Source organism: Geotrypetes seraphini, chromosome 2 (genome assembly GCF_902459505.1).
Source record: "Geotrypetes seraphini chromosome 2, aGeoSer1.1, whole genome shotgun sequence".
In the NCBI taxonomy this organism is placed as follows: Eukaryota; Metazoa; Chordata; class Amphibia; order Gymnophiona; family Dermophiidae; genus Geotrypetes; species Geotrypetes seraphini.
In genome coordinates, this window is record NC_047085.1 from 147,593,698 (window position 1) to 147,731,868 (window position 138,171).

General features: G+C 44.0%; 1 protein-coding gene across 4 annotated transcripts; it reads left to right on the forward strand.

Annotated features, from left to right (window-relative positions):
* The first annotated feature begins 7,382 nt into the window (after positions 1-7,382).
* On the forward strand, positions 7,383-60,510 carry LOC117355436 (myosin regulatory light chain 2, smooth muscle minor isoform). Of its 4 annotated transcripts, none has more exons than XM_033933968.1 (4): positions 7,383-7,497; positions 49,059-49,259; positions 49,377-49,538; positions 60,031-60,510. In XM_033933968.1, the coding sequence occupies exons 2-4, from the start codon at positions 49,076-49,078 to the stop codon at positions 60,201-60,203; spliced, it is 519 nt and encodes a 172-aa protein (XP_033789859.1). In that variant the 5' UTR covers positions 7,383-7,497; positions 49,059-49,075; the 3' UTR covers positions 60,204-60,510. The 4 variants fall into 4 exon arrangements, with proteins under 4 accessions (XP_033789859.1, XP_033789858.1, XP_033789860.1 ...); XM_033933967.1 differs by lacking the exon at positions 7,383-7,497 and adding an exon at positions 7,688-7,818; XM_033933969.1 differs by lacking the exon at positions 7,383-7,497 and adding an exon at positions 7,711-7,795.
* Positions 60,511-138,171: the final 77,661 nt, after the last annotated feature.

Below are 138,171 nucleotides of genomic sequence, written 5' to 3' on the forward strand. Positions count from 1 at the left end.
TGCTTCATGGAGCAGCTTGTTAGAGAACCGACGAGAGGAAATGCCACTCTGGATCTAATCCTAAATGGGTTAAGGGGACCTGCAAAGGAAGTAGAAGTAGTGGGACCGTTGGGAAACAGCGATCATAATATGATCAAGTTCAAGGTTGAGGTAGGAGTATCAAAAGGCAAGAGATCTATGGCAACAACCTTTAACTTCAGGAAAGGAAGCAATGAGGGAATTGGTAAGGAAGAAACTTAGGAACACTTCCAAAACATGGCTAACGGTAAATCATGCCTGGTCCTTCTTCAGGGACATGGTGAGCGAGGTGCAAAATCTGTATATCCCCAGATTCAGGAAGGGGTGCAAAAAGAATCGAACAAAAGACCCGGCGTGGATAACCAAAATAGTGAAGGAAGCGATAGGCAATAAGAAAAATTCATTCAAGAAATGGAAAAAGGACAAAACTGAGGGTAACTGGAAAGAGCACAAGAAGAATCAAAAAGAATGTCACCGTGAGGTTCGGAAAGCCAAAAGAGAGTATGAAGAGAGGCTAGCCAGGGAAGCAAGAAATTTCAAACCATTCTTCAGATATGTTAAAGGGAAGCAGCCGGCTAGAGAGGAAGTGGGACCGCTGGACGACGGAGACAGGAAGGGAGTGGTGAAGTAGGAGAAGGTAGTGGCAGAAAGGCTTAACATGTTCTTCTCGTCTGTATTTACTAACGAAAATACGTCCAACATACCGGAACCAGAGCAATTCTTCAACGGAAGTCAGGCAAAAAAATTAACATCCATAGAAGTGAGCCTTGAGGACGTTCGCAGGCAGATAAAAAAACTAAAAACTGACAAATCCCCGGGTCCGGATGGCATACATCCAAGGGTTCTGAAGGAATTAAAGGAAGAGATAGCAGAACTACTGCAGCAAATTTTGCAACTTATTCCTGAAAACAGGCGAGATCCCGGAAGATTGGAAGATAGCCAACGTTACGCCCATCTTTAAAAAGGGATCAAGAGGTGACCCGGGAAACTACAGGCCGGTGAGCCTGACTTCGGTTCCGGGGAAAATGGCAGAAGCACTGATAAAAGAAAACATCGATCAACATTTTGAAAAACACGAACTTCTGATAACCAGCCAGCATGGTTTCTGCAAGGGAAGATCGTGCCTAACGAACTTATTGCACTTCTTCGAAGGGATCAACAAACGGATGGACAAAGGAGACCCCATAGACATCATATATTTAGATTTCCAAAAACCTTTGACAAGGTGCCCCATGAACGTCTACTCCGGAAACTGAAGAACCATGGGGTGGAAGGAGACGTACTTAGATGGATCAGAAACTGTTTGGAGGGTAGAAAACAAAGGGTAGGAGTGAAGGGTCACTCTCCGACTGGAGGAGGGTCACGAGTGGTGTCCCACAGGGCTCGGTGCTCGGGCCGCTGCTATTTAATATCTTCATAAATGATCTAGAAACAGTGACGAAGTGCGAGATAATAAAATTTGCCAACGACACCAAACTATTTAATGGAGCTCGGACTACAGAGGACTGCGAAGAATTGCAAAGGGACTTGAACAAACTAGAAGAATGGGCGGCGAGATGGCAGATGAAGTTCAACATTGAGAAATGTAAAGTATTACATGTGGGGAGCAGAAAATCGAGGTACAACTATACAATGGGAGGGATGTTATTGAATAAGAGTACCCAGGAAAGGGACTTGGGGGTAATGGTGGACATGGCAATGAAGCCGTCGGCACAGTGTGCAACGGCCACTAAGAGAGCGAATAGAATGCTTGGTATAATCAAAAAGGGTATTACAGTCAGAACGAAAGAAGTTATCCTGCCGTTGTATCGGGCAATGGTGCGCCCGCATTTGGAGTACTGCGTCCAATATTGGTCGCCGTACCTTAAGAAGGATATGGCGTTAGTCGAGAGGGTTCAGAGGAGAGTGACACGTCTGATAAAAGGTATGGAAAACCTGTCATATTCTGAGAGATTGGAGAAGCTGGATCTCTTTTCCCTGGAGAAGAGGAGACTTAGAGGAGATATGATAGAGACTTATAGGATCATGAAGGGCATAGAGAGAGTAAAGAGGGACAGATTCTTCAAACTTTCTAATAATAAAAGAACAAGAGGGCACTCGGAAAAGTTGATAGGAGACAGATTCAAAACGAATACTAGGAAGTTCTTTTTTACTCAACGTGTGGTGGACACCTGGAATGCGCTTCCAGAGGACGTAATAGAGCAGAGTACAGTACTGGGGTTCAAGAAAGGATTGGACAAATTCCTACTGGAAAAGGGGATAGAGGGGTATAGATAGAAGATTACTGCACAGGTCCTGGACCTGTTGGGCCACCGTGTGAGCGGACTGCTGGGCACGATGGACCTCGGGTCTGACCCAGCAGAGGCATTTCTTATGTTCTTAAATATTATATGCATATACGTTATATCTTTTAGTGTCCCATGATGAAGGAATACTTTTTATGCCGAAACTTGGATCCTTGTTGGGATGTTACCTTGTTAAAGAATAAACTGATGCTATTTGGTTTTAAGGACATCTCTCTTCCCTTTTTTTTGTTCATTTCAAGATATTAAGGCAAGATTTTCTCTCTTCAACATTCAAACCTGCAGTTACTAAATGTGGTACCATAAAATTTAAAAAAGAGAGAGAGAAAGCCATCGACTTTTAAAAATATTAATGTGAGAGCCTCAAGAAAAAGGAGGTTCTATTCCTATGAGCTTATAAAGAACTGAATCTTAATCTTATCAAATCTTGGAATTTTTTCTCTCTGGTTGAAGTAAAACCAGAAACAGTCAATGCTGCTTGCTGTGGGACTCAAGCAAATCCTATAGGTAGCTAATAGTAAGGCCCTGATTGGATTGTTTGACCATAGAAACGTGATATATCAAAATAATTTACCATGCTAGTGGAACTCACAAGAAGGCTCACTATAACCCTACCTGGAATGACAGGGTAAACCTTCTATAAGCTACTAGACTTCTGGGATGTCCTTGACATAGATAGATAGCACAGAGCAAGATTGGAATTTGTATGTGAAGTTGGGCTTCAGCAATCTACAGAAGGTTCCTGATTTCCTCTGACTAAAGCACATAGGATTTCCAAAATGGAAAGAGGAATTGAACTGCTACAGAGCTTCCACTAAAAGGAAAAAGGTATTTGCCTGCAATTCAGACAAAGGTTCCTCTGAGGACACAGTTGAGCAGCAGCCTGCCAAACAACGACAGACTCAAAGGAACATCCAAAAGGAAAACTCCCTGCCACTAACAAGAGGTAACCTTTACAGATTTTAATCAGTGACTGAGAGAAGTGGGTGAACTGAATCTGACTATGAGGAAAAAATAGCCAAGGAGGCGAAAAACTTCAAGCCATTCTTTCGATATGTTAAGGGGAAACGACCAGCGAAGGAAGCGGTGGGGGCTGTTGGATGACCATGGAATAAAGGGAGTGCTAAAGGAGGACAAAGCCATTGCCGACAAACTAAACACATTTTTTGCATCTGTCTTTACCAAAGAGGATATACGCAACATACTGGAAGCCGACAGGCAATATGCAGGAAACGAGGATGGGAAAATGACAGGGATGACAGTCATTCTAGAAGAGGTATGCAGGCAGATTGATAGGCTTAAAAACGATAAATTCCCGGGACCGGATGGCATCCATCTGAGGGTGATCAAGAAACTGAACTGCTTCAACTAATAGCCAATCTGTTGATCAAATCGGGAAGGATTCAGGAAGACTGGAAAGTGGCGAATGTCACGCCATTTTCAAGAAAGGTTCGAGGGGAAATCTGGGAAACTATAGACCGGTAAGTCTAACCTTGGTACCGGGAAAGATGGTAGAGGCGCTGATAAAGGACCGCATCATTGATCACCTTGACGGACACAAGCTGATGAGGACCAGCCAGCATGGCTTCAGCAAGGGAAGATCTTGCTTGACGAACTTGCTGCACTTCTTCGAGGGAGTAAACAGGCAGATAGACAAGGGCAAGCCAGTCGACATTGTATATCTGGATTTTCAGAAGGCGTTTGACAAGGTCCCGCATGAACGACTACTTCGAAAAATTGCGAGCTATGGAATTAAAGGCAAAATCCTCAAATGGATTAAAAACGGGTTGGTGGATAGGAAACAGATAGTGGGGGTAAATGACAATACTCGGACTGGAAAAGCGTCATGAGTGGAGTGCTGCAGGGTTCAGTGCTTGGGTTCGTGCTCTTCAACCTATTTATAAACGACCTGGAAACTGGTACAACGAGCGAAGTGATTAAATTTGCGGATGATACAAAGTTATTCAGAGTGGTGAAGATGCAGAAGGATTGCAAAGACCTGCAAAGTGACATAAACATGTTCGAGAAATGGGCCACCACATGGCAAATGAGGTTTAACGTAGTTAAGTGTAAGGTGATGCATGTCGGTAACAAAAATTTTATTCACGAATACAGGATGTCTGGTGCGATACTCGGAGAGACCCCTCAGGAAAGACACCTGGGAGTACCGGTCGACATGTCGATGAAGCCGTCAGCGCAATGTGCGGTGGTGGCGAAAAGGGAGACAGTTTCAAAGTTTTCAAAGTTTTTATTAACATTTGATGAATCGCCTATTTGAATTGCTAAGCGATGAACAACATTTAATAAAAGCATGAGTCATATAACAACAAACAAACTAACAAAAATTCTTCAATAAAATACGGACGTGAGACGAAAGGAAAGGAGGAAAAGTTACAATTTTGTCTTAGAAGAAATAAACAATCAAGGCAAAAACAAAAGGAAACTGAGGGGGTTAAAACTAGAGCATATTTTGTAATAAGATTAAATGTTAAAAGCATCTTTAAAAAGATAAGATTTTAGTGATTTTTTAAAAAGTATAATATCTAGAATGCTAGGAAAATTTCTGGGGAGAACACTGCCACCTTGTCCTACAGAAAGCTGCCAAGCGTCCACAGTGCTAAGCAGAATGCTCTCCTCCAACCAGTTGATCGACTACTATGTCTGGACAAGAGACCAGCATCCCTGCACTTAGCGACCCTCACAATGAGCTCCCCAGCTTTAAAGACTGGCATCTGTTGTCAGGATCACTCACGTGGAGATGTGGAGTGGCACTCCCTGGGATAGAGTCTGTCTCCAGCTTCCAGTTCAGACTGCACCACACCTCTGACATCCAAGTTAGGAGCATCTGCAATGCATCTGTTTGTGTTGACCAATGGGATAAGAGTGCATCCTGGAGAGGGCGTAAATGCGCCCTCATTCAGGGGATGTCTATTGTTGCTGCCTCTGACCCCAGTACTTTCTAGTAATGTCAAGCCATCAGGGCTGGTCTGTCCCAAAACTGTCTGATGCATGAGCTTCACTCTGCAGACTTCAGAGAGAAAAACTTTGTTGTCCGTGTTGAAAAGGACTCCCAGATACCCCAGGGACTGTATTGGCTTCAGGAGGCTTTTTCGGACATTTATGACCCAACCCAATCCAACCTCTGCAGCAGATGGACCATGCGCTCCACTACTGTCCTCCCCTCAAATTCGGATGGAGCTCATATCAGCCAATCATCCAGGTATGGATGCACTTGTATCCCTTCCTTGTGGAGGTGAGCTGCTACTACAACCATCACCTTGGTGAGTATTTGTGGCGCCAGCCCACTCCCTCCTGTCTAACACCCAATTCCCTGCCACCCCCCCCCCCAATCCAATTGGCAGGGACCCACTGTCACCCACCCCCCACCACCCCCAAGAAAAGGAGGGATGCCCATTCCCTCATGCCGCTGGGTCCCTTCGATCCCTTGACACACCAAACACCCCTGAAATCCCAAACACCACCTAACACTCCCTGAACATCCCCTGTACCTTTTAAAGAAGACCGGCAAGAGGGATGCTCAGTCCCACCTCTTCCAAAATTGCAGGCCTTCCTTCCCCTTCCCGGTCCATCCTGGGGAGGGGCCTAAGGCCCTGATTGGCCCAGATACCTAAGGCCCCTCCAATAAAGGGCCATACGTGCCTAGCCCAATCAGGGCATTAGGCCTCCTTTCCAGTGCATTCTGGGATGCACTGAGAGTGGCCTAAGACTCTGATTGGCCAGATACCAAAGGATGTGCTGTGATCAGTTTACAGGCCTACATTTCAGGCATGTCATGGCTCTGCAGGGGTGTCAAATGTTGGTCCTCGAGGGCCACAATCCAGTCAGGTTTTCCCCAATGAATATGCATGAGATCTATTTGTATGCACTGCTTTCATTGTATGCTAATAATCTCATGTATATTCATTGGGGAAATCCTGAAAACCCGATTGGATTGCAGCCCTCGAAGATCAACATTTAACACCCCTGCTCTAGGGAGATGTATAGGGATGCTTAAACTCGCCCAAAGCCACTCCTGGGCGAAACCACGCCCACACCCAGCCTTGGGCAAACTTAAGTGTCCCTAAGCATTTCCCTAGACCAGGGGTAGGCAATTCCGGTCCTCGAGAGCCGGAGCTAGGTCAGGTTTTCAGGATATCCACAATAAATATGCATGAGATAGATTTGCATCTCAAGGAGGCAGTGCATGCAAATCCATCTCATACATATTCATGGTGGAGATCCTGAAAACCTCACCTGGCTCCGGCTCTTGAGGACCAGAATTGCCTATCCCTGCCCTAGACCCGCAACAAATGCCTAGTTTAGGCATCCTTCCAAAGGAGAACAGGCAGACTGGATGGACTATTTAGCCTTTATTTGCCATCATGTTTCTCTTTACTACAAAACGATTGGCTGCCAGAAGGCAGTAGGACACCTACCACTGCCTACAATCGGGACACCTGTTTGTAGAATCAGCCCCTTAGTATGCATTTCTTTTTTTAACTATGCAGGCATCTGGTGAGGGGATTAGGTGAAGAGGTACGTTTTTATTGCATTCCTAAAGTTCAGAAGCCCTTTGAGGGATCTGATCTTTACTTAGCCAAAAAAATCCTTATTACATTCCAAAAACATATTGATACAGAGGCCGTATCTTATCTACCACATTGTGTTAGGTTTAACTCTGTTCATGTTAGAACTTTTGCTTTTTCTTCATAATTGTTGTGATAACAATATTGTAATGCAAATTTTGATTTTTTTGCACTGTTTTTTTGTATAAACCTTTTTCCTTTTCTCAATAAAAATACAAAGACTAAAAAAGAAAATTGCTCCTCTAACAAGAATAGGAAAATATCTTAGATGATATCTTAGATGATATTAGTAATCTCAAGTTCACCAAAAAGAGTTTCACCAGGAGAAAAAGGGTAATAAAAAGACTAATAAATGTATGTTATTCAAACAGAAACATTTAGTAACTGTGAAACAAAACGTAGCGACTGTTAAGTTAACAGGAAGACTTTCAAAACCATTGCGCCTGCGCAAGTCCAGATGACGTGCAGGAAACCATCTCTCCCGTTCCCATACAAGGAGAGGTCTGCGTCGGTGAGCCACGCGTCACCAACGAGGAATGTAAGGATAGGGCGTAACAATCCAGCCGCAGAACAACTCCGGGGGAGAAGGGGTAAGTTTATGGCACTGAAGTGGGGCCGATGTGTGTTTTTTTTTAGTTCTTTACCTGATTTTTCAGATTGGTATACGGTTTGAACTGTCTAAATAAACATTTTTTTAGAGCGTGAGAAACAGAGGTAATTATGTCTAACATGCTCTCCGCCCGCTCCCCCCACAATGTGGTCTTAGTCTTTCCCAGGGCATGCGCTTCTGGATCCGGAAGTCGGCGCGGGGCGCAGCTTCCTGTCTTAGAGCAATCGGAGAGTTGTGAGCTGATTCGCGGGCGTGTTACTGGTGGTTTTGTCAGTCTCGTGAGTGTTTAGTACCGCAGCGGGTGAGTGGGGTTTGGGTTTCTTTGTGCTTTACCGGAACGGGGGACAAGTCATTCCCGCTCGCTTTCTCTATCCGGAGAAGTGAAGGTCTTTTAGGGCGCGTAGGGGAAATGGGGGCTGTGCAGTTTTACAGTGTCTAGTGGAAAGGGCTGGGCAGGAAGTGGTATCCCCGCGAGAGCAAAGTACTCGCATGGGTGTTTTTTTTTTAATCTGATAAAGCTCATATTATGGTTATGGGTGTATTCGCGAGGATCATTTTTGTGCTGTGCCAAAAACCCCGTTTGGTGTCCTTCGGAAAAACTGGTTTACTGGGCCTAGTGACACGTTAAGTACTCAAGATATTTCTAACAAATACGCTCAGAGAATACCCATGGGTTGCAATCGCTTAGTTTGGACGTCTTCAAAATGTGTAATTCCCAGACAAAGTTGCTAACTACTAACATAGATATTGGATAGAAGTAGATGAGGCTGTAAAAGATGTTTATGAAATTCTAGAGGGGAGAGGCGATTCCTGTTCCTGAGGATGTGGTCAAGGTGACCAGCATAGCAGAGATCCAGGATTTGATATCTTCCTGGAGGAAAAATCCATTAAAAAATTAGCTAGGTTGACTTGGAATAGCCATTATTTATACTGGGTCCATGGGGAAGTTTGTAAGGATATTTAGGTAGCATATCAAATCCCATTCCCATTATCCACATAACATGTTTTTTTTAATGCCATTGTGCTGGGCAAGGATAGCAGTAAACTCTGAAGGTTGATACTTTTTGGGTATCCCTGAGAGAAAAATACAGGTTTTAGTATAGTTAAAAGAATGCTCTAATTAAATTGGAGACCAGAAAGCTGTATAATTAATATCAGTGGTGAATGGGAAATAAATATTCCACCACAATTTGTTAGAATAATATCCTACAAGAAACCAAAAAGGCTGGGATGATAAAGTGTGGAGAAAGACCTCAGTGATACTTTGCACAAAAAAAATCTTTTAGAATAACATCTACAGTTTAAGCAAGGGAAAATATCACCTGTCAAACTCCACTGCCTCCTCCAGCTGTGTTCAAAACTGTCAATAATTTTCAAAGTGCAAAAATATATCATCAAATTCCACAATATTTCAAGAAGCATAGAGAACATAAAATGTACTTAGCTTGTAGAAGGTAGATCACCTTCCTAGAGTGTCCTAGACAAAAACACGCTTCCTTTTTGAAAATAATGAAATGGCTGAGGTAATCCTTTCTTTCAACTCTACCAAAGACACTCAAACTTTATCAAATTAGATTCCCAACAAGGGACTCTGTTTTGCTTATGCTGCATCAGGGGAACCTGTGAAAACATTTCCAAAACAAATTCTCATTCATTAATTTCAACAAGTGGTGACTAGGAAGCATAAATCTGTCAAACATCTCTTTATTGGGCTAACACAGTACTTCTGTGACTGGCTCTTCAGATCTAGGTTTACTAGTTGAAATGAGCCTGCAGTTCAGCAGCTAATACCTTTTTCTTATACTGTTATCACCTTAAGCTGCTTTAACTTCTTTTAAGTACATTAAGAGGGTATCTGTTTTTAGTACTTAGGTTTTATAAACCACCACCTAAAGATACATCAGACTAATGACCTTGCCTAAGACTTGTCAGTATCTTACTGCGAGATGTAAAATATTTATTTAGAAAATGTACTTACAATGAAAAATTGAGTAATTCTTGTGTGGATTTTTTGATTATTTCTCTATTTTTGTACTTTTCTTTGCTCCTCCCCTTAATATCTCCCAGCATTTTTCATACCCTCTCCAGCCTGGACTCTCCTAGTGTTAACTGTAGCAGTTCTTTCTAGCCAATCTGGGTGTTGCAGGTGTTCATTTGGGTGTTAGACCACAGATTTTGGGTGCTAAGGTGCTTGTAATTTTTCTATCTTTGTAACCTTGTAGTTGAGATGATTGTTCTATCTCAAGAAGATTGAGTGTTTGGAATGCCATTGGTAGATGACTACTATTGTCTGTCGTTTATGTTTCAAGATATCTATTTTTACATTGTAAATCGTTTAGAAATTTAGCGTTTTTATCAAATTTTATTAAAACTTGAAACTCAAAATGCGGCTTGATAGTCAACAAGCAAACACGCATGTCATTATTTATCATCTGCAGTCGTTCTTTTTTAAAAAAATTTCTGTCAAGAGCTGAAAATCCAAGTTCGCAAAGATAAGATCCCAAAAGTAACAAAGCCTTGATTGCTTTGTTACTCAAGTTAGAATAACTACTGTTTAAAAATAAAACAAAATTACTTGCCATTAATTTTCAAGAATGTATGTCTGAGCAGTGGTAGCCTTAAGCATACAGATGTTCATAACATTGACAGACTCTTATGTACACGGCGTACATGTCATCTATTCTAGTGTATACTTATGAAGGGAATTTTTAAAATTAAAGTAAAATTCTGGAATCTCTCATGGCACACCACTGTGCCTTGGCACACAGTTTGAGAGACAGTGGTTGAAAGGAAAGAAATTATCAGGTAAGATTGTTTTTCCATAAGACTTAATAATGGGTGGTGGTAAGAATTGGAATTAATACTCACTGCATCAAAATGTCACTTATCAGTGTGTGAATGTGTTTCATTATGATGACCAAATGAAAGTAAATACACTTATAGTAGCAGTATGCAGCTATTATAATTAACTGTGTAATGATTTACAGATGAAGATACACTTGGACAATAGTTTCAAGTTTATGGCATTGCTGTATGACGATAGAAAAGGAACTCTATACCAGTTACATTGTGTTTTATTGTGATATAGACATGCGTGATACTATCACAAACATGCTCACTTTGAATTAACTACATAATAGTGAATATGTTCTGCTGATTAGGGTAGACAATTTAGCTACTGTACAGATGTTTATACAGTAGACAAAACAAGACAGTATTAAATGTAAGCAGTTGTACAACGTTTCATTCAACTTTTTGAAGTTGACATGCACTGCTAAAATTAACTAGTTTGTTTTCAGGTCTATTATAAATTTCACATTGGTTTTCACTAGTTACATATTATGCTCAGGTTTTAAAAAATATTTTTAGGGTTTCCCACAATTATGTATTGGTCCAGTATTATCTAGGCTTTTGTCATCCAGTTTTTATCTAGTCTTCTCATTATGTAAATACTTTGTTCAAGCTTTTGGTTGATGCTAAAACTTCTTGTTAGGCAAGTGTTGGTGGAGTAAGACCTTGGAGAAGAGAGCAAGATCAAATTGAATAGGATAATTTTTTATTGTTTTTACTTATTTTGATAGCTATGTTTTGTTTATTACTGTATATACTTTAATATAAACCAAGGTAATCTTTCTCTCCCCCCCCCCCAGGAGGAAAAAAGGTTGACTCGAATATAAACTGAGGTTAGAAATCTGGGTATGTGAGTGTTGTTTGTCAGGGATCATGCCACAAGTAATAACAAATTTTTCAGTTGGGGCTATTTCGATTTCAAAAAAGCTGAAGGAAAGCTGACAAATATTTTCCTACTTGGGGCCACAACACCAACTAAAGTTTCTGGACTTCTATTCCCGCCATAACACCTGGCTTCAGTCACACACATTCAGAAAACAGGGGGGAAAAGCCCTTTTCAAATACAAACCCACAACTAAAAGTACTGTTGAACACAAACGAAACCCTAATATGCCAGACTCTGCATACAGTACACCACAAGAGAAATAGAAAGAAATGCATTTTTATCCCAGGACAAGCAGGCATGATATTCTCACATGTGGGTGACGTCATCTACGGAGCCCCGATGCGGAAGCATTTTCAAGCAAACTTGATTGAAGATTTAAGTTTGCTCTGCTGCTCCACGCATGCGTGCCTTCCTGCTCCACTAGGGGTCGCATCCCCTCGTGGTCTCCAGTTTAAAAATTTTCCGCTGAGCCTAGAAGTCGTGTTTTTTCAGGCTCTGCCCCAACTGCCTTCTAGCACCGCGATTTTTCTTGTTTTTCATCGTTTAAGTCGCTGTGCGAGAATTTTTTCTTCTTCAACTTGATTCCTGCTTCGTTTGACCGACCCGGAGGCTTCCGGGTCCCCGTGGCTGCGTGGCTACTCGAGCCGCGGCCACTTTCGATTCTATGTCCCGGCCTTTGACCGGCTTTAAAAAGTGCACCCGGTGCGAGCGGCTTCTTTCCATCACAGACCCACTTCGCCGGTGCATCCTCTGCCTGGGGGCCGCTCATCCAACCGACTCCTGTCCCCAGTGCGCTACTTTCCAGAACCGGGCCCTCCGTCAAAGGAAAGCCCGCATGGCGGATCTTTTCGCCCCAGACCAACCTTCTACTTCGGCCTCGGCCCCGGCCTTGACCTCGGCCCCGAATACCTCGGCATCGCCTCGAGACTCGACTCCGAAGTCCTCGGGACAACAGAAAGCCTCGGCTCCGGGTAAGTCCCCTCTTCCCTCTTCAGGTTCTGTACCAGCGAAGAAACCAACCTCGGGGACACCGGCGAAGCATGGCGGAAGTCCCATGCTTACAGCCCCGACGAAGCCCTCCAAGCCTTCGGGCCGTGCCTCCACCACACGGGAATACTCTGATACGAGGTCGCCCCCGGTGGAGTGCACCGAGGCAGGGGACATGCCTTCGATGCTGTCCGTGCCCGTCTTCCAGGACTTACTCCGAGCAATGATCTCGTCAGAGCTGTCCGCTGCAATGGCCCATCTACAACCGGCCTCTGCCTCGACCTCGACCCCGCATGTGCCAGACCAGCCTGAGCCTCGCGTCGAGCCACCTCGGGGAAAAGTGCGCAAACTTCGCCGCATCTCATCCTCCTCCGACTCCTCGCCGAGGCACCCGAGGCGCTGTCCCTCCACAGACCGCCACAGGGCAAAACGTCGGGCTAAACCAACAGAAACCTCGAACCGCCGTACCTCTAAGAAGGCCCGGGGTTCCCCCACTCTACGAGGCCGTTCACCTACACCTCGTATGGGACCGCTGAAGGTAGCAAAGTTATCACTCTCCAACCCACGCATCCTCCGAACTCCCCCTCGGACCGGGGCTCCGATCCGAGGTTTCGGGCTTTCACCAAGGGAGTCCGGGTCGAGGTCACCGATTCGACATCGATCGGTACCCCGAACCCCGGCATCGCCCCCGAGGGGCTCCTCGAGACGTCGGAGATCCACGACCCCGGAACACTTTCACAGTACTTCCCCGGTCTCGGAGCTTGGATCGGAGCAGGAACCTCGCTACTCGAGGGAAGCCTCCCCTTCCTTCTCCACCCGACGGAGGTCTCGTTCACCGACCCCCCCACGGGACCTCGGGAACATCCCGATCATCCTTCTCACGCTTTGTCCAGGACATGGGCCACGCTTTGAATTTAGACCTCCAGTCCGACTCCAGATACTCTAAAGAGTACCTAGCGGAACTGGATATGCCATCACTACCCAGAGAGTCCCTTCGCTTACCGCCTAACCCGATACTCCAACAGGCTCTCTTCAGGAACCTGGAGACCCCCTATATGGTCACGGCCGTGCCCTCCAAAATGGAGGCCAAGTACCGTACAGTACCCTTTCCGGGATTTGAACAACCACAGCTCTCCCACCAGTCGCTGTTAGTAGAATCCTCCTTAAAGAAGGCTCACCCCTCCCGGGACTCAGCGGCGGTCCCCCCAGGCCGAGAAGGCCGAACCCTAGACAAGTTCGGCAGGAGACTATATCAAAATGCGATGATGGCCTCTAGGGTGCAAAGCTACACCTTCACCTTCACATCCTACCTCAAACACCTCATTGGACTACTGAGAGCCTTTGAGACTGACCTACCGGCCTCCCGCCAAGGAGCCTTTAGCCTACTTTTGGAATCCCTCTCCAACCTACGCCTCCATCTATTCCACGCGGCCTACGATGGCTTCGAACTCTCCTCCAGAGAGGCAGCTTTTGCTATCGCCATGCGCCGACTAGCTTGGCTGCGCCTGGTCGACATGGACCCCAACTTACAGGACTGGTTGGCTAACCTCCCCTGCGTGGGAAAAGAACTGTTCGATGACACTATCGAGGCGGCTACAAAACGCCTCTCCGAACACGAACGCTCGTTTGCCTCCCTCGTCCGACAAAAGCCCAAACCGCCCGCATCCAGGCCGTATAGGGCCCCTCCGCGCCGCTACCCACAAAAATCCACTCCTGCCTTCTCGCGGCCTCCACCCAGGCGTCCGCAAGCCCACCACCGGGCCATGCCCAAGTCCCAACCGCCTGCGACTACCAAACCATCCCCGTCCTTTTGACGGGATACGCGGAAGGGGGCGGGCCCACTCCGCCATAGTCCCAGGCCTCCTTCCCATCGGGGGTCGCCTCAAAGCCTTTTACCCTCGCTGGGAACAAGTCACATCGGACGCATGGGTCCTTGGCGTGATCTCATCAGGATACTCTCTCAACTTTCGGGCCATTCCTCCAGACAACCCCCCAAGGAATTGCCCACCCAACCGGACACAGCTACCCCTGCTCCTATCCGAGGCTCGAGACCTGCTTTGCCTCAGGGCAGTGGAGGAGGTTCCCCCCGACCAACGGGGGAAGGGCTTCTACTCCCGTTACTTCCTGGTACCGAAAAAAACGGGAGACCTACGCCCAATACTAGACTTGAGACGCCTCAACAAATTCCTAGTACGGGAAAAATTTTGGATGCTTTCCCTACCGACCCTCTACCCCCTGATCGACGAGGGCGACTGGCTCTGCTCCCTCGATCTGAAAGAGGTGTACACACATGTCCCAGTACACCCCGCTCACCGCAAGTTCTTGCGTTTTCAGGTGGGGGACTGGCACCTACAATACCGAGTCCTCCCCTTCGGCCTAGCATCATCACCTCGGGTCTTCACCAAGTGCCTCGTGGTGGTCGCAGCAACCTTACGTTCCCAGGGCCTCCAGGTATTCCCCTACCTGGACGACTGGCTGATCAAAGCCCCGTCCAGGGAAGGGGTTATCTCAGCGGCCCAACAGACTATTACCTACCTACCTACAAAGTCTGGGGTTCGAAATAAACTTCCCAAAATCCCAACTACGCCCCTCGCAGTCCCTACAGTTCATCGTGGCCACGCTGGATACGGTTCGCCTCCGTTCCTTCCTCCCCCCTCCGCGCCTAGAGGCGTTAGTAAGTCTGAGTCGAAGGATCTCTTTGCTGACCTCAGTATCAGCTCGACAGATGATGACTCTCCTAGGGCACATGGCCTCCACCGTCCATGTCACACCCTTCGCCCGCCTCCATCTGAGAATCCCTCAATGGACCCTGGCCTCTCAATGGCGTCAAGACCGGGACCCGATCGACCGTCCCGTGACAGTGACTCCTTCCTTGCAGAGATCGCTCCGCTGGTGGGCCGACTCTTCAAATCTTTCCAAAGGTTTACTCTTCCTCGCCCCTCATCACAGCAAGGTACTCACCACGGACTCGTCAGAGTACGCTTGGGGAGCCCATCTGGACGGCCTACGCACGCAGGGGATGTGGTCAGCGGAAGACCGCCGCTGTCACATCAACGTGCTAGAGCTCCGGGCCATCTATCTCGCAGCTGTAGCATTTCAACATCTGCTCCACGACCGGGTTGTCCTCATCCGAACCGACAACCAGGTTGCAATGTACTATGTAAACAAACAAGGAGGAACAGGGTCTTGGTCCCTCTGTCGGGAAGCCCTGCGCCTCTGGAAATGGGCAATCTCCAACAACACCTTCCTTCGAGCGGTGTACATACAAGGAGAACAAAACTGCCTGGCGGACAGACTCAGCCGCCTCCTCCAGCCACACGAGTGGTCACTGCACTCTCAAACCCTACGACAGGTGTTCAAACAGTGGGGGACACCTCAAATAGATCTGTTCGCATCCCCCCACAATCACAAACTGCCTCTCTTCTGCTCCCGGATGTACTCCCCGGACCGACTTGAGGCCGACGCCTTCCTCCTAGACTGGGAGGGAAGGTTCCTGTACGCGTTTCCGCCGTTTCCTCTGATCCTGCGGACACTTGTCCACCTGAAAACAGTACAAGCCACCCTGATCCTGATTGCTCCTCGCTGGCCACGCCAGCCTTGGTTTTCCCTTCTACTTCAACTCAGTGTCAGAGATCCTCTGCCTCTGTTTCCCTCTCTACTGTCACAAGGTCAGGGTTCGCTGTTACATCCCAATCTTCAATCTCTTCATCTGAATGCTTGGTTTCTTTCCCCCCGACTGCTCTCCCCGTGTCTCAATCAGTCAAGGAGATATTGGAGGCCTCTAGAAAGACCTCGACGAGAGCCTGCTACTCCCAAAAGTGGACCAGATTCTCAACCTGGTGCTCCGCCCACAGCCAGGACCCGGTGTCGGTCCCCGTCCCTCTGGTCCTTGACTATTTACTTCAATTATCTCATTCCGGCCTAAAGACCAACTCCATTCGAGTACACCTCAGTGCGATTGCGGCCTTTCATCAGCCCCTGGAAGGGAAAGCCCTCTCGCTCCATCCCTTAGTCTCTCGCTTCATGAAGGGTCTTCTGAATGTCCACCCTCCTCTCAAACCCCCTCCGGTGGTTTGGGACCTTAACGTGGTTCTGGCTCAACTAATGAAACCTCCATTTGAGCCCCTAGACAAATGCCATCCAAAATTCCTCACTTGGAAGGTAATTTTCCTGCTCGCGCTCACTTCCGCCCGGCGGGTTAGTGAGTTACAAGCTCTGGTAGCGGACCCACCCTTCACGGTATTCCATCACGACAAGGTGGTACTCCGCACCCATCCAAAGTTCTTGCCTAAAGTAGTGTCTGATTTTCACCTCAATCAGTCCATTGTCTTGCCTGTATTTTTTCCCAAGCCCCACTCTCACCCCGGAGAGGTGGCGCTCCATACTCTTGACTGTAAGAGAGCGTTGGCCTTCTACCTCCAACGCACTCAGTCACACCGGAAAGTCCCACAATTGTTTTTGTCCTTCGACCCAAACCGGTTAGGTCACCCAGTCTCCAAGCGCACCTTGTCCAACTGGTTGGCCGATTGCATCTCCTTCTGCTACGCTCAGGCTGGTCTCACGCTGCATGGTCGAGTAACGAGACACAAGGTCCGAGCGATGGCAGCCTCCGTAGCGTTCCTCAGGTCCACACCTATTGAGGAAATCTGCAAGGCTGCCACGTGGTCTTCGGTTCATACTTTCACCTCCCACTACTGTCTGGACTCACTGTCCAGGAGCGATGGCCGGTTCGGCCAATTGGTTTTGCGAAATCTATTTGCTTAAATTGCCAACTTCCCTCCATCCCTTTTCAGTTAGCTTGGAGGTCACCCACATGTGAGAATATCATGCCTGCTTGTCCTGGGATAAAGCACAGTTACTTACTGTAACAGGTGTTATCCAGGGACAGCAGGCATATATTCTCACAAACCGCCCACCTCCCCGAGGTTGGCTTCTTTGCTAGTTAAGTGAACTGGAGACCACGAGGGGATGCGACCCCTAGTGGAGCAGGAAGGCACGCATGCGTGGAGCAGCAGAGCAAACTTAAATCTTCAATCAAGTTTGCTTGAAAATGCTTCCGCATCGGGGCTCCGTAGATGACGTCACCCACATGTGAGAATATATGCCTGCTGTCCCTGGATAACACCTGTTACGGTAAGTAACTGTGCTTTTCCTGAACAGTCCAAAAATATAAAAATAACAGATGTAAATTTTAAATTGACATGTTTCAATCACTAAATTGAAAATCATTTTTCCGACCTTTCATCTGGCAAATTTTTTTTTTCTCATCTTGTTCCATCTGTGCTCTTAACGCTGTTTCTAAGGCTTCCTTATGCATTTGCTGTTTCTTTCCTTTTCTTTGATACTGATTTTCATATTAGGTTTTCTGCCTCCATCTTAAATGTTTCCTACTCTTTCCCTTCCCTCTGTCCATGTGCCATCTCCTTCCTCTCCCCCTCCATCCATGTGCCCCCATTCTTCTCTCTGCCCCTCCCATTCAGCATCTCTCTCTTCTTCCTCCCTCCCTCCCTCCCCCCCCTCCCTGGTTCCACTAAGGGCTTCTTCTATTAAACTGCACTAGGAGTTTCTAGCACGGGGAGCCGCGCTACTCCCGAGGCTTATAGAGTTCCTATGAGCGTCGGGAGCAGCACGGGCCATTCAGCAAGGCTCTCTGCACTAAAAACTGCTAGCGCAGTTTAATAGAAGAGGGGGTATGTGTTCTTCCACCCATTTCTGAAGTCCCCTTTCCCCCTGAAAGCTACAAAGAGGTCACCAGCTTGGGAGTAATTCTCTTGTACTGTCCGTGGCCTCCTCTGCACTGTTCCTTTGCTGTGGTCCACCCAAGAAGAAACAGGAAGTTGCTTCAAAGAGGGATGGATTGCAACAAAAGAAAAGTACAGAAGAGGCCACCAGCAACGCTGGAGAATCAAAGAACAGTGGCTTAGGCACTCCTGTCCTCCACTATCTTTTCCCCCTTGTCCCTGACCAACATTGCACTTACAGGCCCAATGCTTTGGAAACCGTCGCCGACACTCAAGTCCCTTCAGCTCAGCACAGAGAGCTGGTGTCTGCTTCTAGAGCTTCGGGACTGTAAATTTGATGTTGGTCTGGGGCAGGGAAGGAGCGGGTAGTGGAGGATAGCAGTGCCGGTCATCTGGGGGGAGGATAGCATTGCCGGTTATCGGGTGGGGAGGGGATGAAAAAAGCACCGTGGACACCCCACCCCCTTTTTGGGGCCCAAAAGTCTTTATATATACATGGTATATATGTTATTGTGAGCCGCTTAGGCTTTTAAGTAAATTTTTATAAATTTTTAAATAAATAAAATGTACATATGGCAATAAAAATCAAATGTTTATATCTCTCATCACATGAGGCTTACATAATTAACAACTTGAGGATGTTCCATGAACATACCATATATAGTTTATCTGCTATTCACTTTGTGTCATATTTATGTTTGTTTGTTTTTTAGTTGTTTACCTATCAGCCGATGGCAGCCTGAGGGCAAAACGTGGTCACGTTGGGCAATCTTGTTTCTATATTGAATATGCTTTGGATCTTCATTTTTGGTGTTATTCTTTCTCCTTTGGAACTATAGTACCTACATTTTTTTTGTTCTGTGTCAACAACAAAGTTTCCACAAAAACACTATGCCACGATCAAAGGAACTTCCAGAAGAGATGAGGAAAAAAGTTGTTGAACAATATCAATCTGGAAAAGGGTATAAAGCTATATCTAAAGCTCTGGGACTCCACCGAACCACAGTGAGAGCCATTATCTCCAAATGGAAAAGCCTTGGAACAGTGGTGAATCGTCCCAGGAGTGGTCGGCCTGCCAAAATCACTCCAAAGGTGCACCAACTCCTCCTTCAGGAAGTCACAAAACATCCAATAAAAACATCCAAAGAACTACAGGCCTCTCTAGCCTTAGCTAAGGTCAGTGTTCATGACTCTACAATAAGAAAGACACTGGGCAAAAATAGGATTCATGGGAGTGTAACATGGCAGAAACCACTGCTATCCAGGAGTAACAAAAATGCTCATCTCACATTTGAAGAAACTCACCTGGTTGATTCCCTTTTGCAACAATCATTTGATTATGTGGGTGAGGCTGAGTCTCAGTCGACACAGTAGTCTATCCTCTGTTACAACAAGTATTTGTTTAGCGTTCTTTCCTAATTCTTTAATTTTAACTAAACCATTTGGTATTCTGGAAGTGCAGTATATCAAGTTTAATAGACATAAAATATTGAAGGAACCATAAATTCTGCATTTTACCTGAAAACTTTAAAGAGAATTCTGTTCATCTGTCTGTGATGTAAAGCTGAAGCATAACTGGATTATGCAGCAAGACAATGATCCAAAACACAAAAGCGTCTTATATGAATGAACAAGGAGAAACAGAATTCATGTTTTGGAATGACCTGCAAAGAAGTTGGCTAAGGTCCTGCAACAGTGATATGAAAGACTAATATCAAACTGTGGGAATTATCTGGTTGCAATTGCTGATAAAGATGGTGAAAGCAGTTACTTTTTCACAGGGGTGTTATGGGTGTTTGCTAACTTTATTCCTTAATTGAAGGAATTTAAAAACTGTTTACCTGAGTTTTTCCTTAGTCTCATTTAGTATTACACTGACTGGCTTCTGATCTGTAATAAACAAAATGAGACATATATAGTAATAAAGGAAATCAGGAGGGGGCTAAATGTTGTCACATCACTGAATGCTGGTTTCTCATGCACAGTGAAGAGGTAATTCTATAAGTGGGTGCCTTCTGTAAGACGTCCCAATGCTAAATGAGATCCTTTTTCTCTGAAGGCATTTTTTGTGGTTTATAAGTCAGCATTTGAAGAAAAGAATCTGCTTAATCATGTTTGCTGTTGTATTCTTGCAATTTATTAGTTGGCATTTGAAGGGAAAAAGTTCTTTAATTATATAGATTTTATGATATGGTTGGTTTTTATCTTATGTATATTTTAATTGATGTAAACAGTTGTAAAATAAGTTTTTAAATAAATTACAAAATAACTAGTGTAACCTGGTATCAGTGTGCCTGCAATTAAGTTACATCAACCAGCCATAGACCTGGTTAATTGGGGGGGGGGGGGGGAGGTAAAATGTGGCGAGGGTGCACATAACTTGCTGTATTCTATAACTTGTGTGTGTAGGTGGCAGCCCCACCCGTGTTCCACTCTTGTGTACGCTCCCTTGTGTTTATGTACTATGTAACTTGTGCACACTCTTAATACTAGGGGCCAGATTCTCAAAACTTACCGTGTCCTTAACAATTGTCACTAAACTGGTTCCAGCTGGTTTAGTGTGCCGGTATTTTACCGGCTGACATATCAGAATGGCTCACCGTGGTCTTTTCTGAACTTCCTAGCAGTCTCTGACTGTGCCATAAAAATGTAGTACAACAAGGTCATTAATATTAAAATGGTATGAAAATGGGCTCATTAATATTTAAATGAGCACTCTGGGCAATTCTCTATTACCACTGGGTGATTCCCTAACCTTGTGCCACATTTGTGGGCAAATGTTTCCAGCAGAATCTGAGTTGCTGTGGCCTTACTTTCTGGTCAGTGCCTGAGTTCTGATTGGCTCAGGCACTAACAGGAAAGTAAGGTTTAACAGTTTAGAATCTTCCCCACCCAAACCCTCGATTCTTCCACCAATGCCCCTGATGATGCCAGCATCCCCTGACACCCCCCCCCATAACTTTTTAAATTGAAGGATGGCAGGAGGAATGCCCACTCCCTCCTACTGCTAGGGTCCCCCCCCATCCCCGTACCTTTAAGATGAAGGTCAGAAGGAGGGATGCCTTAGGCATCTGGGCCAATCGGGGCCTTAGGGCCCTTTCCAGTGCATCCTGGGGAAGGGAAGTCCTGCTATTTTGAACAGGTGGGCCTGCCAGCTGGATGGAGTAGGCATCCCTCCTGCTGGCCTTTGTCTTAAAGATACTAGGGAGGGTGGGGGTTTGTCGGAGAGGTGGGGGACCCTGGTGGCAGGAGGGAGTGGGTATCTCTCCAGCTGTTTAATTTAAAGGTGTGATGGGAGGGAAGGAGTGGGCATCCCTCCGGTCGATCTTGCACAGGGTATGGGAGCCCGGGCAGTGGCAGATGAGGTAGGCGAGAGAAGATACATTTTCCTCTGCTGCTCTCCATGCTGGTCAAACAGCTGAGTTGGCAGGACTTGGGGAGACCTGTGGTTCAGTTGATCGGGGCAGGGAGAACAGTCTTGATGGGAGGGAGGAGCTGTACCTAGCGATTACTCTTCTGAGTAAGTGTCAGGCACAGCTCCTCCCCTTTTTTGTTGGTTCTCCACACAAATAGCATGCGTATAATTAGCTTGCTATTATGATGAGAATCGCCCTTAAAAGTCCGCTCCCACTACGGCCACTATATAGACTCACTGGATTACCAGTGAATTTTGAGGATCAGACCCTAGGTGTTTTGCTGCCACTTAATGCATGTAAGCATGCATGTACCTGTGAAAGTGATGGTATTCTGTACATTTCTCATGTGGTGTAAATGTGGCTGCATTGTTGTAGAATTGCCCATCACTTGTCTTCAAAAACTAAGTAGGACGTATGAGGTACTTGTTGGAAACCAAATATGATAATCTTCTCTCAGCTTCCATATGTAAAAACTAGCTAAGCCTTCTCTGTGCTTTAGTTCACTCCCACCACGATTAAGCAATGAAACAACTTCTAAAATGCAAAGAATCGCTGTGCCAAAAAATCTTAGTCCCAAAGTTGAATGTCTGTGTAACAGTGTTAGTTTATATTAAATTGTGATTTCCACTGAATTAATTAAAAATTTTACTTATTAGGTCAGTGGACCAAAATTAAGTTTGAATTTTGTGCATTTGCTTTATATAGAAACATGATGGCAGATAAAATCCAAATGGCCCATCTAGTCTGCACATCCGCCCATTATCTCTTTTGCTTTCCGAGAGATCCCATGTGCCTATCCCAGGCCCTTTTGAATTCGGACACAGTCTCTGTTTCCACCACCTCTTCTGGGAGACTTCCATGCATTTACCACCTTTCCTGTAAAACAGTGTTTCCTGAGATTATCTCTGTCTTCACCACCTCTTCTGGGTGACTATTCCATGCATCTACCACCTTTCCTGTAAAACTGTATTTCCTGAGATTATCTCTGTCTTCACCACCTCTTCTAGGTGACTATTCCATGCATCTACCACCTTTCCTGTAAAACAGTATTTCCTGAGATTATCTCTGTCTTCACCACCTCTTCTGGGTGACTAGCATTGCTGTAAAACGGTAGTATTTCCTAAGATTATCTCTGTTCCACCACCTCTTAACTTCATCCTATGCCCTCTCATTGCAGATTTTCTTTTCAAATGAAAGAGACTCAACTCATGGGCATTTACATTATGTAGGTATTTAAACATCTCAAGAATACAAATTGTAATAACAATTTTTTTGCATATTGCATTTAAACATCTCTATCATATCTCCCCTCTCCTGCCTTTCCTCCAGAATATACAGATTGGGAACTTTAAGTCTATCCCCATACGCTTTATGATGAAGACCACATACCATTTTAGTAACCTTCCTCTGGACCGACTCTATCCTTTTTAAATCTTTTTGAAGGTGTGGTCTCCAGAATTGTACACAATATTCTAAATGAGGTCTCATCAGAGTCTTATTACAGAGGCATCAATACCTCCTTTTTCCTTCTGGCATACCTCTCCCTATGCAACCTAGCATAGCTTTTGCCGTCACCTTTTCAATCACACCCAAGTCCCGCACTTCCATCGTGCAAATAAGTTCTTCACCCCTAAACTGTACCGTTCCTTGGGTTTTTGCAGCCCAAATGCTTGACCTTGCATTTCTTAGCATTACATTTCAGCTGCTAAATTTCAGACCATTCTTCAAGCTTCGTCAGGTCTTTCTTCATGTTATTCACACCATCCTGGGTGTCTATTTGTCCGCAAAGAGGCAAATCTTACCCAACAACCCTTCAGCAATATCGTTTATAAAAATGTTAAAAAGAACAGGCCCAAGAACAGAACCTTAAGGCACACCATTGGTAACATCCTTTTCCTCAGTGCGATCTCCATTGATCACTACCCTTTGTCGCCTTCCACTCAATCAGTTCTTGACCCAGCCCATATGTATAGATAAATCACTTATCTATTCAGTACATGAAAATACTTGTTAACAGAATGAAAATATGAGGGCTGAGCAAGTTTATTTCAGGTTTGGAAAATATTTTCCATTAAGCTGAAACATTCATTATGTTGCCGTTTATGAATCGTGCTAAATGCTGCTGAACATTCTGTTCAGATCCTCTTCTTCCCCCCCCCCCCTCCCACACACACTTTATCACTTTGTAACTGTTTTTAGAAATAAGCCTTGGAGGAAAGATACTAATGTAGGGATAGTACCACACACTGCAAACTGAATTCTCTATTCAGTGATTGCATTTCCAGTTCATGAAAGAAATGTTTGTCGGCCCATAGTTGTTTGTGCAAGTCTTATTTGTGGAGGAAACTGACCCATTCCCCAGCCACAAGAGTGGCTGTGTCTGCTCAGTATGAGAGGGAAAGAGTACAAGCTAGCTAGGGAAAAAAAAAGCCGGGCTCTTCTGAGCACATAAGATAAATTTGGTCTGACTCGACATATATGATATCCCGCAAGTCTTTCTTTCTCTAACAGTGGCCAGTCCATGTCGCAAATACCTGGGAGATTCCAAAAAGTAGTATGAGGGGTCTTCTGTGTTCCCTGAATGAAAGTGCAGAGATTCAGCAGGCAGGCCTCTGTCATGGCAACAGTGAAGCTATCATGCACACTCTGTGGACTTCTCCCACTGCTAGGGTTAGAGACCTACTGTTGGCTCTTGTGAAAGAGTCAGAATTTTTTCAGCTTGATAAACAGTGTACAGAGATCACAGAGGCAGTTGGAGTCAGAAGGGAGTAGGGAGAAATAGTTTGTCTCTCTCTGGTTAATAGCTTTGTGGGAGTTGGCAGATAATGTCTCTAAGCAGCAGGCTACCTCTATGCATATAGTCTGGGGATCAGCATCCCAGAACCCTGAATATACTGGTGAAGGGGGAATTTCTATTTGTCCTTTTTACTCTCCTTTACCCGATAGTGTTCTTCTGTGCCTCCTGTGCACATAACCATCACAGAGTACTCCAGGAGACTAGGGGCTACACTATTTCATTTTCCAAGGATGAGAAATGGCTCATCTAAGTCTTTGGCTAATGTTTGTTTACTTTTGATTCCTGCTATAATGCTGCTATTCCTCTCAGTCACAATAATGTCTTCCCACCACTGCCACACATTTTTGATTCTGGCTTTTCTTCCTGGAAACTTCCCCCCCCCCCCCCCCCCCCAGATTTTAGCCTTCATATTGCTGATCCTTTTGAGTCATCTGCATTTAGGGTCAAGGCAGCCTAGTTATGCAAATTGATTTTAGAACTGCTTTTGTCTTAGTAGATCACAAATGATAACTTCAAGTGTTTTTTAATGGTTATTTATTTCTAAAATTTCTTGACCGCCTATAAGCGATTTACAGAATAAAACATTCACAATGGTTCAGAGGACAACATACATAAAATAATTTCAATGATTCTTTAAAGAAAGAAGTTAAGTTTAGTTTAAACAAACAAACTTCTTAATGTTGATCTTCCCAAGTATCCCTTTTTGTGTACTTATTGTTGGCTCCTGCACTTATACAATGTGGGGTTGCATTTATTTTTATGCTGATGACATTCCTGTAGTTGGATCATAGAAGTATATAAACCGGTGCAAGTTGTATAATTCTGGTTGAAATTTAAAAGAAGAATGGCTCCACTACTTTGCTATAAACCTTCTGAAACCACTGCAATCAAAGTTATTCTTAAAGATTAAGACCAGGCTTTTTGAACAAATCTTAAATATTTGTTTCCAACAAAAACACAGTTCTGGTGTGTTATTTCATATCAGACTGTGTAGGCATACTTTTCTACTTCACCGCACCAGATATCTCTACCGAAACCCAGACCAAGTTTCAACCTGCTTGTCTGACATTGCTGCCTGGATGTCTCACTGCCATCTAAAACTGAATATGGCTAAAACAGAGCTGCTCATCTTCCTGGCTATACCCAGCCTCCCCATTTACCCTGTTCTCTGTCTGTTTATAACACTTTCATTCTCCCTGTCTCATCTGCTCACAATCTCGGGACCATCTTTGATATTGCTCTTGATCTCTGTATAACATTGTTCCTTGTCAGCATTAGCAGATGAATCCAGATGAGTGGGTTAAGTCCACCTACCAGCAGGTGGAGATAGAGAGCACAAAGTTGAGCTCTGCCATATATGCAATGGTCTGCTCCCTTCCCTCTCTAATCTAGCCATCACACAGCTACCATGCCTGTGGGCTCCTATGACACCTATGATGTGAGTACCTATTCCTCTCCTTCCCTTTCTAATCTAGCCAACACACAGCTCCCCCGCCTGTGGGCTCCTATGGCACCTATGATGTGAATACCTTATTCCTCTCCTTCCCTCTCTAATCTAGCCAACACACAGCTCCCATGCCTGTGGGCTCCCTTGTTGGCAGGGTCCAGAGTTGGTGCCATTCCTGTAGAGGGAGGTGGGATTGTTGGATCTTTAGCAGTGTCCTGGGGGTCAATAACGCTCTGCTGATGATGCGGACATGCTGCTTGTGCCTGCCCTGGCCAACAGTGCAGGTCTGTTCTCTCCCCTTTCCCTATGAGGTCTATTGCTCATTCCCGCTCTGGCCAGCAGTGCATGATGAATTCCTATCTTTCCTTTGGGGCCTGGTTTTGGATGTTGTCATTTTGGTGCCTTTTCTCAGTGAGCAGTGGTAGTTATCTTCCTTTCCTTTCAGCGTGCCCGCTGGATCTGCAGCATCACTCTTCCATACAGGGACTCGGTTTGAGGGGGGATTTGTTTTCCAGTCTCCATCTCTATATGACTTTCTTGACTGTGACCTGTAGATCAGGGGATTTCATCTGTTCAGACCTCGTATGCCTGATGAAGCTTTGAAAATTCAGTACTCCTGAGTACCTGGTCTCTCTCTTTTTTTTTTTTTTTTTTTTTAGACCATTTTAACATGCCTGCACGCAGAATCCATATGTTTGCTTACCCAACAGTAAATGCTTGTCGCTTTAAAATATTTCTGGATAGAACTCTTGCTTTTCAGGCAGGCAAATTAAATGACTGGTTTAGTAATATTATGCATGCTCCATCTTATTTTACTTTTAGAAAATTAGTAAAGACAGTTGTTTGATCAATTTGTAACCTGATTCACTGTTTTTAATTTTTTATCCTATTGTCTTGTATGTATTTCTGATGATTTGTATTGTATTTTTTTTCACTGATTGTCCAGTACAGTGGTGCCTCACACAACGAACTTAATTCGTTCCAGGAGCAAGTTTGTTATGCGAAAAGTTCGTTATGTGAAACGCGTTTTCCCATAACAATACATGTTTAAAAAAATAATTCGTTCTGCAGCATAAAATATGCTAAGATGACATTAAAAAAAGATAAATTTGTCAAAATGGTGGTCTTGCTGAGGCCAAACTCTTTGACGAGGTCACACTGTTTTACCCCACATTCACTCCTTCTAATTATTTCCCGTTTCATTTCAACAGAAATCACCTTCCTGCTTTTTTTAGAAGCCATGATATATAAAAAATATTGAGTTTATCTTAAAAGGACGACTGTATACAGTGAGAGAGGGCAGTTAAGCGCAGTGACTAACGACTGCCTGCAGTGCCTGCGCGGAAGGATGCAATACATCGGCAGCTCGGGCGACTTCGTTGTGTGAAACGAAGTTCGTTGTGTGAAACGAAGTTCGTTGTGTGAAGTTCGTTGTGTGAAACGAAGTTCGTTGTGTGAATCAAGACATGAAGTTCGTTGTGTGAAGCGTTCGTTGTGCGAGGCGTTCGTTATGCGAGGCACCACTGTACTTCTCATTGTAAACCGCCTCAAACTATTATGGCTTTGGCAGTATACAAGAATAAATTATTATTATTACTAATGAGGTTAGCCTTAAAATGCTCTCTCTGCTGGTGCAACAGTACTAGTGCAAACTGATTTTTAGATAACTTTGTGATAGCTGAGCTTAGAAAACTGACTACATGCTTGAGAATTAGCTACTGGTATAAGTCATAATGTGCGAGGGGCAAATGTGTGTGTATATATATATTTCAATAATCATCCTTCCCAGTTTTGAATGTAAGCTTATTGTTTTCTATGACCTGAATTCTCTCAAATTAGAATCAGCTGCAGGTCTTGTACCATAGAATTTGAGGAACTAAAGAGTTAATTGGGGAAAATGAGATTTTTGCTTTTGTTTAAATTCAGGTTAAAGATTCATTTTGTCAAGGTCACCTTTAGTTAATTCATTACTTAGTGATCCTGGCAATTGAAATACTAAGTAAGCCCCAGTGTTCGTGTCTGATAGTGCTGAATGTAGGCAAAGAGCACAGTGCTTGTTGCAGAAGTTTGGACTTGCCTAAGGACTTTTTATTCCTTGAAGTCAAAATAAATTCTTCATCAAAAGATGAAAGGGAAGAGTGTGGTGCAGTGGTTAAAGCTAAAGCCTCAGCACTCTGAGGTTGTGGATTCAAACCCATACTGCTCCTTGTGACCCTGGGCAAAGTCACTTAATCCCCATTGCCCCTGGTACATTTAGAAAGATTGAGAGCCTACTGGGACAGATGGGGGAAAAATGCTTGAGTACCTGAGCTCCCCTGGGAGAACGGTATAGAAAATTGAATAAATGTCAAGATTTATGCTTACACAGCTTGATAATTATGCATTTTCTTCTGAATGTCCTTCAAAGTTGACTTAGCATGATGAGAGGTGGAAGAACTGGGGCAAAAGTAAGCAAGCAGGCTGACCATGGTGTGGAAGGTGTGCCAGATAAGGCAGGTAGGGCCAAACGTGGGGTTTGCAAGTGCTTGATGCTCCCTTTTGGCATCACTTGTCTTTTGTCCTAGGCAAGAACCCTGCTTGCCATACTTGGACAGCCCTGCAAGCTTATGGTACATGTAGTAATGCTTCTTGAATAAGAATGGAAGGAAAAGTTCATAACACTATTGAACTACAGCTAGTCTTTAAAAGCTTTTATAAGAGAGTAATTATTTTCCTGCAGTTTAAATATTTTAGAAGCTGTCTCTTTTTTTTTTTTTAAAGCACTGAAGTTCTGTTCCCTTATTGCAGAGATTATGACCTGTAATTGAAGTTCAAATATTTGCTGCAGAAAAGTAAAAGTTTAATAGAGTGCTGAATGTTCTATGAACAAAAGAATAGCTTTTAAGACTGACCATCCTTAATTATCAAAGCATTTTGACTGGAGTATTAACCCAACCAATGATTCTCAAATGACTTTTGAAGCAGAGACTTGCTGAGTTTTGCCACCGATGTGCTGACTAGTTATTACAGAAACAGGTACGACCACATTTTTATAAGGAGAACCTGTATGTGCACATGGTTTTTCATGCAGATTATTCTTTTTTTCTGAGGTTTTGTAAACGTGATGTGTTTCTTAAACCTTTTAGCGAAATGTATTTGTTCTCTCTCCATAATTACAACATTTCTGTGGTTGGAAGAATCCTTAGTTCAGTACATCTAGCTCCACCCTCTGAAATCCTAAAAGGATTTGTGATCATGCCAAAAGAGAATGTGTTTTGTTAGGAGTCAAACTCATCATTGGTCACCTTTCATTTGATGTAGCAAAAAAGACACTCTTTCAGGTGATATAAAAAAATTGGATGATGTGCAGTTGAGATATTTGCATCCAAAAAATAGCCACAATTTGTATAAAGCTAAGTTCCTACTGGAACAGAACATATGCAAGTAAGGCTAGACTCAAATAGGGTGCTGGTCTTTGACCTAAGGGCCGCCGCGTGAGCAGACTGCTGGGCACGATGGACCACTGGTCTAACCCAGCAGCGGCAATTCTTATGTTCTTACAAAATAGGTAAAGGAGAAGGGGTCATGAAAGTTGGGGGGAAAATACAAGAAGTTGCCTAGGTGTTATCATAATTATAGTCCTAAATCAAGGGTGAGCAATTTCCAGTCCTTGAGAGCTGCAGGCAGTTGATCTATTTGCATGCAGTGCCTTCACTGTTGGTAAATAGATCTTGTATATATTCATTGGGGAAACCACTGTCTTAAACAGAGATTATAGAGATTAACTAGAACCAAAAAAAACAGGGGTAGGGTACATAAGACGCAGTGCTGAAAAACTGGCCAGTCTGAAAGGAATGAATGCCTTAGTAAAATGTCTTCAAGGTTTGCTTGAACTTTTTTTTTTTAAATTAAAGCATTTTCAACTGGTTGTAAGTGGGGAAGTGATTCCATAAAGTGGAAACAAATAGTTGGATAATAGATTTGACTTTTAGTCGCCCCTTTCTTCTGTTGCCTAAAACAGTGTTTCTTAACTTCTTCAAGCAGAGTACCCCCACCCAAGATCCGCCCCTGACCCCACCTCCATAATAATAGTACTAATTGTAATGTAATTTCTTCCATTCATTTTTCATATGCACATAATATAACTTATTAACAATACATAATGGTAACCACAAAATTAAAAAGACACAAAGCACACTATATGCAGAGAAAATGTTAATTATCATTTATATTCAGTTTTTTTCAAAGAGGTCAAGGCATGACTTTAAAATATGCAATGTCGCCTCAGGAGCAGCTACAAAAAGATAGACAAATATAGTGCAAAATATAGACAGCAGATATAAATACTCAAAACTTGACACATGTCAATCACTAAATTGAAAATAAAATCATTTTCCCTACCTTTGTTATCTGGTTGCACTTCCTTCTGACTGTGCATCCAACATTTCTTTCTTTCTGCCTCCTGCAAGCTTCCTCTCCTCCAGAACTTATTTTCTTCCCCAACTAACATCTTTCTCTATCCCTCCAGGAGTCTAACTTTTTTCTTCCTTTCTCCTCCACTCCCATTGGCAACATGTCTCCCTCTCGCTTTCCATCTATCTTTTTCTCATTTCCTCCCTTGCTGCAAAGGGAGTGGGGAAAGAAAGAGAGAAAGAGAGGGGGTGGAATTCAGGGTGCATCTCTTCTACCCCCTCTACTGCCATCCAACATTTCTCCCTCTCATAACCCCCAGATCATATGCAGAATCTTTCACCAGTGCCCAACATTTCTCCTATCACTCCTCTCCAGCACATGCCACATCTCTCCCTCAATTCCATCCACCACTATGTCCAACATTTCTCCCCTTACATCCCTTTCAATCTGTTCCACTGTTCCCTCTCCATGACCATATCCAACATTTCTCCCTCTCGTTCTTCTCCTCTCCATGCATCTCTCTATGCCCAACAATTTTCCCCTCTCTCACAATTTTCCTTTCTTCTTTCCCCATGTGTACTGTCTTTTTCCCTCACTCATATAATGCCCAACTATTCCCTCCCTCCCTTCTGTGTCCCAAGTTCATGCCCTCCCTTCCTCCATCCACATGCATCTTTTTCCCTCTTCCTTTTCCCTTCCAGCCATGTGCATCTCCTCTTTCCTTCCATTCCACTTTATCCATGTGCACCTCCTTCCTCTTCATCCAAGTGCATCTCCTCTTTCCTTCCATTCCACTTTATCCATGTGCACCTCCTTCCTCTTCATCCAAGTGCATCTCCTCTTTCCTTCCATTCCACTTTATCCATGTGCACCTCCTTCCTCTTCATCCAAGTGCATCTCATTCCACTTTATCCATGTGCACCTCCTTCCTCTTCATCCAAGTGCATCTCATTCCACTTTATCCATGTGTACCTCCTTCCTCTTCATCCATGTGCATATTTTCTGGGAGTTACTCTGGAATCCATTCAAGGAAATTGATGAATCTTTGATTTTGTCATTTGGGCTCGCCAGGAAGAATTTGTTTTTTTCTGAATTGAGTTTTAATTTGAAATCGGCCATCAATAGTTCGATTTGCTTTAAGATGGATGCCAGGTGATTCTTCGTCTCGGGTGTTAGGTTTGTTAGGGGAAAGATAATGGTGATGTCGTCGGCCTAGATGTAAAATTTGATTTTTAGACTTTGCAATAGGTTCCCCAGTGCGGCCAGGTAAATGTTGAACAGAGTGGGACTCCGCATGAGTTTACCCAGCTGAAGGAATGAATGTTTTTGCTGTAAACTTGGTAAGATCGATAAGTGATATCTTGGTTTACAAGCATAATTCGTTCCAAAAGCATGCTTGTAAGTCAAAGCATTCGTATATCAAAGCAAAGTTCCCCATAGGCCATAATGCAAACTCGGAAGATTCATTCCACAACCAAAGTTAGCTATGGTTTGCCCAGGGGTGGGTACCTACCTGTGGGTGCTGCAGCCCCTTCAGCGGGGTGGCTTCCTTCCCTTGGGGTCCCCTTGCGGCTGCCCTCCCGCTTCGGCCTGTGCCTCTGCCCGTGTCTCCCGGCTCCCAATTCAAGCCGGCCGCCATTCTGTAAAAGCATGCCGCCATTCTGTAAAAGCATGCGCAGGATCTCTCAGCTCCCGATGTGTGTGCTTGTATGTGGCGCGCCCATTGTTGGGGCAGCAGCTGGCTTGGCTCGGGAGCTGAGAGTTCTTGTGCATGCTTCTACAGGATGGCGGCCGGCTTGAATCAGGAGGCGCTGGTGGATGGGGGAGGCATCGGCCGAAGCGAGAGGGCAGCCGCACGGGGACTCCGAGGGAAGGAAGCCACCCCGATGAAGGGGCTGTGGCACCCACAGGCAGGTACCCACCCCTGGGCCACCATAGCTGAGAGCTTGTTTAGCGAGTCAACGCTCTTTTTGCGAGGCACAATTTGCGGGAGTGTTTTGCTCGGCTTGCAAAACACTCACAAACCGTGTTACTTGCAAACCGAGGTTTTACTCTGCTTGTTGATTTTTGTGTAGATTTAACAAGGAAAATACAGCAGACCCTCAATATTCGCGGGGGTTAGGGGCAGAGCCAGCCTGCGAATACTGAAATATCGCGGATAACTTTCAGGGCTGGCTCTGACCCACCCCCGTGTCCCGGACCTTCCCCAGACCTTACCTGGTGGACTAGCGGTGACGCGGGGCAGGATCGCTCGTCCTACGCTCCTGCCCCGTGCAGAGCCATCATCAAGACTACAACAGGAACTCACGGCAGCCATTTTGATGACGGCTCTGCACGAGGCAGGAGCATCGGACGAGCGAACTTGCCCCGTGTCGCTGCTAGACCACCAGAGAAGGTCCGGGATGCAGCGTTTCTAAAAAAAAAAAATTGCGCATATCCAAATCCGCAAGTGCTGAAACCGCGGATTTGGAAAGGGTACTGTAAAGCACATTCTCTCACTGTACAGTCTTCAAATTAATCTCTGATTCCATACAAAAGCATATCTGAGAGGGGCTGCTGCTCCTCATCCTAAATGCAGATAAAAGTAGAACCTTGTGCACCTTTTTAGCTGTACTGAAGAAGGGCAGTTTTCAGGCATGAGCAGGTTGATTTTGAACTGTCTCCTTCATACCACACCTTTATCCTGTCCCTATTTTGTTCTTCAACATGCAGCCAGCAGTAAGCTAAGGTAGCCTGTCCTGTTGTCCCCAAGCACAGCTTCAGGATGCTGAAATGTCTCGTTTTCAGGTGCCTGCTGAAGAAACAAGTACCGTAGCGAATACAGCCCCCCCACCCCCCGGCTCCTGGAACCTTTTTTAAATCCCGACGGCTGCCTCCTGTCCTGATGTCTTCTGGCAGCGGCAGAGTGTTGCGCCTGCCTGGTCCCGCGCTGCTCACTGAATGGCTGCTGTCAGTTCTTGCAAATCCCGCAAGAACTCACGGCAGGTGTGTGAAAAGCTCGCGCCTGCCTTGTGCGCCGCTTTGCCGCTGCTGGAAGACATCAGACAGGAGGCAGCCACCGGGATTAAAAAAGGTACTGGTGGGGGGGGGGCATCCTGTCCCGCTTTGAGGAAAAAAATAAATGGTCACGTTAGACATGGAACAACCCATAGCTTGGGCCACCCAATTGTGGTGACTGAATCCTGCTTTTCAGAAGAGAACCACTGTAGATGAGCACAATTGATGGGGTGGGGGAGGGGGAGATTTTGGGGTTATTACAGTTCTGAGACTAGGTCAGAATCATAGCAAGTAGTTGAAGGGTGATTACAGGGTTTTGCAAACCATCTTTACTCTTTACTGTGCCGCATCCTCTTTTGGAATGGTGTATTGGCCTTTAGTCTGTTCTTTAGACATGGTACTAAATTCCCAATTTTGGTCCAGAGTTAAGAGGTCCACTCAGGGCTGGATGTATGTACCATATATACTCAAATATAAACCAATCCAAATATAAACAGAGGTAACCTTTATTCCCCCAATAAAGGAGGAAAAAAGGTTGACTGGAATATAAACATAAGAACATAAGCAATGCCTCTGCTGGGTCAGACCTGAGGTCCATCTTGCCCAGCAGTCCGCTCACGCGGCGGCCCAACAGGTCCAGGACCTGAGTAGTAATCCTCTATTTATACCCTTCTATTCCCTTTTCCAGCAGGAAAATGTCCAATCCTCTCTTAAATCCCAGTACTGTATTCTGCCCTATAACGTCCTCTGGAAGCGCATTCCAAGTGTCCACCACACGTTGGGTAAAGAAGAACTTCCTGGCATTAGTATTGAATCTGTCCCCTTTCAACTTTTCCGAATGCCCTCTTGTTCTTTTATTTTTTGAAAGTTTGAAGAATCTGTCCCTCTCTACTCTCTCTATGCCCCTCATGATCTTATAAGTCTCTATCATATCCCCTCTAAGTCTCCTCTTCTCCAGATTAGAAATTTGGGTATGTGAGTGTCGTAAGTAATGCCATAAGTAATCACTAATTTTTCTGTTGGGGCTGTTTAGAGTCCAAAAAAGCTGAAAGAGAACCGACAAATATCTTCCTACTTGGGGCCACAACACCAACCAAAGTTTCTGAACTTCTATCCCCACCAGAACACCTGGCCTCAATAACAGATGCAGAAAAACCTTTTTTCAAAAACAAGCCCACAAACTAAAAGTACTATATTATACACAAACAAAAACCCTAATATGCCTGACTGCACACAGTACACCACAAAAGAAATAAAAGGAAATACATTTTTTCCTGAACAGTTCAAATTATAAAAACAGATGTAAATTTTCTAAATTGGCTATTTCAATCACTAAATTTAAAATAAAAAATATTTTTTGCACCTTTATCTGGCTATTTCATTTTTCTGATCATCTTGCTCCCTCTTTGCTCTTAATTCTGTTTCCAAGGCCTCCTTATGCATTTGTTGTTTCTTTTCTCTCCTTCACATCTTTGGCACTGATTTTTCTTATTCAGTTTTCTTCCATTTTTTTTCTGCTTCCATCTCAAATCTATCCTTCTAGCTTCCCCCCCCCCCTTTCCTCTCTCTATGTGCAACATCTCTTCCCTGTCTTCCCCTTCCCTCCATCCACATGCTACCATCTCCTTCTTTCTCCCGATCCCCCCCCCACCCCCAGGTTCCACTAAATGTTCTCCCCACCCGCTTCCAAAGCTCCCCTTACCATGAAAACTACAAGGTCGCAGGTGTGGGAGTAATTCTCTTGTGCTGCCCGGGCGACCTCCTTTGCACCTTTGCTGCGGTCTGCCCAAGCGGAAACAGGAAGTTTTTTCGAAACGGGGTGGAGGCATGGACAACTAAGAATATAAGAAATGGCTTCGCCGGATCAGACTCTAGATCCATCCAGTCCGACGACCTGCACCCACGGAGGCCAAGCCAGGTGTTCCCTGCTGAGAAACCTTGTTTACTCGTATCCCCCAATGTGATTTGCAAGAAGGTGTGCATCCAACTTGCTCTTGAATCCCAGAATGTTGGTCTCCATCACGACCTCCTCAGGGAGAGCGTTCCAAGCGTCACCATTCGTTGTGCGAAACAGAACTTCCTAATATTTGTCCTGGGCCTGGTGCCCCTCAGTTTCAGTCCATGACCTCTTGTCCGAGTCGCATTTGACAATGTGAATAACGATGTTTCTTGCTCTATTTTGTCAAATCCTTTTAGTATTTAAAGTGTCTCTATCATGTCTCCTCGCAGTGTTCTCTTCTTGAGGGTGAACAATCCCAGTTTTCCGAGGCGTTCTTTGTAGCTCAAATTCTCGATACCTTTAACTAGCTTCGTGGCTCGCCTTTGCACCCTCTCCAGTAGGGTTATATCCTTCTTTAGGTAGGGAGACCAGTGTTGGACACAGTATTCCAAGTGTGGTCTGACCATTGCTCTGTAAAGCGGCATTATGATGTCCGCCGATCTACTTGTGATTCCCTTCTTTATCATGCCCAACATCCTATTTGCTTTCTTTGCTGCCGCTGCACATTGAGCCAACGGCTTCAGGGTCCTGTCTATCAGTACCCCCAGGTCCCTTTCTTGTTCGGTCTTGCCCAGTGTCACACCTAACATTTTATATTCATGTTCCTTGTTTTTCTTACCCAGGTGCATCACTTTGCATTTTTCTATCTTAAACTTCATCTGCCACTTTTCAAATCTCTCTGAAGTTCTTCTCTGTCCTTTTGTGACCCAACTACCTGACATAGTTTTGTGTCATCTGCAAACTTGATTAAATTACTTGTTGTTTCATCTTCTAGGTCGTTTATGAAGATATTGAACAAGATGGGCCCAAGAACCGATCCCTGGGGTACACTGCTCGTCACCTCTTCCCAGTCTGAGAACTTCCCATTTATGCCCACCCTCTGCAATCTGTTTTCCAACCATTTGCCTATCCATTTTAGTATATCTCCTTCTATTCCATGGCTTTGTAGTTTCTTCAGAAGCCTTGTGTGGGGGAACCTTGTCGAACGCTTTCTGGAAGTCCAAGTATATTATAGCCACCGGTTCACCGCTATCAATTTGTTTGTTCACCTCCTCAAAAATTTGAAGTAAATTAGTCAAACATGACTTCCCTTTCCTAAAGCCGTGTTGGCTAGCTCTCATCAGGTCGTGATTTTCCAGGTGTTGCTCTATGCTATCCTTTATTAGTGCTTCAATCATCTTCCCAGGAACCGACGTAAGACTTGTAGGTCTATAGTTGCCCGGTTCTCCTCTCGATCCTTTTTTGAAGATTGGGATGACATTCGCTATCCTCCAGTCATCTGGTATTTGCCCGGTTTTAATTGACAAGTTAGCTAAGGATTGTAATAGTTCTCTTATTTCTATCTTAAGCTCCTTTAGCACTTTCGGGTGAATTCCATCTGGTCCAGGGGATTTATCACTTCTCAATTTGTCGATCTGATAATATATCATGTTCAAATCCACATTTACTGTGGTGAGGCTATCCTCAATTTCTCCCTTGAATGCTCTCCCTGTTTCTGGCATTGATGCAGTGTCCTCCTTGGTAAAGACAGACGCAAAGAATGAGTTTAGCCTATCCGCAATCTATTTGTCTTCCTTGATGCACCCTTTTCTTCCTTGGTCGTCGAGAGGGCCCACTGCCTCCTTAGCTGGTTTTTTCCCTTTTATGTATCTAAAAAAGGGCTTGAAGTTTTTGGCTTCTTGCGCTATCTTTTCCTCATAGGCTTTTTTGGCGTCTCTTATCGCCTTGTGACACTTCTTCTGGTCGACCTTGTGACTGTTCCAGGCCTCCGTTGTGTGTTCACGTTTCCATTTTTTAAAAGAGTTCCTCTTATCCCTTACTGCATCCTTCACTTCTTTAGTTAGCCAAGCTGGTTCTCCTTTGTTTTTATTTCTCCTTCCTTCTGGATATCTGCGGAATGTAGAGATTCTGTGCTTCGGTGATGGTATTTTTTAGTAGGGATCATGCTTGATCGACCGTTCTAATAAACCTAAAAATTTACGATGGCACAATATGCATAAGTAAATGGAAAGTAGACCCATGACTAGGTTTATCTACTGTCTTGTAGCTTTGCAACCTTTAGCTTTGCAACCATGGTTAATCTTTGTGATGTAACTAAATTATTTTATCAAGGAAATTTGTCTTGGTTCTGGAAATGCATAGCTATAGTATGGAAAATAACACTTGTTTTGAATCAACTTGTTATAACAGTGCTCAAGGTCTCTGCATGCTTCACAGTTGCATTTATTTTTAGCACAAGTTAGAGCATGTGGCAGGTATTCATACGTCAGGCTAAATGTTGTGTGCAGGAGTCAGGATTTAAAAATGTAACTTTGATCTGAGCATTGAATCACAAGTGCTATTTGTAGATACTTGTTGAGATATAATTGCGTTGTAATAACATTTGTTGCCTGGAGTTCTGATCACATCTCTTAAAGAAAGGTAATGTTGGTTTTAGCTTACTTGCTTTAAACTTAAAATTCTTTTGTGACTTTAGAAAAATCAGACTTTCAGCTGCCAAATTTACTAAAGACTTTTAAGTAGATTTGAAATTGTGGTGTATAAAAGACTCAACTGTAATGGTGTATACAGTCTGAAACTGAGCTTTTATGTGTGTTTGGGATGGGAGAACTGACTTATTATAATCTGTAATGAATATTGTGTATGTTCCCTTTCAAAGGCTTCATATTTTCAGAGAATAAATGAATTGGGAACTCTGCTAATGAATGAAAGATGACAGATAACATAATGTTTAGCTTGTAATAGCAAATTTCCCTTTTAAGGATAATGTGAGAGTATTAAAGACTGTTAAGCTAACTAATCTTTAGGAATTGGTGACATGCAACTTTAGAATCTCTGAAACAGGAAGCAAGTTTTTGTCCAACAACTAATTTGACCTAATATAAACAATTTTATCCTGATATATTTTATAATGGTATATAAATTATCTAAATATTTTAATCCAAATTAAATATCAGTTGTTGCATGAGGAAACCTGGATGGCATCTCTAATTTAAAATCTCTTAAGTGTTGTATTTAAGTTAAAATGTTATTATTTGTTGACATACTTATTGTAAGTTTTAAAAATGAATAAAGATTTTAAAAAATAATAATAATAAAATCTCTTTTTCTTCACCCTTTTTTCCCCTACTAATTCTTTCCCATATGGACCCAGTGGGACTTCAGACTCCTAATGCATTGCCCTGTAGAATTAGTGGGGGGTTGGGGCTGTAAGCAAAATATGTATGGGTGAGGAGGGGGCTTATTTGTGATAGAAGAGTTATTTTTTTTGAGGGGGGTAGTGATGGGAAGACCAGTCTTATTGCACTATCCACTCCTAGTGTACCTCCCCATTTATCTTCTGCCTTTTGTATGCTCTCTGCTCACTCATCTTGACTATCCCTAACGTGGATCCCAGTAGTTGTAATTCACTCTTATGAGCATCCAAAGTCAACATTAGCTAGCAAGGGGAGATGGATAGCTCAAACCAGCTACAGACTTTGTATGTGGCTGGATGAAGAGAAGATAGGTGGTGGTTGGTGGGATTGAGGTTAGATATTAGAGAAGGGGGATTGGTGAGACTAGAAATGTGTAGGGGGATAAAGGAGGAAATCTTGAGGGACAGATTTGGGGATAAGACAGGGGAACGCAACATCAGGGGCCTTGTTAGTAAGCCTGTCCCCCTACCTCTTCTCCCTAGAGATACTGAATGAGAAAATGGCTTCAAATCAGGCCCCAAAGGGAGATACCTCAAAAACTAAGGTTACATTTAAATGTCATCTGCGTTTGGGTGCATGTTGGACTTGGCAATCTCATTACATAAGGTTATCTTGCAATTTTTTTCACAATCTTGTGATTTAACAACTTTGAATAACTGTCTCATCAGCAAAATTAATCACCTCACTCCTGTTTTCAGATCATTTATAAAAATGTTAAAAAGAAGAAGTTCCAGCACACACCCCTAGGGATCAGCACACACCCCTAGGGAACACCATCATTTACCCTTCATTGTTAATATTGACAATTCAACCCTACTCTTGCCTATCTTTAACTAGTTTTTAATTCACAATTATTTATTATTTAAGAATTTATATACCACTTATAGCCTAAGTGGTTTATATTCAGGTACTCGAGCATTTTTCCCTGTCTGTCCCAGTGGGCTCACAATCTATCTAATGTACCTGGGGCAATGGGGAATTGAGTGACTTGCCCAGGGTCACAATCCAGGGCATGGGATTTGAACCCTCAGGATGCTGAGGCTGTGGCTCTAACTACTGCACCACACATTGCCTCTTATCCCATGACTTTCTGATTTCCTCAGGAGTTAGTCATGAAGTACTTTGGAGTTTCAGAAGGCATGAGACAAATATATAAACTAAATACTGCTATTGTATACTTTGAGCTAGATTCACTAAGCCCACCGATCAAGTCCCGACCCCTTTGCAACTCTGACCCGATTAACTAACCTTTCTCCCGATCTGATTCCGATCCGCACATGAGGGGAAGGGCATCCAAAAGTAGGAAGGCAGCAATTCACCAAAAAAATTAAGGAATACCGACTGGGCTGGCTGATCAAAAAAGAAGTGACTGCTGCGGACCAGTCGCTCATGTCCCTGCCGACTCTCCTAAGCATTCTCTCCTATGGGTCCCCTGAATTTCAACCAGCTGAGGCAATTCTACAGGCAAAGAAGATGGTCTGCACATGCGTGGGGATCACTCAGCAGTGATCTGTGCAGTCTGGGGGTGGGGTGGGGGAGGGCATTCCTCCGATCACTCCCATTTGAATATGGACCCATAGTGAATTTGTCAGCCTGCCATGGATCGGACACGATCGAACAGGTTAGTGAATCTAGCCCTTTGACTCTTCTCCACCAGCAAATCAGTATATACATAACCAAACAAAATGTCAGTCTAATCCCCACCTTGTTTTTCTACAACATAGAGTACTTAGTCATATACTGTAATTAAGTCATACTGTAATTATCTGCAGTATCCTCAGTTACAGAATATTTGCATAAAGAAGTCCCAAAAACTTGAACCCAAAGCCATGTCTTAAACCTTTTTTTCCTGGAATTGTATATAACTGTTATCAATCCTGAATCATGGGTGTTAACTTCTAGGGTTTATGCAGCAGTTTAAAAAAGGAACTGTAGGCAATGAGGCATTGACCTGGCTTGTTAATTCAAATTGAATATCTTCTTTGATCTATTGAGCTTAAATTTCCACTAAAGTACATGAGACTGGCATTAATTTGATGGTTTGTCTAAATTGTTTTGAATTTCAATTATGTTAATTTATTATAGTAATATATAGTAACTAGTCTTTAAGCCCGTTACATTAACGGGTGCTAGAATAGAGTGTCTGTCTGTCTGTGTTTCTTTATCTCTCTCTCCTTGGCTGCTGTCTGTGTCCTTCTGTCTCCCCCCCCAAGCAAAGCTGTCTGCCCCCAGCACACACCTCCCACCCAAAGCAGCCCCCTTTCCCTATCCCTATCTCTCCATGGCCCCTTCTGTCTCCCCCCCAGCACACCACTCCCCCAAATCAGCCCCTTTTCCCTCTCCCTATCTCTCCATGGCCCCTTCTGTCTCCCCCTAGCACACCCCTCCCCCAAAGCAGCCCCCTTTCCTTCTCCCTGTCTCTCCATGGGCCCTTCTGTCTTCCCCCCCAGAGTAAAACTGTCTGTCCCCAGCACACCCCTCCCCCAAAGCAGCCCCCTTTCCTTCTCCCTGTCTCTCCATGGGCCCTTCTGTCTTCCCCCCAGAGTAAAACTGTCTGTCCCCGGCACACCTCCCCCCCCCAAAGCAGCCCCCTTTCCCTCTCCCTATCTCTCCATGGCCCCTTTCCCTCTCCCTCTGGCCCCCTGAATTAATCCCCCTGCTTACCTGGCCTGCTTCTCTTCAAAGTAGGCCGCGATCGTGGTGGCCGGCCACAGCAAACTTCGCAGGTCGCTCCCCAACCCGGAAGCACGCTCCCTCCGACGCGATCCCGTGTGTCAGAGGGAACGTGCCACCGAGGCCGGAAAGCGGCCCGCGAGGCCCGCCAAAGCCGGCCACAATCGCAGGCTGGCCCGAAGAGGAGGATCAGCGGCAGCGGCAGCGACAGCAGCGGTGAGCGAGGGCGGGAGGTATGGTTCCAGCTTGGTGAGGTGAGGGCGGGAGGTCTGCTGAGCTTCCTTCGGGTTGGTGAGGGTGGGAGGAGGGGCGTGGCCAGAGTGATCATTGGCCGGGTTCTAAAATGGAACACAGCCACGGATCACACACCACGGCCGCAGTAATCACGCTTTTTTAAAAACGCATGCACCACTAACCTTGTATTATAAAGGATACCTAAGGTTGGTGGAACTGCAGAATTTTTAAAGATATACCAAGTATTTGATTTTTGTGGGAATTACGCCATAACAGTTGGACTACTTGGGTATGTTTTGACACTTCAGGGCCAGTATTCCTTGCAGAGGAATAGATGCACAAATTACAGACTCAAAAGCAAAAACTTTGTGTGCAGTATCTTTATACAGCGCTTGGGTCCATGGCAGCAATTATAGAAATGGATTCCCCAGGGTTAACAGTCTACATGTGTCCCCTTCACAAGGTCCTGTGTCTTGCTAGTTCTTGATATCATGAATTTGATATCGAGCTTCCCCTGTTGGGATGGGGTTCTGTGCTGATCTCTAGGCATGGGACAGCTCAGAGTGTCTTGATGATTACTAATGCAAGTCTTTTAGGGGCAGGGTGCTCACAGCCTGGGCTACTTGGTCCGGAGTCTGTGGTTCCTAGTGGATACGTCTGTCACTTGAATCATCTGTCACTTGAAAATGCGGGCTAGCTAGCTTTACTTTGGTTTCTCTTTCGGTGGAAGGAAAGAATGAATCATGTAAGACAATGCTATGATTGTGATATACCTCAATGAACAAGGTGACTCTGGAAGCCTGTTGGATCTACAAAGTGTCCAGGGACTGCTGGTCATAGATCATAGGTCATAGATCCCTTCTAATGTCTGCCTTGGCTCTTAAAAGTAGTATGTTGAAGTTCAAGAGCCTCTGTAATTGCTACGCTTTTGAAAGGGGCATAGATCATTCCCTTCCCTTGGCATATTTTAGTCTGAGGAACCTTTAAGCACTGGTTTGGGATGTGGGGAACAAAGGCTGGCTGGCAGGGGTGCCTGAGATTTTTTGGAGTAGGGTTTGTCATATGCTTATTTAAGGTTCAGGTGGTCACTATCTCCTGTTTCAGGGGAAAAGTCAGATGTTCTTCACTTGTAGCTCATGTAGACAGGGTATGTGTTTTGCATGGGGTAAAGCAGATTTGGCCTCCTCCATCCAGTTCTTCCACAGTGTGATATTAGTTGGTCCTTAAAGTGCTTTCTGAATTGTCTTTTGAACCTCTAAAATCGGCTTCATTAAAGGATCGCTATTTGAAGATCATGTGTATGACTGTCTTTAGGAAAACAACTAAAGTTACAGATCCATTCTGAACTTTAATGCTCAGTTTCTGAAATTACTATGAAGTCACATATTTGAACTTTAACATTTTTGGACTATTGTATTACAAATTGTTTACTGTAACAGCTTTCATTAAAACTTTTTTTGTTTCTGATAACTTCAGTCATGTTTGACAATTACACTTTTGGTAGTGATCACCTTAACCCTTTCAGGACCATAAGGATCGTAGGCCAATTTTTGTGGTTTTGACGACATTTTTATGGTAAAAAGGGCTTGCAGATGCCAAAAAATTGATTTTTATTGTGAAATATCATTATTTTTTTTAAAAAAAATCACACTTCTGGCTTATGGACAGTGTGGCAAGTGAATCTTCTCGTCAATCTGGCAACGACGCTAATGAATGAATGTCGGAACCAGTTTGTTTACATAAAGGCAGTATCATATGGAATCCGTACATATCAAATTTAGAACTGTAGACTATCCCAATCAAAATTTATAGGATTTTAAAGTTATGTGACAAATATGTCCCTTGGTCCTGAAAGGGTTAACCAGGAGGGTTTCAGAACCACATGCTCTTTCATGATAAGACCCCTACTTATCCTTTATGGACATTCTGGTATTAATATGAACTGTGCCTTCTGTTTCCTGTCAATCAGGCTGTGGTCTTTAAGCAGGAGTGGTCAAATTCATCCGAAAACTCTATAAGCTGGATATTTGTCACCTTTTTCTGCAGTAGTTAGAATTCACTTTGAATTAAGGCATTTATCAAAGTGCATCTCTTCATTTGGGGCAAGTTGGTCCATCCCCCTACCCCCCGTTTCTTTTGAACCTTAGATCGCATTTGACTAGAGCCCTGGCTATTTCCTGAGCTAAGGCATATGTAGTTACACCCAAAGATATCTATAATGTGGTGACTTGCATTATCGCTCCATTCCTTCATAAAGTGCTATAAGATTGATATCCAGACCAGAAGGGATGCAAGCTTTGGCAAGACAATAATTTAGGGGATCTTCCCTTTCCCAGAAGTATATAGCTTAGGCACACCCTGTTGGATAATAAGAAATTTTATCTTTACCTGAAAATTTCCTTTGACTCTTGCTTGAGTCCAGGACCCACCCAGGAAGATAGCAGAGTCCTGGCAGTCTTTAGCTTCATGATGCCCTTTTTCTTTTCAATATATATAGATAGGGTTTTATTTTCTTTCTTTTTTTTTATGTTCTGAGGTCTCCAGAGGTTTCCCTGATAGATTAATGGGTTCCACGGGTATGTTCCTTAGTTAATTCTTAGCTTTTACTTTAGCATACTGAGCATATTCTGGCTGCACCACCTATTAATTGATTTAATCAGAATCTTCAAGTTTCTGCTGATGGGGGGGACATAACTTTTTTCCTCAAGTCCTGCTAGACTAGTCCAGTCTGATGGGTTATCAGGTAAGGGTAGATATTTCCATTAAGGACTACCGTATTTTCACGCATATAACGCGCGCGTTATACGCGTTTTTACCTACCGCGCATACCCCTCGCGCGTTATATGCGTGAGCGCGGTATACGAAAGTTTTCAAACATAGTTCCCACCCCGCCCGACGCCCGATTCACCCCCCCAGCAGGACCACTCGCACCCCCACCCCGAACGACCACTCGCACGCGCTCCCACCCGCACCCGCATCCACGATCGGAGCAAGAGGGAGCCCAAGCCCTCTTGCCCGGCCGACTCCCCGACGTCCGATACATCCCCCCCCCCCGGCAGGACCACTCGCACCCCCACCCCGAAGGACCGCCGACTTCCCGACAATATCGGGCCAGAAGGGAGCCCAAACCCTCCTGGCCACGGCGACCCCCTAACCCCACCCCGCACTACATTACGGGCAGGAGGGATCCCAGGCCCTCCTGCCCTCGACGCAAACCCCCCTCCCCCCAACGACCGTCCCCCCCCAAGAACCTCCGACCGCCCCCCCAGCCGACCCGCGACCCCCCTGGCCGACCCCCACGACCCCCCCACCCCCCTTCCCCGTACCTTTGGAAGTTGGCCGGACAGACGGGAGCCAAACCCGCCTGTCCGGCAGGCAGCCAACGAAGGAATGAGGCCGGATTGGCCCATCCGTCCTAAAGCTCCGCCTACTGGTGGGGCCTAAGGCGCGTGGGCCAATCAGAATAGGCCCTGGAGCCTTAGGTCCCACCTGGGGGCGCGGCCTGAGGCACATGGTCGGGTTGGGCCCATGTGCCTCAGGCCGCGCCCCCAGGTGGGACCTAAGGCTCCAGGGCCTATTCTGATTGGCCCACGCGCCTTAGGCCCCACCAGTAGGCGGAGCTTTAGGACGGATGGGCCAATCCGGCCTCATTCCTTCGTTGGCTGCCTGCCGGACAGGCGGGTTTGGCTCCCGTCTGTCCGGCCAACTTCCAAAGGTACGGGGAAGGGGGGTGGGGGGGTCGTGGGGGTCGCCAGGGGGGTCGCGGGTCGGCTGGGGGAGCGGTCGGAGGTTCTTGGGGGGGGCGGTCGTTGGGGGGGAGGGGGGTTTGCGTCGAGGGCAGGAGGGCCTGGGATCCCTCCTGCCCGTAATGTAGTGCGGGGTGGGGTTAGGGGGTCGCCGTGGCCAGGAGGGTTTGGGCTCCCTTCTGGCCCAACTACCAAAGGTACGGGGAAGGGGGGTGGGGGGGTCGTGGGGGTCGCCAGGGGGGGTCGCGGGTCGGCTGGGGGAGCGGTCGGAGGTTCTTGGGGGGGGCGGTCGTTGGGGGGGAGGGGGGTTTGCGTCGAGGGCAGGAGGGCCTGGGATCCCTCCTGCCCGTAATGTAGTGCGGGGTGGGGGTAGGGGGTCGCCGTGGCCAGGAGGGTTTGGGCTCCCTCCTGGCCCGATATTGTCGGGGAGTCGGCGGTCCTTCGGGGTGGGGGTGCGAATGGTCCTGCCGGGGGGGGGATGAATCGGACGTCGGGGGGGGGGGGGGGAACGGAGAGTCGGGACAGCGCACGGAGAGGCGGGGCGGTGCACGGAAGTCAGGGGGGTGAACGGAGAGTCGGGACAGCGCACGGAAAGTCAGGGCAGTGCACGGAAGTCAGGGGGGGTGAACGGAGAGTCGGGACAGCGCACGGAAAGTCAGGGCAGTGCATGGAAGTCAGGGGGGGGTGAACGGAGAGTCGGGACAGCGCACGGAGAGGCGGGGCAGTGCACGGAAGTCAGGGGGGGGTGAACGGAGAGTCGGGACAGCGCACGGAGAGGCGGGGCAGTGCACGGAAGTCAGGGGGGTGAACGGAGAGTCGGGCAGCATGCGCGGTATAATCGTGAGCGCGTTATACCAAAGTTTTTGTGCTTATCATCGTGATTTCTGCGCGCTATACACGTGTGCGCATTTTATACGGGTGCGTGTTATTTGCGTGAAAATACGGTAGATAGTTCAAACTGTGGACCATGTAGGAGCCGTTACTCTGTGCTTCAGTGCAGGGATAGCAAGATATCATGGACTCTGTCTGAAGTTTCTCTCATGGTTGGTAACATTTGTACTTGGTTCTTGAACATATTGTCATTTTGTCAGAATAAGGTCTCATGAAATTAGAGGCATTAAAATTGCCTGAGTAAGACAGGTTGAGGGAACAAAATGTGACCAGCTGTTTGATGTATTTAACTGAGAGGGTAGAAGACAAAGAAAGGGGAGCTATGATAGCATAGACTCAAGAGTGTTGAAGGGAGAAGGGAAAAGAAGAAGACAAGTTGAGCAGCTGGTAGGAGGGGCAAGACAGGTGCTAGAGTATGGTGGGAGGTAGGTGGCTTATGTGTCCTGAATAATGAATTGGAATTCCAAGACACCATGGTACAAATCCTTTTCCCACTGATGCTCTTGTAACCTTGGGCAAATTGATACACTTGGCTAACTTTTTGCCCTGGGTTTGAGCACTAAATACTGAAATAGTCAAATTTGCTTGAGGAGTAGGAGCAGCCTTGAATAAACTGATAACTTTGCTACTTCATAACTTCATCATCTGATCATTAAGTGTTTATTTGAGATGGTGATAGACAAATGGAAGCAGCTGAAAGATTAACAGGAATAAAGGGGAGCTCTTGGAGAAAGCTGCTTATCTGATGGTAGAGGAGACTGCAGAAAGTGGTTAAGTTATTTAAATAACTTGAAATAGTTCACAAACCAGTTCTAATTCATTTGATATTCAGTCTGAAAAAATTTGACCATGTGACAAAAGTATTACCTAAAATTGCATTGGCTTCCAATTGAGGTGAGAATATTATTTGCTGGCATATGTTTTAAATTTTTACATGGGGCTCCTTTTACTAAGGTGTGCTAGCGTTTTTAGGGCACGCAGGAAATTACCGCACGCTACACTTCTAGAACTAACGCCAGCTCAATGCTGGCAATGTAGCGCACGCTATTCCATGCGTTAAAGCCCTTGCGCACCTTAGTAGAAGGAGCCCATGGTCTCTTACCTAGTTATTTTCTTGACCACTTTGAATTAGTTAATAGAAAATGCTCTACACGGGGTTCGTGGATATTTGGCTTTCCATCTATTAAGGGATGTGTTTACAAACTATTCTTTAGCAGAATTCTATCTTATCAGGCCGATATATGGGATAGAGTTTAGCTTGGTGATTTTATATTAAGTTCCAACACCTCCCAGTGATGTGCTTCAGTTTACTTGCTTGAAAACCAGCTTGCCCAATGAAAGGGTTCAGGCACTAGTGTTCAATAGCTTTGAAGCAATATCCTGTTTGACACTGTCGATGATCAAAGCATGTTTGCTGAAAAGTGCGAAAAGTACAATAATAATAACTTTATTTTTCTATACCGCCACAATCTTACGAACTAGACAGTCAGCGAATTACAGAATTCAAATAGCAAAAATACAACATATTTCTCAGAGTTATTAGTTTTAAAATGGTTTCTGATTAGGAGATAAATCTGTCAAACAGTACAGTCTTAATTTCTTTCCGAAATGCGCCATAAGTCAATCTGGCTCCATTGATGTAATTGCCTAGCCAGGTCTGCTGTTTGTCAAGTACCGTCGGTGGTTAGATAACTTCTTCAACACCCTCTCTGGAACTCCATACCAAACTATCTGTGGGAAAAAAACATCCTTAAATCAATTCAAATCAAAACTAAAAACATTTCTGTTTACCAACGCATTCGTACTGTAACTGTCCTTTATAAGGACAAAATGTCTCTCTTCTACTATGGTCTTTCCCTAGCTCTTGTTTGTCCCTTTTTGTTTTCTTTCATCTCATCATTGTAGTTCAGTGGTCTCAAACTCAAACCCTTTGCAGGGCCACATTTTGGATTTGTAGGTACTTGGAGGGCCTCAGAAAAAAAATAGTTAATGTCTTATTAAAGAAATGACAATTTTGCATGAGATAAAACTCTATAGTTTATAAATCTTTCCTTTTAGCTAAGTCTTAATAATAATATTGTAATTTATAGCTAAAGAGACACATGGTCAAGAAACTGTTTTATTTTACTTTTGTGATTATGATAAACATACCGAGGGCCTCAAAATAGTACCTGGCGGGCCACATGTGGCCCCTGGGGCGCGGGTTTGAGACTACTGTTGTAGGTCTACCCCACTTCTCTTTTGTCAGCATTCAGCTTGTTTTTTCATCTGCTTGTTGACTTAACAATCCCTACTAATTTTGTAATTTTGTGTTAACTATGGGCTCCTTTTACGAAGGTGCGCTAGCGTTTTTAGCGCATGCACCAGATTCGCACGCTTTAACATGCGCTAGCCAAAAAACCACTGCCTGCTCAAGAGGAGGTGGTAGCGGCTAGTGCGCGTGGCATTTTAGCATGCGCTATTCCACGCGTTAAGGCCCTAACGCACCTTCGTAAAAGGAGCCCTATATGTATTTTGCATAATCCTTTTTACTGATGTATATACCGTCTAAAAGTCTGATTAGGCGGTATAAGAAATTTAAAATAAAATAAAAAAATCAAGCACGTATAAATTCATGGGAAAAACTTCAGTTAGTAAAGTTTCTCCAACTTTTGTTTTCTGGACAACCCTAGACTAAACAGCTAATCCATTAAAATGTACAAATTCTTAAAAAAAAAATTTTTCCCAAACCACTTCAATGCATTTTTCTAACCATAATACCTTTTTAGTCTTCCTCTGATTTACACTAATGCATGCATTATTCTGTATGGTCAGAATGCTCAGTAGATCACCCTTTGCCAGAAGGGGTATAATTATACTGTGCTATATAGAGCAGACAAAGGGGGAATCCTGAGCCAGTCAACCATTGTCAGTCTTGGTGGCAGCCCTCTCTTCTGCTTGTAGATTTCCTATTTAGAAAGGGGTCAGGCCTTAACCAGCTTACAGCTTCATTCCGTTATAACCTTCCAACAGGTGCTGCTAAACAGAGCAGCATCTTGCATACACCACGTTAAAAATAAATAAACCCCTAGCTTTTGAATGGTATTCCTGAGTATTTAAATAATTAAATTTAAAACTTAACACTTGAGGTTTGTTTGCGGTCTGCTGAATTATATTTAAGACTTATAGATCCATACAACTGTACTTCATTTATATAGATGGCCAAGCTGTAAAATTGGAAATGTCTTTGCTGCAGAATCAATGGGATGCATCTGTAGAATATTTAGTATTTTCTTCTCTATTTTCTAGATCCTTGAACAGCCAACATGTCTAGCAAAAGGACAAAGTCTAAGACCACCAAGAAGCGCCCTCAGCGTGCGACTTCCAATGTGTTTGCTATGTTTGATCAATCTCAAATCCAGGAATTCAAAGAAGCCTTCAACATGATTGATCAGAACCGAGATGGGTTTATAGACAAGGAAGATCTGCATGATATGCTTGCCTCATTGGGTAATATTTTTTATATTTATTTCCGGAAATTACAAAGGATTTAACATATTAAGCTAATAGAAGAAACCTTTTTTCATGTGTGTAAATATTTTAAAATAATGCCGACATTCTTCTTAGGAAAGAACCCAACTGATGAGTACTTAGAAGCCATGATGAACGAGGCTCCTGGTCCTATTAACTTCACCATGTTCCTTACAATGTTTGGTGAGAAGTTGAATGGCACAGATCCAGAGGATGTGATCAGAAATGCTTTTGCTTGCTTTGATGAAGATGGGACAGGTAAGAGATGACAAATCACCTTACAAAATAATAAATACATTCTTCTCCTTTAGTCAATCCTGTTCATTCTAGAGCTCAGCACTGCCAAGTTTAATGTGTTTGCATTTCTATAATATTTCATACATCTTGTATGTGTGCTATGCAAATCATGAGGTTTTTTTAAAAATATAGTAAATCACTCTAAAATATGTTTCATAAGTAAGGTGTGACCAAATGTATATTATCAAAAAACTTCTGTCCCTTTTCCAAAAATGTTTTGTGCAGCTGAAATTGGTACAAATATGTTATGCATTACAGCTGCAGTTGTTGGTGGCCTCTGGTTTATCTTGTAGGCGAGGCTCCTTTTTCTGTAAAAAATAGGAAGCACAGGCTTAGAGAGACTTTCTCGTCATTGATTTCTTTACAAGCCAAGTAGAGTTATGCCAATGTTTCCCCAACTTTGTCCTACAGTACCCCTTTGGATCATCTCGATCTGTATCTGTTTTATTCACCCATTTGCTGGCCTGGATTAGAGAATGATGTGGGGGAAAAATTTGTCCCTGCCCCGTCCCCATGAGCTCTGTCCTCATCGCAATAATAGATAAACTGTCTGATCCCATCTGCACAAGCCTCGAATAGTTATGATTTTATATTGAACTTATTTTATTAAAATATAAAAAGAAACAATATTCTGTACAATTGTCATTTTATAAACACAAATAAGAAAGAGCAAGGATCAACAGAATTCCTGTCTCCCCTCCCATTCACAAATATCCCCTCCACTATCAAGAAAACAGAGAAAAATCAAGCTAACAGAATACTTCAGTCACACACATTGCAGTAATAGTTAGGGGAGTGTAACTAGGGCAACTGCCCCCTGGTCAAAGAAGCACGTCCTGGGCTTTGCGGTCCCCAGTTATGTCTAACACCAGCTCAGATACATATCTGATATATTCTAATCACAAAATAGAAAATAAAATTTTTTTTTCTACCTTCTGTTGTCTCGTCATTTTATTCTTCAAATCATGTTGGTCTCAGTTGCTGGTCTCTGTTTTCTTTGGTCTTCTCTTAACTCACTAGTCTCCTAACCATTTGACATTTCTTCTTTATCCATGCTCACTATCATCTTCTATCCCTCTGTATGTATTGTTCCCCATGTTCAGCATCTCTCTTCTCTGTCTCCTATGCATCCCTTTGTAGTATTTCCCCGTGCCCATCTCCCTGTCTTCATCATCTCACCATTCTAGGATCCCCTCTCCCTGTGGTACAGTATCACTCCTCTATATTCCTATGCGCCCTCCCCCCCCCCCCCCCTTCTAGCGTTCTTATTCTCACCCATATCTAGTCATCTTTTCCCTGTGTCCATATACCCTCCCATATTTGGAATTACTCCTCTGTGTCCATATACCACCCCAATGCAGCATTCCCCTTTTTGTCCCTGTTTCTATGCTCCCATCTATGCTCACTATCTCCCCTCTTTTTGTATATCTCCCTGTGTCCAGCTTCTCCCCTCTTACTCCTTTACACCAATGTGTTTCTCACACTCGGATTTCCTCCTTCCCTCGGCTATGTTCAATATTTCACTCACTCTTCCTTCATCCCCTTGGTTCAGCTTTACTCTTTCCCATCCCACTCTTCATCCCTGCAGGTCCTGCACTTCTCTCCCTTCCCTCTAGCCCCCTTCCCATGGGTCCATCACCCTTCAGCACCCGGGTGTGGGTCTGGCACCTCTCCCCTCCCCCCCCCCAGTTCTTGTCCCCTCACCACATGGGCTCAGCACAATAGAATGACACGGGGACAAATTTTTCCCTGCAAGAACTCAATTGCCCTGTCCAGGCCCTGTGAGTTTTGTTCCTGTCCCATTCCTGTAAGCTCTGCCTTAACCACAGAAGCCTCTAACACAGCGGTCTCAAACACGCGGCCCACGGGCCGCATGCGGCTCTCCAGGTGCTATTTTGCGGCCCACAGTCTGGACGCGATCAAAACAGCATTTCTCTTGCCCCTTCCTTTCCTTTTGGAGCAGCAGCGTGTCTGGCCGGCTCAGTCGATCGTTCCGTCAAAGCCGCAGGTTGGCGGCTTCTCGCGCTATCCACTCCTGCATCGGAAGCCTCTCTGATGTCGCAACATCAGAGAGGCTTCAGACGCAGGCGCGAAACTCGCGAGGAGCCGCCACCCGCAGCTTTGAACAGAACAATCAACTGAGCTGGCCAGACACGCTGCTGCTCCACAAGGAAGAGAACGGAAGGGGGAAGGGGAAAGATAAATGCTTCTGCTGCATAGGAAAGGGGGACCCTAGAGAAATGCTGCTGCTGCTGCTATACAAGAAAAGGGAGAGGGAGGGAAAGGGGAAGAGAGATGTTTCTGCTGCACAGGAAAGGGGGAAGGGAAATGCTGCTTCTATTGCTGCTGCACCCAATTGGTGAAAGATAGGGAAGGAAGGAGGAGGAAGACAAGGGAGAGGAGAGGAACAAGAGAAGCCAAGTTCATGGGAGGGAGGGAAGGAAAGGAGATATCAGACCATGGAGGGGGAGGGAGAGATGCCAGGGCATGGGGGAAGGGAAGGAGACAGATGCCAGACCAGGGGAAAGGAAGGAAGGAGGGAGGGAGAGAAAGAAAGGAAAGAGATGCCAGACCATGGAAATAGGACGGAAGAAGAGAGAGATAGGAAGGGAAGGTAAGACATGGAAACGTAGATTTTGAAAAGAAAGCAGAAAAATTGAACATTAAGCTAATGCCAAAGATGGATGCAATTACTGAATTACGTTCAGGGATATTGTTCGACAAACACTAGGTCAGAAAGAGTCAAAATCCAAAAAACATATAACTGACCATGTAAATAAGACAAGCCTTTGAAGGGTGATCAAGAAATATTGTATAAAATTACTCAGAGATGTGAAACTCTGAAAGGAAGGCTACAAAACCTCCATTGGGTAAAGAGTTTACCTTCCAGTCATTTTTATTCTATAAAAATGTTTTTTGATCACGACCTGGAAAGGCTAAAGAGTTCAAACTGTTTCAAAAGTTCAAAATAACTGGTTTGTTCTTGTTGTTAATATCATGCAAATGTCACTGCATACTTAATGAAAAAATCTACTTAGCTGTTAAATAAGGAGTGAGGGGGTCACAACATGGCCCCGTTTCGTTCCCTGCTTCAGGGGACCCGATGTAAGCTGGTTCAGATTGAATCCTAGTTGATACTAATGCTGGAATAGCATAACTGTGTGACTTGCAAACAAACGCATCATAGCTGGGGAGTCAAAAAGATAACTTCTTGAGATTCAGACCACCAGGATGGGGTAAATTTTGTCCCCGTGTCATTCTCTACCCAGCACCCCTTTCCCTGCCCTCCTCCCCCAATCCCCAGACCAGGTCCAGCACCTGTCTTCCTTCCCTTAAGCTCCAGCTGGTCCAATAGCCCAAGCAACTTCTCCCCCCTTCGCGGGTGCAGCAACAGCCCCCCCCCCTTTGAGGATGCAGCAGCAATCCCATCCTCCTAATCGAGTCTGGCAGCCCCTGGACTTCTCATTTCATGGATCCAACAGTTCCCCGGTGCCTCCTCGGCGCACACTCTCGCTGCTGGGAGCAGAGTCTCGGCGAGTGTCTGGTCTGGCTTCAGGGCATGTCTCGCAAGGAGCAGAGTCTTTGCCCATGCCACCTTTGGAACCGATACCCTCGATGCATGGCTTGCCTGGCCCAGACCCTTCCTCCGCGATGCCGGGCCTCAAAACTTGGGGAGCGCCTCGGGGGGCCTCGCCTCAGCCTCTGATGCTTCGATACACAGCCTCCAGTCCCATCTACTCGGTGGCTGCCTCGTCTGGGCGTCGCTCGCCTCGTCGCTCGAGGCCTGCTTCTCGACACAGCTCCGGTCGTCGATCGAGGCATTCATCGAGACACACCTCGCCTCGTCGGAAGCAACCTTTCCAGGAGTTTTCTCCGGAATACTCGCCCCCTCCTCCTATGCCGGAACTCGAGGACTGCGGGGGTTCGTTCTCTCCGTGCCGGTCCTCGGCATCGGCGGACCAGGCCGCCTCATCTTCTTCGAGCCCGCCTCGAGGCCCGGCTCTGGCAGACCAGTTGTCATTCTCGTCCTTCCTGAGGCAGATGGTGGATCTGGATATCATCCTGGATTCGGGTTCCAAGTTCGAAGGAGTATCTGGAGACGATGCATCTTCCTCAACCTCCTGCCGAGTCTCTACGCCTGCCTCTACACAAGCTTCTGGATCAGACTTTCATGAGATGCTTCGAGACCCCATACTCCATCCCGGCGGTCCCGGGGAAGTTGGAGGCTCGATACCGCACGGTGCACCATAAGGGCTTCGACGGGGCTCAGCTCTCGCACCAGTCTCTCTTGGTTGAATCCTCTCTGAAGCGGTCTCATCCCTCCCAGGTCTATGCTTCCACTCCTCCTGGCCGGGAGGGCAAAACCATGGACAGATTTGGTAGGCGCATCTACCAGAACTCGATGATAGCTTCTCGAGTCCTGAATTACAGCTTTCATTTTGCAACCTACTTTGAGTTTTTTCTATCCATTCTTCAAAAGTTTTTACCCTATCTGGACTCTCAGGCTCGCTTCGAGTACTCGGAGGTGCTGGCATCATTGTCCCAACTCTGCCTGCAGATGATGCAATCGTCTTACGACGCTTTTGAGCTCTCGGCCAGAGCGGCTGCTTGTTCGGTGGCCATGAGACGCTTGGCGTGGCTTCGCACCATTGATATGGAACCGAATCTCCAGGACAGGCTAGCGAACGTTCCCTATGCGGGAGCGGACCTTTTTGACAAGTCCATCGAGGCGGCGATGGAGAAGCTGTCCAAACATGAGAAATCTTTTCAATCTATTCTCCGCCAGAAGCCCAAGCCTGCTATCTCTCGTTCGTCTCGTCCTCCTATGATTTATCAAAGGCGCTACCCGCCAAAGCAGGCTCCCGCCATTCGGCCGCCAGTAAAGAGGCAGCATCAGCAGAAGCCCCAGCAAAAACCTCAGCCTTTTACTGTCCCTAAGGCTCCCCAGCCTTTTTGACTGTCTCGTAGGGAGCATAACTTCCATCGTTCTGCCCTCCCCACTTTTTCCCTTCAGAGGTTGTCTCCATCATTTTTACCATCGATGGACGATTATTACCACCGACCTCTGGGTCCTTTCCATCGTAAGAGAGGGATACTCTCTTCAGTTCCATCATGTTCCTCCGGAACATCCTCCAAGAGAGTATCCTTCCAACTTAACCCAGACCGCCCTTCTTCTTCGGGAAGCTCAGGCTTTGCTCCGGCTTCGGGCCTTCGAACCGGTCCCTGTGGACCAACAGAACAAGGGTTTTTATTCCCGGTACTTCCTTGTCCCGAAGAAGACGGGCGACTTGCGTCCTATTTTGGACCACAGGGTGCTCAACAAGTTCCTGGTCAGGGAGAAGTTTCACATGTTGACCCTGGCTTCCCTCTATCCCCTCCTCGAGCAGAACGACTGGTTATGCTCCCTGGATCTCAAGGAGGCCTACACTCATATTCCCATCCATCCGGCCTCCCGTCAATACCTCAGATTTCGGGTGGGACACCTTCATCTTCAGTACAGAGTGCTCCCTTTCGGCCTAGCTTCATCTCCCAGAGTCTTCACCAAATGCCTGGTTCTGGTGGCCGCAGCACTCAGGAACCATGGTCTGCAGGTGTTTCCCTACCTCGACGACTGGCTCATCAAGGATTCCACGTCTCAGGGGGCCGTCCGGGCCACTCAGAGGACAATCTGGTTTCTGCAGAGTCTGGGATTCGAAATTAATTTTCCCAAATCCCATCTTCAACCTTCACAGTCTCTCCCCTTCATTGGAGCTGTTCTGGATACTATTCAAATCAGGGCGTTCCTTCCTCCTCAGCGCCTGGCGGCTCTTCTTCATCTTTGTCACTCGGTCTCTTCTCGTCCGTCCATCTCGGTGAGACACATGATGGTGCTCCTGGGCCACATGGCCTCTACAGTTCACGTGACGCCTTTTGCCAGACTTCACCTGCGGATTCCTCAGTGGACCCTGGCTTCTCAATGGTCGCAGATCTCCGACCCTCTGACTCGTCACATTCAGGTCACTCCTGCTCTGCTGCAGTCGCTTCGCTAGTGGATGCTCTCTTCCAATCTTTCCAGAGATTTGCTGTTTCACATGCCTACCCATCAGAAGGTCCTCACGACTGACTCCTCGACCTATGCTTGGGGGGCTCATCTGGACGGGCTCCGCTCCCAGGGCTATTGGCCGAGTGTGGATCGTCTGTGCCATATCAATCTCCTGGAACTCAGGGAGATTTTCAATGCTCTCACTGCTTTCCAGCATCTACTTCACGACATGGTGGTCCTTATTCGTACGGACAATCAGGTCGCCATGTATTATGTCAACAAGCAGGGAGGCACGGGATCGGCCTCCCTCTGTCAGGAAGCTCTGAAAGTTTGGGATTGAGCAATTCGCCACAACACCTTCCTCAAAGCTGTCTACATTCAGGGGGCGGACAACTTGAGTCGTCTTCTACAGCCTCACGAATGGACCCTTCATCAAATCTTCTCCCTGTGGGGGACGCCTCAGATAGACCTCTTTGCAGCTCCCCACAACTTCAAACTGCCTCAGTTCTGCTCCAGGATCTACACTCCTCATCGTCTCGAGGCAGATGCTTTTCTTCTGGACTGGGGGGAATCTCTTTCTGTATGCGTTTTCCTCCGTTTCCTCTTATTCAAAAGACTCTGGTCAAGCTCAAGTTCGACCAGGCCACCATGATTCTGATTGCTCCTCGGTGGCCCAGACAACCTTGGTATTCCCTCCTTCTGCAACTCAGCTGCAGGGAGCCCTTCCTTCTGCCAGTGTTTCCATCTCTGCTTACGCAGGATCAGGGATCCCTGCTTCATCCCAACCTGCAGTCGCTACACCTGACAGCTTGGTTCCTCTCAGCGTAACTTCCCTTCAGTTTTCTCCAGCTGTGTGGGATGTTTTGGAAGCTTCAAGGAAGCCAGCTACTATGCAATGCTATTCCCAGAAATGGACTAGATTCTCTACTTGGTGTTTTTCTCATCACAAGGAACCTCAACATGCCTCCTTGTCCACTGTTTTGGACTACCTTTTGCACCTGTCTCATTCTGGTCTCAAGTCTACATCGATCAGAGTCCATCTTAGTGCAATTGCTGCTTTCCACCAGCCTCTTCAGGGGAAACCTCTTTCTGCACATCCTGTGGTTTCAGATTCATGAAAGGACTTTTCCATGTCAATCCTCCCCTCAAACTGCCTCCAGTGGTTTGGGACCTCAATGTTGTTCTTTCTCAGCTTATGAAGCCTCCATTTGAACCTCTTAACAAGGCTCCTCTGAAATTTCTCACTTGGAAAGTGGTGCTTCTCGTTGGCCTCACTTCTGCCCGTCGAATGAGTGAACTTCAAACATTGGTTGCGGATCCGCCCTTTACAGTGTTTCATCATGACAAGGTGGTCCTTCACACTCATCCCAAATTCCTCCCCAAGGTGGTCTCGGAATTTCATCTGAATCAATCCATTGTTCTTCCTGTGTTTTTTCCGAAGCCGCATTCTCATCCTGGAGAATCAGCTCTTCACACTCTGGACTGTAAGCGTGCTTTGGCTTTCTACCTGGAACGCACTAAGCCTCAAAGAACTGCTCCTTAACTTTTCATTTCCTTTGATCCGAACAAGTTGGGACGCCCTATCTCTAAGCGCACCATCTCCAACTGGATGGCGGCTTGTATCTCTTTCTGCTATGCCCAGGCTGGATTACCCCTTCACAGTAAAGTCACAGCCCATAAGGTCAGAGCAATGGCAGCCTCTGTAGCTTTCCTCAGATCGACTCCGATTGAGGAGATTTGTAAGGCTGCCACTTGGTCCTCTGTTCATACCTTCACCTCACACTATTGTCTGGATATCTTCTCCAGACGGGATGGACAGTTTGGCCAAACAGTGTTACAAAATTTATTCTCCTAAGTTGCCAACTCTCCCACCATCCCATTGTGGTTAGCTTGGAGGTCACCCACTAGTGAGAATACCTGCCTGCTTGTCCTGGGATAAAGCAATGTTACTTACTGTAACAGTTGTTATCCAGGGACGGCAGGCAGCTATTCTCACGTCCCACCCACCTCCCCTGGGTTGGCTTCTCTGCTAGCTATCTGAACTGAGGAGACACGCCCGGTGCATCGGGCGCACTCGTGCAGGCACTCGTGCATGCACGGTGTGGACAACTCGAAACTTCTAAAAGTTTCTACAAGCAAGTATATTTGTGAGATGGCCGCATCAGGACTCCGTTGGATGACGTCACCCACTAGTGAGAATAGCTGCCTGCTGTCCCTGGATAACAACTGTTATGGTAAGTAACATTGCTTTCTTGTAAGTTCCTGGACCAGTTGCTCCAAGAAGCAGTCATTTATGACGTCTAGGAATTTTACCTCCCTTGCACTCCCTTAAGTAACATTTATCCTGTCAATATTGGGGTAATTGAAATCATCCATTCTACTGCACGTGTCTTCATCTGTCATCTCATTCTGTCCCTGGGGACAGTAGTATAACCCTACCTGTATATTCCTTCTCTTCACACATGGAATTTCTATCCATATGGATGCCACACTGCTGTAGAGGTATCTGTCATGCACAATGTTTATTTAGTTTGATTCAATTCCCTCATTAGGGATGTTCCTTGTCCTGTCTGTCCAAATTAGATTGTAAGCTCTTCTGAGCAGGGACCATCTACTGAATGTTAAATGTACAGCACTGTATACACCTTTCATCATTGTAGAAAATTATATAAGTAGTAGTGCACAATTCAGAAAACAAAAAGCACATTCTAACTGAATGCAAGGACTGAACTTTCTGAAAGATTACAATAAAGACCAATGCATTTCTCAAACTTATTTTCTAAAATATATAAACTTCATTTCATTCTAATGTTGCCCTTATAATACTATAAGCTAACTAGTACTTGTTCTTAACCCATCACTGCAGGTTCTTATCTCCTGGAATCTAGCTTCTGCAGGCCACTTGTTTGATTAGAATGCTGCATCTTCATCATATTCAAGAGATTGAAAATTCTTTAGAATTGCCCAGATAGTACGAATATCTAAGCCATAATATATATAACTTAATGAGACCATATTTAGTCTCCAAGCAAAATAGCATCCATGCATGGACTGCAACTAATGAAAACAGAAACTAGCCACAGTGACTGAATATGCACCACATTTAGTGTGACAGCTGATGTCGTATCTCCACGGAGAATCCACAATGGAGCTTATGCCACAGTTACAGACTTAAATGTCAAACTTTTATATCAAAAATATTCAATTGGAGCATTCTATTTACCATATAAACTACTATACAAGATCATAACTGCATTATTTGAAATTGTATAACATTTTAAAAAAAATGCAAAAAGTATCGTTTCCCTCTCTCAATTACCTTAGTTAGCTCTTGCATTCTAATGATGTATTCAGGAGAGGCACGATCCCCAGTTGCTTTTGCCCTTGTTGGCTCTACTCTCAAAATGACTTCTATCATCTCTTGCGGCAAGAAGTGATATCTGCTCTGCCCTCAAAATGGCTGCCAAGGGCAGGAGCAATTGGGGATCACCTTTGCCCTGAATACACCACTAGACCACCAAGGATTGTAAGATAGACCTGAGGGAAGCACCTATAGGTGGGCAGAGGGGGAGACTCTATTTCTTTTTGGAAGGAGGAAGACCAATGAGACAAAGCACAAATTTTTGACTTCCACTGAAAACACATGGTCTGTTTCAGCTGGAACTATGGCCAGAATAGAAACTGGGCAGGAAAAAAAATATTTTGGAACCAATTTCAACATTATAATTGAAACAAAAATTCAGTTAGCCTGTACTCTGTGAAACATGCAGATCACCTCCTCTGCCTCTTCAGGAGAGGCACTGCATCCATATCTCAGATTTCTTATCACAAGCATTTAAATGACTTTTCTAGGCTCTTGCGTTGTACTATTAACAAGCAAGGAATCTGCTGTCCAGCGATATAAATTGTGACCGGGTTCATTCCTAAGACATGATTTCAAAAGGTTTAGTGCTTGGCAAAAATTTACACCAGAACTGACATGGTGGCTGGTTCCAGGAAAATATGCAAGACTAAACAAATTCTTCAAGGAAATGCATCAAAACCTGGCTGTACACTGCCTTGGGTGAATGTCTTTATAAAGGTTGTTAATAAATCCCAATAAATGATTTTTTAAAAAAATTTTTGTAGAGCTTTCTGCAGATTTAAAGGAAGGCCAAGTAACAAATTTTTTGATCATAGATGGCTCCTTTACCATAGATGTACATGTGTGTGTTATAAAAATTTACACAGGAGGAGGAATACAATCTGGAAACAAGGAAACAATCTTGAATAAACTTTTTTTTTTTTTTTTTTTTTTAACAGTTACGTTTAAAAAAAAAAAATAAAAAGCTACATAAAAACATGTATCCCTTTTAACATGTAGATTTTGAAAAAATTTGGGTGTCCATCAAAGCTCACTACCCTCAATTTTTCTTTTTTTGTCATTTATAGGTTTCATCCAAGAAGATTACTTGAGAGAACTGCTGACTACTATGGGAGACCGATTTACAGATGAGGAAGTTGATGAGCTGTTCAGGGAGGCACCAATTGACAAGAAAGGCAATTTCAATTACATAGAATTTACACGCATTCTGAAACATGGAGCAAAGGATAAGGATGACTGAACAAAAATCCAGATGTGCAAATCTCAACTATTTACGTTAATTACTCAGTTTCTTTTCCTGATAAACTTGTTGCATGCATTTTAGCTCTGCGGTTTTTGCCTTTCTCCATATTTATGGATTTATTGCAGACTGCCCTGGCATATTACCTGTGTAATCAGCTTGGGGGGAAAATGGGGCTATAGTTCTATTATGTAATGCAAGAGTTGAGGAAACAAGATGATATGTGAAAATCCAGGAACATTCTGGTTAAGCAAGATATTTACATTTTTATAACAAACATTTTTGGAATAAAGAATTATAAATCAAACTGGTTCAGGAAACATTCTTGCAAACAATACAAATATTGTCTGAGGCCCATTTTTCCAGATGTGCTGAGAGAATTGTGTTTGGGTGAAACATAGCTGCTTGGTATTTTTTTGTGGAGAAAAACAGGGTTTAGCAATGGGATGGGATACTATTAGTTTCAGTTTGATTGTTTAATCAAGCTGAATCGTAAGTAGTAGCAAGTGTGACACAATTTCCATCCAGCAGCTTGTGCATTTCTGAGGGAAATATTGCCAACTTTACCCCATCTTCACAGTATCCAAAGCATTTGCCAACTTTGAAAAGTAGAAGTGTCTGTCCACTCACACACATTTTGGTTCATCCTGGATCAGCCATGCTCTTAGCAATACAGTAAACCTCCAGCTCTTGCACTTGGGCTACCTAATAAGTCTCTAGGAACAATGAAGTTTACATTTTAAAATTTATTAAAGGGCTACAAATAATTAAAAAAAAATAAATCAATAATTCAAGAAGGCATCTAATATTTCCTGAGCAAAAATAAACTCTTGGTTAAAGTTGTAGAGGTGTGGAAGAAGAGGGTTCAGCTATAAGTATCTGTACAGACACTATGTAATATTTTTTTAGTTCAAGTATTTTTATTAATTTTATATGATAATTTACAAGATATACAGATATTATCTAGGACAAAAAAAACAATCCAACTGTACAAATCATGGGTGATATATACAAAAAAAAATCACAGTAAGTTTGGGCAGGGCTCCAGATTTTAAGGAATGAGCTGGTGTAGATATCACAATTTTGATAGCAAGCTTACACACACACACAAAAAAAAACCCTAAGATGCCAGACTCTGCACACAGTAAAACACTACAGAAATAGAAAGAAATGGCTTTCTTCCTGAACAGTGCAAAATACAGAAATGGCAAATGTAAATACTCAACACTGATATATTTCAATCACTAATTTAAAAATTAAACATTTTCCTATCCTTTTTTGTTGCAGTTTATTTTTCTGATCATATTTTTTCCAGTCTCTGGTTGTACTTCTTGCTGTCTGTGCTCTTAACTCTGTTTCCAGGGCCTCCTTATCCATTTGCTCTTTCTTTACTCTCCTTTACTTTTTGCTCTCATCCATCTTTGGCATCTAATTTTTCTTTTTTAAATACTCAGTTTCTTCCATTGTTCTGCATTCTTAAATCTATGTACCTTCTATCTCCATCTCCTCCCTCTACTTCTCTTGCATCCAACATCAGTAGTAGTATCCCTGTCTGTTCCCTATATCCAGCAATGCCCCTCTTATCGAATATTGCTAAATCTTGGGTTTTGGCCAGGTACTAGTGACCTGGATTGGCCACCATGAGAACGGGCTACTGGGCTTGATGGAGCATTGGTCTGACCCAGTAAGGCTATTCTTATGTTATCCCTCAGTAAACACTCTTTCCCCCCACACCACCATGTCCAGGTTCTCCCTTTTTCTTTTCATCTTCAATCTGCGGTAAGCAACCCTGCTGCCTCTCACCTTAGGCTGTTCCTGTGTACATTGCTCCCCCTGCTAATTCTGTGCTGATCTTTCTTTTTTGCTTTCCTCCGTTACCTCCCCACTTCATAAATATGGTATGCCTGCCTGACTCACAGCTCAGGGGTCTTACAATCATCTTTCCAGTAGCAATAAAGCAGGACGCTCTCTTGCTAATCAAAGGGACCCTATCTCTTCAGTAACATTTGTTGATGCTTGGGTGAGACACTTAAGAATAAAGAGCTTGGCAGAATTGCTGCTGGGAATATGATTGATTGTAAGACTTTTGGAGAGGGAGGGATACTGGACTTGTGTAGTGGGGACAGGGAAAGTTCAGATTTGATGATACTTGTTCTTCAATACAAAGCCTGCAGCCTCAATGCAATATAAGTAAAAATTTAGGACCGTGGGCTACCCAAGAGATCTGCGAGGGTTGCCATGGCTTTCAGGCTTTGCATTGAAGAGCACTGCTATAGACAATAGTGATTTCTACCATGAAGACAAGACAAGCAATAGACATTTTATTTTTAAAAAGGAAAATGGATACTACAGAAATTAGAAAATAAAACTAAAAAGGAGCAGTTGTATGTGGTGTGGATGTTTCTAAAGTTTTGTTTTCTTTTTAAAGTCCAGATAAAACACTTTAGGTTAGGCCCAGTATCGTTTTATGGTAATGTGTTGAAAGCCAAGTGCAAAGTAGACTATAGTGAAGAAAAACAGGGCTGAGAATGAGCAAAAACCACTAGCAAGCTAAATGTGAAAAAACATAAGGTGGGTTTATGGACTCTGAAAAGAAGCTTCAGTTTAGAGGCAGGAATTAAGAATAAAACAACATGTGGGTGGGTGTGGAGTCAAGATGATAGAGGTTTAGTTAGGGTTGCCGGATTTTGACCCGCCCATCTCTGCCCCAGTCCTGTATTAGCTTTGCCCCCCACTGCCTGCTTTGTGTGATTGAGAGGAGGGTTTTTAAAACCTGGACAAAGTGCCGGGTTTTGAAAAGCCATCTGGAGAAATCCGGACATCTGGTAACCCTAGATCTAGTGTGTGTTCTCAGATTGCTTTCCTTATATGCTAAGATGGTGAAACGAAAGGGGAAGCCATGTCTATCTCTCTGAGACAATGAGCACTCCTGTGATGGTTCCGATAGACCCATTTGTTCAGCGAGCAACAGATCCTTCAGTGTCCGGTGCTGAAAGCCTGCCTGTGAGACGCCAGGAAGCAGGAGCTACTGGTTTTTCCTCTGGGCCTGACTCCTCATTAAGTTCAGATCTCAGAAATCCTCCTGTGCTACCTTTGACAATCAGCAGTGTTTCTACCCCACCCAGCATTTCTTCTTCCAAAGAGGTGTCAAATTTGCTGTGGGGAAGTGATACCAGCAGAGCAGGAGTACCTGAGTGTAGAGAATGACACGGGTAAAAATATTTGTCCCCGTCTCTGTCCTGTCCCCGCAAACCATCTGATCCCATCCATACAAGCCTTGAATAGTTTTATACTGAACTTATTTTCTTAATGTATAAAAGAAACAATATTCTGTACAATTGTCATTTTATAAATCAACGTTCTGGCTGCTGAACTAGAGAAAGAGATGTTCAGCTGGCAGGGCTTTGTTTATAAATTTTTATCTGACAATATTCATATCACAATTTAAAAGAATTAATTAATAATTTAAATAGTTATTATCACAATTGAAAAAAATATATATATATCCCTTTATTTATTTATTTATTTAATATAAATTTTTATCAACACAACTAATATACTACTTTATCCTAAAGCAAAAGAAAAGAAATAGAATTTTTTTTTTTTCTACCTTTGTTGTCTGGTTTCTGCTTTCCTCATTTTCTCATTGAATTCCTTTTATCCACTGTCTGCCTTCTCTCTGTCTCTTCCATTTGCTCTGTTACTGTGCTTCTCCCCCCCCCCCCCCCCATTGGTCTGGCACCCATCCTCCCCCCCTCCCCATAGTCTTGCATCTGTCTTCTTCCCTTCCAACGTCTTCTCCCCTCTCTCTTTTCCCCATTTCCCTTCAGTGTCTGTTACTTTCCACCCCCTTCTCTCTCTCTCCACCTCCCCCTTCAGCACCCCTCGCAAGATCTGTGCATTTCCTTCCCTTCCCTTTACCTTCATGGCGCGTTTTAATTTAATTTGTTCAAGAAGCCCGAACCTGAAGTCGCATGCATCTGTGAAAGCTTCTTCTCTGATGGAATCGGAAGTTGCTTCAGAAGAGAAGCAGACGTACGCGACTTCAGGCTTGGGCTGCTTAAATTAAATTAAAACGCTCCACGAAGAGGGAGGGAGGGAGATAGATGCAGCGGCGGCGATCGGTAGGTAGGAGGGAGGGAAGGAGGGGGCTGCATACGATCGGTGACCACTTGCATTCCCTCCCTTAACTGCGGAGACAAGGCCATTCACCGCTCCACGGGATGGTGGAAGGCCTTGTCCCCTTACCCGCGGTGGGTAACAGCCACCATGTCATTTTCTAGCTGAGAGCTCCCTGTAAGGGTCAGGAACTGCAGCTGTATTGTAATATGTATGGGTTGAGCTTTTCTGTACAAGAATTTTCTTGATTGTTTATTAAAACTACAGAGGACACAGTAAATTTCACTGGAAATAATCTTTATTATGTATGTAAACTTGTAACCCATTCTGAGCTCTTATGGGAAAACTAAAACACCAAGTAAAGATAAGACCTGCAAGGTGCATCCAGTCTGCCCAGCAAAGTGACCAGAGCTGCACCTGCCACACTTCAAGTACATCCAAAGTGAGGGTGGTCTACAGGACAACCACGGCATAAAAGAGGTAATAGCAGATATAAACTACATGATTTCTTTGCTGAGGTGGATGGTGGCGATCATACGCATACCGGAAACCTTTGTTTGTGATTTGCAGCAGCGTGAGTAAAAGTGCCACTCGCCTAGTTCCACATTTTCAGGAGCATTATCCAGATAGTTCAACTGGCAATCTTTACTGATCACCTGACGTGTATCTGGGTGGTGTTGGGGCAGGAGCACAGTTCTGTGGATTACAATTATTAGTGTGTAAGGGGGTGGGATATATTTATTGTTTGACATTTTTTCCACACAAAGTCTCATCATATTTGGCACTCGTACCTAGATAAATATCCTAGTGAAGACAGTAAAATATTGGTCCTCACTTGCCCTGATGATTATCTGGATATGGGTGCTAAGTATCCATGGTACCCAAATATCTTGCAGTGGCTGCCTGCATATTCAGAGTTAGTATCCAGGTGTGGCCCAGAGCAGAATATCCAAGTACATGAAATGCCGTGGTTGGTGTTTTTAAAGCAACGATGGCCACAGAGTTTAAGTATGTGGATGGATTTTCTTTCATAGCAGGCTGTCGCTGCAGTATACGGGCAGTTCCTGGGTTAAGAATGAGTTGCGTTTTTAACGTTATTCTTAAAAGTCAGATTTATATGTAATTCAGAACCTGTAGATTTTAAGATTCTTGGTGCTTACCTCTGCTCCCAGCAGACAAAAGAGCCAACTGTCCCTACCCGTGCTCCCTCTAAGCTAGAGCATGCAACACCACACACTGTTCTTAATGTGGTCATAGTTTATTTAAATTTTGATTAAACGCTTATCCAAAGGTACAAAGCGTTGTATATAGTAATTTAAAATAGCTTGGAGACAAATATTTTAAATAATTAGACATATACCGACTAACCAAACATACTTGTGACATGAAAACATTAGGGCAAAAGGGAAGAACTACAATTTCTCAGAAATAATACATAATTCTCCTAGGAGAATTAAATAAATTAAATAGGATAGTGTTAACATATGTCCAGATTTACCTGGACATGTCTTCTTTATGGAGGTCTGTCTAGTTGTTTGGATGCATTTTGAAAACCCAGCGGTTTGTTCGGATTTTGGAAGTTCACGGCTCGGAGCTAGGGGCTGCATTCTGGAGGGCCTCTGAACATGTACAGATGTTCTCAAGACGGAGCCGCAAGCTCAGAGAAGGAGAAGCGGTGAGGTTTGTGTGGGGAAGGGCTGCGAAGAACAGGGTGGGGTGGAGCCACCTCTCTTTTAAGAACATAAGAATAGGCTTACTGGATCAGACTAAAGGTCCACCTAGCCCAGTATCCTGTTTCACAGAGGCCAATCCAAGTCACAAGTACCTAGCCAAAACCCAAATTCTATGTCACCGATCCAGGGCAAGCAGTGGCTTCTCCTATATCTATCTCAACAGCAGTTTATGGACTTTTCCTCCAGGAACTTGTCCAAACCCTTTTTAAAACCAGCTCCATTATCTGCTCTTAATATGGCAACTCTAGAAAAGGATTAACCATCTACCTTTCTTCATGTCTAAATTATCTGGGGTCTTTATCGGGTCAAGAACGTTGAAAGGCAGGAACTAACATCCAGGAGTGGCTGTTTTCCCAGTGGGCAGGTCTGTTTCCTGGACCTCTTTCACCTGCATGCTCTCTTTTTGTTCCCAGAGTTCTTGTATGTTACAATGTTTGTAGGATTTTTAGAGCAGTATTTTTCAACCTTTTTACACTTGTGGACCAGCAGAAATAAAAGAATTATTTTGTGGACCGGCAAGCTACTAAGACTGAAATTAAAAAAAACAAAACATTTCTGCCCCGTCTCCGCGAGCTCAGTCCCCGCAAACCATCTGATCCCATCCGCACAAGCCTCAGTTATGATTTTATATTGAATATATTTTATTAAAGTATTAAAAGAAACAATATTCTGTACAATTGTCATTTTATAAATACAAATATACAGAGCAAGGACCAACAAAACCCCTGTCTTCCCTCCCCTTCACATATATCCCTTCTACTATCAAGAAAACTGAACAAGCCAAGTTATTATGGAATGCTACACAGAAATATCATGCTAACAAAATACTGCAGTCACACATGACAGGAATAGTGTAAGGGGAGTGCCCCCTGGTCCGAGAGAGCCCTAAGCCAGCTGGAAGCTAAAGAAGCACTGCCTGGGCTTTGCAGTCCCCAGTTATGTCTCTAGCAGGCTATATATTCCAAATCTGATATATTCTAATGACAAAATAGAAATAAAATGATTTTTTCTACCTTTTGTTGTCTCTGGTTTCTGCTTTCATCTTCTTTTCACTCTTTTCCTTCCAGTGTCTGCCTATCTCTTCAATCCAGCATCTGCCCGTTCCATCCACTGTCTGCCCCTTACAAAAACTGTCTGTCTCCCCCTGCCATCTCTCCTATAGACACCCCCCCCCCTTTGGTCTGGCATCCATCATCTTCCCTCTGTTCCCTCAAGGTCTGGCATCTTTCTCCTTTCATCTCTCTTTCTCTCCCCCCTGTGGTTTTTATCATCTCTGTCTTCTCATTTCCTCCACTCAAATCTGATATCTCTGTCTCCTTCCCCGTTCTCTGGCATCTCTCTCTCTTCTCTTTCCTTCTCTGGTCTTCCTTCTTTATTTTCTGCCTCCGTCTAAATTAAATTCTTTCTTACTATGCAGTCCTCAGTTTCCCTCTTTTCACTGTGTCTACCCACAGCATGCCACCCTTTTTCTTCATCCCTCCACTATCTCACTAACTATCTTCTTCCCCCATTCAGCATATGTCCTTTTTCTTTATCCCTCCCTCCATCCAGTATGTGTTCTCTTTCTCCACTTCCATTCAGCATTTGCTCTCCCTTCTCCCCATCTTCATCATCTGCCCTCTTCTCTCTCCCCACTTCCATCATCTGCCCCTTCTCTCTCTTTCCCCCCACTTCCATCATCTGTCCCCTTCTCTCAATCTCTCCATCCACCACAGGCCCATCTCTCTCCCTTCCTCTCACCTTTCTTTCCAATTTTGGCAACAAGATTGGCAACCGCCCCCCCCCCCCCCTATGATGACACTCAAGATTGGCAGTGGGCCTTCTTCTCCCCTCGACATCAACAGCACTTCAGATTGGCAACGCGGTGCTCAATCCAAAGCTTCCCTCTGACACGAACTGCCTAGGCGGAAACAGGAAGCTGAGTCAGAGGGAAGCTTTGGATTGAGCACCACATTGCCGATCTGAAGTGCTGTTGATGCCAGGAGGAGAAGGAGGCCCGTTGCTGATCTTGAATTGCGTTGCGGGGGGAAGGGGGGGCGCCGATGCCGCTCATCGCCGTTGTAGCCAGACGCTGTTGATGGCCCCAATCCGATCGCCAGCCCTGCGTGGACCGGCAGGAATTTTCTGCGGACCGGCGGTTGAAGAACACTGTTTTAGAGGACTGATTTTCATTTCCAGAATGACCCTTAATTCGTTTTCTCTTCAGTGGAGATCTTGTTATGAAACCAGCAATTAGATGGAAAACAGCAGTGAAGGGAGAGGCCTGCACCCAGTTTACATATTATTTTTTGTCTGTCAGAGAGCAGGCCTGTACCACATAAATAGCAGCCTCTGGGCTGGTATGTGGGTGGGAGATGTACAATTTCTCTGTTATGGTCATAAGTCGATTTGAATCACAGCACTGATCACTACAGAATGTATTGGTTTGAGGGCAAAGTGCTTTCCTTTGAAAATGTTTTTTTGCAGTACAATCCCTTTGAGTGTCATTTTCTGACATCTTGCAGTAGTTTGACTTTTGCCCTTTCAGAGCTGTTGGTTGGTCACTAGTACCTGGCCAAAACCCAAAGAGTAGCAACATTCCATGCTACCGATCCAGGGCAAGCAGATGTTTCCCCCATGTCTTAATAACAGACTATGGACTTTTCCTCCAGGAATTTGTCCAAACCTTTCTTAAAACCAGTTATGCTATCTGCTTTTACCATAACTTCTGGCCACTTCATTTTTAAGCTGAGATCTTTCCTTCCAAACAGAGACTTTGCTAGATGTCAAATACAGCACAAGGTAACTTCACACGGACTTAGCTGTGCAGGAAATGTGAATCTCCTCATACACACACCATATAGTGCAAAAATGTGCAAAGGTCTGTTTTTTTCTTTCGATCACTACATAGACTAATGGCACACAAGCAGCGCTGTTACAAACATATTCTGTAGGTCAGTGCTAAGGTTAACAAAGTTTCCTTCCTTGGACCAGAAGGAGATACTGACAAACCACTGGAAGAGATCCCAAAACAACTACCCAGGAACAACACCCAAAGACCCACTCAGTGTGTGAACCAGTTGAGTGGAGTGGACTAACTGGGGGGTGGAAATGGGCCCGGAGTTTGCTCAGCAGAATTTCCCAGATCACCTCTTCCTCTCAACACATTGACACGCTGCCACCACCAGCACTAGGAACACCTCACCAGGTAGGCCAGCAATACTATAAACTTTATAAAACACATTATTATATTTTCTTATAAAGCACATATTTTAACTGAACTCTCTGACATCCTCAGCCTTTCCATTCACAAAAATAGAAGGAAGAAAAGTTCCCATTTCCTGCTGTCTCATGTCCCCGGCCTATACAATATTTTTCTTCTGCAGAGTGCAGACCCTTCAAAAATCTGACCAAATCCTCATTTCGCTTGCATTATAAAGTACTGAGGATGCCATCTCTCCCCAATCCCAGGTCCTAAAGTCTAAGACAGTAGTGCAAACTAGTGCTGCCAGATTCAGGAAAAAAAAAATTGATTCGATTCAGCCTATTGAATTGGTTTATTGATTCGATTTTCCTGCCCAATTGGGTGTTTTTTTTAAACATCCTGGTGGGTTTATTTTAAAGCTTTTTCACCCCCTTTGGCTTCTCCTAACCACACAGGCGCTGTGGTGTAAATAAAATAAAGAGACAAAAAGGACTTTTCCTCTCTCTGTTAAATCCTAGCTCACGTTTGCGGTCTAACACCAGCTCTGGCAGGATACACATTTCAAATCTGACATATTGTAATCACAAAACAGAAAATAAAATTAGTTTTTCTACCTTTTTGTTGCCTGGTTATTTTTCAAATCTTGGTCCAAAGCTCTGGTTGTCTTCTGATAACTTGCTTGCCAGGGTCTCCTTCTTTCTTCTTTCTCCGTGCTAACCATCCATCTGCCATCTCTGTCCTCTCCTTCCTTTTCCCTTCCCTCCCCCGGATATCTGGCATCTTTCCTTTTTTTGTCTCCCTCCACAGATCCACCTTTTCTTAACTACCCTTTCATCCAGCAGCTCTCCCTCCTTCCCCACCACCCCAGGGTCCACCATCTCTCCCTTTCTTTTCCCAACTATCCTCCTAACCAGTATCTCTATTCCCCCCCCTCCACACCATCCCTTGTGTCCAACTTCTCTCCATTTCTGTTCCTTCCCTCCCTAAAACCCATGTCCACCATCTCTCTCTCTCCTCTATTTTCAGACCCATTATTTCTTCCCACCCAAAGTCCGGCATATGCACGTCTCTTTGAACCCCTCCCCCTTCCCTCCGTGTACTTCTACACCAAGGCCTGTCCCCCCCCTTAAAGGTCTGCATCCCACCCCTGAAGGCCTGTCCCCCCCTTGAAGGCCTGCCTGCCTGCTCCCCTTGAAGGCCTGCCCCCCTGAAGGCCTGCTCCCCCCCTTGAAGGCCTGCATCCCCCCTGAAGTCCTGCACCCCCCCTGAAGTCCTGTCCCCCCCCTTGAAGGCCAGCCTGCCTGTTCCCCTTGAAGGCCTGCCCCCCCTGAAGGCCTGTCCCCCCTTGAAGGCCTGCACCCCCCCGAAGGCCTACACCCCCCTCAAAGGCCTGTCCCCCCCTTGAAGGCCTGCCTGCCTATCCCCCCCTTGAAGGCCTGTGCCCCCCCGAAGGCCTGCACCCCTCCCCCGATGGCCTGTCACCCCCCACCTGAAGGCCTGCCTTTCTCCCTGAAGGCCTGTCTCCCCCCCTCCACAAGGTCTGCCTGCCCGCCCCACCCTGAAGGCCTGCTGCCGCCCCCCCACTACCTCAAAGGACCGCTCGGCACCACCACCACCACCACGAAGCACTGCTCATTCCCCCAGCCTCCCCGCTTCATTTACCTGGGGAAATAGCTTGCAGCAAGATCGCGCGATGCCAGCGATCTTTGCTTGCTTCGGCTGTTTCCTCCGCCGCGGTCCCGCCCCTCCTTTGACGTCAGAGGAGGGGCGGGACCGCAGCGGAGGAAACAGCCGAAGCAGGCAAAGATCGCTGGCATCGCGATCTTGCTGCAGGCTGTTTCCAGACACGACACCCGGCGCAGGGGGGGAACCGGACCGGACCGGGAGCACCCCCCTCAGGGCTTGGCACCCGGGGCGGACCGCCCCCCATGCCCCCCCCTTGGTACACCACTGGATAGCAGGAGACCTTTTTTTTCAGGGGGGAAGGGGAAGGGTAGAGGATTTGGGGGAGGCACCTACCGTGGGAGTGGCATCTCTCCTGCTGTATTGCTGCCGCAGGGGGGGAAGGAGTCGCATTGGCAGGCGGGAGTAGGCATCCCTCCAGCCATTTTGCACGCAAATTTGATAGCGCATCAATCGCTGCTGGAGAATCGGCCAACAGCGATCGAGTCGGTATCTTTAGTGCCTCTAGCCCTATGTGCCCCTGATTTTTGTGGTCTGTCTCTCATTGTCTGACTGTAGGTTGGCAGGTATGTGCTAATTAGCTGTTATGTAACCTGTGATTATTTTTAAATGATTCTGAATCCTTACGCCACATTGGCTTTGAGACTGTGCTCCTTGTTACCTTTGCTTGTGACTCATGCTGTACAGTCATTCTGATAAATCCTTTCTTCCTGTTTATTAAGTTAACAGTCCTTCCCCTGTACTCGCACTGAATGCATTGTCAGGTGAGTGACTGTTTTGGCACAGTGCCACAGAGAAAGCTTCATGATGTCATCCTAGGGAGCAAAGGCGGATGTTATAACCAAAAAAAAAAAGTGAACAAAGCTACCTAAGTAGGGAACAACAGAGCAGGAAATTCTTCAGCGTAGAACCCCACCCCCACCCCCTACCTCCACCACAGACCTGGAGGAGAAATATGTAATTGTCAACTGATTTTCAGTCTAACTCAGTTTACAATGATCCAAGAAGGATTATAACATAGTTAGATTTTACACTTTTCCTATACAGTCCATCATTTAGCTATACAAGGAACCAGTATAGGATTAAACTAGTGATCTCAAACGCAAACTTTTTGCAGGGCCACATTTTGGATTTGTAGGTACTTGGAGGGCCTCAGAAAAAAATAATTAATGTCTTATTAAAGAAATGACAATTTTGTTTATAAAGCTTTCCTTTTGGCTAAGTCTTAATAATTATATTGTAATTTATAACTAAAGAGACTTATGATCAAGAAACTGTTTTATTTTACTTTTGTGATTATGATAAAAATACCGAGGGCCTCAAAATAGTACCTGGTGGGCTGCAAGTTTGAGACCACTGGATTAAACATATATACTCAGCTGATGCTGCCTGCCTGTATTCCAAGTTTTATTCCAAGAGTTTATATCCCATCCAACAAAATTAATGTTTGTGCATTGTACATTCTAGTAGAAGGGAGGGAAGTGAAAAGCATTATGATAGACTTTGAGGGAAAGAGGGGCAAACTACAATATTCGATAGACAATGGGATAGGGAGAGCACAGAAGGATGGGGTTGTGCAATCCAGGCCAGTGACCAATGTTCTTGGAAGTATTTTGCTGGGCAGAGTTAAATATATGCATCAGCAAACAGAAAAGTCATGAGGTGAGATCTGAATTGTTGAAGAGAGTACAAAAATCAAAGATGGGGGTAGAAATTTATTCCAGAGCTCGGGATCCTGAATTGAGACTATGGGATGTCATGTGGTGTCATCCATAATTTCACGAAAGATAAGGATGATGAGCTGGTTCTGTTGGGATAATCTAAGCGTACAGGAGGGGCAATGAGGGGTCAGGAGACATGTTCAATTTGCAGGCTCACCAGAGGCACGGATTTTAAACATAAGAAGCAATACCTTATAAGTTATTCAGAGGGTTAGGGGTAACCAATGCGCTGCTTTGAATAGTGAAGTAACATGGTCAAATTTTTTGTGTCCTGTAATCCATTTAATGGTTGTATTTTGGACCAGTTGCAATTCAATGGCAGGGGTAGATTCTCCAACATAGAATCTATGCTTCGCTTAGCGCTTTTTCAAGGAATCCCCTTTCACAGCCGTCACTGTCACCCTTGCCTCTAAATTTTGCAAAGCACTAAGCAAAACATAGGGCTCCTTTTATTAAGCTGTGTTAGGGCATTAGCGCGTGGAATAGTGCGCGCTACAATGCCCTGTGTGCATTGAGCTGGCATTAGTTCTAGCCGCGTGGCACGGGGTTGGCACATGCTAATCTGCTACGTGCGCTAAAAACGCTAGCGCACCTTAGTAAAAGGAGCCCATAGATTCTTTGTTGGAGAATCTACCCCTGCCATTGAATTTCAGACGAGTATTACTCAAATAAATAATAAATGATTTTAGATAAGTTATACTACAAAGAGGTTTTGAATGAGAAAGGAACAGTAAGACATTTGAGAATGAAGAGTGAGATATACAAAGAAAATGAGAATTTGCGTTAGCCATTAAGGAAGCCGCTCAGCAATGAGCAGCAACGCCAAATCAAGCTTGCGCTTTTTAGCGCAGCCAAAGACACTCACGGAAGCCTGTTAACAGCGGGGCAGGAACTTGGAAAGTTCTCTCCTGCCCGCTGCACCTCCGCCGGGGATCGGCGGTAGAGGTATGAGGCTAGGGCAGGGGGGCAGAGCCTGGGAGGGAGGGTGCAGAGTCTGACGGGGGAGGGAAGGAAGGAAGGAAGGGGGCTGGATGCAATGCCTGACAGGAAGGGAGCTGGGTGCAGATCCTGACAGGGCATGGTACTTGAATATTAAAACGCCCAAATTATATTAGAGTCAACCATTTTGCCTCCTTTTTGGGGGGAAAAAGGGGGTCTCGACTTTTAGTTGGATCGACTTATATTTGAGTATATACAATATTTAAACATCTCTGTCATATCTCCCCTCGTCCGCCTTTCCTCCAAAATATACAGATTGAGATCTTTAAGTCTGTCCCTATACGCCTTATGATGAAGACCACATACCATTTTAGTAGCCTTGCTCTGGACTGACTCCTTCCTTTTTATATCTTTTTAAAGGTGCAGCCTCCAGAATTGTACACAATATTCTAAGTGAGGTCTCACCAAAGTCTTATACAGGGGCATCAATTCCTCCTTTTTCCTACTGGCCATACCTCTCCCTATGCAACTTAGCATCCTTCTAGCTTTCGCCGTCACCTTTTCAACCTGTTTGGCCATAATTTTTGACATTTCTCCCTCTTGCCCCATGCACCCCTGTTCCCCAACAATTCTCATTCTCTTGCCCCTCTCCTTGCAGTCTTTCTCCCTCCCCTGTACCCCATAGTAACATTTTTCCCTTTCTCACCCCTTTTCAGTTTCCTTCCTATCCCTCCCTCACTAATACATAAGTGTGAATGATAATATATGCTATCTATCTATCTATATATATATATACTTCCATACTTTGCCAGACATTCCATGCTATATCTATCTATCTATCTATCTATCTATCTATCTATCTATCTATCTATCTATCTATCTATCTATCTATCTATATCTATCATGGAATGTCTGGCAAAGTGTGAAAGTGTCAGCAATGACAGTATGTGGCATGGCAATAGACAGATAGATAGATATAGCATGGAATGTCTGGTAAAGTGTGGAAGTGTCATGGTTAATCTTGTTGCTTACACAGTGATATTTAGACTGGGGCTATTTCATAGAAGTTTAGAGGAAGAGGTGAGTTTTTATTGCCTTCCTGAAGTTCAGTAGTCCTTCTAGTGATCTGATGTGAGGTGGTAGTTGGTTCCAGAGGTGCCAATTCAAAGAATTTTCATTATGGAAGAACCCACACATGAGGCTGGTGGAATTAACGTTAGATTTGATCTGTTTAAGTGTACTGTTTACATCTGACATTCAATGTAATTGAGTTGTATGATCGAAGCATTATTTAATTAAGATGCCTATCAAAAGAAACAACAAATGTAGGCAATGGCTCTCAAAATACCAGGGAACTGATTACTCAAGAAATGTCCATTTGTGGCTCAGATCTGTAGAGGCAGCATTGGATGCTCAGTTGGAGACGTTTCTTTCAAGAGGTCTCATTGTATGCCATAGCACAGCTTAAGTTTGAAAAGAGAAAGTTCAGGCAGGCTAAGATGAAATGGTAAGTGCTCAAATGCTATAATTTTAGAGGATTATAAAACTAGTTTGGAGCTTTATCAAGAGTGTGTCATCATCCACTAAGGAGGATTAAAATAACAAGGAAATACAGTTAGCGTCCTCTCAATCACATGCATTGTTTGCTCTTTGAAGGAGGCTCAAGTCTTCAGATAATACGTTTAATGACTCTGCAGTGATTAGTTGTCAAGCCTTTACAACTACCTTTCAGAACAAGAAAAACAGAATTTGTAATGAGATTTTATGTGCTAGTATGGGAATGGTTATTGGGGATACATGCTTGCCCAGAATTGGTAGCATGGGATATTGCTTTGCTACTTCTTGGGTTTTGGCCAGGTACCGGTAACCTGGATTGGCCACCGTGAGAACAGGCTACTGGGCTTGATGGACCATTGGTCTGACCCAGTAAGGCTATTCTTATGTTCTTGCATGAGCCAAGTATAGGACAATTAAGCCATTGTAACATCACTGATGAGGTTGGCTCTGAGGCACTGTGGAATGAGGCTTTATGACATCACAATCTCAGCTCTGGAATGTTACTGTCATTGGGGTTCTGGAATCTTGCTATCCTTTGAGATGCTGGAATGTTGCTACTCTTTGGGTTTTGGCCAGGTATAAGTGACCTGGATTGGCCACCGAAAGAATGGGCTACTGGGATTGATGGACCATTGGTCTGACCCAGTAAGGCTATTCTTATGTTCTTAATGACACAAAGGGGGCATATCCATTTAAGTGTCTGATGAGAGCATGTTCTATAATGCATCTGTGTGCCCAGAGTCCATTATAAATGCTAATATAGCCAGGTGTCAGCACATTTTACCTTTACAGGTCTGCAGTTACATCAGCCGTAGTAGATCTGGCATGTCTGGCAGTCATGCAAATGTGGCAAAGATCTAAGTAACTAACAGTATTCTCTTCATGCACAATCACTGTAAGAGATGAGCTGGTGACATTTGGCCATTGAATTACAATAAAATGTGTGTGTTTTATTAAAACTGAGTTCTTTTTTATTTCTAACTTTAAAATGGTCAGAACTATCATAGTCACAGATTAGATATTATTTGGTTTTAGTAAATACCATATTACACCACTAGGTGGCATGCTTCCTAGACTATCCTTGACTTTAGTATCAGCACCGATAAAGAAAGATCCTACAAAACCATTGCACTTGTGATTGACAGTGCATTTTCAGTTGGGCTCTTGTGGCCTCACAGTTTTATCTATTTCGGGACATACCCCATCACTGACAGCTAGTACACAAAGGGAAGGTGTATATAATGAAGGCTATTGAGATGTATTTACATGGTGCCTGGAAAAAAAAGGGACTGCGTACATACCCCCTGTTTTACTAAGGCGTGCTAACCCATTAGCACGCACTAATCGAATTAGCGCATGCTAAACGCTAACATGTCCATAGACTAACATGCACGCGTTAGCATTTAGCGCACTAAATCAATTAGCCCCTGGCTGTGCATCAGATTTTGATATCAACCAAATTTAGATCTGGCTGCTTGCTCAATGAATTCTGGGGGTTTCATTAATTAAGAGTTCAACTGTTTTGTGAGCTCAATATGCTGGAGCTCCATCCTGCTGAAAAATAAAGTACAGTGTTCCCCCAGTCATTCGCAGTCGGCGGTTCACGGTCCTGGTCATTCACGGTATTTCTGACCGCGAACCACCGAGCAGGAGAGGACAGCTGGAGAGGTAGGAGAGAGCAGCCGGAGCACCACGAGTGAAGGAAATCACTCACTGTATGCTCCGACTGCCTCTTCCTGCACTAAAGTCGGGCCTTTCCAATCAGGAGCTGCTTTGACACGCATAAAATACATATTTTATCTCACTTAGTTAAATGCATGAAAGATGAACAGTGAGGTGATGGATCGGAACAAATTCTTCTTGATGTTTTAAATCTTTTACCCAGATGCTAGAGTCCTCAGTGGAAGCTGAAGTTTTCCCTTTCAGTTGCATTGTCCATTTGCATTAGATAAAGACTAGCAAATGCTCAGTTTATACAACTTAAAATATATGTGTTCCCAGGTGTTAGTGGAGCTATACAGCTCAGACAGAAAAAAAAAATGATTGTTTTAAGATGACAGGTGATATCTGCTCGGAATAACAAACTTCTCTTTATAATGACAGGGGTTGCCATACAACTTATTTTGAGGAACAGGAAAAACTGGGATCGATTAAATTATACTTTTTGGCGGGAATCTCTATGTAACACTTTTAAAATGGAATGTATGGTGGCCATACAACAGGGACATTATAGGAAATTTATGGATATTTGGGAGCCATTGACAAAATTCTGTAAGGAGTGATTGTTGGTTTTCCCATTTTGATAATACACGTCCAGGGTGGGAAGAATTTTTTTTTTTTTTCAAATTTTTGTCATAGAATATAATTCTGAGTGAATTTAATTGCTGTTAAAGTGTAAATGACTGTATAATATGTTGCACTTATTTTTGGCTTTAAAATAAATAAAGATTTAAAAAAATATGACAGGTGACCACCCTTGAGGGAGTTTTTTCCTTCTGTAAGTGTGCCATTGCTTTTCAGAGATGCAATTATGTATTTTTAGAGGGAGGTCATCTTGAGACCTTTATAAGATGTAAGCTCAAGCTTCAATCAGTTACAACTTGGTCTTCATTTCCAGTTTGTAAGGGGTACCAGCAGATCAGGTTGTCAGGATATCCCTAATGAATATGCATGAGAGAGATCATACAATGGAGGAGGTAGGGATGCAAATCTCTTACAAAGAAATTCATGAGGGATATCCTGAAAATCTGACCTGTTGGCAGCCATTGAGGACTTGGAGTGAAAATTAATGACCTATATCAACATTATCAATCTTTCTGTGGCCGTGATCCCATTATTGTGGCCACAGAAAGCCCATGATCCTTGAAGATGTGGGCCAATGATGTATCAGTGAAGGGCTTGCCCAGGTTGCCACCATCAATGTGGGTTTAGTGCCACCATTTGGGGTCATAACCTACAGTTTGGCAAGCTCTGATCTATCTCTCTTCTGGTTGTGGTAGTATGAATCATTATTTCTAGTAATATTGTGGGGGATTAATATGCCAGTCCTGTTTGAAATTATTCCCAGTTAGTACTTCATGCTTGGTAGTGATAATTTTGATATGAAGTTATATTTTTCCTGTTTTATGGTGCAGGAACCCTTTATGCTATTTCTTCCTTACATGCCGGAGAATGTGGTGAAATCAGTTAGCTTAGCAGGGTTTAAAAAAGGTTTGGATAATTTCCTAAATAGAAGTCCATAGACCATTATCGAGATGGCTTTGGGGGGAAACCATTGCTTATTCCTAGGATAAGCAGTATAAAAATCTGTTTTTCTACTTGGGATCTAGCTAGGTACTAGGGACCCAGGTTGGCCATTGTTGGAAACAGGATACTGGGCTTGATGGACCTTCGGTCTATCCCAGTATGGTAATTCTTATGTTCTTATGACTTGTTTAGTGATAGAATAATTGTTTCTCTGTGACCTAATGGTCTGTTCTCTTTGACAAGATTTTCTTTCTTGACCGATTATCAGTAGAAAATAAATCTTTAAAAAAATCCTATAGTGCTACCTTTTATAGAAACAGAGAAAAATGAAGACAGATAAAGGCCATATGGCATATGGACAGTAAGGGAATTTCAAAGTACAGTACCTATCTTTACCTATCTTATCTTATTGCATCCTTAATATATATTTTCTGTGAACCTAACGGATTAGCGGTATATAAGAAATAAAATTACATTACATATCTAGTCTGCCTATCCATGCCTTCCTCTATCCCCTTCCTCTCCCCTAGAAATCCAATGTACTTATTCCAAGTTTTCTTGCATTCAGATATATTTTTCATCTCCAGGAGACCATAAGTGCACTGACTTTCAGTTAAAATGATTATTTTTTAATTATAACTATGCAGAGAATGAACTAGTACACCTTGAGACTTAGAGGTCAGCCTTATAAGAACATAAGAATAGTATTACTGGATCAGACCAATGGTCCATTAAGCCCAGTAGCCCTTTCTCACGGTGGCCAATCCAGGTCCCTCGTACCTGGCCAAAACCCATGGAGTAGTGACATTCCATGCTACCGATCCAGGACAAGCAGTGGCTTCCCCCATGTCTTTCTCAATAACAGACTATGGACTTTTCCTCCAGGAACTTGTCCAAACCTTTCTTAAAATCAGCTACGCTTTCCACTCTTACCACCATATGATTATACTACTGTCCCCCGCGACAAAATGAGCAGACAGATGAAGAAATGTTTTCAGAGATTAGGAATACATGGCGAATTGGACAACAGTATAATAATGGGTGATTTCAATGACTATAAATCAAAAATTGGCCTGCTCCAAAAACTACATGCAGACAGTGCTCCTAGCAAGTGCCTATTCATCTGAAAGGAGAAAACCAACCGGACGAGGAGTGGAGATAAAAGCTCAGTTCAGCTTCATGGGTTTTGGAAAAAAGACTCCACTCCTACTCCGATGAATTATTTTCAATAGAGCACAAGGCTCAATAGGCCACTGTTACTTCAAATCTGTTAAAAAATAAAGCTTTTCAGATGACTCACACAGGCAACTTGCACTAGGATACGCATTTGAAAGGCACAAGAAAGTTCACCAATGCCAAGTCAGTAATTTAAAGCAAGGACTTATCTGTTCCCATTGAAGCGTGACCCTCTAGTGCTCCTGAAAACAAACGCCAACTTCCAGCGCTCCTCGAAGCTGTCGCACAGGAGTTCAGTAGCATATAAATCTTCTAATTAGCTAAATGCAGTTTACATTTAAAATAATGCTTGCGGTTATTGCAACAGGAAGCAGTTATAAGAACATAAAAATTGCCATTTGGGACAGATCGAAGGTGCATCGAGCCCAGCATCCTGTTTCCAACAGTGGCAAAACAAGATCCCAAGTGCATAACTAGATCCCAAGTAATAAATCAGATTTTAATGCTAGTTATCCTAGGAATAAGCAGTGGATTTCCCCAAGCCATCTCAATAATGACCAATGGACTTCTCTTTTGGGAAATTATCGAAACCTTTTTTAGACCCTGCTAAGCTAACTGATTTCAGCAGATGCTTTGGGAACAGTTATCAGTTACAGGAGATCTAAGGAAAAAGAGAGAGGAAACAGTGGCGTATTACAGCAGCAATAGTGACTATTCCAGTGTGAATGCAAATGGGAATTAACAGCTTTAGTCTAGGGCAGACATGGGCAACTCCGGTCCTCGAGGGCCGGAATCCAATCGGGTTTTCAGGATTTCCCCAATGAATATGCATTGAAAGCAGTGCATGCAAATAGATCTCATGCATATTCATTGGGGAAATCCTGAAAATCCGATTGGATTCCAGCTCTCGAGGACCGGAGTTGCCCATGTCTGGTCTAGGGCCAAAAAAGGTAGCAGCAGCAGTAGTCTGGGAGGAGAGTGGGTTGTGGCAGCTGCAGCAGGGAAACACTTGGGTAAGAGGGGTGGGGTGGGGGAAAAGGTATGAGCAATAAGTTGGAAGAGCACAGGTAGAAGTGCAGGTACTGTTTCTGCTATTCCATGGCATCTGGCTAATTATGCAGTGGTCATCAAATTTGGTTGCACTAGCTGTCACCGTAGAAATGTAGGCAGCACAAAGAAAGTAAACTACAAATACACAAAAAGCCAATTACACCATAAAAAAGTGTACAAGCCTGCAGAACTGGGACTTACCCCCTCTTCTACAAAGCTGCGCTAGTGGCTGCTGTGCGGTAACGGCCCCGAAGCCCATAGATATTTAAAGAGTTTCGGGGTTGTTGCTGCGCGGCTTTGTAAAAGAGGGGGTTAATGTTCTTTATTCAACAATGACCTGACACTGTCAGTGTTTTGACCAAAGGTCTACATCAGGGGTCTACAATAACATACACAAAGAGTTTATAATTAAAATGATGAATGCAAGAAATATGTACATAAAATAGATCAAGACAAACAAAATATCACCCAGTAAAGAGTGTAGACACTTGAAGATCTGGGACATATATTTCTTTATTCCACACAGATCATGAATCAATGCCTTAAGCATCTACACTGGGTCTCTTTCCTCTGGAATAAAGAAATATATGTCCCAGATCTTCAAGCTTCTACACTCTTTATTGGGTGATATTTGTTTGCATTCCCTTTCATTGCGTGTTGTATAAAATAGATCAAGAACAAAAACACTGTGGAGAGGATGATGTTCAAGATGCAGGCTTTTATTTGAAAATAATTCACATGGAGAAATATCTAGGACCCAGAACATTGGGAACTATGGACCCAACATGGTCCGCGTTTCAATGAAATTGTCTTCTTCAGGGGTCCCTAAAGGTCCTGATACATAAGCTCGTGGATCAGAGTTATGCATATGATTGTTTTTAGCCTTTGATCCACAAGCTTATGTATCAGGATCTTTAAGGATCCCTGAAGAAGACAGTTTTGTCGAAACACGGACTGTGTTGGGTCCATAGTTCCCAATGTTCTGGGTCCTAGATATTTCTTCATGTGGATTTTAGGATTGTATTTTCAAATAAAAGCCTGCATCTTGAACATCATCCTCTCCACAGTGTTTTTGTTCTTGTCAGACTTCCATTTCTGTGGAGGACTAAGGGTCAAACTTTTGTTTGCGTACAAAATAGATCAAAACATCAAATGAACCTATGCAGAAATGTAGAAAACCTTGTCTCAGCCATGGAAATGGGAAAGGTAAGGAGATGCTCACTAGTGTGCCTTCATATACCACAACCAATATTTCTCCCTTGTCATATAATCTGCCCTATGGAGGAGTCCTAGCAAGGACAAAGAACAGCAGGGCCCCACCATGCTGCACTCACCTACCAGCTCTTCTTGGTGAGGTGAGCCTGGACACTAGAGAATGGCACGGCGACAAAATTCATCACCGTTCCCGTCCCCGCGGATAACCGCGGGAAACCATCTTCATGTCGTTCTTTAAGGAGAGAGGGAAGAATCAGAGTATGAATGGCCACAACCACTGACCCTCAAGCTTTGCTTTGAAGAATGCTGGTGTAGAAGGACTGAGGCTGAAATAGACACTAAAAAATGACATGGGATTATTTCCCACGGTTATCCGCGGGGACGGGGACGGTGATGAATTTTGTCACCGTGTCATTCTCTACTGGACACTTTCAGGAAAGACAGTGTGTACCATCCTTGACTTGATCTGTGATATAATTCACAGCTCCCAGAGAGGGAAGGAGGAGCTGACAGGAGGGCTGCATAATAGTGCTATGGTAGTAGTGCTATAGAAATGATTAGTAGTACTGTAGTAGTCCTATATTTGTCCATTTTAACTTTGGCAGTTAAGTACTGAATATGACACAACCAGATGAGGGATAACCAGCCATACAAGCCTTGGCATGACTCAGCGTTGAATATCAGGTCATAATGCCAGTGGCAGACAAACCCCCTCCCCCCACCCCCCAACGCTGACCAGCTGAATATTTACCTCTAAATAATTTATTGAGATAGTCCTGCAGACCTTTTAGTGTGCCCCAGCTGATGTCACATTGTAGGTTAATAAGTTTCTTAATGCATGAATGCTGAATGTCAATGTTACAGATTCATGCTTTTCCCTTTAACCATAAAACATAACACATAGCTACTGAAAGCATTGATATTCTAACTTTCCCATATTTCTGTTGCTAATTTGTCCAAAAGGCTGCTTTTGAAATGTTCTTGTCTTTCCAGAGCTTTCTGCTATGTTGTACGCTTCGGGCTGGTTCTTCCTGTTCCCACACTATTTCAGATACAGATTGCCCCCGCTTTACTAGTATTTCTAGTTCCACAGTTAACACCTGTGACCACAGACCACATGCATACCAACTATACTTCACAGCTGCAGGACCAAGATGCCAGGCTTCATCACACACCACCTATAGAGTAGTTTACACTAGCACTATATGGCAACGTGATCGCCAATGCTCATTGGTGCTTCTCAACGGAATAACTTGATGTTATTACCTGTTAAGGACTGTGAATATTTTATGATCATGTTAAAATGATTATTTATTTGACTCGTTTCAGAGAAACAGACCCAGATCAAATTTCTCATTTAAGGAGGAAGATTTTATATATTATGAGGAAACTTAGGGCTCCTTTTACAAAGGTGCGCTAGCGGTTCTAGCGTGCGCATAGCGGGCGCTACAATGCCACGCGCGCTAGCCGCTACCGCCTCCTTTTAAGCAGGCGGTAATTTTTCGGCTAACGCATGCAATAGCGCGCGCTTATCTTGTGCATGCGCTAAAAACGCTAGCGCACCTTCGTGAAAGGAGCCCTTAGGCTGGTGAAGTGGTGCCTTTTTTGAACATCGTTTTGCACATTTGGTTCAGATGTTAGCATTACCTCAGCTTGATTACTGTAATTCTCTATATTTTAACTTTAACATCAAAACGTGTCAAAAAATTGCAGTTGTGCCAGAATACTGCGGTTAGATTAATTTTTGGTCTAGAAGCATATGAAAATGTTGCATTAGCGTATAAGAATCTTCATTGGTTATCAGTTGAGCGGTGAATTAAGTTAAAATCAGCTTGCATAGTTCATTGTATATTACACATAACCTGATTTTGCTTTTTTCTCATTTGCATTATTCTTCCATCAGATTATGTAGTATTTTATTACTACATTTTCCACAGATTAGAGGAGTTCGGTATGAATGACAGCTCAACTCCTCTTTTGCTTAAACTGCCATTACAATTTGGAATAATTTAGCTTTTTACATTAGGACTGATATCAATTACTTAAGGTTTCGTAAAAATTTGAAAACTTTTTTATATGACTTGTTGTAATATTCATGTTATTATGATATTTTAATTATTGATTGCTTTTGTATTTTCCTGTAGATTATAGGGCCCCTTTGAATGTAAATCATCTTGAATCTTTTTGAGATAGTGCGATTAATAAGTTGTGTATTCGATTAGATCTAACAACATAAGAATTGTCGCTGCTGGGTCAGACCCGGGCTCCATCGTGCCCAGCAGTCCGCTCACACAGCAGCCCTCTGGTCAAAGACCAGCACCCTGAGACTAGCCCTACCTGTGTACATTCTGGTTCAACAGGAACTTGTCTAACTTTGTCTTGAATCCCTGAAGGGTGTTTTCCCCTATAACAGCCTCCGGAAGAGCATTCCAGTGTTCCACCACTCTCTGGGTGAAGAACTTCCGTACGTTCGTAAGGAATCTATCCCTTTCAATTTTAGAGAATGCCCTCTCATTCTCCCTACCTTGGAGAGGGTGAGCAACCTGTCCTTATCTACTAAGTCTATTCCCTTCAGTACCTTGAATGTTTCGATCATGTCCCCTCTCAATCTCCTTTGTTCAAGGGAGAAGAGACCCAGTTTCTGTAATCTTTCGCTGTATGGCAACTCCTCCAGCCCCTTAACCATCATAGTCGCTCTTCTCTGGACCCTTTCAAGTAGTACCGTGTCCTTTTTCATGTACGGTGACCAGTGCTGCTATTGTAGTGGTTGCTACTGTAGATCAGGGGGTTCTTAAAATTTCATCTCACATTTAGAGAGACCTCATTCTAGATAGTTTTTTCATGTGATAAGAATTTGAAAGACTTTTTGGGCCTGATTCTATAAATGGCGCATAACTCCTAGGCACTTCTTGGAGTGGTTGTCAATCAACTGCTAGGCACTGTTTACAGAATCATGCCTAACGGTGCCTAACTTGACATCACTAAGCATCCTAATGCTATGCACTAGTACATTAGGCCGGGGATTTCCTGGCCTGATTTCCTGGCACCTACCACAGACTACTAATGACACCTAAGCCATACCTCGCCCATTCTCTGCTCCTAATTTCACCCATTTTTCAGATAGGCATCATTAGGCGTTGGTATGCACCTCAACATAGGTGTTGGTAGGCGCCACTCTGAATTCTATGTGCGACTTCAATTAACATTAAATTATTTTTTTAAAATTGACTTTTAATGGCATTTTCAATTAAAAGGCCAATTAAAGTCAATCAAATGATTTGGGGCTGCATGCAGAATTCAACTAGGTACTGCTAGGCATCCCCAATTAGGGCACCTAGAAACATAGAACATGATGGCAGAAAAGGGCTACGGCCCATCTAGTCTGCCCACACTAATGGCCCACCCCTAACTACCTCCATGAAGAAATCCCACATGCCAATCCCATCTTTTCTTAAAATCTGGCACACTGTTGGCCTCAATTACCTGTTGTGGAAGATTATTCCAGCGATCAACCACCCTTTCGGTGAAGAAATATTTTCTGGTGTTGCCATGAAATTTCCCACCCCTGATTTTCAACGGATGCCCTCTTGTTGCCGTGGGTCCTTTAAGGAAAAAGAGATCCTCTTCCACCTCGATACGGCCTGTGACATATTTGAACGTCTCGATCATGTCTCCCCTCTCTCTGCGTTCCTCGAGTGAGTACAGCTGCAACTTACCCAGTCGTTCCTCATACGGGAGATCCTTGAGACCTGAGACCATCCTGGTGGCCATTCGCTGAACCGACTCAACTCTCCGCACATCTTTTTGATAATGTGGCCTCCAGAATTGTACACAGTATTCCAGATGGTGTCTCACCATGGATCTGTACAATGGCATTATGACCTTGGACTTACGACTGACAAAATTCTACGGATACAGCCCATGGTTTGTCTAGCCCTGGATGAAGCTTTCTCCACTTGATTGGCAGTCTTCATGTCTTCGCTAATGATCACCCCCAAGTCACGTTCTGCTACAGTCCTTGCTAGGATCTCACCATTTAGGGTGTAAGTCCTGCATGGATTTCTGCTGCCAAGGTGCATTTTTTGGCATTGAAACTTAGTTGCCAAGTCTTTGACCAATGCTCCAGCAGGAGTAGGTCCTAGGCACCTATCCTAGGCACCGTTTATAAGATTTCCCTCTTTGAATCCAGTGGCACTGCTCTATGTTGGGGGTAGGTGGGGGGGTCACTGAAAAACTCTTACCATACATTTGGCCCAATGCAATCACAATGTTTTACAAAACTCCAAAATCATAGGACATTCACAGATATAATATTTGAATGCAGCTTCCACAGTTTTACAATTAGGGCACTTGTTGTTTGTAAGTTACATTATATTAGTGATTTCTATTCTGCCATTACCTTGCGGTTCAAGGCGGATTACATAAGAGTTGTCAGGAGGTTACAAGATAATTAGGTGGATTACATAAGAATTGTCGAGAACTTAAGGTGATACATGTTGGGTAATTAGAAACATTTTTGATTTGATAGGGGTAGAAAGTGTGGTAGGTGGAGTTTGGGAAGGAACTGGTCATGTTAAATAGGTTTTATGTATTTTTTGAAGAGAAGGGTTTTAGTTTCTTTTTTAAAGGTTTTGTAGTCTGTGATCGGAGACAGTAGATTGGTGATTTGTCTGTCTAGTTTTGGTGGCCACCCTATTTTAATTGCTCTAATGAGGTAAATATATCTTATACTACAAAGGTCATTTAATAAATAATGCACACTATTTTTTTTTAATTTACATGTTTTATTTTTTTTCAAGTATTTCTTTACAATCCTTCAATATAGTCTCCCTGCTTTGCAATGACCAAGTCCCAACGTCTGTGAAGCTTCATTATTCCATCCAAGATACCATTTTTGTTCAGTTGCCAAATGGCTCGGGTACCGGCGGAAGAAAGCTCTTCCAGAGATGCAAAATGATGTCCATGCATAGGTAGTTTCAACTTTGGAAAAAGGTTGAAGTCTGGTGGACTCATGTCTGGACTGTGAGGAGCATGAGGTAACACCTCCCAACTGCATTCGCATAGATTTCCAATGACGGCATTCCCTATGTGTGGACAGATGTTGTCGTGAAAAATGAGTGGCCCAGCTAAGAGCAACTGAGGTTGGGTTTTGTGCATTTTTCTGCACATTTTTTGCAAAAAATCACGATAATACACTGCTGTGACACTTCTTCCACATGGAACTTTGTCTGTGATGATGATGCCTTCATGATCACAAGCAAAAATTATCATTTGTTTGTCTTTTGATTCAGCTCATCGAAATTTTTTGGGTCATGGGGAAGATGGAACTCTCCTCTCATCATTGAAAAACTACGTGAATACGGCTGGGAGGTGTTACCTCATGCAGCACCGGAGTGAGGTTTGGAATGCACCGAGAAAAGCTATTGGAACACTAGAATGAGGCTTGAAATGCACAAAACTGCTGGAGCACCAGAATGAGATTTGAATGTCCTTTGGAGTAATTTATTGATTGATTTAGTCAGATTTCTAGCCTGTCCTCCCAGAAGAGCCTAGAATGGGTTACATGTTTACATACACAGTAGAAGTTTTAGCAACAAGGTTACAAGCGGTCCAGAGGAAGGCAACAAAAAATGGTAGGAGGTTTGCGCCAGAAGAGACTGGAGAGACTGGAAGCCCTGAATATATATACCCTAGAGGAAAGGAGAGATATGATTCAGACGTTTAAATACTTGAAAGGTATTAACGTAGAACAAAATCTATTCCAGAGAAAGGAAAATGGTAAAACCAGAGGGCATAATTTGAGGTTGAGGGGTGGTAGATTCAAGAGTAATGCTAGGAAATTCTTCTTTACAGAGAGGGTGTTTGATTACGTGAAATGTGCTCCCGAGGGAGATGGTGGAGAAGAGTGACAAAGTTCAAACAAGCGTGGGATGAACACAGAGGATCTCTAATCAGAAAGTAATGGGTATACATTGAAGGAACTAAGGCCAGTACTGGGCAGGCTTGCACGGCCTGTGTCCCTTATATGAACATTCAGTTGAGGATGGGCTGGGGAGGGTTTCGATGGCTGGGATGGTTAAGATGGGCTGGAGTGAGCTTTGATGGAGACTCCAATAGATAGAACTTAAACACACTGGTCCACAAATATCTAAGAAAAAGGACCATTTAAACTAAATAATTAATTTATGAAGCATGTATGGTTGGGCAAACTGGATGGACCACTCGGGTCTTTATCTGCCGTGATTTACTATGCTACTATGTTACATACCACAGATGTATAGAATAACAGATTACAAGGATGAAGAGCTGTAATATAAATTCCTATGTACATGTTTTGGGTACTGCGCTCAGCAGCATGGCAAATGATGGCCAACAAGGATGTAAATTCGTATATATGATAGACAGAACAACAGATTATGGGGAGAACAGCAACAGAAGGAAAATTCTTATGAACTGCATGTAGAAATGAATACATGATTTGGGGGCTGAGCACAGTAGCATGGTAACTGATAGGCCCTATAAGTATAGCAGGTAGAAATACAATACATTCAAAGTATAGGACAATTTTAGGCATTCTTAGTGAAGGTACATGTATTAAGGAGATAAGATCTTGTATACTTTAGCACCAAGTGTACGACTAGGGGCTTAGTTTCATCTGTAAGTCAATGATGAAATAAAAAATATATATTTATATGCATTATCAAGTCAATATTCAGCCAGCAATGGTCAGCTGCTGGCTAAATTACTTGTAGACTGGGCCTTATTCAGTGTTGGGCCATATTTGAGCACTGGCATTGAATATCCAGGTCATGGAGAGTGCCTGGAAGTTGTGCAAATATGGCTGACTCAGGGCTGTATTAGCATGGGCCAGCCCTGCAAAGCTAGCTCTGCCTTTTCTGTGATCCTACGACATGCCTAGTTAACTACGCATTGAATATTTACCAGTGCCTACAAAAGTCCCAGCTCTGCCTGGACTCTTCTCCTGCACTACCCCATTCCAGCAGGGGAGAGCCGACGGAGGAGGGCTGCAGTCCGGCCATCGGACCAACGATCGGCTCGGGGGCCCGTTCAAACTGGACTTAAGTTTTGACTGTTTTGATTTTATTTTCACTTCTTCTTTTTAGTTTATGATATATTTTTTAATCTCACTTATTGTTTTTACCACTTATTTTGTTTTATTTTATCATTCAAATTTCATTTAAATTTCCCCAGAATTCTATTGCTTCAACGGTTCTCTCTCTGCATCTATTCTTATCTCCCCTCTTTTTAACCTTTCAAATTCCTTTAGATCATTGTAATCTTATTAGTATGTTTATTTTCTTATTTTTCTCCTCTATCTCTATTTTCTTTCTTTATTACTCTTCTAATTGTCATTTTTCCTGGTACTTTAGTTAGATTGTGAGCCTTCGGGACAGTAAGGGAATTTCTAAGTACCTATTTTACTTATAATTTTAATGCACCCTATTGTCTATTTTTTTGTAAACCGCTTAGAATCCTAACGGAGTTTAGCGGTATATAAGAAATAAATTACATTACATTACCCCGGCACAAACTGGAGAAGGCCACAGCAAGATTCCGCTCCCAGCCCGCTCAGCGTGTTTTAAATGGGCAGATCCTGTGCTTCTGCAAGCATTTTCATATTGCAATTACTTTTTGTACTGCTGATCTCTCGTCTTTATTCCTCCTATCAGCTAACTATTACATCCAACAGCCAGAGAGCCCTGTGTGCTTCCTTGGTTTTCAGGGGGCGTTCCATAGAGCAGTCTTCCTGTTTGAGTGCAGGGTTTCCAACCCTTCCCCCCCCCACTTCCCCCTTTAATTCTGGTCATAAACCTGCCAGCTCTGGGCTTAATAATAATGAGTTGCGGGTCTCTGTGCTTTGAAGCAGCGCTGGTAATTACAGCCAGTGCGCAGAGCGGATGAAGAAGAGGCTTTCAAAACAACTGGGGGCCGCCCGGCTACTTAAAGGCCATTCACAACCGCATGGATAACTAGCAGGACTTTGTGGCAGATGTGCTAGGAGTATGGGTCAGTCACCAGCGGGTGGTGCTGTGGAAACAAAGTTTGAGGGGAAAATGAGAACAGGAAAGGGTCTTTCTTGACTGAGCAGGGTCTCACGCTTTAAAGCTATATACTCCGATTGTTTTAAGTAACACTGCTTAACTTGAGAAGAACTAGGAAAATGAACCTTAGAATGTGAGGTTGCGAAAACGCCCCCTCCCCCCTCATAAACATAGGCTTCCCTACAAAGAAAGTTTCAAATAATCATGGTCTTGTAAAAGATGGCATCTAAGAAGCCTGCAAACAATTCCCATCTCCTTGAGACTGACGGATAAATGGCAGCAGGATTAAATCTCAGGGTCATTTTTACTTTCAAATCTCTTGCCTTATTGGGTAGTTCTGAAGCTCCCTGTCTGTATTATAACTGCAAGGTCACTGATGCAACAGTCTAGCTCGGAAAACATTCCCACAGGAGTCCCACCTTGCTATTCTCTCTGAAGTGCAATCAACATTTATTCTTGTCTTTCTAGACTCATTTCACCAATCTCACATCCCCTCTTCACATTTTTGGCATTCAATAATACATGCTGTACTACCGAAAAAGAACACAAATATTCATTTTTTTAATTGCATTGCTAATACCATGCATTTTATTTATTTTGTTTTCTATGCCATCCTCCCCAAAGAACTCAGAACAAGTTACAGGTTTAACATACATAATGCAATATACAGTTAACAGGTTATAGTTTGTCATAGTTACAAGTTTTTATCCTAATTGAAACACACTAGGGATCTAATACCAATAAATGTAATATGCAGTTAACAGGTTACAATGTGCCAAAGTTACAGTTTAAAGGCATCAGAAAAATTCCCACTGCAGCCTGTACACCTGCTCAGTGACACACTTGGGTTGAAGATGCTCCTTTTAGCCAGGGTTGTACATGAGGGATTAAGGGAGTCATTCTCTTTAATGCCATGTAGCTTTTATTCACCTGCTCCCTAGGCCTCCTGCGCTGCATTGCCGTCCTTAGGCCCTGCCCCGGTGCATCATGTGATGCACGGGGAGGGGCCTAAGGTCCTGATTGGCTCATCACACAGTAGTTTAGTGAATCGGGTCAGGGATCGGTACAGGATCGGAAGCTTTAGTGAATCTAGGCCTACGTGATGAAGATACTGATAGGAAATGTCCAATCTCCCCAGAAATATAAGACATTAGGAATAAAAATAATCAATTTAAAACAAACAAAAAGGGACATAGTGAAACCAATTTCCTCACTCTTTTCTACACATATAGCTGTGAATTCTATTGTCTCTCTTCCTCAACTTTAACAACCCATTGTTAAAAATGCACCACTTTCTTTTCTTTTTTTACTTCACATGTCTTTCTAGCTTTAAAAACAAAATGTGTGACTAGGCCTGTGGAGTGCAACAACAGTCCTCAAGGGCCACAACCCCCGGTTAGGTTTTCAAGATTTCCACAATGAATATGCAAGAGACCTATTTGCATTCAATGGAAGAAATACATGCGAACCAATACAGAGTGGATGAGTAGCCTAATAGTTAGTGCAACAGGCTAAGATCTTGGGGAACTGGGTTCAATTCCCACTGCAGCTCCTTGTGAGCCTGGGCAAGTCACCTAATCCTCTTTTATCCCAGGTACAAAAAACAAACTTAGATTCTGAGCCCACCAGAGACAGAGAAATTACCTGCATATACCGCCGGATTCTATAACTGGTGCTGATATCAGCAACCACTGATCACTTCTCAATCACACATCAGTGCCGGTTTCAGAATCACACGAAGGCCAGGGTTTTCCAGGCCTACATTTCCAGCGCCTATCTTTCCATGAATTGCGCCTATGTAGGCGCCTTAGGCCGCCTAATACACCTCTGGCATTAGCCACACCTACTTTGGCATTTGGCTACGCAGGTGTGATTCCAGCACCTTTTATTTAGGAACTGGTAGGCACCTCTACCTCACCATTTTTTTGTCGTTACTAACGGCATTCTTCAATTAACTTAGGCAACGGTAGGGGTGCCTACTGGCGCCTACGTTTTGGTGCTGGTTTTAGAATTCCCCCCTTAACGTCCGTATTCTGTATCTAGCACTGATATCGGTAGCCACCAATCGCGTGCCAATCATGCATTGGCGCTGGTTTCAGAATCGCGCCTATGTGAAAGATATTCGTTCTCTTCCATGTATTTATATTACTCTTTTGTGAACCGCATCAAACTATTTGGTTATGCGGTCTAGAAATCGGTTTATTGTATTGTACTGTATCTTATTGCAGAAACAAACATCTATGTTTTGACATTGTTTCAGATTATTCATTGAACCATAGCCACGTCATTCTCTTCTTGACTGAGCTAAGAACTTTCAGCCCCCCTCGTATTTATTCCGAGGGAATGAAAAAAGTGGAAAATCACTGGACTAAGGCCAGAATTCACTAACCTGCCCGATCCGGGCAGGTCCGACGAATTCAGGAAACTTCAACATGCAGATGAGGGCGATCGGAGGAAAACCCCCATCTGCAGGCAAGGATCGCGCTATAGCGATCCCCGGGCATTCACAGACCATCTATAGATAGTATGAGGATGCGCGAGACCTCCTGGCTGTCGGAGTTGGGGGTTGTGTTTTTTTCTTCTTCTTCTATTTTTTTACACTGAGTGCAGCCAGGGAAACTGGACCTCAGGGCTGGCATATTTTTTTAAATAGGTGATTGAGGAACTTTTGGGAGCCCATGGTTTTAACCCGCTTAAGCCCGCGGGTTAAAACCACGGGCTTGCAGTGCCGAGAAGGGTGGGTGAGTTGGGACAGGCAGGCAGGGTGTTCAGGTTCGGGGAAGGCAGGCAGGCTGCGTGTTCGGGGCTGACAAGGCAGAGAGCAGGGTGGCAGAAGGCAGGGCAGCCGGAAAGGGCTTCAATGACTGGTCCTCAGAAGTCGCTTTTTTTTTGATCGGCCAGCCCAGTCGGTGTTGCAGGGTTTTCTTTAGTGAATCGCATCCCTGCCTATTTTGCATGCCGTTGCTCTCATTTGCATGCGCGGATCGGAGGATGGTCGGAAGACAGGTAAGTGAATCGGGCCAGGGTCGCTAAAGGGTCACAAACCGATCGGTACATGATCGGTTTGCTTAGTAAATTTGGACCTAAATGTACTGTATAGCCCTTGATGGAGACAGCCCCAACTTTGTTGATTGGGCTGAGATCTTTTCAGTGGCCCCTCGTAGTTACGAGGGCTCAGAAGAAAACTTTATATAGAAAATGTATCACTGATTTTGGAAAATAAAAAACAGATTAATTCCTTTGGCAGCATTCTTGAAATTAGTCTTAAAGGAGAATTTAATATGGGGTTCCCTTTGCATAAAAGCCATCAGTCTTTGAGGAGCGGCTGCACTAGCTTTGATGGCCGCTTCAAAGACTTTATTTAATGGGTGAATACACATTCCTTCCCAAACTATACTTCAAAGCCTAGTGAAGGACAAGGAAAAATAAAAGAGCAAACTCGAAAAGAGTGAAGATTTGAAGGGCCATTTACTACTGAAACTCAGGCTCTGCACATAGGGTCATATAGAGGTTGAAACTAAATTTTCTAACTGCTATAATGTTACAAAACGTGGTGAGGAAAAAAAAAAAAAGATAAAAAAAATGAACAGTGCAAAGTTTGAAAGTGATTCACAGTTTTAACTGACTCAAAATCAGGAGATTCAATGTCATCATTTTTGCAAAATGCTGCAATTCTGTATGATGGGTGTGTGTTTTGGAAAGAAAATACTTTTTGGAAACCCTGTAATGTCAGCTAAAGATTTCAGTTAAATGGGGCGTCATGCAAATAAATGCAGCGCTAAAGAAGATCATTTAACAACACTGCTACCAGTAATTTATTTTTAACGTTCTCATGTTTTACTTTTGCTGTGTGCAGCTGTTGGTATTGGTTGCCTGTATCTGGGATTAGAGAATGACACGGGGACAAATCTGTCCCCGTAGGCAGGGCAGGATAAATTCTTCAGTGGGCCCTAGGCACACTGGGCCCCCTGGACCAGCTCCAGAAGTTCAAGTAGCACCTTCTTCATTATTCAGTGCAGCCAAATTTGCAGTCTTCAAAAGGCCATGGGCAGCGGCTCCTCCTACATGCTGCCCAGAGCTGACCCAGAAGCCTTCCCTCTAATGCAAAATCCCAGCATCAGAGAAATGGCTTCCGGGTCAGCTGCGGGCATCGTGTAGGAACCGCTGCCTGTGACCTTTTGAAGACTGCGAGTTCAGTTGCGCTGAATAATGAAGAAGGCAGGAGGAGGCAATACTTGGACGCCTGAAGCCGGACACAAAGGCAGGTACATTGACGTCATCAGAGCAGGCAGCATTCTGGGGCCCCCTGAACTCTTTGGGCCCGAAGCACGTGCCTACTTAGCCTACCCTTTAATCCTGCCCGGCCCGTAGGAACTCAATTTCCCCATCCCGTCCCTGTGAGTTTTGTCACTGTCCCTGTTCCTGCCCCTTTCCTGTAAGCTCTGCTTTAACCGCGCAAGCCTAGAACACTTATGATTTTAAAGTGTTTGAGGCTTGTGCAGATGAGGATGGAGCATGCAGGAATGGGGCAGGGACAGGAAAAGAACATAGGGGGACGGGACAACAAAATGAGTTCCAGTGGGGACAAGGAGAAATTTGTGCCCGTGTCATTCTCTACCTGGAATTATATCTTTGGGAGATAAAATGATGAAACAAGTATAGAATGCAGATAGACAAGGCATAGGGTAATGATAACAGTGGATGTACAGTATGTACACCATAAGCAGGATAGTGGTGACCATCAATTGAAGATGCACAGAGACATAGGATTCCAATTCATTGATAACACAATTTATTAAAATCATAATGACCTGACATGGCTGTGTTTATAGGCAAATATAAATACTGAACAAAAAAACTGGATGCGCGAGACAACAAAATGAAGTATACTTAGAACAAAATAATACATTTTGCCACAAAAGTATGTCATTGAGAAAAACACGGGGGGAAGCCGCTGCTTGCCCTGGATCGGTAGCATGGAATATTGCTACTCCTTGGGTTTTTGCCAGGTGCTAGTGACCTGGATTGGCCTCTCTGCTAGATGGACCATTGGTCTGACCCAGTAAGGATATTCTTATGTTCTTATGTATTTTTCCAACCTGCAACATTGAAACACGTAACTCAAAAGGTAACACTAACACCATTGCTTGCTCTTTCTCTCTCTCCTAGAAGATTTTTAAAAAGCTGATATTCATATTTTCCATCCCAGAGATAGCTATATGCAAGTTTCCATGCCATAGCATTAAATGTATGTTCCAGTGGAAAAAGTCATGCTTTAAAAAAAAAATGAGGTCATGCTTTAAAAAGTTGTGCTTCCATTTTGAGGTCACAGCTGATCAACACACCAGCTAGAAATCACTTTCTTAGAGTTCTCCTGTGTGGCATGCAAATATGTGTGAAATCTCATCTTTGTTCTTGTAGAAGGTGACATTATGAGACTAGGGGGCTCATTTTAAAAAAAAAGATAGACGTCCAAAAGATGGCATAAACCAGCTCTTGGACATTTTAATCACCAAAACGTCCAAGTGCCAATTTTTTAATCTAAATTTTTATATGTCTTGCAGGACATTTACCCTCCAGGATGACTAAATGTTCAGTGGGTGTATTAGAGGTGTATTTTGGGTGGTCTTAGCACTTGAACATCTTGCAGGGATAATCAAACATTTTCCAAGACATCCGGGATGCCATTTAGATGTCTGGGGCGTAGACCTGTTTTCAAAGCATCTAAGAGCAAAAAAGGTACCCAAACTGACCACTTGAGGGATGAAAGCATGCCCCCCCCCACACTCCCCCAGTGGTCAATAACCCCCTTCTAACCCCCAAAGATGTGAGAGAAACAGTACATACCAGCCTCTATGACAGCTAAAGATATTATGGGACATCTTAGTAGAGCAGCAAGCAGGTGTCTGGGAGTTCTGTGATGTCTTGGCGGAACCGCTATCCGCGTTCTTCAATCTCTCCCTTAGTACGGGTAACGTCCCGTTGGACTGGAAGACGGCTAACGTCATTCCACTCCACAAGAAAGGCTCCAAGATGGAGACAGCAAACTACAGACTGGTGAGTCTCACATCAATAGTGTGCAAACTAATGGAAACTCTAATCAAATGCCAATTGGATACGATCCTGAACGAGGAGAATCTACGGGATCCCCGTCAACATGGATTTACTAAGGGGAGATCCTGCCAATCCAACCTGATCAGCTTCTTTGACTGGGTGACGAGGAAGCTGGATGTTGGGGAGTCCCTGGACATCGTATACCTGGACTTCAGTAAAGCATACTATAAGGGGGTTATGGTGACATGTGTTCCTGACATCCTTTATGTGAAGTTCACAGCACTGCCCCCTAAGGTGCCCCACTATTCTATTGGCATGTCTGTGTGGCCAGTCTGTTAAATAATAATAATAATAATAACAATTTATATACCGCTGGACCGTGAAGTTCTATGCGATTTACAATGATTAAAGATGTTACAGATTGAGTAGAATAAACAAAGTACAGACTTAGTGATTAACAGTTCTAGAGATCGTTTGTTGAGGACTAAGATTGTATAGGTTGGCTTCCTAAGTATTTCAGTAACAGATGTGTTTTTAGGCGTTTCCTGAATTCCCTATAAGTAGTAGGCACGAATAATTGTTCTAGATCTTTACCCCATAGTGCTTCTTGATGTGAGAAAAGATGTTGGTGATGATTTTTAAATTTACAACCTCTAACCGGTGGAGAAACAAAGTTCAGGTGTGAGCTTTGCCTATGTCTGTTGGTTGTGAAAGAGAAAAGGTCTGTTATATATTTAGGGGCTAAGCCATAAAGTACCTTGAAGTAAAAACAACCAAACTTGAATTTCACACGTGCCTCCATCGGCAGCCAGTATAGAAGTCGATAGGAAGGTGTTACGTGATCAAACTTCTTCAGTCCACAAAGTAGTCTAACCGCTGCATTTTGTACCAGTTGCAATCGCCGCATATTCTTCTGGGGGAGTGCCAAGTAGGCAATGTTACAATAATCGAGTTCACTCGGTATAAGGGATTGTACCAGAATTCGAAACGATGAGACATCGAAGTAAGCTCTGATGGACCGAAGCTTCCAGAAGGTGAGAAAGATTTTTCTAATCAAGGAGTCTACCTGGTCTTTCATGGTCAGACTCTGGTCCAGTGTTACTCCCAATACCTTCATAATGGGTTGAATGGGATAACTAAGGTTATTGATGCACATTGATGCTTTAGTGTCAAGTGGGTGTGGCGATGCTATGAAAAATTTTGTTTTCTCTGAGTTTAGTTTTGGTCTGAATTCAGTCATCTATTGCCCATCCGATTTAGTACTTCTGTTGCTTTGGGGGTGACTTCTGAGACAGAGTTAGTAGATGGGATAATTATCATGAAGTCGTCAACGTAGCTAAATAGTTTTATCCCCAGCTGGGACAATTGTGCACCCAATAAGGACATGTAAACATTGAAGAGCAAAGGGGATAGTGGTGATCCCTATGGCATACCAGATGGATTGCTCCATGTGTCAGAGAGATCATGATTAAAACGGACTTGGTAGGTGCGTGATATAAGGAAACCTCAAAACCAGTTCAGTACCTCTCCTCTGATTCCAATTGCGTCTTAGGCATTGTAACAGTTTTCCATGGTCCACCAAGTCAAAGGCAGAGCTCATGTCAAACTGCATGATTAGGGCGTTGAGGCCCTTACTGAACAAGTAACGCAAATTGTCCAGGATAGCCGCAATTATTGTCTCAGTGCTAAACAGAGGCCTAAAACCAGATTGAGTTTCATGCAGAAGAGAGAATTGGTCGAGATATTCCATTAGTTGGGTGTGTACCAATCCTTCCATGATTTTTACCATAAAAGGAATAGATGCTACTGGTCTATAGTTGGTTACTGATGTTGATAAATCTTTACAATTTTTTGGGATTGGGGTTATTATAATATGACCATTATTAGTGAGGAATTTTCCATTGTTTAGGTTATTGGTTAGATAATTCAATAGAGATAGTTTAAAGTTTAATGGAGCTGGTGTCTCCCGCATCCAAATAGGCTTGTGTTAGACATTTTGCATTTGGACATTTTGGTTTTCAAAAATGGCCAGAAAAGACAGGCATCCTAAGGGCCAGGAGGACATATAGCTGAGTCATTTTCAGAAAAAAAAAAAAAAAGTTGGACATCCTGTGGTTTTGAAAACGGTTGTTTTGCTGCCCTGATTTTTGGACGTCTTGCGGGAGACATCCAAAGTCAGCCAGACGTCCTATCAAAAATGGCCCTCCTTTGTCTTGTTATCCTACTGTGATGGAAGCCTCTGGAACAAAACTGGAGTTTTATATTCCACTGTAATAACTTTTATCAGCAGCTAACTACTAAAAGTCTACAGTTTAAAGTCCAGTAATCAAAACTTTTGAGTACAGTATACCTAATGAGCTCAAGGTTGTGCTGTGAAGTTTTAGAACTAGAATGTGAAACTAGAATTCTAGATTCCATCGCTCTGTGCTCTAGTCTAAACAGTATTCAGTTCCCAGCCAAAAGATTAATACATATGCCCGTTAGCCACATCTGAATGTGCTATCATTAATTGTGCAATCCATGTATCACAAGATATACAGACTGCCTCTGAATAGGATTGCTTAAAATATCACATTGTGGACAGCACAATTTCTTTTTCCTGTTTCCCTTGTTTCTAAAAGGTCATAAGCTTTGTTACAGTGCACCCTTCCTCTAACCTCAACAGTGAAAAAGCCTGCCAGATCTCTTCTGCATCTGATGGGGCACTCTTGGTATCAAATCCGCATCAGGTGATGAGGTGCACACAATTACTAACAAGAAAAGGGTCCGATGTTTAACTCCAGGGTAGAGAATGACACAGGAACTAAATTTCCCTGTCCCCGCGAGTTTTGTCCCTGTCCCATTCCTGTAAGCTCCGCCTTAACAGCACAAGCCTCGAACACTTATGATTTTAAAAGTGTTTGAGGCTTGTGCAGATGAGGACAGAACTTGCAGGAATGGGGCAGGGACAGGAAAAGAACTCGCTGGGATGGGATGGAAAAATGAGTTCCCAAGGGGATGGGGAAAAATTTGTCCCCCTGTCATTCTCAACTCCAGAGCTAGTCTCAATAGGGAAAAGGAAACTGGAGAAAGTAATTGTCAGCAGTAAGACATTCAGCACACTGCATGCCTTCATGAATCCAAAGATAAGTTTGCCAACTGGATCCAGATAGATCCTAAAGGGTTTACCCCACTGCATGGAGGGACTTGTAGTTCTGATTCCCCTATTGCATTCCCTATGAAAAACAAGACCATGAGCCCCTGCATACAATGTGATAAACTCAGGACTGGATCAACCTTTGTTGGGCAAATCAGAATCCAGTTGGCAACCCCAGTTCAATATAAATTCTGTGGAAACAAGCTAGCATACCCATCTCTGAACTGGACATTAACGCATACAAGGTTGTGCTGTATATTTATTCTCTTATATATCTCTGGTTTACTCCTTCTAATCCAGTTATTATCACAGTAGCATCATCTGAGGCCTCAAGCTTTTTCAGATTTACTGGAGATTGAACTCATAGCTTTATAAAGATACATTAATTTATCTGTAGAAAGGAATTCCCACTGTTGCACCTGAAGTTATACAGAAAGAACTGGATTTTGCCCCCTCTTGCATAACTCTAGGTCCTGCCCCTGAGATGCTTCCAATCCACATCCACATATGAATACATTTTGGTCCTACATATGTCAGGTTTCCCAGGTTTCTCTATGCTTGATGCGAACCATCTCATCCATAATCCTCCAACTTGACTGCAGCTATCTTTCTTTGTGAATTTTGTGATGGAATATCTCTTATTGACCTTCCCAGATGTTCTCTACAAATTGGAGTTATGGGTCTGACTATATAAATGGTTTGTACTGAAAATGCTGTCCCAGGGAACCAAATGTTTCAGACGTATAAGTAATTATCCCCCTCCCCCCTTTTTACAAAACCTTAGCACGGTTTTTAGCACCAGCTGCGGCAGTAACAGCTCTTTGAAAAAAAAAAAAAAAAGTGGGGGAGATAATTACTTATATGTCTAAAAAAACATTTGGTTCCCTGGGACAGTGTTTTTCAAGCCTTGGCATAGGCTGCAAGTCACCAGTTTATTAGATCTTAGGAGAGTCGCTTTAATCACCTGCGAGTAGCCCTTCAGCGCTAGGGCTGCACGCTCAAGAGCCATGCCATAAGCACAAAGCATTCTAGATCCTCCAGGGCAAGAGAGAATAGTTGGAGTGGTAGTTTGAGACTCTTGTCCCTTTGCAGCACACCTTGATCTAGAATTTTTCCCCCCTTTTGTTGGTTCCTGAACCAGCTGCTCCATAAAGCCGTCCTTGATTGCTTTTATGCACTTTGCCTCCCTAACATGCCCTGATGTTACATTTATCCAGTCAATAGCGAGTGATTGAAATAAACCATTTTTATTGTGAGATGGTGCAGAAGGTAACAGTGTTGGGGGCCACTTAATTCGTAACATGATCAGATTTGATATAATAACTGAAGTACACAGAGGAAATCCAATAAACTAGCATTTAACTTTTAAAAAGGATACTATGATAGAATGAAGACAATGGTTAAAAAAAAATAAAAAATTAGAGGAACAGCTGCGAAGGTCATAAACTTGCATCTGGTGTGGATGTTATTTTAATAATACCTTCCTAGGAACCCAGACCAGATATATTCCACCTGTAAGGCCAAACAACAGCTGGCATGGTTAAAAAGTGAGGTGAAGGAAGCTATTAGAACTTAAAAAAAAAAAAATCCTTCAGAAAATGGAAGAAAGATCTGGTTAAAGATAGGAAACAGCATATGAAATGGTAAATCAAATGTCAAGTGCTGATAAGGAAGACAAGAACAGACTTTGAAAAGAAGAATGCACTGGAGGCAAAAACATACTTGGTTCTGGGGATGCTCTTCTATTGCCTCTCTGTACTAGCTGTTTCCTTGCCTTGGCTTGCTGGAGGGGGGGGGGGCTGGTTTCCTTTGTTGCTTTGATGCTCTGATATCCTGTCCCATCACAGTAGCTATCCATGGAGAGTGTATATATATATATATATTCTTTTTTTTCTTGTATTTCTACTGATTACTTGGATTTGAGCTTTTGATGTCTCTGTTGTTCCTGTTACCCTGTTGTACCATTTCTAATAAAAATTATTTTTTAAAAAAACTTTTTAGGTATATTAGAAGCAAGAAGCTGTTAAAAGAACCAGATGGATTGCTAAATGACCAAGGGATAAAAGGGGCATTCAGGGAAGACAAGGCTATAATAGGAAGACTATATGAATTCTTTGCTTTGGTCTTCACTGAGGAGGGTGTGAGGGATATGCTTCTGGTATTCAAAGGTGATGAGTTGGAGGAGCTAAAACAAATATCTGTAAACCTGGAAGATGCAATTGTGCAATCTGACAAATTAAAGAGTAGCAAATCGCCTGGGCTGGATGGTATACCCTGCTGTATAAACCGAATGGAAGCAGCTATTTCTGAACAATCATTTTTTAAGACAAGTTTACTTTTTTTGAAATTGAGTATTTTTGAAGCAGAGTATAATTACAATTGTTACATTAAAGTTGTTCTGTGAGCAATTTTTATGCCTATGAGGCTGAGAGAAGGGACTGCATTCCAGACTGAGTTCTGAGGCTTTTCCTCCCGTATTTAAGTTTTGTTTTTTTTCACGAACTAAATTATATGAGTGTTCAGCAAAATTTTCAACAAACATAGTTTGACAGAGCCAATTCAACATTTGGTGAGATTTCTATGGTATAGGACAGGGGTGGGGAATGAGGTCCACAATCCAGTCAGGTTATCAGGATTTCCCCAATGAATATGCATGAGATAAGAAAAAATGGAGAATAAAACTGAGAATATTATAATGTCTTTGTATTGCTCCACAATACAACTGCACCTCTAATATTGTGTGCAATTTTGGTCACCACATCTCAAGAAAGTTATAACAGAATTAGAATTGGTACAGAGAAGGATGTAAAAAAAATAATTAAGGGGATGAGATGATTTCCTTGTGAGGAAAGGCTAGAGAGGTGAAGGCTTTTCAGCTTGGAGTGTAGGAAGATTAGGGCTATGCAATTAAAATCTCGTATGTCTAGGGGTTTATTTTATTCTCATAGCACTGACATAAAATGGTCCCAGGTAAACAACTTTTAGCTTGCCTATTTGCATATTGACAATGACCACACTGTCCTGAAAGCAATTCGCGACCTTAGAATTACAGGGCTCTAGGTGACAATTTTCAGTATTTTTAACTCCGATGACTTCCGGGTTCTATCTGACATGTAGATGTTACAACACTCACAAGGATTTATTGCTTCTATGTACAGAAATTAGTCTATGCATGGGATTACAAGGTTCTAACTACGATACAGTTAGAACAGTGTAATTCTAAGGTCACAAATTGTCTTTATTACGGTTCTATACTACAGAAAACGAATTTGCCTGAATACAGGAAAGGCAAGGCACAGCTTAGTTACAGGCACAGATAGGTAGATGTTCATAAATGAACACAATAACACAGAAAAATGCACACAAATAATAATGCTAATTTAGATTATGCAAAGAGACTAACCCCCTCTTTTACTAAGCTGCAATAGCGTTTTTAGTGCGCACTAAACCCACACTACGTGGCTAGAACTAATGCCAGCTCAATGCTGGCGTTAGCGTTTAGCGCGTGCGCTAAAACCGCTATCACAGCTTAGTAAAAGGAGCCCTAAGTTACTAAGAGCAAAGTACACCCAGCAAAGATTTGCAACACTCTAATCTCATAAATCTACCCAAAACACGAAGAATGGCCATGAATCTGTTTAACCCAAGTTTAAGTTTCAAGTTTATTAGGGTTTTTTTTTATATATACTGCCCTAAAGATTATCTAAGCAGTTTTTTACACTCAGGTACTCAAGCATTTTTCCCTATCTGTCCCAACACTATAGGATATGCTGCTCACCATTTATAAGTAGAGTCTTAGCCGTGTGACACTTCCTTCTACTGGCAGGGAGCCAGCCTTCTCCGTCGGGGGTTGTCAGACTGTTCACGACCTGTCTCAGGGCACTGTTCTGGGAAGGATATAAGCAGGCATCAACAGCTGTGAGTCCTTTGATGAACAGAGGTGCAGTCAGTCTGGTACAGGACAATATCAGACTTGATTTCTCTCCAGTGCAGGGAGACACAAGGAAACCGGTCATAAGAACATAAGTACTGCCATCTCCGGATCAGACCTTCGGTCCATCAAGTCCGGCAATCCGCACACACAGAGACCCAGCCAGGTGTACACCTGGCGTAATTTTAGTCAGCACAATAAAGAACCCTAAATGGATAATAGCCAATAGTATCCAAAAAATGATAATAACACTAAAGAATTGGCTAACACACCTGGTCCTTGGAAGAAAAAAGTCTAGAGGAGTGAGGCAAATCTGTAAATTTATAAACAATGGACGTCAGTATGAGCCCTTGATGAATCAACATAAACCTCTGGCTCAGGCAATATCTCAAAAGGTGACCAGCACCAGACTGCAGTCTAAATGAGAATAGCCTCATACATCACATAGTCCATAATGTATTCGTGAAAATGAAAATCAAATCACACTCCCAGAAAAAAATAGACTTTTACACCAAGGAGAAGGGGTTATAAAGGCATAATAAATACATACACTCCCTGAAAACACACCTAGTGAATGAAGACCTACCTAATGAATAAAACAATAAATATAATAAATACTATAAAAATAGTAGGCCATACAGTGAACATAAATGATGAGACAATACCTATGTGTAAAGTGCAAGAGACAAGAAATAAATACCTAACAAATAATTCTAAGAGGAATACAAGGTGCGAAGTGCTTACTGATAATTCGTAAAGTGCAAAAATGTGTATATCAATGAAATATAGCAGGGCAAGAGACAATATAAATATAAAGTGCAAATGCAAATCCCCACTAGAAGTCCATAATTGAGGTCATATCATATAAAATGCAAATGCAAAGTGTAACAAAACAAAAAAGAGTATAAATATAAAGTGCGAATGCAAATCCCCACTAGGAATCCATTACTGGGGTCATATCATGTAAAGTGCAAATGCAAATCCTCACTAACAGTTCATAACATGAATAATGAAAATTGAAATTCATGAACTATAAAGTGCCACAGACACACAAACACACCAAGCAAAAAATGATGTATAATAAATAAATAACTTCAATCAATAAACACTCAGACATACAAGGACACACAATGGCCTCGATAGAGCCCAATCAAAAATGTCCTAACATCTCTAATCACTCATAGATATCACCACTCTATGAATCACTAATAAATGTCACCACTCTATGAATCACCACTCGACAGAGCTCCGTTTCGCCACTTCGTCAGGAGCAGGGATTATTTTGAAAAGAATATAAAGTGGATAGAAAACCGGCATAGACTACTAAGTCTGACGGTGGAAAGAATCCCAAGGTTCCCTAGCTTACTGCAGTCAAAGACGCTAGAACCGGAAAAATGAAACATGGCGGCTTCAGGCTTTAAAGACGCCCTGGAGACCCTGCACGGGCAATGCCCAAAGTCAAAAGAAACGCAAAAAACGTAACAACGTAATGACATAATAGAAAAATAATAATAATAATAGAAAAATAATAATAAAAATAATAGTAATGAGAAATAAAAATAAGAATGAGAAGGGAGACCATGCACACACTGACCACCAGAACGTTCACACGATGAAACACCTGTCCACATTCTCATTTAATCACATCGGGGGGTAAGATTGAAGGTGGAAGATCCAAATGTTTTCACGTTTCAAAAGATGAGAATGTTTGTCCCCATCAAAGTTTGTTGAGATCTGTTCTAGAATGCACCAATGAAGTTGGTCAAAGTTATGATGGTGAGTCATGTTGGGGGCACCATGGGAGCAGTGGTTTTACCTGTTTTTAAGCAGCTGCGATGTTCAATGAGCCTAGTCCTTATGCTGCGAGAGGTGCAACCCACATATATAAGACCACAAGGACAAGTGATCACATAGATCACAAATTTAGAGTCACAAGTGGTGCATGAAGTTAGATGGTAAATTTGGTTAGTCCTGGGGTGCACCCACTGCTTTCCAGAGATGGACATATTGCAAACAGAGCATTTTCCACAGGGAGAATGATGGCCAGAGCCTCGACTGTATTGAGGTTTAGGGTGAAAATCAGAAGACACTAAATGTTCAGACAGATTTTTACCCCTAGAAAATGCTATACAGGGGCCCTCTTGAAAGATCTTGTGGAGTTGTAAAACATGCCAATGGGATCTGATGCTGGCGGCTACTGCCGCAGACTGCGTAGAATGAGATAAAATGCAAATTTGATTGGGGGAACTTTCTTTGTTATTTCCCTTCAGCATCAGATCCCGATTTGCATGTTTAGCCCTTAAGTAGGCTTTATGGATGAAATTATTGGGGTAACCCCTAGCTAAAAATTTATTTCTGAGTATGTTTGCTTCTTTCTTAAATTCCTCCTCAGTGGTACAAATGCGTCTGATGCATAAAAATTGTCCAATAGGAATGGCCGCCTTTAAACGTTTAACGCAGATATTGAGTGAGAGAGTTGAGCCAATCCACAAATCCAAGGAGTTGTTCATCGGAATTGGTCCAAACGAAAAAGATGTCGTCAATAAAACGCATCCAACCTTGCACGTTTGAAAATTGAGGACTAGAATATAAAAAATCTTCCTCAAATTGACTGATAAAGAGATTGGCAATGCTAGGAGCTGCAGTAGTGCCCATAGCAACTCCCTGGATCTGTTGATAAAAAGAACTGTCAAACCTGAAGTACTTTCTGGTAAGAAACTCTACAAGGAACCTGGCGTTGGTCAAGAGTCTTATTGACTATATTTAAAGCCTGGTCTTGGGGAATACTGGTATAAAGGGCCACCACATCCAAGGAAACCAAGTAAGTCTGAGTTGCGGTGAATTCCAAAGTTTGGAGATTGCACAAGAAATCCGTAGTGTCCTTAATAAAGGATCTTGCCTTGCTTACGTGAGGTTGGAGAAAATTATCCAAAAATTGAGACAAGGGTTCCAAAATCGTATTTTTCAGGGAGACAATAGGTCTCCCCGGAGGACTGATGAGGGATTTGTGAATTTTAGGCACTGTATAGAAAACTGGAGTCCTAGAGTGAGGGTTCTGAAGAAAACGGCTTTCTGCCTTGGTAATGATACCAGATTGAAATGCTTCAGTGACTAACTTGCATATCTCAATTTGAAGATCTTTGGTAGGATCTTGATGCCATAAGACATAGCATTGAGTGTCACTATGTTGACAAATAATCTCAGACCGGTATTGCTGCCTGTTTTTTATAACAATGGAGCCCCCTTTGTCTGCAGGTTTAATAATCAGATGTTGGTCCTGCTTAAGAACTTGAAGTGCTTGGAATTCCGTGGAAGTCATGTTAATAAAGGGCTTCTTGGAATGTTTAGATTCGATCTTGAGAAGATCTTTAAGGACCAGATCCCGGAAGGTGGCAATATGAGAATCCATGGAACCAGGTGTCATGACGCGACGAAAAGTGAAAATGAAAAAATGAAAATGAATGAGAAAAATAATTATAAAAATAAAAATAATAGTAATGAGAAATAAAAATAAGAATGAGAAGGGAGACCATGCACACACTGACCACCAGAACTTTCACACAATGAAACACCTGCATTTTCACCAATACATTATGGACTATGTGATGTATGAGGCTATTCTCATTTAGACTGCGGTCTGGTGCTGGTCACCTTTTGAGATATTGCCTGAGCCAGAGGTTTACCGTTGATTCATCAAGGGCTCATACTGATGTCCATTGTTTATAAATTTACAGATTTGCCTCACTCCTCTAGACTTTTTTCTTCCAAGGACCAGGTGTGTTAGCCAATTCTTTAGTGTTATTATCATTTTTTGGATACTATTGGCTATTATCCATTTAGGGTTCTTTATTGTGCTGTTTTGGTAAATTGTACCCGTATCATGGAGACTCCTGCATGGCAACGCACTTTATGTTTTTCTAATGACCATGTATCTCAGCTGACCACCAGATCTTCATTATTACAGGAAGATTCTATAGAAGGAACACCCACTTTTCATTCACAAAGGGATGCATGGATGAACTTACAAAGAACTTCCATCAGAATGGAGCTTCACAGTATGGCACTGATTGAATATATCGAAACAGATGATACCTAGAGGACTACGCATTCAAAAACAGCCAGGTATTTTTAAGGATAATAAGATCTTTTTGGAACAATGGGCTGCCATTCTTAACAAATGTTCACTGGACTTAATGGTTCTCATGGTGGATACCATCAATGAAGCTAGTATAGAATCCACTAGGGAGGCTGATGAACAATTTCAGTTAATTAATTCAGGTCCTGATGCTTCTAAATTCCAAGACCAACTATCGGACCTACAAACTTCCCTAGAGGATTTTCGAAAGAAACATAAACAGGGTAAACTTAAAAAATTGCAGAGGGATACCCAGGATTACACTCAAGGAACTGTATATCCTTGATTACTTTTACAGAATGACCCACAAACCTCAGGAGGTATGGCCACCCTTGCTAACAAACCCCAAACTAACAACTATCAGGGGTTTTCTGAAAATAACCAAAGTTCAGCGAGTGGGAGTGACTCCAGATCACAGTCTAGAGACCGGATTATTTTACTCCAACGCAACCGACAAGGACAGGGTACCCGACGCTGGAGAGGGCGAGGCAGAGTTCAATACAACCAACAAAATCGCCCACAAACCCATTCCAGCAGGTTTGTATTAGTTACCAACATCTCTGGGTGTTCCCTCACTGAGGAACAATCTCAGGTTCTCGGCAAAGGTTTATCTTTTGTACCCAGAGTTAAACACGACCCTTTTAAGACTAGATGTGATCTTGCTCGGATCATTCGGAATCTTCAGGTAAAATTGTATTTTTCCGAAAATCCCTCTGACCCTGATGCTTCTATATTTCGTCCTCGCTCTTCCTGGATTCCACCTGGTTCCATGGATTCTCATATTGCCACCTTCTGGGATCTGGTCCTTAAAGATCTTGTCAAGATCGAATCTAAATGGCAAAAGAGAGAAAGAAGTTCCCACTTAGCTGTCAACTGTGTCAGCAGGTCCCAGTTGAAAGCTAAGTGAGAACTTCTTTCTCTCTTTTGCCATTTGAAAATTAGTTGAGCATTTAAACAGTATGTTCATTTCAAGCTCTTTTTCTAAATAAGTCATACACAGTGATGGGGCGGTGGGTTTGACTATAGGAGCTAACACTCTTGGTCAAATTTCACAATTCTGAGTGTAATGTAATGTAATTTATTTCTTATATACCGCTACATCCGTTAGGTTCTAAGCGGTTTACAGAAAATATACATTAAGATTAGAAATAAGAAAGGTACTTGAAAAATTCCCTTACTGTCCCGAAGGCTCACAATCTAACTAAAGTACCTGGAGGGTAATAGAGAAGTGAAAAGTAGAGTTAGAGGAAAAATAAAAATAAAATAAACATTTTAACAAGACAGCATTGATCTAAATACTTTGGAAGGTAGAAGAGAGGAGAGAAAGGAATAGAAGCAGAAGGGGGAGCCGTTGAACAGTAGAATTCTGGAGAAATTTAAATGATAGAAATAGAACAAAACAAAGACAAAAGGCAAAACAATAGATAAGATTAAAGATAAATCATAAGCTGGAAAGAAAAATAAAATAAAACTTTGTCTTCAATCCACGGTTTCAGCGTCAGTGATGAAGTGGAGCAAGTAAGTTTAGGAGGAGCGATTGACGTTTCCAGAAAGGGCTTCTTCAGGGAAGAGACTTGGCAGACAGTCCCAGGATGCCTATGTCTCCTCCCCTGCGATGTTCTCCCATCCATGCATTCCCTCCCAGACACACTGCCCTTGCCCCAGCCGCTCCAAGGAGGCTGCCCCAGATGAGGCCCACGGTGAATGCAGGATTCTCTCCTCTGCGGGAAAGCCGCCCGGAGCCGACAGTCGATCTTCTTAGCGGATTGCATGGGGGGAAGAGTTCACACTCTTGGTAGGATCTGGTCTGTGTGCTCTCGGTGGTTGTGGCTGGTCTCGTTGCTGCTTAGGTGTAAAAGCAGTTGATCTCCACTGCTGCTGATATTTAAAAGCAGGCAGATTGATCTCTCCAATGGACTGCAGGGGGAGGAGTTCACACTCCTGGCAGGATCGGGTCTGTGGGCTCTTGGTGGTTGCGGTAGGTCTCGCTGCTGCTTGTATGTAAAAGCAGTTGTTTTTCTACTGCTGCTGATATTTAAAGCAGGTAGATTGATCTCTTAAACGGGATATAGGGGGAGGAGCTCACATGCCTGGTTGGATCGGGGCAAGGGCTCCTATTATAGGCTGCTTAGGTGTAAAAGCAGTTGATCTCCTACTTCTGATAATATTTAAAAGCAAGCATATTGATTTTTCCAACGGAATGCTGGGGGAAGAGCTTACTTGTTTGGCTGGATCAGGGCAAAGGGCTCTCGGTAGTGGTGGCTGGTCCTGTTGCTGCTTAGGTGTAAAAAACAGTTGATCTTCCTAGTGGACTGCAGGGGGAGGTGGAGCTCACACTCTTGGTTGGATCGGGTCTGTGTGCTCTTGGTAGTTGCGGATAGTTCCGCTGCTGCTGAGGTGTAAAAGCAGTTGATTTCCCACTGTTGCTGATATTTAAAAGCAGGTAGATTGATCTCTCCAATGGACTGCAGAGGGAGGAGCTCACATGCCTGGCTGGATCGGGGCAAAGGGCTCTTGGTAGTGGTGGCTGGTCCTGCTGCTGCTTAGGTGTAAAAGCAGTTGATTTTCCTAACGAACTGCAGGGAGGGTGGAGCTCATATTTTTGCAGGACCGGGACTGTGGGTTTTTGGTGGGTTGGTCCCGTTGCTGCTTAGGTGTAAAAGCAATTGATCTCCCACTGCTGCTGATATTTAAAAGCAGGCAGATTGTCCAGGGAGAGGAGCTCTGCACTCAAACTGCCATCCTCCTCGCCTCCAAGTTCCGGAATATGTGAACACTTTACTTACTTTATATGCCAGTTATATATTTGCTTATTAGTATACTGAGAAGTCTTATCCAGTTATCCAGTATAACTTTGACTTCTTTTTCCTTTAAACTACGACAACACTACTATATTAAGTGTGACTTAGTCTTCCCTTTCCTGAAGTCATGTTGACTGGCTCTCATCAGGTCGTGTGTATCCAAGTGCCAGACTATGCTATCTTTAATCAGTTCTTCAACCATCTTTCCAGGGACAGACGTAAGACTCACATGTCTGTAGTTGCCTGGTTCTCCTCTTGATCCTTTTTTGAAAATTGGCATGACATTCGCTATCTTCCAGTCGTCCGGTATCTGTCCAGTTCTAATTGACAGGTTGGAAAGTTTTTGCAAAAGCTCTCTGATTTCAACCTTCAGTTCTTTTAAGACTCTTGGGTGAATTCCATCAGGTCCAGGGGATTTGTCGCTTTTAAGATCTGGTAGTATATCTGGTCCAAATCCACTTCTACTGTGGTGAGGCTGTCCTCTATTACTCCTTTTAACACTTTCACCGCTTCTGGTCCTCCTTTGTAAAGACAGACGCAAAGAAGGAATTTAGTCTGTCTGCAATTTGTTTGTCTTCCTTGATGTACCCTTTTCTTCCCTGGTCATTCAACGGTCCCACCGCCTCTTTTGCGGGTTTTTTTACTTTTACGTATCTAAAGAAGGGCTTGAAATTTTTGGCCTCTTGCACTATTTTCTCCTCATAGTCCTTTTTGGCATCCCTCACCGCCTTGAGACATTTCTTCTGATCATCTTTGTGTTTGTTCCAAGCTTCGGTTGTTTTCGTGCATTTCCATTTTTTAAAGGAGTTCTTTTTTTCTCTTGCGGCATCCTTCACCTCTTTAGTAAGCCATACCGGTTCTCCTTTACCTTTATTTTTCCATCCTTTGGTTATCTGTGGAATGTAGAGATTTTGTGCTTCCTTGATAGTATTTTTCAGTAGGGACCATGCCTGATTTACTGTTTTGATTTTATCCATCCTTTTCTTGAGCCGTTTTTTTACCATGGCTCTCATGCTATCGTATCTTCCTTTTTTAAAGTTGAAGGTCATGGTTAAGGTTTTGGTACGTTTCCCCTTCCCGATGTCAAGTTTAAAGTTGGATCATGTTGTGATCGCTCGTCCCAAGCGGGACCATGACTTCTACTTCTTTTGCCTGACTAGTAATGCCATTTAGGACCAAGTCCAAGGTGACATTTCCTCTCGTCGGCTCTCCTACCATTTGTTCTAGGAAGCAGTCCCCTATCGTTTCCAGGAACTTTATCTCTTTGCCACAGTTTGAGGTTCCCAGGTTCCAGTCTATTCCCGGGAAGTTGAAATCTCCCATGATCATTACATTGCCTGACTTACATCCTTGTTTGATTTCCTCTATCATTTCTGAGTCTGTCTCCTTCATCTGTCCTGGGGGTCGATAGTAAAGGCCAATTTTTGTGTCTGCACAGTTGCGTCTAGGAATCTTGATCCAGAGGGACTCCAGCTTCTCATTCCCTTCTGTCTTTACCTCTCTTTTTTTTTTTTTTTTTGAAAATCATTTTTATTGGGAGACAACAAGAGAAACAAGCAGAACACAGATGGGTGTGTGACTGCGGTCTTTACCTCTCTAACAGATTCTACTCCTTCCTGAACATATAGGGCAATACCTCCCCCTTTCTGCCCTGTTCTATCCCTTCTGTATCCCTGCAGTACTGTATCCCATTCATTTTCATCATTCCACCATGTTTCTGTTATGCCAATGATTTCTAGTTCGTCGCATCTTGCTATTATCTCTAACTCTCCCATTTTGTTTCTCAGGCTTCTAGCATTCGTATACATACATTTAAGTTCCCTTTGAGGTCTCTTCTTGTACTTTCTAAGCTTCACAGCCCCTGCTGTGTCTTTCACGGTATCGGTTTGTGCTCCTACATTGTCTCCCTCATTTGCTTTGTGGTCTTCTCCCCCTATGTCTGAGTAGTTGTCTGTAGATCCTTCTTTGGGGCATTCTATCATCCGGGCCATCGACTGGTGGTCGACTGTCAGCTTTCCTTGATATACCCTTTTCTTCCAGTAACTTGATTCAGGACAGCCTACGTGTACCCGATCTGGGCAAAGGCACTGGACCAGGCTGTCTAAGACTCTTCACACCAACACTCCACTCTCTACTCTCCTGCACAAACTTGAAGTTAACCTTCTCCACCTCTCAAGACCAACTTTCCAACTTCATCTGCAATCTTCCAATGTCTCCAATCTACCTGAGACTGGTCACATCCTCTCTTTTCCTTCTCTTCTGCACACCCCGAAAGGGGTAATCTCTGTCCAATAAAGTCCTAGCTGCCAGGCAGATTTATTTCTCACATACAAAGTGTCCTGCATTAATGTCCCAAGGTCCAGTGACCTCATAGATTGTCCTGGTGATAAGATAACCAAGCTTAGCAGACCACTGGTCCACTCTGAATTCTCCTTAAGCAAACAGACAAGCAGTCTGAAATTCCAAGATGCTGACAGAAGGGAAAATGATTTTTCCTCACTAGGCCCAAAGCCTAAAAATGGTGATACAGGCATAGGCCTACAGGAGAAGCGATGGCTGAGGGGAGAAATTATAGAAGTCTATAAAATACTACGCGGATTTGAATAGGTAGATGTGAATTTGCTCTTTCTAAAAATGCTTCGTACAAGGACCAGGGAGCGTGCAATGAAGTTATTAAGTAGTAAATTAAGAACAAATCAGAAAAAAATGTTTATTCACTCAATGTATAATTAAAATCTGAAATTCATTGCCAGACAATGTGGGAAATGCAGTTAGCTTAGCAGGGTTTAAAAAAGGTTTGGATAATTAAAAAAAAAACAAACCCACAATTCCATAAGCCATTATTAAGATGGACTTGAAAAAGTCTATTACTTTTTTCTAGGATAAGCAGCATAAAATGCAGAAGGTGAAAGCCAGATTGTACTATATCAAGAATAGTAAAGAAAGTCAAGATAACAGCAGTGAACAGCACATTCAAGTAGCTTGGATAAGAAAGGGCGAGTAATTGGAAGAGCAGGTAGGATCCAGTGAAGGCATTTTGAGGAGTGGTGTAACTACAGGTTGCTTGAAGGTATTGGAAACCGTTGCAATGGAAAGTTTATTATTTATTATTATTAGGTTTTTATATATCGCCTATCAAGGTTATCTAAGCGGGTTTTACAATCAGGTACTCAAGCATTTTCCCTATCTGTCCTGGTAGGCTCACAATCTAACATACCTGGGGCTATGGAGGATTAAGTGACTTGCCCAGGGTCACAAGGAGCAGCGTGGGGTTTGAACAACCCCAGGGTGCTGAGGCTGTAGCTCCAACCACTGCGCCACACACTCAAATTGAGGATATAGCAGATAAAAGGGATGACAGTGGGGGAGATAGATCGAAGTAGAAGGGTGGGACTGGATTCAGTGGAACAGATAGTGAGTTTGGAGGAGAAGATATGCAGTGGCCTCTCCTGTGATTTTAGGAAAGGAAGACAGGGTAAGGCTGAAGGAAGGTTGTGGGAATGAAATAGAGAAGGGGAGATGGAGGTGACTTGGCAGAGAACTAATATACTGTGCAATTCAGAATGGAGTGGGCATGAATTCCTTTATCATAGAAAAGAGCAACAAAAAAAAAAAATCCAACCGAATCTGTAGAAAAACCACCAAAACCAAACAAAAACTGCAGACAATGTACACGATGCAGGCAAGAATTTATTGTACCAAAGTTAAAATGGGTCTCTTGGTTGGTAAAAAGGTTTTTTATTACTGCATTTTAACTTTATTACTGCAGTTTTCCTTTATCATATATTCATTTGCCTGCAGTTTGCTGTTGCTCAGTCATTTGAACAGGCCTTCTTTGGGAATGAATTGAAAATGTTTTTTATTCACTAGGCAGTCCAAATAGCTATGCACCTCTGGACACATTCAAATGCCAAAAATCAAGCCCACTGATCTTTGGAATAAAAAGCCTGAAACTTTTACGAGATGACTGCATCTCTTGTTTGGTGATATAACAATAGTAGGAGAGCTAAGTACAAGTAAAGAAAGTGACCTTTCTCTGTCCATACTCCAGGCAATAAATGTGCAAGAAGATCACTTCAAAAAATGGAGACTCACAAAAGAATCAGAGAAACTGGCTTTTTGCAAGAAAAATATGATGAAATAATGTCAAAATGAGAAACAAGCCATTGTTTTCCTTGACAGCCATGACCCCATGCTGTCCTAACTTCCAGTGACATCTGACACTTGCTCACCTGTTTATAAACCAGGAAACCAACTGCACTGACAGAGCCTGTCTGTTAGCTAGAAATGCTTCGCAGTTCAGTTTAATAGATCACATATGCGATATAGTGTGACAAAATGCAAAGAATAATGATGATCTATGATAAGGTTTTAGGAGTAGTGCAGTTCTGATATTTTTCTGAAAACAAACACAGCAGAGGAAAATCTGTTGGATTTTTATTTTTTCCACTTTTAATTTTTGTAAATTGCATTGGATTTGGATATTGCGATCATATCAAATATTTTAAATAAACTTGAATAAACTTGATGATATACATAGTGACACAGGAAGTGACAGCAGATAAGGGATGTGTTTTGCTAGCTCAGCTTTCAGTTCAGCTTACATAGAAACATAGAAATAGACGGCAGATAAGGGCCACGGCCCATCTAGTCAGCCCACCCTAATGACCCTCCCCTACCTTTGCCTTGTGAATAGATCCCATGTGTCGATCCAATTTGGCCTTAAAGTCAGGCATGCTGCTGGCCTCAATCACCTGCAGTGGAAGACTATTCCAGCGATCAACCACCCTTTCAGTGAAAAAGAATTTCCTGGTGTCAGCACATCCCTGTGGCCCATCCAGTCTCAATGGTTTTCCCACCTATACCGCTCTAGCCAAAAATATATCCCATCTGTAAATGTTCAAGTCAAATTTTATTTCCCCTGTTTTATTTTTTATTTATTTATTGGGATTTATTAATTGTCTTTCTGAAGACATTCATAGAAGGTGGTTTGATTTTTTTGCCATTCTGGGTAAGACAAGTATACAAGTTTCCAAACTTAAATTCACACCAAAAGTCCCTCCAATTAGCTTTTATTTCACCTACTCATACCAATCATTCCTATTGATCCCGTAACAAGCATGTCTACATGTTAGAGGTGGACCACATTTCAAATTCAGCAGCAACACTGAAACCATTCCAGAATCCAGATTGAACCATGCTTCGATTTTGGCTGAACATACCAATTCATTTTCAGCTGAAACTCCCTCATCCCCCAAACACAAGTATCTGCTCTCCTCAACCAGAAGCATTACAGTATAAACAACCGTAGGCCCTTCCCGGGCCTACCATAGAAGCTCTGGTGGCCTAATGGCCTCATTGGGGCAGGAGCAATCCCCAGTCACTTCTGCCCATGTTGCTCTACAGTCAAAATGGCTGCCACAACATCCCACAACAGACTCACAAGACTGATACAGGAGGTTGTGGCATCCATTTTGAGATTGGAACCGGCATGGGCATGAGCAACCGGAGATTGCTTGTGCCTCAGTGAGGCCACTAGATCACCAGAATTCTAAGGTAGATCCAAGAAGGTATCAGCTTCAGTTTTGTCTGATGCCAAGTGGTAAATTTTGGCTGCAGATTTGCTTTCAACCAAAATCAAAACCCCCAGTTTTGGCTGCCCTCTACTAGATGATCATTAGTTTCTTTTAAGAGAAAAATAAACTTTTTTGATCAGGCAATTGGCTAATCTATAATGCAGAAATATCTTGTTGGCCTTCATTATTTTAAATTTTATTTATAACTACTTACTCAAGAGGTTATGCTCTGGGCCAACTTTTGGTTTTGCACCCCTTTCCTACCATGCCCCTGCCTCACCTGCCCTGCCTCCCACCAGTTCCACCCCTGCCTTGCCCCCCACCACCTTTCACCCACTTCCTTAGTCCCCCTTCCCATCCTCTGCACTCTTTTAGCCCTCATCTACCTTTCACTGCATCTTATCACCCTATCAGTCTCAGCTTCATCTGTCTCTCCTGTCTTCCCTTGCCTCCAAGGCCACTCCTCTATCTCTTACCCTATACCCTATGCCCAATATCTTTCATCATCTTTTTAACCCCATTTCCACCCTCACTCAGCCTCCTCAGAAACCTATCCCCTTCCACACCATACCCCTCCTCAGTACCCCCATCCCTTTCCAGTGCCTCTCTTCCTCTCTCCACTCTTCCAGATCATTAGCATTACCGTATTTTCACGCATATAACGCGCACGTTATACGCGTTTTTACCTACCGCGCATACCCCTCGCGCGTTATATGCGTGAGCGCGGTATACAAAAGTTTTAAAACATAGTTCCCACCCCGCCCGATGCCCGATTCACCCCCCCAGCAGGACCGCTCGCACCCCCACCCTGAACGACCGCTCGCACGCGCTCCCACCCGCACCCGCATCCACGATCGGAGCAAGAGGGAGCCCAAGCCCTCTTGCCCGGCCGACTCCCCGACGTCCGATACATCCCCCCCCCCGGCAGGACCACTCGCACCCCCACCCCGAAGGACCGCCGACTTCCCGACAATATCGGGTCAGAAGGGAGCCCAAACCCTCCTGGCCACGGCGACCCCCTAACCCCACCCCGCACTACATTACGGGCAGGAGGGATCCCAGGCCCTCCTGCCCTCGACGCAAACCCCCCTCCCCCCCAACGACCGCCCCCCCCAAGAACCTCCGACCGCCCCCCAGCCGACCCGCGATCCCCCTGGCGACCCCCCCGACCCCCCCACCCCCCTTCCCCGTACCTTTGGTAGTTGGCCGGACAGACGGGAGCCAAACCCGCCTGTCCGGCAGGCAGCCAACGAAGGAATGAGGCCGGATTGGCCCATCCATCCTAAAGCTCCGCCTACTGGTGGGGCCTAAGGCGCGTGGGCCAATCAGAATAGGCCCTGGAGCCTTAGGTCCCACCTGGGGGCGCGGCCTGAGGCACATGGGCCCACCGACCAGGGGGGTCGCGGGTCGGCTGGGGGGGCAGTCGGAGGTTCTTGGGGGGGGCGGTCGTTGGGGGGGAGGGGGGTTTGCGTCGAGGGCAGGAGGGCCTGGGATCCCTCCTGCCCGTAATGTAGTGCGGGGTGGGGTTAGGGGGTCGCCGTGGCCAGGAGGGTTTGGGCTCCCTTCTGGCCCAACTACCAAAGGTACGGGGAAGGGGGGTGGGGGGGTCGTGGGGGTCGCCAGGGGGGTCGCGGGTCGGCTGGGGGGGCGGTCGGAGGTTCTTGGGGGGGCGGTCGTTGGGGGGAGGGGGGTTTGCGTCGAGGGCAGGAGGGCCTGGGATCCCTCCTGCCCGTAATGTAGTGCGGGGTGGGGTTAGGGGGTCGCCGTGGCCAGGAGGATTTGGGCTCCCTCCTGGCCCGATATTGTTGGGGAGTCGGCGGTCCTTCGGGGGGAGGGATGTATCGGACGTCGGGGGGGGGCATCAGGCTTTCAGGATGGGGACAGACCTTCAAGGGGGGACAGTGCACGGAAGTCAGGGGGGGGTGAACGGAGAGTCGGGACAGCGCACGGAAAGTCAGGGCGGGCGAAAGGAGCGTCGGGCAGCATGCGCGGTATACCCGTGAGCGCGGTATACCAAAGTTTTTGTACATATCATCGTGATTTCTGCGCGCTATACCCGTGTGCGCGTTTTATACGGGTGCGCGTTATTTGCGTGAAAATACGGTATGTCTCAACCTTTCCCCACGTCATCTCCTTTTCTTGACCCTCTTCTCACATCCCTCATTTCACACCCTCACTCATTCTCTCAACCCATGAATACACCCCCCACTTATACCTAAAACTGGCAAGTACTCACTATCCCCTTGAAATACCCACTCCATATTTTCTATTCAGAATTCCCTGCTGTGCTCCCCAACAATCCCATTTAGTCACTAAGTCCCAGTCATCTTTAGTGCATGCTAAATCGGATAACGCCCCTTAGTAATAGGACCCCTTAGTTAGTTAGTTTGTTAGTTTGTTTGTTTCAGGGTCAATGTTATAAACAGTACGTTCTCTCTGTTTTCCAGCAGTATTCATTCTTTCCTGACAGAGTGCACACTATGACATAGCAATAAGAACATAAGAATTGCCGCTGCTGGGTCAGACCAGTGGTCCATCGTGCCCAGCAGTCCGTTCACGCGGTGGCCCTCTGGTCAAAGACCAGTGCCCTGAGAGTAGCCCTACCTGCATACGTTCTGGTTCAGCAGGAACTTGTCCAACTTTGTCTTGAATCCCTAGAGGGTGTTTTCCCCTATAACAGACTCCGGAAGAGTCTCTCTGGGTGAAGAAGAACTTCCTTATGTTTGTACGGAATCTATCCCCTTTCAATTTTAGAAAGTGCCCTCTTGTTCTCCCTATCTTGGAGAAGGTGAACAACCTGTCCTTATCTACTAATCTATTCCCTTCAGTACCTTGAATGTTTCGATCATGTCCCCTCTCAATCTCCTTTGTTCGAGGGAGAAGAGGCCCAGTTTCTCTAATCTTTCGCTGTATGACAACTCCTCCAGCCCCTTAACCATCTTAAACCCAGGGTTTTTCCTGTTATTTCAGGCTACAAAACACATGAGAAATTTTTCAAAATGAATGCACATCCCTAATAAGCACAGTTATTCCTAGGCTTAGAAAATGGGTGGAGCAAGTACAAGACCAGTAGATATGCATTTATCTTAGAATCAATGCTTATGCATGCTTTTATAACTGGTATAGGTGGACTCAAAGTTACTCCTTGGAGCAGATGTAGTTTTGTGTAGGAAGCCTTGTGGAAGCAATTTTATTTTTTTAAGATTTTAGCTATTGATGATTGACTTTTATAAAAAGCCACAACATATTCCCAAAATACAACAACAGCGTTTACAATATCTAAACCATCAAGTCTTGGTACTCATTTTAACCTCTGCAGAGAATTCCCATTTCCTCCCATGGCTCCTCTGCTACCCCTTCCCCCCCATAACATCTTCATATAGCTCAACAGTATATTCCATTCATTTTTAAAATGTCATATTTAGGCCTCCTTTTACAAAGCTGCGGTAGGAATTCTATGAGCGTTGGTGCAACGTCGGAGCATTTAGCACTCCGGGCTGCAGTAGAAAACTTTACCATGGCTTAGTAAAAACAAAATAAGGGGAGGGGGTTAGTTTACTAAATTAAAGGTGAGTTTTCCATCATGAGTACCTCCCTCATAACTTAAACACTGTTCAGTAATTATTTTCCATATCTAATAACAGGATGCAAAAACCCAGAGAACGGTACAGTTTAGAGCAGTGGTCTCAAACTCGCAGCCCGGAGGCCACATGTACCAGGTACTATTTTGAAGCCTTTGGTATGTTTATCATAATCACAAAAGTAAAATAAAACAGTTTCTTGATCATATGCTTCTTTTGCTATAAATTACAATATTATTATTAAGACTTAGTCAAAAGGAAAGATTTATAAACTATAAAGTTTTACCTCATGCAAAATTATCATTTCTTTAATAAGACATTAACTATTTTTTCTGAGGCCCTCCAAGTACCTACAGATCCAAAATGTGGCCCTGCAAAGGGTTTGAGTTTGAGACCACTGGTTTAGGGCGTGAAGAACTGATATGCATGACAGAAGTGCAGGACTTGGGTATGATTGTATGTGATGATCTTAAGGTGGCCAAACAGGTTGAAGAGGTGACGGCGAAAGCTAAAAGGATGCTAGGATGCATGGAAACCTTCTTCAAGATCTTAATCTGTTTACTTTGGAGGAAAGTGGTAGAGGGGAGACATGATAGAGACATTTAAATACCTAATTGGCATAAATGTGAATGAGTCGAGTCTCCTTCATTGGAAAGGAAGCTCTGGAATTAGCTCTGGAGGAGCCTAGGGCTACTGGGCCAATTCTGGTTGGCCCAGGCGCCTCAGGCCCCACCTGTGGGTGGGGTTAGAGGCGACTGGGCCAATCAGGCCCTAAGGCCCGCCATTCGATCCTCACCCCGAAGTGCCGCGGTTCGGGGGGTGGGCAATCACCATTGCAGCAGGAGAGATGAGCCATCTCTCCTGCCGCGATAGTTGCAGTAGGCGGTAGGCAGGTTACTGGGGTCGCTGAGCTGTTGCGATCAGCTCAGCGGCCCCTTTTTCGGCCCTTAAACCTGTTTTGACTTGGTCTAAGTCAAGACGTATAAGTGCCGACTAGGCAACCTGCCTAAATGTTTGCTTATACCTGCTGTATGATTAAGTGTAGGTCGGCCCACCTCCTGCCCTTTCCCCTCCTCTAAAAACACCTCTTTTTGCTCTATGCATTTAGAGACAGTGGAAAGGCCTAAGCTGGTTTTAGATACGTCCAAAACCAGCTTTGGTTATGGGTATTTGGACGATCAGACTTTTTGATCGTCCACGTACCCATTTAGGCCACTTTTTAGACATTTTTGGGTTTGTTTGTTTTTTATTATGAGCCCTTTAAAGCTTAGTGCTATGAAAGTGTATTGAGCATTAAGTGGTGTTGCTGAGGCCCTGTAAGAATACCTATAGGATTGTTACTTTGTTACATGGATTCAGAGATTAATATTGAGTTGTTTAAGGAATTACTCTGAGTATACACAATATGATATGTTATGATAATAACAGCAGCATTAATAATAATATCCTAATCTGTTCTCATAAGAAACTCTTAGACCAATTATTTACAATGACTACTTGGAAGCTGTCTTTCCATTTTGTTTCTAATACCGAGCTCAAGGATGTTCACAGAATTATTTTCTAGGAGCTGTCATTAAAGTTTCCCTTAAATGCACTGTAGAGTCTGTGGCACACCACTGCACCTTCCTTACTAGCAGTGTGCTTCTTCCGACTCCCTGAGCCAGAAAATGTACCCCCTGGGGGAAGGGAGACAGCAGCCGTGTCTTCCTTCAGTTAGTAAAGCGAAAACATGTTCATAGCATTACACAAAACTTTTTTTTAATAGCACAAATAGATTGTGCAGTCATCCCATTTTAACTCAGAGTTCATATACTAAAACCTAGACATACACCAGCTGCCAGTAACCCCATATGCAAATGTTACTTAGTTTGCTCATACAAGCTGTTTCACGCCGCCTCTTGTCCTGCGGATCTTGTTTCTTTCTATCTGATATTCCTTTGCCTTTCTTACCTCCTTTTTTTCAGGTATCTCCTCTCATACTGTGGCTCCTTCTTTCTGTATTTCAGTTTCTTTTTGGCTACCTTTTCTTTGATTCTGCTACTGTTCTCTGTCAGTCATGTTGCTTTTTCATGTTTCTGCTACATTTTCAGTTTTCCTACTATTCTTTGGGTCTTTCTTCTTTAACTCGGTGCTGTCCAAATTCATTTTAATCTTAAGTATCCATCACTGGTTTTGGGCTTGAGAAAGTGAAGAGTCGCATAGCTAGTTTTGCTGATCACCTATTGCCATGAAAGGAGATGGAGTATTTTCGAGTTTCCAAAAAGGTATTTGGAAAACTTGAAAAACTGTGACCCAGGCAAGAAGTGGAGCTGCCCTATCCTCTTCATTACAGAACTCATTTCAGCCCTGGTTGCCACCCAAAAATGCTAATTCACCTCCCTCCATCCACATAAATGCGTTTTATGCATCATCCTAACCTCTCAACCCATACTATAGGAATAATTAAGGATGGCTTCCCTTAGGCCAGAATATCATTATTTCTTTTTGGAGAAAAGCATTCATTTTTCATAAATAAATTTTATTTAGTTTTCTCCCCCCTTACCATAAATGTGCCTCCCATCTGAGAGCACAAGCAAGGGGTGCTCTCCTATAAGAGTAACCACAGTGGTGCAGGTTAAGAGATTGGTCAGTGGTCCCAGGAGGAGACTGAGATGAACTGGAAAAAAGAGTGAGAAGGCTCTGGATGTCAGGGCCTGAGCTCTGGTATGAGCTAGGAGCTACTACTACTGCTATTTATCACTTCTATAGCGCTGAAAGGTTTACACAGCGCTGTACATTTTGATATCTAATAGACAATGAAGACATAAGACAATTCTGTAAGCTGGCAACTAGCTTACTGTAGGGTGCATGCACACGGACAGAGCATGGGTGTAGTGGACTGAATGCAACTTATAGAATGCCATCAGTTGTGCCCATTGTATGGTGCACTTGGGCATGCCCTCTTGTGTCAGCCATTTAACTTGTACTGAAATTCAGATGCCACAAACGGATCACCCACAATCAAATATCATTACTCAAAAGAGGGGGGTATAAGAATAATTTATACAACACATGCATTCAGGATGAAGACTTGAAACAACTTCCATGTTATAAGAGGTCTCTTTACTGAGAACAGTGCATTTTTTATGATACTTCAACCTCCTATTGTAGTTGCTTTGGGGTGAGTTCGTTGTTAAAATGGGGCATCATTTTAATGATAAAAAGTAGTGGGTTAACAGAAGAATGATGAAATAGAAGTTGGACACTCATGTGTAAAGAAAAATCCTTTAAAAGCAAGTTTTGAATAAATTAGCCATTTAACTTGTGGCATACCAATGCTGTGCACTATTACGCTATATTGACTTAGGTGCACCTTTAAGCTATTATAGAACTGGTGCCAAGTGTGCCCTGTTGTGGCATCTAAAATGAGGCACCAATTTATAGAAGTGGAGCAATTCTGTATGTGGGCGCTTGCTTTTAGGCACTCTGATGCTGTGCAGTGAGTACCTATTCTGTAAAAACCTCTGGGCACCCAGATTGTGTTATAGAATACTAGTGTAACCCAGCATCGGAGCTTCTAAAATCCAGGTGCCTTCAATTACACTAGGCACCTAAATGCAGCAAGGGCGGTATTCTGTAAACTGAGGGTGCTTAGTGGCAGGCCCACCTCTGTCCCTCCCATGCGTCACCACGTGAGCGTCCCATTGCATGCATACTCTATGCCAAACTCAAGGCCCTTAGGGCAAATCCGGCCCGCCTGATCGTTTTATGTGGCCCACAGTCTGATGCCCCCAATGTTACCTTGTGGCCGGCTCCCTCCTCCTTACAGACGTAGTGTGCACGGAGTCACATGCAGCGGCTCCTCGCGCGTCCCACATCTCATCCAGAAGCATTCCCTCCGACGTTGCGATGTCAGAGAGAAGGCTTCCGGTTCAGGTGCAGGATGCACCAGGAGCCGCTACACGCGGCTCTGTGCACACTACGGCTGTGAGGAGGAGGGAGCCGGCCACAAGGTAACACCGGGGGGCATCGGACCATGGGCCACATAAAACAGTCAAGTTGGAGCCAGCCAGGTTAGACACCCGCCGGAGGGAGGCACAGCATGGAGGGAGGGAGACAACAAAGGTAGGGGGAACGATTAGTGTTTGAATTGTGTCAATTTTAAGCATTTTAATCTGATGTCTATCTTTTGCACTGCTCAGGAAGAAATACATTTGTTTCTTTTTCTCTGTGGGTTGTACTGCATGCAGAATCTGAGTTTTGGTTTTTTTTTTTGGGGGGGGAGCTTATATATTAGTACTTTTTTAGTTTTTGGTCCTGTATTTGCATAGAGGTTATCTGTGTTCTGGTAGAAATGAATGTTGAGAAGCAAACTGTGTGTTATATGTAGTTTAATTTTATGGTTAACCATTACCATTATGTGTTAATAAGATTATATTGTGTGTGTGCATATATATGAAAAATGAATGTAAAAATGGTGTTATAATTAGTATTATTATGGGGGTGGATTCTGGGGCAGAGATTGGGCAGGGTCTAGCCCGCAATTTAGCCTGTGTTTTGGATTTCAGCCCCTTAATGTGATTGAGTTTAACACCCCTGCTCTATGCCAAACCCTTACAGAACAGCAGGGAAGATAAGTTCCTGGAGGACCACTTTTGGCTCAGCATTAGCTATCAATCAATAACACACACCATGCTGGTCCAGTGGTCTCTTTGAACAGGCTTCTAGCTTATTTGTTTAACTCCAGTGCCTTCAGCTATAAATCTCTAATTTCTGCTTCTGAGGACTGTGGCTTTATTCCCTGGCGTCAGCTGGACAGCAGAGTAGAGACAACTTGGGAAGGGACAGCATAAAGCATGAGTTGAAACTTTGACAATTAGCCAAGCAAACAATTAGCCAATTATCCTAACTGTCTTCCAAATCCTGGAACTGATATCATCACAAATCTGAGACCAGGATTGTTTCCCACTTGAATTTCACAGGATTGAAAAACTTGTGTTGAGAAGATGCAGGCTTTAGAGGGGAAAAAGTGAAAATTCTGAAGCTTAGAGACACAGAACCCCCCCTCCAAAAAGAAAGAAAGAAAGAAAAAAAAAAAAAACCCCACAGGCAGAGCCAGCTGAAGGCATGAACCAGGTGAGCACTGGTTCAGGGTGCCAAGTCTCTAGGGTGCTGAAAATCTGCCTCACCTGCCCCCTTGCAGTGGCCAACTCCCTGCTCCAAGCAGCATCTCTACCCCCACATATCCAGGGCATCTTATTTCTCTCCCTCCCACCTGTGAGTCAAGCATCCGCCTCTCTCAAACCCCCTCCCCCAATGGTTTAGCAGCTCCCCTCTCTAACCTCTCCTCCTCTATCAATCTTCGTCTGATCTACCTTTAAACATGGCTTTCTCCCTTCTGGAGACTACTGCCATTCCTGAAGTCTTCCCTTTGTTGCATCCTGTTCCCTCTGGTACAACTTCCTGTTTGCAAGGACTAAATTCAACAAAGGGAAGGGTTTAGGATTTCACTGAGTCAGGTTTTCAGGATTTCACTAATGAAAACCTGACCCATTAGTGAAATCCTGAAAATAGTGGAGGCAGAATTATGTGAACTGCTAGTGCTGCCAACCACCTCTAGAGGGAAGACAACCATGTTTAAAGGTAGATAAAGGTGGGAGATTTGAGAAAGGGGGAGCAGCCAGACTGTGGGATGGAGTTGAAAGAGGGTGGAGCTACCAGACTGCCGGGGGGGGGGGGGGTGTTGAAAGAGGGAGATTTAATGGACAGTGGGTGGAAGGATTGAAAAAGCAGGGGGCTGTCTGAGCCAGGAGCGAAGAGAGGGAGAAATGTTGGACAGGGCAGAGGAGAGGGAAGGGAGATGCAAGACCTGGGGTGAATATAAGGAGACTGAAGGGAGATGTTAAGATATGGAGAGAGGAGGGGAATCAAAGGGGGAAGAGGAGAGGGGGGATCAAAGAGAAGAGAGGAGGAGAGGAATCAAAGCATATGGCAGATGCAGAATGGGTTGATGGGTTATATAGATATTGAACACATGAGGACATAGGGAGGTGGAGAGAAGATGTTGAATGTGAAGAGGTAAATGGAGAGAAGCTGAACATAGGGAGATATGGGAAGAAAATGAAGATGCTAGACATGGGGAGAGATCAGGAGAGTGCAGATGGTGGACACCTAGGAGGTGAGTATTGGGAGATGAAGATTCTGGATACAGAAGGATATAGGGAAATGGCAAATATTGAACATAGAGGCATAGGGAGATGTTGAACACAGGGACAAAGGAAATGGGCACATTGAGAGATGAAGGGGAGATGTTGAACACTGGAGAGTATAAGGAGGCAGGGAGATGTATGGAGACCTATGCTTCCTCTAAGCGGAGCATATGAGTAATCGGTCAAACATTCTATGAGCGCTGCTCACAGATTTTATATGGCTGCTCACAAAAATACTTGCACCCTTTATACAGCATAATTTGAGGCTCAATATGCATATTCTCCAATTTATTTTACGAGGATACCTTTATGGCGTAGGTTTTTGGATGATATATTTTTCTTTGGTCAGATACTAAATTGGAATTTGAACAGTTCATCAGATGGCTAAATGCTATTGACCATCATTTGCAGTTTACAATGTCCTGTCATAGGGAAAAGATTGAATTTTTAGATATTTTAGTTGGGAAAATAGGTTCTCAATTTCATACTTCATTATATAGGAAGGCTTGTAACACACTTTTACATTTTTCGAGCTCCCACCCTTATAAATTAAGGTTTAATCTCCCTATTAATCAATTCCTGAGATTAAGCTGTATCTGTTCATCAGTGGAAGATTGTAAGGGTCAAGCAAAATCCTTAGAACAAAGATTTTTAGATCAAGCATACCCTAAAAAATCTATAAGACAGGCTTATTTGAGGGCTACGTTTGCCCAAAGAGATCTATTGTTGTCCAGCTCTTCAAAGGATAAGGAGGACGGCAAAATTTTTGGTAGATTTGGTGGGAACACATTGGCCTAGTGTACAATTACATCCCTGTTTATTAAAATTTCCAACGATAGCCTATAATAAAGGTACAACAATAGGAAAGAGATTCAATGATTAGAAATTTGGAATTATAAAACCAATTTCATATGAGGATATTCATAAGGGATGTCAAACAATAGAGGGTAACCAATGGATGATTCCAGGGATGAATTCATCAATAAAAATTAGATATCATAACGATTGTAATAGCATGTACGTAGTATACATATTGATTTGCCCTCTTCCCCCCCCCCACCCCACTTTTACACAACTGTGAAAGGGTTTTTTAGCACAGGCTGGCATGCTGAATGCTCTGCACTGCTCCCGATGCTCATAGGAACTCTATGGGCTCCTTTTACTAAGCTGCGATAGCGGTTTTAGCGTGTGCTAAATTGCCATGCACGCTAGATGCTAACGCCAGCATTGAGCTGGTGTTAGTTCTAGCCGTGTAGTGCGGGTTTAGCACATGCTAAAATTCTGCGTGCGCTAAAAACGCTATCACAGAGAAAATCCAAGATGGCCGCGAGTGGCTGAATCTCGGAAGTGCTCCTCAGATGCTCGGGAAGATTGAATTTACCTTGGTAGTTTCTTCAGTTTGACTGAAAGATTGTTCTTCATGCCGAAAAGGAGGGGAGGAAGTGCTGCAGGAGCCTCGCGGTGCCCTGAAAATCCCCCAATGATTACAATCGAGCAAATGTTGAACCGGCTTCAGAGGGAGTCAACGGCATCAGGAACCAGCGATGCAGAGTGACGTCACTAGAGGGATCCCAGGGCTGGAGGTCACGCTCAGTCCTGATGCAAGAGACAATCCTCCTCAGCCACAGTGCACCAGCTCACCACGGGAACCAGGCCTGTCCGAAGAGATAGGGTCTGCTATCCGGGAGGCTCTTTCATCGGTGAGCCTGGAGATAGATAACCCCCAAGACTTTTTGAGTCCTGGAAGAGATACAGAAGCACTGAGAACATCGGAGAAGAGAGAGGAAAAACAAGACGAACAAACTTCATTTTTGGAAGGTGAGAATGGGTCCTTTGTGGTTGAAAAACCCACTGAAATCACTATGGAGTCTCTTTGGGATTTAGTAATAAAATTGGGAAACACTTTGACTCCACAAATTAGAGAAATGGAAAAGAAGATATACAAATAAGAACAAAAATTAAATGAAATACAAGTGGATATGACCTCAATTAAAACAAAGTTGGGAAAAAATGAACTTGAAATAACTGAGGTTAAACAGGTACAAGAAATAGTGGTCAAAGATTGTGTGAATATAAGGCGGAAGCTAGAAATGATTGAAAATGGCCAGCGAGCCAATAATTTAAGATTTCTAAATTTTCCCAGGGTTTTATCTATTACACCCAGAGAAATGTTAAAGAAATACTTTTTGGAAGTCTTCTCAGTCTCCGAGGAACTTATTCCGCCTTTCTCCCAAGTATATTATCAGCCTGTTAGAAAAACAGAACAGCAATTGGGTAATCAAAAACAGCAGGAACCACAATTGGATATTTCCATTTTATTGGAATCTTCTACAAAGGATTTGGTCACACCAGCAACATTGATAGCTACTGTTGCTCTAGCACCAGATAAGAACTGGATTATGAAGATGTTCTTTAAAAATAGAACTAAAGAGTTCCTGGGACAAAAAATACAGATCTTTCCAGACATCACCAAAGAGACTCAAAAACGGAGAAAGCAGTTCTTGTTATTAAAACCAAGAGTAATTTCAGTGGGGGGAAAGTTCTTTCTTAGATTTCCCTGTAAATGTATTGTACTTCATGGCTTAGATAAGTATGTTTTCTTTGAACCAATGCACCTAACAAATTTTGTGGCTTTGAAACGTCTTGAGAAAGAAGGAACAACTGGAATAGTAACTGTCTCATGATTAGAATACTCCCTCCGATTTCAGCCACTTTGCCTTGTTTATTAATGGTTATTTTTTGTTCTTTCCTTTTAATTGGTAATGTCACTCTTTGAAAGTCTTGGATCAAATAATTGGGGACTATAGATTGCTTAAGTATAAGAGAATATGTTATTATGTTTTCTTATTATTATTTATGTTAAGGATCACAATATTACTGTACAAGATATAATGCTTGATATTTTTTTTTGTAAAATGATAAATAAAAAAACAAAACAAAACGCTATCGCAGCTTAGTAAAAGGAGCCCTATGAGTGTTGGGAGCAGCGCAGAGCATTTAGCGCGCCAGCCAGCACTAGAAAACACTTTCGTGGTTTTGTAAAAGGGGGAGGGGGTGTAATTTGGTATATGTTGGCCATATTAGTTGGCCTATGAAAATTTGGTAAAATGAACATAAATTGAGAATTTTGACTGAAAATATGCATGCCCCTATTGTCCGACATTGGTTAGATAAAAAAACATAAAATTGATGAACTGCGATGGCGTATTATTGATCAAGTAATAGTAGGGAGGGAGGGTGGTAATTCTGTAAAATAGTTAAGTATGAAGGAACAACGATGGATATATATAAATTGAATAGAGTAGCCCCATATGGGTTGAATGCTGAGTTAGAATGGGCATCTTTAATTTAAGCGGAGTGTTCTGATTGGAGGAGTTTGAGATCAGCTGTTCTTGTGGGAGGTATAAATAATGAATAAAGAACGCCATCACCATCTTAACTTGATAAAGTGGTGAAGTCGGATGACTGGACGACTCTGGTAGGCTTGGACTTATTTTAATAAAATATTTAGTTAAGGTGTTAGACTGAGATTTAATTGTGATTTATTCATTGTAGGGAAAACATGTTGGATTAAAAGACTTCCTAGACGGCTATAAAATGCTGGCTCACGATAATCATGAATCAAGTTAAGTAAAAATTAATTTAAACATTTCCATGTCAAAGATTTTTAAGAGTCAAACTGATTTAACTTTAATAATGATTATAGCTGAAGGACCTAAGAAGATATGGCACATAAAGCTCAGTGCTATGAAAGTGTATTGAGCATTAAATGGTGTTGCTGAGGCCCTGTAAGAATACCTATAAGATTGTTACTTTGTTACATGGACTCAGAGATTAATAATGAGCTGTTATTATTATTATATACATATTTCACCCAATCATGTGACTGCCTTCCTAAATGGTTAATTGAAAAGTAGATACACTCCTCATTATTTGAGATAGTATGGTTCATGAAAATGTTTATGAACTGCAAAATAGTGAATAACGAAACATTGAGTCTATGGGAAAATAGGGTTAGGTTCCTGCATGGAATAGCACTTGAAGTACCTGTAATTCACTCTCTGAACACTTGGGGGCCATATCTGGACGGAAAGCCCAACCACAAGGTGATAATGGAAGTAAAAAAGTTGTTTTTTATTTGAGCACCGGTCCGCAAATACGAGAACAAAGTGACGTGAATGAGGATTATTGCAACCACAGATAGGGGGAATTGTGCATTGTGAAAGCATGAATAATAATGGACTGTACAACAGACATCACAGGACGAAAGCCAAACAAACAGTAGGGCCTTGAGTTTTACCAATCAATGCAAGATACTCAAACAAAGATCCCTTGCTTACAAGTGGATTATAATAATCAATAAACAAGATCACTAAGGTGATATAATAATAATGTTTATTATTACTAGACACAAGGCTGACTTGGAACGAGCTGGAAGTACTTCAAACCCTTCTTCCTCCGTTGAGGGAAAAACTAAGTCACATATCATTATGGAGATGGGTGAAACAATACCAAAAAAGCATGCCTTCGTTTTCAGTTAAAATGTAAGCACTTCTGTTTAGTTAGGAAAAATAATCATCTAGCCCAGGGGTGCCCACATTTTTTTGGCTTGCAAGCTACTTTTAAAATGACCAAGTCAAAATGAAGGCCTGCACACCCCTCAAAGGCCTGCCCCCTCCCCCCCCCGGAAGGCCTGCATGCTTATCCCTGACTTCCCGCACATCCTCAAAGGCAGGATCGCGGCAGAGGGAAGACAGTTCCTGAGGCCTATGGCAACCTGCAAGGATCGCTAAAGTACTGGCGATCCTCTCTGCAGGCTGCTCCCTGCTAAAATTAGGTAAAGGGATACGCGGGAGGCCAGAGAGAAAGCTGGACAGCACAGAAGGGAAACCGCATGGCTCCGCGATCAACTGGGGTTGCCTGAGTAATCGACCGGTCAATCGCGATCGATATATTTGGCACCCCTGATCTAGCCAGATCATTTCAGAAGTGCTTTGACATGTTACTCTGCTGTCCCCATCACCCACCAAATAACTATTATGAACCTCCCATTCCCTGCCCCCATGAGTTTTGGAAAGTAAGTTTTAAGTGAAAGCAAGAGGTCATAAATCAAAAATATACAGCAGCAGTGAGGTAGAGTGAGAAAAGCCATAGGCAATTTGTTTAAAACTAGAGAACGACTAGACCAGACATGGGCAAACTATGGCCCGTGGACCATATCTGGCCTGTTTAGTTTTTTAATCCGGCCTGCCAAATTTGTCTACTGTATTTTTCGCTCCATAAGACGCACTTTTTTCCCACCCAAATGTGGGTGGAAATATCGGTGCGTCTTATGCAGTGAAGATACAAATTTTTACCCCTCCCCAGTACCTTTTTAAAACACCCCCGCCCCATCGTACCTTTTTAAATCCCCCTTATAGCCTGGTGGTCCAGCGTGTATCGGTGAGAACGACCTTTCTGCGCTCCTACCTAGGCCCGCGCCGCTTCCTGAATTGCTGCTGTCAGTTCTCGAGGGACTCGTGACAACTGACAGCAGCCATTGAGGGAGTGGCACGGAGCCAGGCAGGAGCGCGCAAAGCTCGCTCCTGCCAATACATGCTGGACCACCAGGCTATAAAGGGATTTAAAAAGCCTTGTATCTTAAATGTAGGTTCTAGCTCCAGAGAGCTGACTGTGGAAGAATTGCTGAATTCACCCCTTTTTTTTTTTTTAAACACTTTGCTTTTTCCCAAAAAGCAAACCCACAACAATCCCAGCCCTTCTCCTGGGTGTGCTTGAGCTAGCTTTTTTAAAAAAAATTTATGGGTGCCGCCCTCCCCCTCCCCCCCCTCCCCAGGAAAGGAGCATTCTTTGGGGCTCTTTTAAACACACTCGAAGAATGGGCATCGACATGGCAGATGAGGTTCAACGTGGATAAGTGTAAAGTGATGCATGTAAGTAACAAAAATCTCATGCACGAATACAGGATATCCAGGGTAGTACTTGGAGAGACCTGCCAGGAAAAAGATTTGGGAGTTATGATTGCCAAGTCGATGAAGCCGTCCACGCAATGTGCGGCGGCAGCATAAAGGGCGAACAGAATGCTAGGAATGATAGAGGAGGATCATGAACAGATCGGAGATTATCATGCCGCTGTACCTCACCCTCACCTGGAGTACTGCAGCCAGCACTGGTCGCTGTACATGAAGAAGGACACGGTACTACTCGAAAGGGTTCAGAGAAGAGCAACTAAGATAGTTAAGGGGCTGGAGGAGTTGCCATCCAGTGAAAGATTAGAGAAACTGGGCCTTTTCTACCTCGAACAGAGGAGATTGAGGGGAGACATGATCGAAACATTAAAGGTACTGAAGGGAATAGACTTAGTAGATAAGGAGAGGTTGTTCACCCTCCCCAAGGTAGGGAGAATGAGAGGGCACGCTCTAAAATTGAAAGGGGATAGACTCCGTACGAATGTAAGGAAGTTCTTCTTCTTCACTCAGAGTGGTAGAAAACTGGAACGCTCTTCCGGAGTCTGTCGTAGGGGAAAACACTCTCCAGGGATTCAAGCAAAGTTAGACAAGTTCCTGCTGAACCAGAACGTACGCAGGTAGGGCTAGTCTCAGTTAGGGCGCTGGTCTATGACCAAGGGCCGCCAAGTGAGCGAACTGCTGGGCACGATGGACCACTGATCTGACCCAACAGCAGCAATTCTTATGATGGGGTGGGGTGCTTTAAAAAGGTACTGGGGGTGTTTTAAAAAGGTACTGCGGGGATTTAAAAAGGTACTGCGGGGATTTAAAAAGGTACTGGGGGGGATTTAAAAAGGTCAGGCCCCTCTGTCAAATTTAAGAACCCATTGTGGCCCATGAGTCAAAAAGTTTGCCCACCCCTGAACTAGACAGAGATTAAGGGGGTTATTTTAGTAGCATTTCTGTGTGTCAAGTAGTAGGTTTTACACATGTAGATCAACTACACATTCAAATAGTGCCATCTTCACAGGGGTGATGGAGCCTCTCTTCTCTGACCTCCCCCCCCCCCCGGCGTATTGAAATGTTCACTGGCATGAGAAGCACCTTCCACCTGCTGCTCGCATAAGCATCAGCTCCCTTCTGACATCATGTCCTGGTCCTGCCACCAGGAAGTGACATCAGAAGGAAGCAAAGGCCAGCGTGAGCAGCAGGTGGAAGATATTGCTTGTGCCGGCAAACATTTCAACAGGTACGCGAAGGGTGCTCAAGCAGCGTGGAAGAGTGGGCGAAGTGCACGGCAGTGATAACAGGAGCCACTGTTCTTGGCGCTAACCTCCCCAACTACACCACTGGCATCAGTGCAAGCTTGTAGGTGCACACACTAACAGAAGCCCCTCCTCCAAACCACAAGATAATATAAATGCGCATCCTTTCCCTCTAACTCCCCGCAGTATTAATAAGCATCTCCCAAACCCATTCTGACAAGGGCAGCCTCTTCAATGACCACCCCCAGTTCTGATCCTCTCCCCGCTCTTATTGGGTTTTTCCTGGTGTCTTGTGGGGAACAGGAGCAATTCCCAGTTATGCCCACCTTCATCTGGCACTGGGTTCAAATGGTGGCAGTAGAACCCCTAGTGTAGTTTTGCAGTACTACCCCTAGGGGTCAAGCTGCCAAATGTATGGCTAGATAAAGGAAAATGTATTCAATTTTCTATACCATTCTCCCAGGGGAGAATGGTATAGAGGTGCATAATGATGTGTATGGACGCACAAGGCAGGCGGAGGCGTGGTTTGCACTGAAAGTTGCCTTACGTGTCTGTATGCGATTCTATGCGCCTCTGTAGGTGCAAGACTGGCACATTAAATGTAGGGCTTTAAAATGCTGACTTACATATAAGGCACCTGTACAAAACTATAGGCCCAGTTGATTGACAACTGTGTGGCTGCACGCCTACAATGTAGGTAAGCATGATTTGTAGAATCAGGTCCATTAAGGCTGCAAGTTAATGCGATGGTCTCCAACCTTTTTTATGTAAAGGGATGCAGTGTGAATGCAAGACAGCTCTAAAGGGCCACCAAAAGATTTGAAGCTTACATATAGTACCAATTTTGTAAACTGCCTTGACCTGCTTGTAAGACTGGGTATTAAAACAATAAAAATGAATACTAATATTGATTCTACAACATTTCAAAGATATATTTTAAAAACTTGCTTTTATTTTTGATTGTCAACATAGCAAATTCCATAAATAAGACACTTGAGTAACACACTTATTGTTTGCAATTGCTATATCAAGTAGGCAAGATTGAATTTAACGCACTTACAGGATTGAAGAGCATTTTGGCCAACTGTTTGAGAGCCACAATGGAGGACTAGGGGGGCTGTGTATTGCAGACCACTGTTTTAATGCGTTCGAAAGTGGAAAACTGGTTCCATGTTCCAACTAGGGCTGCCAGCTGGTTCCAGAATCACTCAGCAGGGTTGTTCCAGCCCTGGGTTTACCCCATTGCATGTAGGGACTTTGTGGTCTTACTTTTTGTAGGGAATGAAATGGGGAAATCAGAACTGCAAATCCCTGCATGCAATGGGGTAAACCCAGGACTGGATTAACTCTCTCAAGTGAATCTGGATCCAACTGGCAACCCTAGGCCCAACTTCTTCCTTCAGCAACAGTAGGACCTTTGCAGACTTTGATGCTTCCTTTCCACTTCTCTAGTTACTCTGGCCTGAATGGACAAGGACCCTCTCTCTCTTGTAAGTAGATGGACTTTAAGTCAAGCTGGTTCCCTAACAATTCGTGTAACAGCCATGGACTGGAACCAGAAACAGAGATCCTCCCCTGGACTGGGTAGTTATATGAGCTGGAGAAGGGCTGGATCCTTCTTCAAGATGGCAGAGAAAGCACAGTTTTTGTTCTGGAAGTTGCAGGAATTAGCGAAAGATCAGCCCTGTTTTTATTCTGCTACTGCACAAAGGCAAAACCTTAGCTATCTCTACAGTAGCAATTCATCTTGATTCTCCATGCACAGAATAGCTTGCCCTTCATGCTAGAAGATCACACAGTTATTTGGTATTCGTAGCATTAATTCCAACCCCTCTTCCATTTCCTAACCTCACAAATGCTTTTCAGCTAATAGGCTAAGTCAAACCCCAAAATTATATGTACTGAAAAAACTAAGAATACAGTTAGTAATCAACACATAAAAAATCCTCCCATTAAAAAAAAAAACCAAACACCTCATTCACTATAAATTTTTAATTCTGAGTGAAATTGCTCATAGTGACAGACTTCAGTCCAGACAAAATAATACCGACAAAGCAGTTTTCTCATAAGAGGAATAGAACTTGAGAGATTGAGATCATACCCTAGGGAAAAGTGAGGTTAATTACTGGCATGGTATGTGTAAAATTAACCCTTTTAGAAACACTGTCCCCAGAGACCTCTAAAGGGCGTTATTGCTTTTAGAATATAAAATATTTTAAAGCTAGATTGTTTCTAGAACTTTTAGAGCACTAGTTATAAGATTCAGCTTTTTACCATCAATTCATGACTGCAAAATGGACTTCTCATTGCTATACTATGGGTCAATATAATATAAAAACTTGTTTAGATATGTTTCATGTGTGTACCTGCATCTTCTTTTTTTGTAGAGCATTTATACAATATAAAAGGGCGGACCCATGTCTCCCCACCCCCACATAAAAAAATTTGGGTCCTGTTTTTCCACTCCTTATCATACTCTCCTGCAGGCATCACTAGGATAGTTGCAAAGGACAAAATACATACTGAAGCATCAGCTGAATGTGCAATTGAAGGACTACTATACACTTCTCCCTCTGTATTCAAGGTTTCAGCATTCACGGTTTCGATTATTCACGGCTTTTAGCTTGCTGGCTCCTTCCCCCAAATTACGTCAGTTTGCATAGAGAAATCACTGATTCCATGCATTTATAGAGAAAATCACCGATTCCCAGCACTTTCTTCACCGTGTTTTGCCTCTCCTTCAGGAACAGGCCAGGTCTCCCACCATGTTATTCACGGTTTCACCATATTCACGATGGTTTTTAATAGAAAACAGCGAATAACATATGAAAAAGTTATTTGCGGTTTTTCTGTATTTGCGGTTCTGTTAATCCCCTATCACAGCAAATACGGAGGGAGAAGTGTACAGAGAGTCCTACATGGTTCTGATTGCAGAGAAGGATGCAATAGGTAAGAGTGTTGCTTGCTGGCTGGAGAGAAATACACAAGGGGTGGGGAGAACACAGATCTCTGTGGTCAGTGGTGGCTCTTCCTCTTCCCCCTCCCCGCTTTCCACCAGCATCTTACTTACTGGGCCAAAAAACACCACCTTGGGAATTATCAACAAATATGTGATTACCCCGGTTCCAGGAGGAAAACTTTTTGTCCAGTCCTAGTTTGGAACTTACACCTCCCCAAATCAGAGTGAAATTTATAGCCCCTCATTCTACCCACTGAAGTCCCATAACACACAATGATAAGGTTGTCGGTAGAGAATGACACAGGGACAAATTTGACTAACACTAACAAATTTGTCCCTGTGGGATCTCAATATCCCTGTCCTGTCCTCATCCCATTCCTGCAAGCTTTGCCTTAACCACACAAGCCTCGAACCCTTATTTTCAACTGCAAAGCAGATGAGGACAGAGCTTGCAAGAATGGGGCAGGGACAGGATGAGGATAGGAGATCTCGCAGGGATGGGGAAAATTTGTCCAAGTGTCATTCTCTAGTTGTCAGCAAGCTAGCACTGGCCTAAAATCTCGCTCTTTGAACTGGGTAACTTGTCAGCTCTGTGTTGATTTAGTACATTTGGGCCCTAAGCACATGTCTAGTTTACCTATGCTTTGTGCCCTGCTTCCAATGAGTATGAAAGTATAAGATGGGCTTTACATACTTATATCTTACAACCTATGCTTTCCAATAAAAACGATCATAACCTGCAAAAAAATACAAATTTCCTTTAACACTAATGGAATTAAAATACCGTATTTTCACGCATATAACGCGCGCGTTATACGCGTTTTTACCTACCGCGCATACCCCTCGCGCGTTATATGCGTGAGCGCGGTATACGAAAGTTTTAAAACATAGTTCCCACCCCGCCCGACGCCCGATTCACCCCCCAGCAGGACCACTCGCACCCCCACCCCGAACGACCACTCGCACGCGCTCCCACCCGCACCCGCATCCACGATCGGAGCAAGAGGGAGCCCAAGCCCTCTTGCCCGGCCGACTCCCCGACGTCCGATACATCCCCCCCCCCGGCAGGACCACTCGCACCCCCACCCCGAAGGACCGCCGACTTCCCGACAATATCGGGCCAGAAGGGAGCCCAAACCCTCCTGGCCACGGCGACCCCCTAACCCCACCCCGCACTACATTACGGGCAGGAGGGATCCCAGGCCCTCCTGCCCTCGACGCAAACCCCCCTCCCCCCCAACGACCGTCCCCCCCCCAAGAACCTCCGACCGCCCCCCCAGCCGACCCGCGACCCCCCTGGCCGACCCCTACGACCCCCCCACCCCCCTTCCCCGTACCTTTGGAAGTTGGCCGGACAGACGGGAGCCAAACCCGCCTGTCCGGCAGGCAGCCAACGAAGGAATGAGGCCGGATTGGCCCATCCGTCCTAAAGCTCCGCCTACTGGTGGGGCCTAAGGCGCGTGGGCCAATCAGAATAGGCCCTGGAGCCTTAGGTCCCACCTGGGGGCGCGGCCTGAGGCACATGGTCGGGTTGGGCCCATGTGCCTCAGGCCGCGCCCCCAGGTGGGACCTAAGGCTCCAGGGCCTATTCTGATTGGCCCACGCGCCTTAGGCCCCACCAGTAGGCGGAGCTTTAGGACGGATGGGCCAATCCGGCCTCATTCCTTCGTTGGCTGCCTGCCGGACAGGCGGGTTTGGCTCCCGTCTGTCCGGCCAACTACCAAAGGTACGGGGAAGGGGGGTGGGGGGGTCGTGGGGGTCGCCAGGGGGGTCGCGGGTCGGCTGGGGGGGCGGTCGGAGGTTCTTGGGGGGGGCGGTCGTTGGGGGGGAGGGGGGTTTGCGTCGAGGGCAGGAGGGCCTGGGATCCCTCCTGCCCGTAATGTAGTGCGGGGTGGGGTTAGGGGGTCGCCGTGGCCAGGAGGGTTTGGGCTCCCTTCTGGCCCAACTACCAAAGGTACGGGGAAGGGGGGTGGGGGCGTCGTGGGGGTCGCCAGGGGGGTCGCGGGTCGGCTGGGGGGGCGGTCGGAGGTTCTTGGGGGGGGCGGTCGTTGGGGGGGAGGGGGGTTTGCGTCGAGGGCAGGAGGGCCTGGGATCCCTCCTGCCCGTAATGTAGTGCGGGGTGGGGGTAGGGGGTCGCCGTGGCCAGGAGGGTTTGGGCTCCCTCCTGGCCCGATATTGTCGGGGAGTCGGCGGTCCTTCGGGGTGGGGGTGCGAATGGTCCTGCCGGGGTGGGGGATGAATCGGACGTCGGGGGGGGGTGAACGGAGAGTCGGGACAGCGCACGGAGAGGCGGGGCAGTGCACGGAAGTCAGGGGGGTGAACGGAGAGTCGGGACAGCGCACGGAAAGTCAGGGCAGTGCACGGAAGTCAGGGGGGGTGAACGGAGAGTCGGGACAGCGCACGGAAAGTCAGGGCAGTGCATGGAAGTCAGGGGGGGGGTGAACGGAGAGTCGGGACAGCGCACGGAGAGGCGGGGCAGTGCACGGAAGTCAGGGGGGGTGAACGGAGAGTCGGGACAGCGCACGGAAAGTCAGGGCAGTGCACGGAAGTCAGGGGGGGGTGAACGGAGAGTCGGGACAGCGCACGGAGAGGCGGGGCAGTGCACGGAAGTCAGGGGGGGTGAACGGAGAGTCGGGACAGCGCACGGAGAGGCGGGGCAGTGCACGGAAGTCAGGGGGGGTGAACGGAGAGTCGGGACAGCGCACGGA

Bases quoted from the DNA above. Each gene is read 5' to 3' on its own strand.
- LOC117355436 (XM_033933968.1), top strand. From the start codon at position 49,076: ATGTCTAGCAAAAGGACAAAGTCTAAGACCACCAAGAAGCGCCCTCAG. The intron at 49,260-49,376 runs GTAATATTTTTT...CATTCTTCTTAG, and splicing joins TGATATGCTTGCCTCATTGG to GAAAGAACCCAACTGATGAG. The intron at 49,539-60,030 runs GTAAGAGATGAC...TGTCATTTATAG, and splicing joins CTTTGATGAAGATGGGACAG to GTTTCATCCAAGAAGATTAC.